The sequence below is a fragment of the Danio rerio genome, chromosome 22, assembly GCF_052040795.2.
Source record: "Danio rerio strain M-AB ecotype USA chromosome 22, GRCz13ab, whole genome shotgun sequence".
Lineage (NCBI taxonomy): Eukaryota > Metazoa > Chordata > Actinopteri > Cypriniformes > Danionidae > Danio > Danio rerio.
The window spans coordinates 31016900-31148087 of record NC_141042.1 but is presented as its reverse complement, the minus strand read 5'-3'; the positions used below and the strand labels follow the sequence as shown (position 1 = coordinate 31148087).

Below are 131188 nucleotides of genomic sequence, written 5' to 3'. Positions count from 1 at the left end.
TCAGCCGAGAGACATAGTCCCTCCAGCGTGTCCTGGATCTTCCCCAAGGTCTCCTCCTGGTGGGACATGCCTGGAACACCTCCCTAGGTAGGCATTTAGGAGGCTTCCGAAAAGTCCACTAATGTATGTGGTGAGCCACTGGCCAAACTGATAACAGCATAAAAGCTGTCCACATGGAGGTAAGAGGTCAGCTGGTAGCGCAAAAATGAACAAAAGCCGGCGGCAGCATCATACTACACCGTTTGCTTTAAAGACGAAATACATATGTAGCTCTGGCTACATAACTCGTGCTTTCCAAAAATGTATACGAAGATACATTTTCACAATGAGATTGTAATGGGGTGATAAGCAAATTGTACTAAAATTCACCGATATCTTACAAATTCCTACATATTAAAAACTAATTAAAAGGTTACGAATAGCCATGAGATTGTGTTAGGTTCTACGCTACACTGCAAAGCGTGTTAATAACCTACACTGAAAAATATATTGTTAATAAACAGGTTCCATATTTCATGATTCAGTTACGAATTGCATTACTAGACCTTGATCTGTACCCTATTGACTTTTGATGCACAACATTCTAAGTAATAATCCAAATAACAGCAGACTTTGATTTGAAATTAATAATTCAGATAATATTCATTCATTTTTCATTGGTTTAGTCCCTTATTTATCAAGGGTCACAACAATGGAATGAACTCCCAATTATTCCAGCATTTTTTACACAGTGAATTCCCTTCCAACCCTAACCCAGTACTGGGAAGCACTCATACTCTCGCATACACACAGACTTATACACTATGGTCAATTTAAAACATTCAATTCACCTGTACCACGTCTTTGGACTTTAGGGGAAACCGGAGCACCTAAAGGAAACCCATGCAAACACGGTGAGCACATGACGGGGAGAACTGCTAACACAGAAATGCCAAGTGGCATACTCAGTACTTGAACCAGCAACTTTTTTTTGCTGTAAGGCAACAGTGCTAACAACTGAGCCACCATGCCTCCATAATTCCAATAATATTCTCACCTTTTTAATATCAACTACTGAAAGTCCATACTTTCATAGGAACCCACACACACATGACATAGTCTGCTCATGGTCTCTCCTGCTACATATCAAGTTGATGAGTGTTGAAACTACAGGAAAGACATGACAGGCTCCATGCAGTGTGTATGTCATAGAAATCATGGGTTATATAACAGCTTCACCATGCCTGGCCTGCGAATCGAGCCTCTTAGAAGGGAAAATAATTCTTAGACTTACAATGCAGCCATTGTCTTTTAGCCTTGAGCGAATGGCATCAGATGGAGTGTGGTGCGGATCTATGAAATTTTTCTAAAAAGGAAACAAACATTTAAACCCTCCCCTGCTATACATACAGTCTATAACGGATTATATAAACGAGATGTTCCATGACTTAACTGTCAGGTTGAATTGCCTTCCTCACAGGTATCACTGACACAGGCTGTATTAATACCACTCAGGTTTGGGCTTGTTCAATTTCGTATTCCACATGGATGAAATGCTGAAGCTGGTTTTGCTCTGAACAGCTGAACTTGCATGGGTTATATTACTGCAAAAAAATGGCCAATGAAAATGTCACCTCAAGTTATGGCCACAATTCTGATTCTAAACTTTATTCTGACATTCAGCTTGCACACATCAAGCAGTTCCTCGGATTTCAAGGCCTGTTTGATATATATATATATATATATATATATATATATATATATATATATGCACACAGAAGCATTGTTATTCCCATCTGTGAGACATTTCATGCTAAAATTAAGCCCAGCTCAAAGCAGCTCTAAATTACTTGAGCAAATGTTCAGCAACACTCTCTGCTGACTTTCATCGAAGTCCAGCCACTTGATTTACCAGAAGATGCATTTAGCTTGAGAAAGGCGAGGTTGCAAAGAAATGGCTTTCAAAGTTTAATTATAGTCTAAAGTTACGTTTAGACAATAATTTACCGAAAACAGAAAAGCTGTCAACATTATCCCGGTTCACACAGATATCACATTTTGACTATAACAACTGTATATTCTAGAACAGTAGATGGTTATGTCACTAGTATCTTGTGCCATACAAATAGTCTTGTAGTCTGCTGTTGTTGTTTTGGTTGTTGTTGTAGTTTGAGACTATAATGGTGTTGTATTCCAAACTTTACATTTTGCATTTCAAAATGCTGTTTTCATGTAAATTAACTTAAAAGTGATAACTCCCATAGAGTTAAAAAGTTGAAATTTAAGATTTTTTAATCCATTTAGTAAATCTTTGCGTCTGGTGGGAGCACTTTCAACTTAGCTTAGCATAGATAGCCACAGCCATATCACCCTGCAGCCCAGGACCAGTTACTCACTGAAGCTAAGCAGCGCTGAGCCTAGTCAGTACCTGGATGGGTGACCACATGGGAAAACTAGGTTGATGTTGGAGGTGGTGTTAGGGAGGCCAGCAGAGGGTGCTCAACCTGCAGTCTGTGTGAGTCCTCATACCACAGTAAAGTGAGGGAGACACTATACTGTTAGTGAGTGCGGTCTTTCAGATTAATCCAATGGCACTTCTTGTAAAGATTAGGAGTGTAACCCTGGTGTCCTTTTCAAATTCCTCCCAATCCAATCATCCCAATTCACTGAATTGGCTCTATAACTATCTCTCTACTCCACCTAAAAGCTGGTGTATGGTGAGCGCTCTGATGTCTGTGTCTGCAATGGATACTGCACACTTGTGGTGTGGAGAGACCCCTCATAATTGCGAAACGCTTTGGGTGTATGGGCATACACGATCAATAGACATTACATTATATAGATCACTAAATCGGTTTGTACCATCTCGCTCAAAAATGATTCAATAATTTTCCTAATTAAAGCTTGACTTCTGTATTTACATTATGTGGTCAGAAAAAAGAACTTGAAAAGTTAACTACACAGATATAAACTATACTCTCATTCTAATGTATAATCAAGGAAATTTGCTGCAGTAGGTGCAATGTTAATACGCAGTGCCTGAAAATTGACTTCTGGCAATATAACCAATGTGACCACCTGCTAGCGTGAGCTGTTTTTCTTGTATGTTAGCTAGCTGGAGACTATTTTCTATATTTTAATCGCTGCATAACTTTTCCTTTTCCATTGATCTTATTACATGACGTAACTACAGAAGAGTCAAGCTTTAAAAGGAAAATAATCAACACCTTTTATGTGAGATTCTAATTGTCGAATCTAATTCAATGGTCTATGCTAAGCTAACCTAAGCCAAAAGTTCTCTTGCCAGACATGGAGATTGGCTCAATTCAATTCATGTTTGTTTATGTAGCGATTTTACGATGTAGATTGTGCAGCACAACATAGAAGCTCTAGTAAATTGTGTCAGTCCAATTTTTAGAGTTGAAGTTCAGTTAAGTTTAGTTCAGTGTGGTTTTAAAGTCCAAAACCAAGCAAGCCAGTGTAGACATTGGTGAACAAAACTTCATCAACTGATGAAAGTGAAATAAATTAAAAAAAACTTGAGAAAACCAAACTCAGCTGGGCACAACCATTTCTCTTCTGGCCAAACTTACTGTTCAGAGCTGCAGTCTACCCACCGGAGGCTGGAGAACACTGGACATCCATTGTGGCGGATCATTGTCTCTGCAACTGAATGGGTTCAAAAAAAGTAAAACTCAGCTTTTAAATTTTAGGGAGTTTTAAAAGTGGAGTGTTTTATTTAAGGCTTTCACGGAATCATTCAACTAAATTATTTTTAGGCATATATACAAAACCGTTTTTTTTCTGGTTTCACTTTTGATGTGAGATGGAAATTTTTACTGTATGTTAGTGCAAATGTCCAACAAGTTCAACCATTCATGTCAAAACATTTGTTTTTAAGCTCCGGGAAAGGCTCTGATGTGTGTGTTTGGCATTATAAGCATCTTTAAAACTGAAAATGCTTTGAATTTCCCTGCTTAATCACACGAACCATGATTTCTTACCCATCATCATCACCCTCCAAGGAAAAACCTCACCTTTTTTGTGACATACATTCATCATCTGTTCGTTTTTATCCTTCAGTGTCGTGTTTTCCTCAGTGACCCAGAAGCTACACACTGATCTCAGAGAACTCCAGCTTGTGCTCATGAACATTAACCTCTATTCTTAAACCATCAATCACTGTACTCTATCTGCTGGAGTAAATTGCAAGACATGTTCTCAAGCTTGTACCCCAGCTGTTACTTTAAAGATCACCCTGGGCTGTCGAGATTTTCACGAGGATTAGAAAAGAACAGTCTGTTATATTTTTTTCAGCTGGAAGTTGTTGTAAATTGTTGCATGTTAGTGGATGGTGGCCGTGACAGAGTAACGCTTTGTTTTGGTGAATGAAATGAGGGCTTGATTTTAAGAGGGACCAGCCAGTACTCAGATAGCACATGGAGTTTCCCAACCTTAAACCTAAATCAAATTTAATGAGCCTTTTCTGTGTACAGTATGTGTGAATGTGATGTAATCTGTGTGTGCTTGTTTATATGGTATTCGAGGACACAAATTTGTATAATGACATGGGGTATGATGTTAGTAGAGCGATGTTAAGGTGGTTTATGAGGACATGCCTTGTGTCCTTGTAATCGAATACTCAAAATTTGCCACAGATTTCCTGTGAGGGTTGAGTTTAGAGGTAGGGGTACAATAACCATTTCTTGTTTCCATTTCTTAACTCGTACTGAGGTCAGGGAAGAACCACCTGTACATCTGGAATCGGCCAAAAAGAAAAGTCCCAAGCTCCTTTGCGCGAACAGCATGCTGGGTATTTTCCATCACTTTATTTGCATGTCTAGGGGAAAAGAAGATTGTTGAGTGGATGTAGGTCAGAATGTCTTTTCTCTCTGCTTTTGAGGTCCAGATGAGACCCAAACCCTGTGGGTTTTAATGGCTATTAAAGCTCTGGACATCTTGTGCATAAATTTACACATTCCACATGTTGCAGGCGAAAGAGACTCCGATGCGTCACGCTTTAACTTCTCTCACTTCAGGGGCCCGATTTACACCCAGACTCTCAGCACACTTAACACTACACAGAAGTGTGCTTAGTAAAACCCACATGTGGGCAGCGGACAGCCCATTTCATGAAAGGGTGACATCTAAAAAATGTACATCTTTAAACTGTTTATTTTAATCTAACCTCACAAATCTCATGGCAAAAGGATTAATAATGAGTAGTTATAGCATATACACTTTGATTGAATGTATTTCCTCTATTTTTTTTTTTTTGAGGTACATTTTGCACATTTACGTCACTTTACATGTTTATTAACATTTATTTACTATTCTTTACATGGCTTTTTGCAAATGTAATCCGTTTGATAAGATTTCCAATTCATTATTGCTATACGACTGTAAGAATGCAATAATATTTTATTAAATGGCATATGAATGATAAAAATAAAACTGAAAGCCCACATTCAACTTCAAATGAATTAATCTTATCGAACTTTACATAACTAAAACATTTTAGGCTTCAGCTTCAATATGTGTTTAAATGGTTTTAATGCTAGAAATATTCCAATGCAAGTCAGATACATGAACTGGACTGAGCAGGTTATTTTTTATTTATTTTATTTTTTTCATTGTACAAGTAGTAATTACCTTTGTTGTCAGCTGGTACCACCATTCACTGATGTTTCACCCCTTATCCAGTATATCTCCCGGTAGGGGAGCAGTGGCCGTTGCCATTCCCTCCTCCCACAGCATCGTCAGCTCAATCACCAAAACCCTCTTAGCCGCTGATGACCAAATCACTGCATCTGGTCTTGTTGTTTGCATGATTTCAGTTTGAAATATGAGATGAGAGTCCAAGTCAATACGCCTCTCTCACCCCTTTCCAGGTAAGAGCAGGCACTTTGATCTCTCTGTACCTGTAATCTGTCCCGCTTCTCCTGGTCTGAGAAACCTGTTGATTGGCCGAGGAGATGCTGATTTGCTGTTTGCTTGTACTCTGCGTTTTTCTACTCTACCTGCTTTCTTAGCATCTGGTTGTGCCGCCATCTAAATCGGTCAGTGCAACATTGCATCCCAACAGGATATATTAGGGGCCTGCATTGGCTTGCACAGGGGGCATTTTTTCTCACTTCCGAACCATTGCCAAAGATTATGGGGGCAGGGGAGGGTATCGTCTGCTTGCGAGAAAACTCAGCTGTAACAGCTGTGAGTTTGCTAAATATCTGTCCAGGTTATGGCCCTGTTAATGATAATGCGGTCACACTTTACAATAAGGTTCATTAGTTAATATTCAGTAATGCATTTACTAACATGAACAAACATTGAACAATACATTTACTGCAGTGTATATTCATGTTAATAAACGTTAGTTAATTAAAATACAGTTGTTCATTGTTAGTTCATGTTAACTCATGGTGCATTAACTAATGTTAACAAGCATGGACTTGAATGTTAATAATGCATTAGTAAATGTTCAATTATGATTAATAAATGCTGTACAAGTGTTGTTCATGATTAGTTCATGTTAGTAAATACATTAACTAATGAACCTTATTGTAAAGTGTTACCGATAATGCTACTAATAAAAAACAGCTACCTGTTCAAAACTAGCATGCTCTTTTGAGTCCTTATTTATGGACAGTGCTAAATGTTTAAAACTTTAAAAATAGCCAAATGTTAAATATTTTAATTGAGAATTGGGTGCTTCGGATGTATTTTCACAGCAGATCACATTTAAAGTAATATGTTGACACAACCCCTATTAGATGAACAAAGTAAGTTTAGGAACAGGTGTTTTAAGGCTAACTCATGATTGTGGCATGTCAGACTGCACAAACATGACTCCCATGCCACACTGTAAGACCTCAGCTATTATAAAGTCAGACTGAACAACAATGAAGACGCGCCAAACATGAAAGAAAATGCCCCCAGAGTTTGACATCATTCATCCGTTACACTTTCACTACCCAATTCTGAAATGATTCCTCACAGCAAATGTAAACAAACTGTAGTGGCAATTTTGCAGACGGCATGCCTCAATAATAAAAACAACAAAAAAAAAAACAGTCTGAAATTTCCCTGTGGTCATTTGAATTGTCGCATGGATTGCATCATCAGATTCTGCGCTCACTGCAGGAAAGTGTCTGAAATCTTCTGACACTGCCAGACCTTCATCTAGGGGAAATTCCAATCGCAACAGGCACTAAGCAGCTGTCAGTGAACATGTCAAATCAAAGATCACAGATTTTAGCCAAGGATTTTTGGAACCTTTTAGTATTTCACTAAAATTGTCTCAGATCACAAAATTGTGGCTGGAATCTTACAGTTTGAGCAGGACTTTAATCATTTATGTAAATTTTGAGCTATAAAGTAGCTTATTTTTAATAAGAAAAAAATTGTTCTCAAGTGGACAGTTTCCACTGGCAAAATTATAGCAATCAAGCAATATGCTACATTTCAGAAGATGTTCGTTGGGTTTGCAGATTTGGGGATTTGGAAAATGCTTGCAGCTGCAACCCATATGGTCTGGTGTTGAACAATTTGGCCTAATTTGATTGTTAACTTATTTATAAGTGTTGCTTATTGACTGTTTTTGTAGGGCATTGTTGGTTGACTGTTGTGGTCAACATTGGAGCAACTGGTATCTTAATTTGCTTAAAATCACACAAAATGCTAATTAATACAATATATTCTTCTTAAATTAGTCTACATTTCTTACATTTTTCTCAGACTTTTGTTGGGTTATTTCAGTTTAAAAGCAATTAAAAAAAAAACTGAAAAATTAAGAAGCATAAAAATTTAATTACAGAACATACAGACAGGAGCCTGAGGAAAAAAAAACGCTTTTAGAAGAAATTTAAACGACACTTGGAGGTTTTTGCATCTAAACTTTAAGGATGAAATAGAAGTAGCTTCAAACAAACCATGTCATATTTGATCCAAAATCTTGACCAGACCTATTGCCATTAAACAAATATCTAGCTACAATAAATGACAATGATATCTTATGCATCACACTTTAGAATTAAACCAACTACCACTAAGCCACAACCATCCCAAGATACTTTCAAGCTATAATTGCTATTTAATTATGAGATCCTGATTTCAACCTGACCTGAAACATAAGCTTTAACAGTCCTTGAATACAAAAGCTCCGTGGAAGCACTGACACCAAATCTAGCCTCAAATATGCACTCTTCCCACATTTCCCACGTTGTGAAATTCCTTATCTATGATCTGTTGCCAAAACCTCTTCATCTTGCAGAAGCTGTGGTGGTTTCTGAGTGTAATAAATCATATTGTCTGATGATGCTCTCAACAAAGCCACTGCGGCCATTTTACGGTTTCATGGAAAGTTTCCCTCAACTCGGATTTCTACCTTTCCTTGTTAAATGTTCCAAGTCTTCATTCACGGTGACCTCAGACATCACCCATGACCATCCACAACAGCACTGCAGGCCTGAGGTTGTATTTCTGTTAGATGGACCAGAAAGCAGAAGATACAGAAATATCCCAGTACTCCAAAGATGAGACTAAGGGGCATTTTATGGAGTGTGGAGGAAAACTCTTTGTTAAAAGTGCTTTACCTATAATTTTAAACAGAAAGAGAGGTAACACTTTACTTGATGGATCATTTGTAATATTTTCAGCAGATTACCCTGTCGCAATTTTAAAAATTTAATTACACCCCCTTCTAAAGTGACTTGCGATGCGCCTTTGTCGTTTGCAATGCATTCAAACATTGTTTGTCTAAAGTGATGTATACAAACTATATCGTATACTATGACCAGGGATACAATCAGCCAGCGCAGCCGTCCCTCCAAAAACAACATTTTGTGTCTGCAGGTTTGTTTACTTGCCGGAGTTCCATTGGCATTTTCCTGCACATTAATTCTGACCAATCGAAAAGTAGTTTAGGAAATGCGTTTAATAACATCTGGCCAATGAGTGATGTGGATTTTGTCACATGACTGCATTTTGGGTTTTTTCAACTGGTTCTGTCCAAAGCAATCAGTGTGGTATAAAAAGGACCCAAAAATTGCTGAAAAAAGCTACAATATGTCATTTGTTGCCCTTGGTCCAGATCTAAAGAACCGAATCACAGATGTGAAAGCTTAGATAAACAGATGTAGCCACCATTTTAGAAGTTTTACTATGGGAAGTGGGCACTTTACCTCAACCCCACCACCAAAAGCAGTTTGTATCTGTTTAATCCAAGTTTAAGCAGTGCTCCGGTTTCCCCCACAGTCCAAAGACATGTGGTACAGGTGAATTGGGTAGGCTAAATTGTCTGTTGTGTATTAATGTATGTGTGGATGTTTCCCACAGATGGGTTGTGGCTGGAAGGGCATCCGCTGCGTAAAAAATTCCTGGATAAGTTGGTGGTTCATTCCGATGTGGTGACCCCGGATTAATAAAGGGACTAAACCGACAAGAAAATAAATAAATGAATAATCCTAGTTTACTTAACTAATTATTCATTAATTTTCCTTTGGCTTAGCCCCTGATTTATCAGACGTTGCCACAGCAAAATGAAACACCAACTATTCCAGCTTATGTTTTAAATAGCGAATGACCTTCCAGCTGCAACCCAGTACTGGGAAACACCCATACACTCTCACACTTACACACTCTCGTACAATATGACCAATTTAGTTTATCCAATTCAACCTATAACGCATGTCTTTGGACTACGGGGGAAACCAGAGCACTCGGAGGAAACCCACATGACCACGAGGAGAACATGCAAACTTCACAAGGAAAGGCCAACTGGCCCAGCCAAGGTTCGAACCAGCAAACTTGCAGTGCTAACCACTGAGCTACAATGCTACACTTAACAAATTGATAGCCTAACAACTTTGACTAACCATTGACATTTTCATAAAAATAGTTTACCTCACATGGGTAAGCATACAGTACTTAAAAAAACACTTTAAAATTTGACCTTACCTAATAGACTGTCCTTAATGAAGATATAGTAGACAACATTTAAAGTGGATCATCACCTCTCATCAAATATATCCTAAAACCTAACACTCATTCTTGCCTTAGGACAATTTTGAAACACTTTTTTTATTTACTATGAATACAGTCTAAGAAGACAAGAGACTTTGGAAAAATTTTATTTCTCAAAAGCACATTTTATGATTAAAATCCATATTAACATAAATGGTGCCACCTCTGGAGGGAGCACAAACAAAAGCCGCGGTCAAATTGAAGTTTAAGCTTGCAAAATTCTGTAGTGCTGCAAAAAGGGCAGGATTAAACATGATAATTAGATATTAAAAAAGCAAGCTATTGTTCCATATTTTAAATTTCTGTACTAAGAGGTCATGTTTTCATCTTAAATTGTCTCATGCAATCATGTGGTGTGATTTTGCAGGCCAGAGTTCACTAAGCTTTAACTTTACAAACCTTGTCACACAAGCTTGTGTTTACAGTCTGCCACATTCGTATGCATACATTATGAATGGAAATCTATGGGGTGGAAGATTTCAACCAACAAATGATTACAACCAACAAACAGCGGAAATCCATCATATACACACTACAAATCCTATATACACATCAGTACAGAGCCACAGCAGACAAGTTGTCACTTCGATACATGTAATGTTTACTAACAAGGTGACAGCTCTAATACTGGCCTCGAATAATACATCATGTTTGGCAGATGTGTAAATGTGGATCTTTTTGAAAAACCTTGTTGTGCAAAGGAAAAACCTTTTGTGTAAATACAGCCTAATAAATGAGGACATTTTAAAAAGGCAATTATTGTCTATGCTATATCAAAAAATATCTCTACTTAATAATTATTATTCTAGTTTTCACTAACAGACATAAGCACAAGACTAAAAAATATGCTCTCACTGCAACTTTATTAGGAACACCTGTTCAGTGGCTTGTTGTCATGCATAGTATGACTGCATTTGTGCATTTAGGCAAGTAGACATGGCCAAACTAAGCATCAGAATAAAGAAGAAAGAAGACTGAAATGACTTTAAACATAGCATAATTGGTGGTACCATATGTGATGGTTTGAGTATTTCAGAAACTTCCGATCAACTGGAAGCTTTAAACTCATACACAGCATTTGCAGAAAATTGTCATAAAAAAGCAATATCCAGCGAGTGGCAGTTCGAAAATGAATTGTTGATTCCAGCGGTGGCAGAGAATGAGCTGACTGTTTCAAGCTGATCGAAACAACTTATTGTTTACATCAGAACATCTGTGAATGAACGATACCATAGACCTTGAAGCAGATGAGCAACAGAAGCAGAAAAGCACACCTTGGTCAAGAAACAGATGTTACACTTTGCATGGAAACATGAGGACATGGATTCATCCTGCATTTAATCAAACGTTGATGCTCCTGATGGTGTAATAGATGAACATCCTTTAAAGGCTACAAGCTCTTTTGAAGACCATGGTGTGCACAAAGATTAAATCATCTGAAACAGGCAGTGAGTTCACTATACAGTACTTAAAACCCTCCACACATCACCAGGTCTAAAGCTCCTTTGGCATGTGCCTGAATAAAAGAGTCACACTAAAAGTTTATGGTTAAATAGACTTAGTTTTGTGGTATGATTCACTATATCATTGCCAAGTTGAATCTATCCCAGAAATGGGCAAAATGGGCTCCAACCCTTTACTAGCAATGTGTACCTAATAAAGTAGCTGTTTAGTATTTAGAAGGTTAGAAATACAGAACATTGTTTTCAAATCCAAACGTTTAAAAATATGCCCCACTAGATTGTACTAGACTCTCAGCCAAGAGTTGACAAGGTTTTCAAATCCAACTGTAATATCCACATTTTTAATGGATCTAAACATCTTTCTTAAACATATACACAAACACTGATTGCTGAAGAATTCCAGTCATGTTATTGTAATCTGGCAGCATTTTAAATATTTGTTAAACAAGTTTTTATGTTGATTCAGAACATAAAGGATACACACCTTTTAACTATATTTTGCGTTAAATTAAAATCTGTTTTCATTAACTTCCGACTGATCATTTCTGCTTTTCAGTGTTCTGTTCTGTTGAAGTTTTGTCCATGTTCCCATGTTACAATCAAGGTTCACAAAAGGATTAGGTTTCTCCTCCAAGTGTCTTGAAGTACTAAAAACACAGAAGCGTTTTGTCTGGAGCAGCTTCTAGGAATTTTTGGGGGGGTATGTCACGTTGTACTAGAGCAGAGCTCTATCAACATAAGTACATTGTCATTGAACATCAGTTTGTAGTTAAACAAAGCTGTGGTGTAGATTTTAGCATTGGTAGTAACCCAAGTATTCTCTTTGTGGAAGCTAACACTAAATGTTGTAAAGCGTAGCTATTACACTAAATTATTTTGACAATCCATAAACGAAAAATCGGCCAAGGACAGAATGCTCTCACTCACAGTTCACATTTGTACTTGTTAGTCATATTTACATTTAACAGCATAAGCATATTGGCATGAGCGGTACTGCCAGTACTGCTTGTTAAAATGATCAGTTATGATACGTGAAATGTATTAATGGCCAAAGTGAAGGTGGTGTCAATGGTCATCTTTGTAGAATTGATATGCATATAACAAAAATGTCCAACCCTAAATCAGAAAATGTTGGGACTTGGAAAACCCAAAGTAAGAAATAAGGTAGCAATTTCTAAATTTACTTTTACTTGTATTTCATGCCAGTTTAAACTGTACTGTTTCAAAAGGAAGCCCTATATTAACAGTGTCTAGAAGCGCTGTCAACTTCTCTGGGCTCAGAGGCATCTGGGCTGGACCATCACCCAGTGGTAACATGTACTTTTGTCCGATAAATCAGTATTTCAGTTATTTTTAAAAAAAGAGTACTGGATACTAAAGTTGTTACTAACCCTTTAAGGCAGGCAGGGCTTTCTTTGTGCCAGAACACACTGGTCTGATCTGGCACCTCATTTTACCAATCCCCCTCATCAACCGCCCCGTCCGCTGTTCACTTTCTTCTACGACTCCCCAACCCTCTTCACTTTTGTTTCCGATGTCCCTCCACCATACACCTCCAACACTTCCCTCTCCGCTCTACACTTTCATGCATGACACCTCTCCATCCTCAGGTAACATGCCAAATCTGTTACCCCGATTTGTTCTGAGACCTTGCAATTCACAAATACGGCACTGAAGGCAGGGGTGCACAAACTCGATTCTGAAAGGCATATTTTAATTACAAACACCAATTAAACACACCTGAGCCAGCTTATCAAGCTCTTTAGATATACTACAAACTTCCAGGCAGGTGTGCTGAAGGAAGTTGGAGCTAAGCTATGCAGGACACCGGCCTTCCAGGACAGAGTTTGGACTCCCCTGCTTTAGGGTATATGTTAAAAAATAGATTAAAAATATGTTTAGGGAATTAAGGAATTTGTGATCTAATACTGTTTCCTATTTGCAAAGCCACTTCATGTCTGTTCAAAAGAATTTGTTTAAATATAACCTTTTTATCTTTCTTAAAAGGCTAAAAGCTTAATACAGTAGGTGCATTGATTTATTGCCTTGGTATTCTATCACTTTCATTCATTCATTCATTTTCTTGTCAGCTTAGTCCCTTTATTTATCCGGGGTCGCCACAGCGGAATGAACCGCCAACTTATCCAGCAAGTTTTTACGCAGCGGATGCCCTTCCAGCCACAACCCATCCCTGAGAAACATCCACACGCACACTCATACACTACGGACAATTTAACCTACCGGAGCACCCGAAGGAAACCCACCCGAAGGCTGGGAGAACATGCAAACTCCACACAGAAACGCCCACTGAGCCGAGGTTCGAACCAGCGACCTTGTTGCTGTAAGGCAACAGCACTACCTACTGCGCCACTGCCTCGGCTCTATCACTTTCATGCTGCAAAAAATAATGTTGAAACAAGTAGCTAGCTGCATAATGTAATTTTCACAAAAATAGTTAAACAAGTGTTTTCTGGCAATTATCAATAGAGCAAGACATAAGAACAAGCTTTATTGCCAAGCAGTTTTAGCAAATCTTTCAGTATGCATCAACACGACTGTATATTAAAAAGTCAGAGTTAAAACATTATTTAAAGTTTTATACATGTTTATAACATTAACAAATAAGAGAGATGTTATGTAAAACTCACTAAAGAGTTTCACAAAGAGGGGCCATGGGAGCCATTTAACAGTTCAGGAGAAAGATGGTTGAAGGGGAAGAAGTTGTTCCTGTGCCTAGATGTTCTAGTGCCCAGTGTTCTGAGTCACACGCCAAATGGGAGCAGTTCAATTCCTTTGCAGCCAGGGTAAGTGGAGTTTGTGATGATTTTGCCTGCTTTCTTCCCCTCTCTCACAAGTCCTGATATGTGGGCAAAAAAAGAGATCAGGCTGTTCTTTAGAATTTTCTGATATCTGATTTGGTTCAGAAGTTTTCGCAGCTTCCATGTAGGTTCAATGGTATCAATCTGTAAACCTCCTATTCAGATGAGAGATGGCAGTGATCAGCAACTTGAATGACACTGCTGCCACAGTGCTGTTCATGAAGGTGTTTTCAAACCTTCTGAAGGTCACTATCTTGATTTGTTTGAGGGTATGTTCAGGCTTAGGTTTCTAGGCAGTCATCTACTCAACATACCTTGTTTTTCAACAGTGGGCAACTCTGGCGTTGAAGGGTCGCGACTCGCTATCCTTTTAGCTCCCTCCCTAATCAAACACATCTGCCTGTAATTGTCATGATATCCTGAAGACAGGTTATATATTTTCCGGTGTGTTTGATTAGAGATGGAGCTGAACTCTGCATGACAGTGGACATCCAGCACTGAAGTCATCCACCCCTGTTCTATATGCTAACTTATCACTGTACAGACTGATGACAATGAATGTGGTCATGAGCACCTTGATAAAGTGGTATTTTGTAGTGCATTCATTGGTCTAAAGCAGGGTTGCCCCTGTAGTGACAATATCCTGTGGAGGTAACTCCCACCAGATTCAAAACACATAAGACAGACTCACACTGCCTTAATATTAAAAACAGAAAAAAATCAATGTTTTTAGATTTCACAGAGGTGGTTTGAAGTTGTAGCATTGGTTGTGTGATCAAATTTAGAGATCCTATTGGTTCTTGGTTTTATTGCCATCGTACCTGAAGTCCCAAAGCACTGATTGTGAAATCTTCTGACAATTTGTCAGAATTTCATCAAAGTGAACATTTAATTGCAATGGTCATTAAGTTGTTGTTGGTGAAAATGTCAAACCAACAATCAAAGACCACTCATTTAAGCCTAGGATTATAGGTGTCTTTTAGGATTTCCTGTATTTGTCTCAGACAACCAAATCATGGCTTTATGTAGAAGTGTCTAATGAGTATGAAGTAATTTAATAGGTGCTTCAAATGTGTAACTGGTAGCAAAAACTCTGTATGAGTACATTGTCCAATGAACAGATTTGTCAACCCCTATTGCCAACACAGGCTCATTGTGAAAACTTACCCCCACATACTTTTCTGGAGTGCAATCTATGTAGCCAGAGCTATGTGTGGCTGCAATTTGTCTTTATAACGGACGCTACGGGATGGAATGATGGCGCCAATGTTACCAATTACTAGTGGGGTTTGAGTCCGGTAAAGAACGGTTCCAGAAAGCAGGTAAAAAAACAATAGGCAAAAAATAAAATAAACAAGTAAATAACAGTGAGAACATGGTGAGATCTGAAAATGTGGTAAAAATCAGGTGGCCGCTATGGTATTTCTTTTTTTGGATTGCTTTTAAAAACACTGTTGATTGGGTTTAGGGAAGACAGTTGGGGGGTCAATCTGTGGTTTTTAAAACACTATTGGTTGGGTTTAGGGAAGGGGGTGGGCGGGGGTATCATTCAGTCAGTCAACAACGGCCTCTGGTGGATTTACGCAAGAAGAGCAGGCATGAATGGCACTTGCGAGAGAAATTTCATATCTGAAAAAGCATACGCAGTGGCCTCTGGTAGATTTGCGAAAACAAAACTGTAAAAAAGTACCTCCTGGGATGTACTGTATTTTGCGCTGTTCAGAAATGTATGCAGGGTACATAACCATAATCAGCCTAAGTTTCCTATTACAGAAGAAGAGCAGTGAGAATAGTACAAATACCTGGGGGGTGCGAGTACTAATTGTGCAGGTGTTCAATGTAAATTTTTCCAGCCTCACTTAAAGCTGTCTGTCCATTACAAAGTTAAATATTCACTGATATATGGGTACTTCAGACAGGAAAATGTAAGGATTGATGGTTTTGACTGCCAAGCTGAAGTTTGGCTGATAAGGAAACCAAATCCAATCCTTGATCAGCTTCTCGAATGTAAGACTAAATCAGCAACTGAAAAATAGATGATGGCATTATCGAAGCTGTGTTTTCATGTGTGCCATTGGTTCTATGATAACAAGGATGACATGTAGACATAAAGCTCTGCTAACATTAGGCAATTTCAGGCCCAATATGGTCATCTGAGACTAGCTTAAGCAAATTAATCAACAGGTTCTTAATAGTTGTTGTAATTAAATTTTCTTTCCAACGAAGTTCTGGCAGTGACAGAAGATTTCAGATATTTTGTGTAGTGGGAGATCAGCTGGGGTGAGCATCAAACCAAAGATCAATAGGAGTACTGATTCTGGTGATGCAATCAGTGCAGCAACTTAAAACCACTGCAGGGAAACAACAAAACAGTTGTTTTCCTGGTTTATTATTATGTTCATGCTCATGTTTGGCGCATCTTAATTGTTAGTCAGTCTGATATTATGACAACTCAGAATGTACTTTGTGACGTGAAAGACATGTTTTGTGCAGTCTGACATGCTACACTCATTTAGGACTATTAAAATTGCACAGTGCGAGTTGGGCTTTAAAGAGGAAAAAGGTGGACTAAAAAATGAAATCACATAAACTTGCTGTACCACATAAGTGAGGATGAGTATAGAACTCAGTAGACACAATATGATGAGTAAATGCTACTAATATTAGCTTTCTATACTCTATGTTAATATGTTGAAACATCTTGAAACTGTTCAGGTGATTTGTATGGCATGTTGTCACACTGTAATTGTGCATTTACATTACAGGTTGTTCCTAACATCCTAGGTTAGGCCCTATTCTAAAGCAAGATCAAATTTAGTTTCTCTAAAAGAGGTTCCTATAACTAAAATAATTTCTAGTTTCTACTCTGTTGTAATGGCCTGCATACTGTGCAATATGGATAGCCCTCAAATAAACAAAGTTTGCAAAGATGATTTCCCTCAGTTATATTTTATTGTCCAGGAAATGGGTATACCGTCATTGACAAAACGAAATGGTGGCATTTTATTAACGCTACTGCAATAAATAAAAATAAAAAGAGCAACAGTGCCATAACCTCTCAAACATGCAAGGGCTTGTGTCTAATACAAACATAGCAACAACATAATCATCTCAATGGGTATAATGTCATTTCCAAAACAAAATGGTGGCATTTTATTAACATTACTGAAATACATTAAAAAATAAATAGTGCAAAAGTACAATACCCTCTCAAACATGCAAGGGATTGTGTCTAATGCAACCATAGCAACAACACAATCATCTCAATTGTCATTAAGTCTAATATTATGACAACTGAAATCATACTGTGTGACATTATTAAAGAATTAAAGAAACATGATGGAACCTTGGGTAATTAATCAATGTGAGTACTTAAAGTTCATAGATGTTCAAAATGACCCCCTCCAGACAACCCAATACTCAAACTCATTCCACACTCTGTAGCATTTTGTGTGTAACAGTTTGGATAGCAGCAGTTATTCCTTCTTTTAGTTCCTCAATTGGAAACTTCAGAGCTTTCTCAAATCGACAACAGAAACTTAGCTCTCCTTTTCTTCTTTGCAGAGTTTTCGATTTTTTAAAGTTGTGGTATTCTTTTTGAATCACCCTGTACTCTCAACTAGTTCTATAAACTATGAAAACATAGATAAAAAGTCTTAAAATGTAAACAACTTTAAAAAAAAAACATCCCATGATGTAAAAAAGTTGTCATTTAATAAGAATAAGTCAATAACTTGGGCGACACAGTGGCGCAGTAGGTAGTGCTGTTGCCTCACAGCAAGATGGTCGCTGGTTTGAGTCTTGGCTTGGTCCGTTGGCATTTCTTTTTGGAGGTTGCATGTTCTCCCTCTGTTGCGTGGGTTTCCTCCAGGTGCTCTGGTTCCCCCCACAGTCCAAAGACACGCAGTACAGGTAAATTGGGTAGGCTAAATTGTCCGTAGAGTATGACTGTGAATGAGTGTGTGTGGATGTTTCCCAGAGATGGGTTGCTGCTGGAAGGGCATCCACTGCATAAACACATGCTGGATAAGTTGGTGGTACATTCCACTGAGGCAACCCCGTATTAATAAAGAGGCTAATCCAAAAAGAAAATGAATAAATGAATGTCAATAACTAAATTTTGACAAAAATGTCAGATAGAACCTTATAATACTGAGGTGATATGTCAAATAGTAGAATATGACTTGTGCATTTCTAAGTTTTCTTATATTGTACATAAAAAGAATTTTAGTTTGGAACAAAATACAAATAAACATGAGATGGAGGAACTTTATTTCTTAGCCTGAAAAACAGAAGCAATAATTTTAATTTCTCTGCCATCAACAATACAGGCCCTATATTCAAATCTGCTTTATCGCAGAATGTTTTTGTGTTCATTGCTACAGAGTGTGTTTTTCTTATCTACAATCCTGACTAACCCCTCAGCCACTGCAGGTTGACCTGCAGATGTAGTTCAGTAGTTGGGTTCCGATTAGCTATCACAGATTTCCTTGCGGCGCATACAGAAAGTGATGCAGTTTCACGTCATTAAGTGGGCTCTGTTTGTCAGAAGCTTGTTAAACGCCTGCTGCGTTGAAGTTGAGCTTCTGTGTGCAATGCTTGTAAAAAGTGGCTATGTTTATTAGTTAGCCCACTGTACAATGATGCCCAATTAACCTAACAATCTTTTTTAAAGCTTGAAAACAGAAGCAAATTGTTGAAGGGCTTTTGAGGAAAGGTTGATTCTCCTTATCATGTGTGTTTTTCTTATCTACAGGCATGACTAACTCTTCCACAGCTGTAGATCAGGATTTGGATTACGATTAGCCATCAAAGATTTCCCTACAGCGTGTCCAGAAAGTTATGTAAGGGAACGTCAATGAGTGTGTGTGCTGTGATAAAGCCTAGTTTCTTGACAAATTTATAAGTTGACATACAGTACAGTCCAACTTTTGTTGCTATTTCTAGTGTGGATGTTTGATGTGGTTGGTGTGCATGAACAAATCCACATTTTTACTAAGACTATTGTAAATTTTAATTAAACTGTATTTAGGGTTTTAACCAGAAAATACATAAATAATCAGTTACAATAATTTGGAGTAAGTTTAAAGTATCAATTCTCTCAAAAAATTCCCTTGTCTATTTATTGTTGTGTCATTTCAATTCCAGTCTAGAACTGTTTGATTACGAAGTATTTGTACAATGGACATCCAGTGTTTTCCAGCCTCCGGCGCCTAGACTGCAGCTCCAAACAAGAAGATTGGCTAGAGGAGAATGGTCCTGCCCAACTGAGCCTGGTTTCTCTTTAGGTTTTTTTTTTTCCCTTCACTTTTGTCAATTGGTGAAGTCTGTTCCTCGCCAATGTCGCCATTGGCATGCTTGGTTTGGGACTTGTGGAGCTGCGCATCGATGGATTTGCTCTTCAGAGTTTGTACTTTAATCAATGAAATTGACACCACACTGAACTGAACGTTCGAGGTTACTAAAGTAACCCTTCGTTCCCCGAGGAGGGGAACGGAAGCACTATAAGTGGATTTGATTTGTAAAATCCACGCATTGGGAGGTTCGGTTCAGAAGCTACTCGTCTGAAAGAGTATTGAACGGGCCAATTAAGAATGAATTGGCAGCGCAAGCCTGCGCAGGTGAGCGGCATAAGCAATCAACTGAGTATATAAGCTCACCTGGCGCCAGCAGACGCTATCCTTTTTAAGCTGAAGAGACTTTCAACAGCTAAGGGACAGTCATTATGGCGACGGAGTATAGTGCTTCCGTTCCCCTCCTCGGGGAACGAAGGGTTACTTTAGTAACCTCGAACGTTCCCCTTCGGGGGGAACTTCAGCACTATAAGTGGATTTGATTTGTAAAATCCACGCATTGGGAGCCCATTGAAAGCGCCATAATGACTGCACCTTACCAACACCCCCGATGAGGAGATAGTCAAGCAAGCATGACGCACCCGCATCATGGGGGGCGCGGTCCTCCAACGTGTCCCTGGCCCTAATTTATCCTACTTCAACAGAAGTTTTACGGATTTAGATATATTTTTTGGGAAGTCGTGAGCATCTAGATAATTCTAGGAAATACGACAGTACGTTGGGAAGCGTGCAATCCCGATAGGGAGGACGCTGCGGAGGCCATCCGTTACCCGAGGGGGGATAGATGGCAGAATTTACATATGGACTAGCCCTAAAAAGGGGGAGCACGCATAGCAAAAGAGTGGTTAGCGGGGAGGGAAGACACGGGTCCGCCCAGGGGGGGGACTTAACCGTGGCGGAATAAGCATATGGGATCGCCTAGTGGGGATCACGCATAGCAGGCACCTTTACCCAAAACGCGGGCTGACCAGCGGGCAGACCTACAACGTAGTGGGCCAGCAAGTGACTCCTCCGCTGAGTCAGTGCTGGGGGCCACGGAGGAATCTGCAGGGCTCACCTGACGGGGAACTTTACTGACAGATAAAAAGGCGCACGTATCTCCGTGTTAGGGAAAATGGCGCAGCAAGCGTGTTTCAACACCCTACCGAATTGTTTCCTCAATCACCAAGGGTTACCTAATACCCTTGAGGAAACCGGCTCCACTCGCAGATTGTAAAACCTTGCAAATGTGTTGGGTGTCACCCAGCCCGCAGCTCTACAGAAGTCTGTTAGAGGGGCGCCGCGTGCGCGCGCTCGAGAGGATGCGAAACTCCGAGTGGAGTGCGCACGCGCTCTCGGGGGACGCGGCTCATCTCGGCTCTGATAGTGAAAGAAAGGCATCCACAATCTAGTGGGAACTTATTTCGGTACGGCACTTCCCTGCTGCCGACCGTTATAACAGACGAAGAGCTGCTCAGATGATCTAAACTCTGAGTGCGGTCCGGATAATACGCAAAACGCGAACTGGACAATAAAGAAGGGCTGGGTCTGCCTCCTCCGAGGGCAGCGCTTGCAGGCTCACTACCTCGTATTAAAACGGAGTGGTAGGAACCTTGGGCACATATCGCGGGCGGGGTCTCAGGACGTGAGAGAAGCCAGCCCAATTACAGGCACGAGTCACTGACCGAAAAATGCCTCCGGGTCCCCGACCCTCTAATCGATATCAACGCGACCAGCAGAGCTGTCTTCAGGGACAGAAAGATACTGAGTCGAGGATCGAAGGGATCTGACGCGGCTTGTGTAGCGAGGGCGAGATCCTAAGAGGGCATGAGAGGGGGCGGGATGGATTAATTCGCTTAGCGCCCCTGAGGAACCGGATGATGAGGTTATGCGTTCCCACGGTGCTGCCAGCCACCGCGTTATGAGAGCGGAGATGGCAGCCACGTAACCTTGAGTGTGGAGGGCGACAGCCTGCTCTCCAGCTTCTCTCGGCGTAAAGAAAGCACAACGCTGATCTGGCAAATTACGGGGGTCTTCTCAGCGAGAGACACACCATTCAGTGAATAGACTCCACGTCAGGGCATAGGCGCGCTCGGGGAGGGGGCTCTAGCCCGAGTGACGGTATTAGCCACCGCAATCGGAGGTTACCTAAGTCTTCCTCGCGTCTAAAATCTCTTCAAAGATCGGCGAGGGTGCCAGGTGGTGCCCTGTCCCTGAGAGAGTAGGTGCTCTCTCGAAGGGACTGCCAGGGGAGGGCTATCGCGAGGGAGAGCTCTGACATCCAGGTCCGGTTGAGCCAGAGGGGCGCAACCAGCAACCTGTTCCTCGTCCTCTTCCTGACCTTGCACAGTAACTGCGCGAGCAGGCTCACTGGGGGAAACGCGTATTTGCGCGTGCACCGAGGCCAGCTGTAAGCCAGTGCATCCGTGCCGAGAGCACTCGGTCAGGGAAAGAACAACTAGCAATGAGCGATCTCGGGGGAAGCAACAGATCGATCTGGGCTTCCCCGAATCGCGCCCATATCAGCTGAACAGACTCGGGGTGGAGTCTCCATTCTCCAGGACGCAAGGCTGCCGTGAGAGCGCATCGGCTGCACGGTTGAGCTTGCCTTAATATGAATGGTGTGCAGCGATTTCAGCCGCGGATGACTCCAGAGGAGCAGACGGCGGGCGAGCTGAGACATGCGGCGAGAGCGCATACCCCCTATACAGCTGATATACGCCACCGCCGCCGTACTGTCCGTCCTGACCAGCACGTGTTGCCGCTCCAGCACCGGAAAAAAACGGTGGAGAGCGAGGAACACTGCCAACAGCTCCAGGCGATATGCCAATGCAACTGGGTACCTTTCCACAGGTCCGCAGCCGCATGCCCGCAACGCACAGCCCCCCAGCCCGTGTTGGAAGTGTCTGCTGAAACGACAACAAGACTGGACGCCTGTTCTAGAGACACCCAGGTCTGTAGGAACGAGGGGTCGCTCCAAGGGCTGAGGGCGCGGCGACACAGCGCAGTAACAGAGACTCGGTGTGCGCGCGCGTGCCATGCGCGTCTGGGGACTCGATCGTGAAGCCAGTGCTGAAGTGGTCTCATATAGAATAATCCGAGCGGCATGAAGCGGCTGCGAATGCCATATGCCCCAGGAGCCTCTGAAATAGTTTCAGTGGGACCACTATTTTACTGTCGAGCTCTCTCAGACAGTACAGCATCAGCTGAGCGCGCTCTCCGGAGAGGCGCGCTGCCATGGTGACCGAGTCCAGCTCCAGCCCGAGAGAAGAGATCCTCTGCACGGGGGCGAGTTTGCTCTTTTCTCGGTTGACCTGAAACCCCCACAGGTGGAAGTGCCAGAGCACTTTGTCTCTGTGCATAATCAACTGCTCTGAGAGAGGGCAAAAATCAGCCAGTCGTAAAGAAATTGAGTATGCAGATGCCCGCGAGCCGAAGGGGCGCTGAGGCACCCTCCGCGGGCTTGGTGAGGACCCGCGGAGACAGAGAGAGCCCGAAGGGGAGGGCTTTGTATTGCCAAGCTCGACCTTCAAACGCAAACCGCAGAAACTGTCGGTGGCGAGGAAGAGTGGAGACATGGAAATACGCGTCCATCAGGTCTAATGCTGCAGACCAACCCAGAGGACGAACGCACCGGAGGATGCGCTTCTGCGTGAGCATTCTGAACGGCAGCTTGTGCAGGCAGCGGTTCAAAACGCGCAGATCTAGGATTGGCCGTGACCCACCGCTCTTTTGGGCACGATGAAGCGTGGGCTGTAAAACCCGCTCTCCATCTCGGCTGGAGGGAGCGGCTCGATTGCATCCTTCGCCAGGAGGACAGCAATCTCCTCTCGCAAGACAGGGGCGGACAGGGGGCTGACCCTGGTGAATACACACCCGTGACTTGGGGGGCCGTTTCGCGAACTGAATCGCATAGCCGAGTCTGATTGTGCGTATGAGCCACCGCGAAGAGCTGGCCCGCGCTAACCAGGCAGGCAGAGCTCTCGCTAATGGACTCATCGCTACAATCGCTGACGTACCAGCAGTGGGGCAGCGCGGAGTGGGTGTGCTGATCCGGGAAGCTCGCGGGTCCCACGGAAAAGCTGGAGGTGAGATATTTGCTCTCACTCCAAACCCGAGCTCCGGAGGGGAGGCTCGAGGGGTGGGAGAAAGGAGACCGTCCTCCCAGCGCTCGTGAGCCACTGGCGAAACGCACCGAATCTGCAAGCTAGAAAGCATAGCGTCCCAGACTGGCAGATTTCGGGCTGTCACATCTGGGGAAGTGAAAAGTGCCCTTTCATAATGTTTTCATGGCAGTAAAAAGTGCCGTTGGAAATGGGGCCCCGCCCTCCAGCGGGGAAAGAGCAAGTTCCCTCTTCTCCAGATGGCCTGTCCCAGGGGCGCTTCGCGGTCCGTTGCCGGACTTAGCGGCGTTCTGGGCAGGGGGGCTGCCTGCTTCCGAGGTGCCCGACGCGCTCGCTTCGCCTGAGGCGTGTGCGGGGGCGGAGCAGCTCTCGTAGGCGGGCGCCTTCGGCGAGGAGCAGGTATGAATGGCACGGCGGGCGGAGCGGGCTACGGACCGCCGATAAGACATCACCCACCAACTGCTCTCTCACCGCCTTGAATTCCTGGGTGAATTCACAGACAGTGTCGCCGAACCTGGCTGGGGATATGGGGAAGTCAAGAAAGCGGACTTTGTCGACTTTGCGCATATCAGCCAGGGGTGGCGCTCCTGGACCACTAATGTGGACATCGTCCTTCCCAACGCACACGCAGCGGACTCAGTAGTCCGAAGAGCTAAGTCGGCGGCGGTGCGAAGCTCGTAAGCCTGGGTTGGACCCACCCTCGTGCAGCTCGGCCAGCGCCTGCGCTTGGTAGCGCTAGTAGGTGGCTATCGCATGCAAGGCTGAAGCAGCCTGGCCCGCAGCTATGTAAGCTCTAGCTCCGAGGGAGGTAGATAACTTACAGGCTTTGGATGGGAGACGAGGCGGATCCCGCCAAGAAGAGGCGCCGCGCGGATTTACCGCCATCGCGCACTCAACCTGAGGAATCGCCACATACCCCCTGGCTGTTTCACCGTCAAGAGTGGTTAGGGTGGAGGAACACGCAGCACGAGCAGAAAAAAGTGCTTTACAAGACCGCGTGAGCCTACTGTGCACCTCCGGGAAGAAGGGAACGCCCCTCTAGTCGGTCCGGCCGCGGAGCTGGGGGATAAACCATCTCCAACCCACGGCCGAAGCAGCCCGGGAAAGCACGGCTAACATGTCCGTTTCAGGATCCGTAGTGACAGCGCTCACCAGCCCGAAGGGGGCGAGCGGGTCTGGATCATCATCGGACAATGAAAGCCCACCCTCCGATGCCGCGGTGGACATCTGGTCTCCGGTGTCATCGGGCGTAAGGGCTACCATCTGTTAGACGGATCGCTTCCCCCGCCCGAAGCTTGGATGGAGCGCTTAGAGGAGCGGGAGGTCCGCGGGCCCGTGGGCGACGGATTATCTCTCGCTGAAACCCTCAGATCTGCCCGAGTGCCCGCTGCAGAGCAGGGGACAACTGGGGTGGTTCACCCTTTTGCAAAGGCTAACCGCGATCTTGCGCAACAGTCATGGCATCGCAATGACGACATGAACTGCCCGCGAGCAGCGCATTAACATGCTGGACCCCCAGACATGTAACGCAGTGCCCGCGCCCATCATCCGAGGACAGGAAACCACCGCATCCAGAAACGCACAGTCGGAGCGCCGTCCTGATAAGGACGTGCTGCACGACTGTGTTGCTCTTTCTGTGAAGTTTGCAACTTTATACGCACCGCTCTGGAGGACCGGACCCAAAGAACGCCAGGCAAGGGAGAAACCCAGCTCGACCGTCTGCCACTGCGTGTACACACTCTGGACCGGGAGAATGCTCTTGTTCGCTCAGAATCGCTGGTCACAGCAGGAGGAACCCTCATCGACTCGATCAGAAAGTCTCTGAAGCGAAAAGGATAGCGTCTGCTGGCGCCAGGTGAGCTTATATACTCAGTTGATTGCTTATGCCGCTCACCTGCGCAGGCTTGCGCTGCCAATTCATTCTTAATTGGCCCGTTCAATACTCTTTCAGACGAGTAGCTTCTGAACCGAACCTCCCAATGCGTGGATTTTACAAATCAAATCCACTTATAGTGCTGAAGTTCCCCCCGAAGGGGAACTAAACTTCTCTAAAAAAAAAAAACTGTACTGACGTGGTTTAGATTTACTAGAACTTCTATGTTAAGCTGCTTTGACACAATCTGCATTGTAAAAGTGCTATAGAAATAAGAATAGAATCAATACCATTTTCTGAAGTTTCCAAGTTCTGGAATCAGTGGACTCAATTCCAATAATCGATTCCTCACTTTCTTTTTCAGTACTTTTTTCTTAAAAATGCCATTAGTAAATAAGCTAAAAGGAGGTTCAATCAAGCACATAACTTTTATTGCATAAAACTGCACTAAGATCCTATGAATAAAATGCGCATGCACAACTGTCAAATAGAAATGTCAAACTGTACACAAAATAACCATAGCTTTATGACACTAAAATAAGAGATCACAGTTTATCTGTCAGTCAGACAGAATTTCAGCACTTTTCAAAATTAAAAATTTAAAAAGAGAAGAAAAAAAAGCTTGATGTCATGCATAGGTTATGTTTTTATTTATTGTGAGTGTAGCTCACAACCTTCTGTAGTGGACTATAATTCAGTTTCTGTATGGTAAATCCTTTTAAGACAAAACTGAATGTGTATGAATGTATTAGGTAAAGGAATTAATATTAAAACTACTATCGATTTAAACAAATTAAACATAAGCAGGAATGTGTCAGATGAGGGACTGAGATCAGGGGTCTGTTCTTTGTACATGGATTACTCAGTTAGCTGGATTTGGTTATAGATGATGACACGATCCAGGATCGTTTTGTTCTTCAAAACTCATCCGAAAGTTGTCATAGCAACAGTTCTGGTAGCTCAAACCTGCTCTGGAACAGGTTGGGTCTTTTCAAGCAAATGTACCAAAGCTGATATTTTCATACAGTAGTAATTATATACACTTGGAAAAAGTAGTCAAAAATATATACAAGTTGAAAAAATATATAAATTAAACTTATGCAATCTATACAAACAAAAATTGGACCTACAAAGATTTTCATAGGGTGGTTCTCCCCAGGGGGTTCAAAGAGAACATTTATTAATGTGGACTTTTTATCTACAAACGTATACTATTTTAACGTACCAAATTTAGTAAAATTAGTGTATAGTAATAGACTTGCACAATATTTAACGGTAACAATTTATTTTGATGGTCCATTTAAGTATTAGTAGACTGTCTGCTTAATTTTTGTTCACATTGCTTCTAAACCGACATATAACTAATGTGGCGAGTGTTCCAATGCAGCGTCGCCACAAGTACAAACCACCAACACCTGTCACCTCATCAGCACCGATCGCCACCTGCAGCTCATTAAGACTGGAGCATATAAACAGAGAAAGAGAAGACACAGGGTGAGCTTGATCTCTCCTAGAAGACACGCTAATGCTCCTTTCTCTGTTTTCCCCAGCAGATAGCAGTGGCTAGACCGGCACCTCAGATTGTTTTCAACTATCCTAACCTTCATCAGCCCTGAGGACTTTCCACATTACCCGGCCAAAGGACTCATACTTGCACAGCTACCCTACCCTCACCTCCTTACCTTGCACTGTAAATAAATCACCCTCTGGGTCGTTACACCATATCTGTTTGAATGCTCATGTTTTATCCCTCGTCTCGCCACAACTGGTGGAGAATGCGGGCAGATTGAGTGGATAAAACCCCACATCTGGTAACATTGAATTATTTTTTTAGTTTTTTATTTTTTAGGCGAGCGGCTGCTCTCTCTCTTTAATCCCTCAAAACGGTGTGGAGGAATACACCCCTCTGTGAGACAAAATGGAGGATATCATGCGTCGCCTCTCTGAGATAACCACACGACAACAACTGTTCATCGAACAGCTCTCCGTCAGACAACAGAGAATGGAAGAGCGCCTGTTCCAGATGGCTGAACACCTCCCACTCCCAGAGGCACGCGCCTCCGCTCACCGCCATTTGACAAAGCTCGGTGACCTGGATGATATTGATGCATATCTGCATACGTTTGAGGTCATCGCAAAGAGAGAAGAGTGGCCCGAATCCGAGTGGGCTCAAATCCTGGCCCCCTTCTTAACCGGAGAGTACTTCTCGTTGGATTCCCCCCAAAATGAAGATTATACTGTACTAAAAGGAGAGATCCTGGCACGTGTGGGGTTATCGCCGGTGATAGCAGCGCAACAGTTCGCTACATGGGCGTATGAGGAGGGTGCCCCAGTACGGGCGCAGGCAGCTCAACTCAGCAAGCTTGCCCGCTTATGGCTCCTCGGGGGATCCCCAACCGCCACCCAGGTTGCCGAGAAAGTCGTCATTGAGAGGTTGCTGCGTGCTCTTCCTAGAAGACTCCGGGGGCCTGTAAGCATGAGGAACCCTGCAAGTTTGGCAGCTTTAGTGGAGGCAGTGGAGTTGGCAGAGGCCACACTGACCCGGGACATTATCGAGAGAGCAGCCGTTCCCTCCCGGAGGGTGAATTCACCATGGCGGCTGGTGGAGAGTACCTCACGGCCCGTCAGCAGACCGGCTGTCCCGAGTCCGGCGGATGAGCCCATGCCCACTGAACCAGTGAACTCCACTGCACGTGCCTGGTTGGCTGGCTGCATCGTTCACCGGACCCTACCATCAGGTGCTCCATCTCGCAGAGTGAAGCTTGAGGGGAAGACTATCACGGTTGTATTGGATACCGGGAGCTCCATGACGCTGGTACAGCCAGGTTTGATCAAGCCTCGAGTGAGATCTAAAGCCACAATCCCGATAACCTGTGTGCATGGTGACACACGCTACGTCCCCGCACAGCGGGTAACGATTGCAGCCGGCAACGGCGCATGGACCCTGGAAGTGGGCATTGTAGCTGATCTCCCCGTCCCCCTTTTGCTTGGCTGGGATTGGCCAGGGTTTGAGGAGTTATTGTCTTTGCCAGCAGCAACCCCCTCCCAGACACGTCGCCGCCCCCGGGCTCGGACTCAACGGGTCCGCCAACCAGCTCTCCTGGCCACAGAGAGCGACCGAGGGGGTGAGTGTTCGAATCAGTCTTCTAATGTCTTTATGGATTTGTTCCAACAGGTCTCTAGGGGAGGTTCCTTCGGACGAGCCGAGCGTGAAGATGACACACTTAGAAACTGCTGGTCCCAAGTTCGAGTAGTGGAGGGCCAGGAAAGGCTTCCTGCTCCTCACCCTCTCCCACACTTTATCATCCAGAATGGTCTGCTGTACTGTGTTGCTGAGCGACGGGGGGAGAGGAGGACATTACTGGTGGTACCAAAAAGCAAAATGTCCACCATCCTGGAGCTCGCCCACACTCACCCAATGGCGGGTCACTTAGGAGCAGCCAACACGATTCAGCGCATTCGGGACCGATTCCACTGGCCTGGGCTAAATGGTGAGGTCAAGAGATACTGCCAGGCATGCCCGACGTGCCAGAAAACTGCTCCCCAACGTCCTCCCCCCAGTCCCCTGATCCCGTTACCCATCATTGAGGTACCCTTCGACCGCATTGGTCTGGACCTGATAGGGCCCCTGCCAAAATCCGCCCGAGGCCACAAACACATCCTGGTCATCCTAGACTATGCCACCCGATACCCTGAGGCCATACCCCTACGCAAGGCCACCTACAACGCCATTGCCAAAGAACTCTTCCTGCTGTGTGGCCGGGTGGGCATCCCCTCAGAGATCCTGACTGACCAGGGTACTCCATTTATGTCCCGGCTGATGGCAGACCTCTGCCACCTCCTGAAGGTGAAATAGCTGCGAACATCCGTTTACCACCCTCAGACGGATGGGCTCGTTGAGCGGTTTAACCAAACCCTAAAATGGATGCTTCGCAGGGTCGTGGCAGAAGATGGTCGTGACTGGGACCTCATGATCCCATTCGTACTGTTCGGCATTCGTGAGGTGCCCCAAGCCTCTACTGGGTTCACTCCTTTTGAGCTACTGTTCGGCCGACAACCCCGCGGCCTCCTGGATGTGGCACGACAGGCCTGGGAACAGGAGCCCGCACCCCAGCGGTCTCTCATCGAACACGTACAAGACATGAGACAGCGAATTGAACGGGTAATGCCCCTGGTATGACAGCATCTCACTGAAGCCCAGCACGCCCAACAACGTCTCTATGACAGGCCTGCCCAAGCCCGAGAGTTTCAACTCGGAGACCAGGTCCTGGTGCTAGTGCCCACAGCAACTTCCAAGTTTCTGGCTTCCTGGAAAGGGCCCTATGTAGTTGTCGAGAAGGTCGGGCCAGTCAACTATCGTGTCCGTCAGCCGGGACGATGTCGAGAGGAGCAGAGTTACCATATTAACTTACTGAAACAGTGGGTTTCCCCTTCTAGCCAGCTGGTAACCTTTGCAGAAAGCCCACATCCTACGGTACACCTAGGCGAACAGCTCTCAGCCACTCAGAAGACGGAGCTTGAAACCCTGGTCAGTCAGTTTAAGGATGTGTTCAGTGAGCATCCTGGGCGCACCACTGTCATTCAGCACGAGATCAAAACAACCCCAGGAGTCATTGTGCGACAGCGGCCCTATCGGGTTCCAGAAGCTCGCCGGCTGGCAATAGAGGAAGAGGTACAGAAGATGCTGAAGTTGGGGGTCATCGAGCCATCTCGGAGCCCGTGGTCCAGCCCCATTGTCATGGTCCCAAAACCGGATGGCACCCTCCGATTTTGTAATGACTTCCGGAAGCTAAATGAAGCATCCAGCTTCGACGGGTACCCAATGCCTCGGGTGGACGAACTCCTGGACAGACTCGGTAGTGCCAGGTTCATATCCACCCTTGACTTGACCAAAGGTTACTGGCAAGTTCCGCTAGCCCCAGGGGCAAAAGAGAAAACCGCCTTCACCACTCCTAGCGGCCATTGGTATTACCGGGTCCTTCCCTTTGGGCTGCATGGGGCACCGGCAACGTTCCAACGAATGATGGACATATTGCTCCGGCCCCACCAAAATTATGCCGCGGCCTACCTTGACGACGTAGTAGTCCACTCGATGTGTTGGGAGAAACATCTTACCTGTCTGTGGAGGGTGCTCCTAGAGTTACGACGGGCTGGGCTCACAGCTAACCCCAAGAAATGTCATCTCGGGCTTGCAGAGGCAAAGTACCTGGGATATCACATTGGTCGGGGGTTGATCCAACCGCAGCAAGCCAAAGTAGAGGCTCTACAGAAGACTCCCCGGCCTACCAATAAGTCCCAGGTACGTGCCTTTTTGGGGTTAGCGGGTTATTACCGATGTTTCATTCCCAACTTCTCTTCCGTAGCCAGCCCATTGACAGACCTGACAAAGAAGGGACAGCCAGAAAGAGTCACCTGGAACCCTGTGGCCGAACATGCATTCCAGACCCTTAAGAAGGCCCTGGCCTCCTCACCCATTCTTCATGCCCCTGACTTCAACTGCCCCTTCATCCTGCAGACCGATGCTTCCGACTCTGGACTGGGTGCGGTGTTGTCACAACTACACGAGGGAGAGGAGCACCCAGTCGTCTACGTGAGTCGGAAGCTCACCACAGCGGAATCCAAGTACGCAGCCATTGAGAAAGAGGCCCTGGCAATAAAGTGGGCAGTCCTGGAGCTGAAATACTACCTCCTGGGAAGGTCCTTCACCCTGGTGACTGACCATAAGCCCCTTCAATGGATGGCCTCGGCAAAGAATACCAATGCCCATGTCACCAGGTGGTTCCTAGCGCTCCAGGACTTCCACTTTAAAGTCCAACATCGAGCCGGGGCCGCCCATGGGAATGCAGACGGCCTCTCAAGGATGTGGTCTGGATGGACAGGTCTGGCAAAACATTCTCCCTCCCACACACCCCTAACTGCTCCCTTCTTTCACAACAGGATGACAACTCAGACCAGGAAGATGCAAGGGGGGGGGGGGGGGGATGTGGCGAGTGTTCCAATGCAGCGTCGCCACAAGTACAAACCACCAACACCTGTCACCTCATCAGTACCGATCGCCACCTGCAGCTCATTAAGACTGGAGCATATAAACAGAGAAAGAGAAGACACAGGATGAGCTTGATCCCACCTAGAGAACACGCTAATGCTCCTTTCTCTGTTTTCCCCAGCAGATAGCAGTGGCTAGACCGGCACCTCAGATTGTTTTCAACTATCCTAACCTTCATCAGCCCTGAGGACTTTCCACATTACCCGGCCAAAGGACTCATACTTGCACAGCTACCCTACCCTCACCTCCTTACCATGCACTGTAAATAAATCACCCTCTGGGTCGTTACACCATATCTGTTTGAATGCTCATGTTTTATCCCTTGTCTCGCCACACTAACTATTAGAAAATTTACTATATATCAACTTGCACTAACCCAAACCTAACGGTCTGCTAATAATCTAATGAGAATTAGTTGGCATGTTGATGCAATATAACTTCAATTTAACAAACTGATTATCAGAATAAAGTGTGACCTATTCAACTATTTTTTTTTTTTTTAGGAAACAATCATCTGTGCAGTCATTGTTTTGGCAGCTAATATGATGGTGATTTGTTGCTCTGCTGAAGTTGCAGACACCATTACAAATATAAAAATCTTTTCTAATGCAAAATTAAGTTAATACACTGATCAAAGAAACTTGAATAGGCCTATAATAAAGAAAACCTGCTCTAAAGTAAAACGAATTAAATTGCTAAATACTCTTGACTCATAAAAGAGTAAATCCTGTAGCCCACGTTATCGCGTATCATATTTAACAAACCGTTTACTACTAATTTCATGTATTTTTTTCACATTGATAATTGAATATTAATCAGACGATGCCATTACACAGCTGTGCTTTCAGTGCAAGCAATCGTTGCATTGCTGATCAAGATTTTGAGGAACTTGTTTGAAGAACAAAATTAGCCAGAGATCAGTCAAGATTAAAAGATCCAGGATCTGTAAAATTATCTCAGATCATTTAAGTAAGGTTTGAAGAACAGACCCTGGAGCTATTAGTATGTAAATAGTAGAGACAGAAATATGGCAAACAGGTTAAGTCTTTCCCTTGCATTGATGAGCAGTGGATCAGATGACGGATATAAACACGAGGGACATCGTGAAACACACAACCAGGAGGAAATCACACCAGAAAGGAGAAGAGACGCAGACAAAAAAAAGTAAACTGGAACAGACAGGTAAGAAGAATTTACTCATACTCATATAGGTTTTCACTTACAGTGAAAGATTGACTTCTAGATGCAACAAGGCCAAACACTGAATGAAACTGAACTGGAGTGCATGGTTTTATGGGGCTGGAGTAATGATTGGGGATAACATGCAGGTGCGTGAGTGATTAGTATGCAGATAAAAGGGATCAAGATGATTGTGGTGGCTATAAGCGGGGTGCTTTGGGTGAATGAAAAGAACCTGGCCTGTGACAGAATGCATGTTTATGTAGTGTATTATTTGGATATTTCAACATGATATACAATAATAAGCTGTTTAAATCAAAGGATGGTAAGTCAACCTTATATACTGTTATTTGAACCAACAAATTGAAGCAAACCATCTGAATCTGTTTGCAGGAATATATCTAATCATTATTAGCAAGTGACGTCTGATCAATACTATCAAAATAAAGTCAAATTATGAACGCTTATTTAAAATGAAAATCCCCACTTATGGTCCCCCAATTCAAAACATTGGAATCAATGCTCAGTTCTCAAAGCCTTGGAATTGAGGAATTGATTTTGGAATAAACTCTCAGTTGTACGTATTTCTGATATATCATGAAATAATTGTAATTAAATCTGAGAGTTTCTGTCCCTCAATTGAAAATCTATTCACACATAATTCAAAAGATTTGGATTAAACTGCTTTATTCATTTGGACTTACATTTTAGTTTGTCAGTATTGGGTGTATGCAATGGGGGTACAAAAATCTCCAGTTGTTCAGATGGATGTGATCATGACATGATGACATAATTTTTTGTTAAATTGGGGTGAACTACAACTTATATTCAACTATGTTCTCCAAGGTTTGAGTAATTCCAAGGTTCCAATTCACATCAGCAAAAGGATACCCTGCACAGATGGTGCTAATAAGTTGTCCAGCATATTCCTGTTGTCTCATAGAGGCACCGATGGTTATGTAACAGTGTTTTCCAATGAAAGAGTACAAGAACCTGGTAGGGAAAACCTTCCTAGTGATTGAATTTCAATAGGAGAGATGATTCAATTATGGCACCAAGTGACGACACAGTTGAAGCTCGCTGACAGGGTTTTGACTCGTATACAGTTTTTTTCTTTTATGATAACCAGGGTGAGGGTGTAGAGGGACACTTGTTTTCTCTACTTCCATTTTTGCTTCTCCAAACAAAATATCCTGCCATTCAAAATAGTTTCCAATCTCTGTAAGATTCAAATGCAACACCTGCTCCAACCATTGGATTGTGTCTTTTTACTTAAACAAATTCATAATCTTGTTTCAACAGTAGCCACTCAGTGTCTGATAGATGGATGTGGCTGGTTGGCGAGGCCTCATGAAAGGTGTTCATCTCATATGTGATCTTTGGAAACGGTTCAAAAATTTTCCCCAATCGTAGCACTGTGCAAGATAAATGAAGTGCGTCTGGAAACCATATGGTTGCAGTGATCTCAGACACGAAACCTGCCAAATGGAAAACAATCAATACAAGACTTATCACACTTTACAGGTACCAGACTTTTGGATGTGGATGTATTCATTGGACATAAAAAAGCCATGGCTGAAATGAGGGTTTGCAGGCAGCTCTTTCTGCAGGTAAACAGAGATAAACAGTCTTTATATATAACTGGATATGTACTGTCTTAAAAATAAAGGAAAGTTTAGTGAATTGGAAACCACCAGGATGTATTGTTCTGTAAATGTCAAGGAGGAATGTTTGCTTTTAAGATCTCAAATTGAACCATTTGTAAAGCTGTTAACCAAGCCACAGTAGTATTTCATACATGTCATCAAGCAACATGCAACAGAACACCAGAACAGCAATTACCTTCCTTTTTGTTTCAGCTTGAGGGTTTTTCAACAGATGAAAGGATTGTTCATCCACTTAACTGGTTAGTTGTTAATTTACTCTCCCTCAGGCCAATAGTGATTTAGGTGACATTTTTAGTTTTCTTCAGCAGAACATCAAAGAACATTTTTAGCTGAAAACGTTGATCTTACAGTTCTACAATCACTTTGACAGACACAGGAAACATATACAGGCAAAACAAAAGTTAACACCTGTCACTTATGATGATACCTTAAGGTCGTATAAATCAAAATTATTGATTTGTGCCTCCTACATCCATCTGCCTATTAATTCAGAACAATAGTAAATAATTTTAAACTAGTCTTAGAGGTCTTATGGAAATCCCAGGTCCAAACTGAGACCGAAGTAGGGTCGGGTCCAAAGCTTCAACGTTTTGTGTTAGTTGTCTTGGGTCTTGGGTAACTTAAAAAAAAATAGCTTTTTCTTAGTGGACTCGTCAGCGACAATGACTTTTGAATCTAGTCAGATTCAAAAATAAATGTAAATTGGTCTGGTCAGACTTAGAACTAAGTGAAGTTTATTTATGAACTAATTTCAAGAAATTACTTGCTTATGATTGTCCAAGGCTGGTCCAGCATTAGCTAACGCATGATTCACCAATCAGACGATTCCTAACTCACTATTAATAACCAGTTTCTCAAATTAGTATCTTCGAAGAATACTTTCCACCCCTACTACGCCCTCCTTTTCCTAGATTGGGTGACTAGCACTGTGATTAGCACTGTTGCCTCACAGCAAGAATGTCATTGGTTAAAAGTCCTTACTGGACCAGTCAAGATTTTTGTGCAGTTTGCATGTTTTCCCCATGCTCGGGAGGGTTTCCTCCAGGTTTCCTCCTACAGTTCAAAAACATGCAATATAAGTAATTTGACTACACGAAATTGGCACTATAGACGAGCTCTTAGTAAGCAGTACAGCTATCCCTACAATCTGTCATTAGCCATTGTTGTAAATGAGGGCGATGCCAACCCTCTTGTGCACCACCAGAGGGAACCATCGCCAGAATTCTGATTCGACTCACGGACTCAAAATCCCATAAGCCCTGCTACCTGGCACTGATTACGGTCCAGGTGCAACTCATCAGCTCTCGTGTATATATACCACACTCACGCTCCGGTTCGTTGCGAAGTCTTGATTTGCCTGGCTGTCATTTCTGAGCGTTCCATACTCTCTGCTTCGGCCTGATCTGTGTTTCTGACCCTGTGCTTGTTCTACGATTACGAAAGACATCTGCCTGCCCCTGATCTCCAGCCTGTTATTCTGACCAGTAAGATATCTGCCTGCCTTTGAACTTTTGCCTGTCCCACGTTCTGTCTCCTGGATTGCCCCTTTGTGTTTGTTTGTATGTGTGCTCTTAATAAAGCTTGCAAATGGATTCAATGCCTTCTGACTCATCACAACAGCCATTAACAAGATTGGGAAGTTCATCAAGATCTACCTGAGCTCAAACTCCCCTCTCGCCCAACAGAAACAACTCAATTATTATTATTTATTTTATTTTTTGGACAACTTCAACTATTTCTTCTCAATCAACTTAAATTTGTAAAAATGACTATGTTAGCCTAATCGATATGTGTTGGAACAACATAAAGGAATTGTGTGGACGCCAGTATTTTTTAAAGTGTGTCTCGGTCAGGGTTTTCCTTTAAAACATTTGGATTTGGTATATGAAGTGTTTTGTATAACCAAGATAACCTGGTTTTTCTGTTGTTTCTTTTTAAGTGTATAATGCTTTGAGAATTAAGTTTAAAGGTGCAATTTAAATATAAATGTAATATTATTATTTTTTATTAATGTAAGGTAACATTATATATCAAATGTTAAGATTACTGTTATTTTTGTGTCACATTAAAAGAGACCCTGTACATGTATTGCAAAGTAATCTTACAAAACCATACATCCTTATATGACAATATGGGTAACCGCAAAATATAATGTTACATATAGCAAACGCCAAGGACCTGAGGAAAAAAATGGTGGTCTCCAAAATAACATTTCCTTTAGAGCCAAGTTTCAGTAATGCCTTCATTCCACAGAGATGTCCTGTATGTATTTACACAGCTGATGTTTTCTCAGCTCATGTGATTTTAATTTTCCTGCCGCTGCTGCGCAATAGGGTTTTCATTGCTATTGCCAGGTTTCTTTCTAAAGATAGTCAGACTAGTTTGAAAAATTGTGTTTCGCAGGATGAGGTACTTGTTATACTTAATCAAAGTTAATCAAGGACAGCCATTAGCCTTGGGGAAGCTAATTTGATATGTAGCTTGCCAAGCTGCTTATAATTTATTGCTTTTCAAAAAAAAAAAAATAGTTGTAAGCAGCAACGCGAGGCCTGAGCTGAACTGAAATAAGCAGGAAATTAAATGCACAGATGTAGACCTTAGATTAAACATCAATTTTAAAGCCAAGAGATTGGAAAAAACCATTAAACACGCTCTCCTAAACTGTCCTCCTTCTAGTGTCTAGTGTTGGAAAGTCTTCTTGAGCTCAAAAGTGGCCACTATGAACCATGGCAATGATATTGCTCCATGTTTTAGTTATGTATTTTATCATGGTTTTTGGAATCTATAATTAGTTTACCTAGAAAAGATATCATTGCATAAATCATCATATCAATTGTAACTAATAGTGTTAAGAAACATGTATTTACAGTGCCCTACAAAAAAAATTACAAAATCTTTAAATATTAAACATGGCTGCCCTGATTTAAATTGTTAATTACAATTGTTATCTATTTTTCTATAGGCCAATGGTGTCCAAACTCCTGGAGGAAAAACTCCTCCTGGTGTCCTGGAGGGGTGGTGTCCTGCAAAGTTTAGCTTCAACACACTTGCCAGGGACCTTCAAGTATATTTAATACTAGCTTGAATAGCTTGTTCAGGTGTATTTGGGTTGGAGCTAAACTCTCCAGGACATCGGCATTCCAAGTTTGGACACCCCTGCTATAGCTCACTCCCGTTCATGGAGATATACCTGCAGAATTCAGTGCAACCTTGATCAAACACACATCTTTAATTAGCAAGTGCACCTTCAGATTCTACTTATGACATGGTCACACTAATGTTAGAGCATGTAAAATTCTGTTCTATGGCGCTGTGAAAAATGTCTAATCATATGATTATACATTTAAAAAAGCAAATGATTGGTCCATATTTCTGTAAACTGAGGTCATGGTTTGATCTTTGATTGCTCTCATGCAAGTCATGTGATGCAATTTCACAGGTCAGCGTTCACCAAGCTTAAACTTTGCAACACAGCGAATTGCAAAACTTGTAGCACAAGCTTGCATTTCTGCTCTGTCTCATTCGCTTGCGAATGTCTATGGGGCAAAAAGTGAAGTGTGACCACAGCTTTAAGTTGTGTTTGATGAGGGTTGGAGCTAAACTCTGCAGGAAGAGTCTCCAGACTATATAGACCAGGGTTCACCAATCTTGTTCCTGAAAGTCCGGTGCCCTGCAGGGTTCAACTCCAACTTGCACACCTGCCTAGGTGTTTCAAGTATATCTAGTAAAGCTGCGGTCACACTGGGCTTTTCCTCCCATGGACATCCATGCATACGTACGCGAATGTGTCAGACCGGAAAAGTGAGGGTCATGCGTCAAGTTTCGCAGGTTGCTGCGGTGCAAAGTTCAAGCTTGGTGAAGACTGACCTGCAAAATCGCATCACTTGACTGCGTGATACCAATCGAGGATCAAAACATGACCTCTCTGGACAGAAATTAAAAACATGGAGGAATTGTCTTTAAAAGCAATGTCTAATAAACTTGTTTAATCCCTTCCCTTTTGGCAGCGCCACACGACAGAATAATCACATGCTCAAACTCTAATGTGACCACAGCTTTCACACTAGAGTTTGTGTGTGCGAAATTCTGTCGAACGGCGCTGCGCAAAGGGGCAGGATTAAACAAGATGATAAGACATTTGAAAAGGGAGCGATTGCTCCATGTTTGAGAGCAGCAAGGAGGGAGCACACACGCACATTTTCATTAAAGAATTCTAGCAACTACGCCACCTCATCTTATTGGGGAATAAGTCCAAACAAGGATACCAGTTCATTCCCTTTTAAATAAGTGCAGGCAGAAACGTGGGAGACAGTTAAGAAAAATACTAAATTTATTACAATACTTAAAACATTAAACTAATATCACAACTGAGAAAAATCAAAAACACAATTAAACAATACAACCAAGATGAAATACTAAAATAATAAGTGTGATGTTGCTAAAACTTACAGCAGTTACACTAGCAACCCCACCAAATCAACATCCAAAACACATAAATAAAAGCTCAAATTACACACAAAACAGAAGTGAAAGAGAAAACTTTAATCAAACCCAAACATAACTCAACCTAACCAAACTGAACCCCCCCTCTACTAGAGGCGATAACTGTCCATTTGTTTGCTGTAATGGCAGAGCTCCTGACCGTCGCTGGATTGGAGTGGATACTACTTCAGATGACCATTGCAGGACGCAACAATATAACTTGACAGAAAGTCAATAACGTAGCGTTATTCAAAATGGAGGAGGATTTGCATGAAACAAACAGCGTTAGTCATAATCGTCAGAAAGTGCTTAAAAAGGACATGACTTAGACAAAAACACTCACCACAGGTATAACAGACAGAAGCCTCTCAGTCAACACAAGACCATTACAACACGGGGCAGAAAACAATAGAGTGACAGAGAACTACTTATTACAGAGAATCACCCAGTCAGCATCTCCCTAGTCCACTCAAGCCACTGCATGTAATGTAAACGTACCTGTGCACAGCTCACAGCACACATCTCGTACAGCCTCACTCATGCAGTCTATATACATAGCCTTAGATTTAACACAACCATTAGTATTACACTAAAACTCAGGTTAACAGCAGTCAAAAGCTAACGCAATTGCCTCCAAACACTGCCAACCAAAGACCAAAACAAGGAATTGACGCACAAGACCTGAAGTCAGACGTGACGTGCCAAAAGGGTGAACTTCCCAGTTTATATAACAGGGTGCCACCTGCTGATAGGTGGGTAAAACTGTCAGTCACCACACCCATCCTATCACAAAAGCAAGAGAGTGTCCGTGAAGCTGCAGTCACACTGGGCTTTTCCTCCCAAAGACTTCCATTTATACGCACGCGAATGCATCAGACCAGAAACGCAGTATCATGTGTTAAGTTTCGCAGGTTGCTGCGGTGCAAAGTTCAAGCTTGGTGAACTCTGACCTGCGAAATCGCATCATTGGACTGCGTGAGACCAATAGAGGATCAAAACATGACCTCTCTGGACAGAAATTACAACATTGAGCAATCGCTCGCTTTTTTAATGTCTAATCATCTTGTTGAATCCCGTCTCTTTTCGCAGCTCCGCACAACAGATTTTCGCAAACTATAGTGTGACCGTAGCTTAAGGTTTAACAAACACAACAATCTGCCAATGAGTAACAAGACAGGGCACATATAAGTAGAGAGGTAATTTACATCAACTGGCAACAGGTTAATAATGCATGGCACCAGCGCCTAATTGTAAGGAAAAACAGCTGAATCATACAACAGAGAGGTCCTAATCAAACCTGACCCATGACAATAAGGTTATTGAACACTGAATCATAAATTTTTGTCCATCATTGCTGCACGTCAAAAAATAAAGCCTGTGGTCACACTGGGCTTTTCCTCCCATAGACTTCCATTCATACGCAAACGAATGCTTCAGACCGGAAACGTGGAGGTAATGCGTCAAGTTTCGCAGGTTGCTGCGGTGCAAAGTTCAAGCTTGGTAAACTCTGACCTGTGAAACCGCATTACTTGACTGCGTGAGACCAACCGAGGATCAAAACATGACCTCTCTGGACAGAAATTTAAAGCATAGAGCAATCGCTCATTTTTTAATGCCTAATAATCTCAATAGTATCTGGATGCAGCCTTTATGATGCAAGCTGAGACTGCATGACTCAATGATAAAAATGTCAGACACAATGCACTCAATGGAGTGAGTGATGATCACAGTGATGGGTAGGGTTAAGGGTGGGGTTATGTGAGCGCATTAAAAAGCATTGGATGCAGCTCAGATTGCACTGCACCATGTCTGCATCCAGACCCCTCTCAATAATCATGTTTATTCCCCCCCTTTTTAGACCTCATGTTGTGTCAGTCACATTGACTGCCTCTGAAACTTTTGTCTATCATAAAAAAACGAACCAGATTTTTTTTTTACTTTTTACATCCAAAAATGAGATTTGAGCGATGTTTTGACTGTTCAGAGTGACCGTGCAAGCGAAAGGCAAAAAACAAAATACCATCACTTGGGCCACAGATAACATTATGACAAACACAGTGCATAAAATAAAGACACAGTGTGACGGACAGTCACTATTGAGAACTCCAATATGCTGGATTCAGTGACTGGTGCGTGTGTCCATACATTTAATTTCTTTTCATTTCAGAATCAAAAAAAAAATGCAACCAGTTCTGTGAATATTACATGATAAACATGTTTTATCATATTTGCTTGCAATTATTTACACTAAATCCAAACCAAGACAATAAAGAGAATTGATAAGTATCACTGCTTGAACTGACTGTTATTTTCAAATTAATTAATACACATCAGACTCAGCGTGCAGTGTTTGTATATGTGACAAAATTTTCGAATATTAATACGAAAAAAAAATGCATATGACCTATACTTGACACTCCCAGGTATCTGTGTTGATGCAATTTGGAGCTAAACTCCGCAGGGACACCGGCCCTCCAGGACAGAGACAGGTGACCCCTGATATTTACAATCATATGCAAAAAGCTTTTTGTCTTCTACAGAGGTTTAGAATAACACAATGGTTAGTAAATCATGCCAGAATGTTCTTATTTGGATGAACTGCTTCCTTAAGGTTGCGATTTGTGTAGGACAATCTGGCATATCAATGCCAAGCTGAAACGCCTCTCCAGGGATGAGTTCACACTTGATTTATAGGGATATTGTGTGTGTAACGCAAGCATACACTTAGTTTTGAAGTAAGACCCTGTATGGCTTAGTACTTGTGCATAGTTTGATTTTTGGCTAATATCTTGAGCTAAAAAAATGAAATCAGTTGAAACTCTTTGTAACTTTTCACATCTATCTATACCTTACCGTCATTTCCATCTCTCTTTCCTCATCATTTATGCTTTTCTGACAGGCCAATGTGCTGCCAGCTCGGTGGGTTTTACGGTCAGCTAGAGCTCCAGAAGTTTGACGCTCCTCGGCTAGCAGTTTATAGCGGTGTCTGCAGGAGCCATTATGGCCGCCCCGGACTGGATCGATCCCAATAGCAAGGCACAGCGGATCAAAGCCTGTTACGCAATCATGTGTTTAAGTTCCTTCAAAATATTTAGCTTTAATTACAACTTACCGTGGTGTTTTGTCTTTTTGGAGCTGTGTGTATGAAATGGTATCTTGCATCTGGAATCTAGTTGTGTGGACTGATTTGGTCAGTTGTATGCCACATCGTTTCAAAGATGTACCAATAACAACTTGTGAATTGTATGGAGTGAGATCATAGCCAAAACATGCTGAGATACCACAAATATCAGTCACAGAGGGAGAGGTAACGAACAACAGCAATCGCTGAATGAAAACTGGCCCGTTCTTTATTCCCCAGCATGAGGTTTACATTGAGTCTCGGTGTAATCCGACATTACATAAGAGCTGATCTCCTGGAGCGACTGATAAAAACACCTCTATGAATAAAAGCCTGTTGTTTCAAAAGCCAAAAAGTGATAAGACTTAACTTAAGAACATTTTGTTATGTCAGTGTGTTTACACTTTTTCTTTTAATTTCAGAATCAATTTAAAAAAAACAAATACATAAAAAATGCAACCAATTCTGTGAATATTACATGATAAACATGTTTTATCATAATTGCTTGCGGTTATTTAAACTAAATCCAAACCAAGACAATAAAGAGATTTGATTTGATGTTCCAATGAAGAAAAGTTTTATGTCCGATTGTAAAATAGCCAAAAATGTCATAATTTTATGAGTCAGTGATCAATTAGATTCACTCAAAAATGACTTTTGCTGCTATTTCAAACTACTAGTTTAAAATAAATTGGAAAAACACAATTCTTAAGTTTTTTGGGGGGGAAAGTTTTTTTTTTATTGCTTTATGTTCAATGTACCTACATTTGTAAAAATAAAATAATAATAAAAATCATAATAATGATTAAGTCAACTCAATCGATTTGTGTGGATCACAGCATTATTTGCGGTGTATAAAAATCCTAAAGTACTAATGTCCCAGTTAAAGTGAAGGGGACACTACACTGTCAGTGGGCGCCGTCTTTCGGATGAGACGTTAAACCGAGGTCCTGACTCTCTGTGGTCATTAAAAATCCCAAGGCACTTTTCGTGAAAGAGCAGGGGTCTCAGGGGCTCTTGCAGGGCTTCATAGGATAGTGTAGCATGCATTGAATGCTCACTTCAGAATTTCGCCAGGTCAGCCAGGTACTTCTCACATATTGTTATTCGAATTCAATGAATTTGGCAATAGTATCTGGATGCAGCCTTTATGATGCAAGCTGAGAATGCATCACTCAGCGATGCAATGTCAGACACAATGCACTCAAAAGGAGCTAGTGACATCACTGTGACGGGTAGGGATAGGGGTGGTGTTAGATGACCCCATTAAAAAGCATTGGATGCAGCCCAGATTGCACTGCACCAGGTCTGCAGCCAGACCCTCTCAAATTTGGACATACTACTCGACTCGCATATTGTTTTCAGCATACTATATAGTATGAAAGTATTTTGGATGCAGCCACAGTCACCAAAATCACCCTAATCACAGTCACCTGAATTCTAATTAGCCCAGCACCTGCACATCGTCACTTCAGCCCCATAAAAACCAGAAACAGCACTCGCCACTCAGTGTTTGGCCTAGTTGCTACATGAAGGACTGCACGCTCCTCTCCAAGTTTATTTGCCTCTCTTGTCTGCTATGATATCCAATGTCTTTGCCTTTCCTTCCTAGTGTAGTTTCTCCTGTTCCCTCCTCTGGTTGTTGCTGATTTTCCCTGAGTTCATCTGTCTGTGTGCCTGGCTTTCATATATCCACAGGTTCATCCAATTCATGTGGTACTCCAACCTGCAATATCTCACCTTTGAGTTTTGTTTACATTTCTGCTATCCTTTACAATAAGCTGGGCAAGGCAAGTTTATTTGTATAGAACATTATATACACAATGGTTATTTAAAGCAGTGTTTCTCAACTGGTGGGTCGTGACCCAAAGGTGTGTCAGGACAGCAACATTTTCAGTGGGTCGCGGAGTGTGTGGTCAAAAAAAAACAACAAAAGTAAATTTTTTTACTTATTTTTCTTATACCGGACTTTTATTTTGAAATTTGTGCGTGACAACCCTTACAATTGACATGTGAAATTTCATTTAATTATAGCCACAAATATGTCGAAGCGCAAGTACGACAAAAAAGACTTAAAGCCTCAGTATGTCATATGTAGTGAGGTGCTCTCATAAGAGAGCATGAATCCTTCTAAATTAAAACGACATTTAGAAACCAGATGACATGTTTTATCAACAGTTCAGTTTAGTTCATGGTAACTGAACATTTCCTTACCTTAACCACTGTTAACAGTATTTGTCGTTTTTACTTTGTAATATTTCTATAATTTGATCCATTATTTTAAATGACAGCAATAAAATATTGTTTATTTGTAAGTCTCTGAATGTCTTTTGATGTATCTGTCAATACTTGTGTATGTTAACAAATAAATACAAATTAATTATAATTCCTAAAATTGTATTTAGTTCCTAAAAATTTGGGTCGCGGCTTGATGACCATGTAAAAATGTGGGTCCCATGGCCAAACCAGTTGAGAACGTTCGAGGTTACAGAAATAACCCAGTGCTATAAGTGGATTTGATCTTTGTGAAAATCTACGTATGGGAGGTTTTGGATCAGAAGCCGCTTGTCTGAAGAGTATTGAACGGGCCAATGAATAAAATGAATTGGCAGCGTAAGCTTGCGCAGGTGTGCTGCATTGCCAATTATCCCAGCATAAGCTAAAATTGTCCGTAGTGTATGTGTGTGAATGAGTGTGTATGAATGTTTTCCAGTGATGGGTTGCAGCTGGGTGGCAACACAGTGGCACAGTAGGTAGTGCTGTTTCCTCACATCAAGAAGGTTGCTGGTTCCAGCCTCGTCAGGGTCAGTTGGCGTTTCTGCATGGAGTTCTCCCTGCGTTCGTGTGGGTTTCCTCCGGGTGCTCCGGTTTCCCTCAAAGTCCAAAGACATGCGGTACAGGTGAATTGGGAAGACTAAATTGTCTGTAGTGTATGCGTGTGAATGGGTGTGTATAGATGTTTCCCAGAGATGGGTTGCAGCTGGATGGGCATCCACTGCGTAAAACATATGCTGGATAAGTTGGTGGTTCATTCCACTGCGGCAACCCCAGATTAACAAAAGGACAAAGCCGAAGAGAAAATGAATGAGTATATATATAGGCAATGATAGACGAGACAATGTTTGATTAAGATGAAGTGTTTTAAAATGCTTATTTATTAAAATAAAGGTTACAAAGTAAAGAAGAAATATATTGTGTGTTTGCATATTTATTTTACTGCCTTCAAGATTTTACATTGTAAACTAAAGGGAACAAGGGGGGAACAAATGTTGTATTTACCCAATAACTACAGATAACAAGGGAGGTACAATGCTTCACTTTAATTTACAACCCTCAAATGTGGTATTTACCCTGTAAGTACAGGGAACAAGGGGGTAAGAAGAGAGGAATAATGCTTTACTTTAATTTACAACCCTCAAATGTGGTATTTACCCTGTAAGTACAGGGAACAAGTTGGTAACAAGAGAGGAACAATGCTTCACTTTAATTTACAACCCTCAAATGTGGTATTTACCCTGTAAGTACAGGGAACAAGGAGGTACAATGCTTCACTTTAATTTACAACCCTCAAATGTGGTATTTACCCTGTAAGTACAGGGAACAAGGGGGTAACAAAGGAGGAACAATGCTTCACTTTAATTTACAACCCTCAAATGTGGTATTTACCCTGTAAGTACAGGGAACAAGGGGGTAACAAAGGAGGAACAATGCTTCACTTTAATTTATAACCCTCAAATGTGGTATTTACCCTGTAAGTACAGGGAACAAGGGGGTAACAAAGGAGGAACAATGCTTCACTTTAATTTACAACCCTCAAATGTGGAATTTACCCTGTAAGTACAGGGAACAACGGGGTAACAAAGGAGGAACATTGCTTCACTTTAATTTACAACCCTCAAATGTGGTATTTACCCTGTAAGTACAGGGAACAAGGAGGGAACAAATACTGTATTTACCCTTTAACTACAGGGAACAAAGAGGGAAGAAGCTGAACTTTAACACACTAGTGTATACTTGAACACTAATAACAGAGTAAACTACAGCAGCAGTTTTTATTGATTGAGGACCAAATTACTACATTTTTCTATAACAGTTAGCCCCCCTGTGCAAACAGCAGTAAAGATGCAAGCCTGTTTTAATCTGCATTGAACCCTGACGGTAGGCCTATATCATGCAAAGTTATTTGTTGATAGTGAGTTATGGAGACATTGATGGCTTTTGTGAGATCGACGAGTAAACATAAGGTAAGTAGTGTATGGAAATATATTTTATATTGAATTACAGATTTAAAATACATACAGTATACAATAAGGGTTCATAATTTCACAGGTTGTAAACCTTTTATTCATTAAACACCCCATATAAAACCCAAGCACTGAATAAGAGTACTAATGTACTCACGCAGGTGCATGTACAGTACATTTGCAGATAGCAATAGGTTGTCACCATCCTTGCATATTGAAGAAAAGTACATCGTAAACGTAATATACTTACGCGGTTCTTTGCGTGAAGAATATCTTATTGTTACTCCCCTATTACGCAAACATTATGGTTTGTTCTTTTGCAATTTAAAGAAAAGTACACCGTTATTTCACTGTACTTACGCGGTACTTTTCATGCTGAAAATCTGGTTGTTACCCCCTTATTACCCCAGCATTACAGTTTGTTCCCTTATACCTACGTAAATGTTATTTATACTTACACTATACGTACAGAAAAGTACACGGTTATTTCACTGTACTTACGCAGTAATTTTCGTGATGAACATCTGGTTGTTACCCCCTTTTTACCCAAGCATTACAGTTTGTTCCCTTTTACCTACACATACGTTCATTATACTTACACAGTACATAGAGAAAAGTACACTGTAATTTCACTGTACTTACGCGGTACTTTGCGGGTTGTAAAAGAAAGCTTTACCGGAAAACGTCAAAATGACTCTTTCGCCAAGCTGAAACTAGCAAATAACAATTGTGTCGTGCCTTGTGCCACATTGGGCTCGGTGTATGATAGGGCCCAAAAACTCCAACTGACCCAGCCGAGACCCGAAACAGCAACTTTCTTGCTGTAAGGCATATGTGCTTCCCACTGCACCACCGTGCTGCCCCTTAGTTAAATTAATACATAAAATGAATATAATACAATTATTACAATACAATGTTTGTCCGCCAAAACAAAGTCATGTGATGCAACAGACCAAAACTGTTACTGTATATTTAATAAATAATTAATAGACATTTGCTGATGTTCAAACTAAATCTATAAAATGGGCTGAAACAACAGCTGATTTTTTGGACAACTTAACTGTTTTATGTTCAATCTACCTAAATTTTTTATAAAAACACATAAGTTAACTTAATTCTTTCATGTTGTCCAGACAAAAATCAATTGTGTGGATTTTTTACAGTGAGGACAACTTTACTCTTGTTAAGGATTAAGGTGTGTAGACATGTTCTGGGTGTAAGGTAAATGTTTTATTACAGCACATTTTACTTAGTTACACCACATGACAATAACTGAAAACTTTAATAAAAAAAAATGTATGGTAAATATAACAATATAAACAAATATGTATTTCTAAGAAGACAGCATATGTGCTTTTTATGTACAATTACTCCTTTTTTTTTATCACTGACACTCATATTTCTCATTAACCCTGATACTGTCATCTTATGTAATGCTAAAACCATGACCTCATAATGGCAACACATTACATAATTTAACAAAACACTGAGTATATGTCTGCTTAACAGCTGTCATTTACATTATCGTCATCTCGTTTCCTCTGGACGGAGCTGTTATTTCAGTTAGGCCGTTTACAGCAGAGTGTCTTCGCACATATGCGGTAGATGCAGATAAATAGCATTCATAAAGCTGCCAGCAAGATGGCATGCCTTAGATCTTCTTAAAATGTTTGGACGGATGCTGGACTTTTTCGGCTGCCCTCCAAATCGGGATGCTGGAAGCCAAGGAACAGCATGTAGAGCGAACATTGCTTTTGCAGGCCCCCATTTTGCCACGCCACGCGGTCTTTTCCGCGGGCTCCCGTCCAGTGGAAATGTTATCTGCGCAAAGTCACATCAGTCACCAAAGTCTCACAAGGAATTTTCCTCAAATATGAAGCATTGAAAAGTAGTTTGAGTAACACTTTTGATTTTAGCTCACAATTTACCTCTTAAAACTGGATTTAAGGCATGCTTTTTTGTAACGATGATAATAATAATAATAATAATAATATCTGGTAATTAACAATTTCCATACTGTGTTTTTCATTTATTTACGCATGTGAATTGCATTATGGGATGCTGATGTCTGCTCTGTCGACTTGATCACTCTACAGTTTAATAAAGTGACTTTGACTGACACTTAAGTAGTTTGAAATGATATGATGTAGAAGAAATAATATTTAGAGAAATCAATCTAAAAATAACAGAAAATATACTGGCAGTTTTTGTAGCATAATACAGTATACAACAGCAACCCACAGAATTTATCACTTCAAACTAGATGGCTGATATATTGGCGGCCATATAAATATTGGCCGATAAATGTTGTTTTTAATGTTATCATTATTAGTCCAATATCAAAATTAGGCCAATATCTTTAAACTGATATATTATGTACAGTAATTGTACAGAACTACCTGCCTCGTGCATGCGTGGGTTAAACTTGTTCAGTGTGGTATTGCTAATATATCGGTTATCTGCCTTCAAATCTTAAACGTTATCGGTTACTGATATTGGCAAAAAAATCCATATCGGTGCATCCCAACCTTAAGCTATTAAATATGTTAATAAAAGTCACTTTTTCCAACTTTGAAGGAAGAAAGAAAGAAGAAGAAAGATCAAGATCTCATAATATGATTCAAAAGCATAAAAAATAATATGAATCATAAAATGCAGGGAAAAAAATTAAGTGGGACAAACGCTAAAATATTGAAATGAGATTATACTAAATATTTAGTTTGGCTTGCATGTACCAAGCTACTAATCAATGCTTATATACAATGTCCCAACTTTTCTCATTAAAAAACAAGCCTTTTAACTATCCATCACTAACTGTCAACAGCACCTAACATTAAGCAGAAATCAAGATGTTTTTATTAGATATTGTTCATAAGACAATTACCTCCTGGCTGCGTATGAATTAAACCCTTCTCACACTGTGTGATTTCAGCCACGGTTTTGTCATCTGAGACAAATTTGGGAAATCCTAAAAGATTCCTAAAATCCTTATTTTGAAATAAATTAAATTTTGCCCATTCAGCTACACAAATTTTGCTTCAGATTTAAATCATAGGTGCATATATTTTAAAAATATCTGTAAATTTTCCGTATTGTGATGCATGTTTTATTTTTCCTTGATCTTCTTTCAAACAATATTTCATCTTGAAAAGGTCAAAACACAACCCTAAAGGGGGAAAACATAACTTAAAAGACAAACTGGACTGGGCTGGGCTGGCAAGACTGGAACGGTACAGGAAAAGGGGATAAACGACAACGGCACAGGACAGCAAACATAAGGAGACTATAAAGTAGAAATAATTATAAACAAACAGGTGAACCTAAAAAACTAATAATGGATTAACAAAAGAGGGTGGGACTACACAATAGACAGGAGAGCACAAGACACAAAGAAACAACAAAAGCCATGTGCTCATGTAAAACGGGACTAGAACACATAGCCAATCAGAGAACTCATCCCAAGTACGCTTCGACACTGCGCGTCCGAATCAAGTGGGAGCACGCATGGCCTGAACGTGGCCAAAAGACAAAGACAGTCAAGAACAGGATAAGAGTTAACCTTACAAGACAGGAAAGGATTAGTGCTGGATTCTGCCACCAAAACAACAATTGATAAGAACGAAGTAACAAAACCCTGACAGTTACGAATAAACTAAGTAATAAACTAGTACATTTTGTTATTTTATAGATTTATTTATATGTATAGTATTTCTTATACATTATATTACATTTCAAACTAAAAAAATTCAATAAAAGTCACTTTGTTAAATTGTAGAGTTGAATTTTTAACATCAAAAGTTGACAGAGCAGACATCAAGGTCCCATTACACAATTCACAACCATGAATAAACAGAAAACACTTTATCACAAAATATGGAAAATGTTAACAGATATTTTTTACAGTGTAATGTTTTGTCACCCTTAATTAATCTCACATTTTACCCACTCTTTTCACCACTGAAAATGTGCAAGCTGTAATCTATTGGTTTCAATTCTGTGCAGTTTAATGTATATCTGATCTCTGGATTCAAGAGACCTTGAATGTCCAAAAGTTGATTGAGTGCGTTCTTCTTCCTATTACTTTGGTCTCATTGTACGCCTTTGCTTTTCCAACAGAGCCGTCCTTCAAGAAAACGGGTGTCACAACAGTTCGTAAACAGTCTCCTCACGTGGACAGAAGGTGGGATCTTTCGTGAAGTCAAGGGTAGGAAAACGAGAGTTTGAGTGAAGGGGGGAAAAAGACCTCTCAAGAGCTTCTTTCCACAGGAAGTAGAGTTCATTTAGGTGTGGCCCACGTGTGTCCTTCAAAGGGGGAAAAAAATCTAAATAGGATGTTTTGGATGTTGCAATGGAGAACAAACTGAGCCAAAGTCTGTCACAGGCCAAACAGAGAAGCGGTGGAGTGGAAAGACAGAAGGAAACACATCCAAACAAGCTGTGGAGTAGTTTTATATGATAAAAGTGGCAGTGATGCATTCTGCTAATTCATTGTTGCTTATAAAGGAAGTAAAGGTTGGGGATTATGTGTAGTTTTGATTTTGATTTATTTTTTCCATTTCTAGTTCTTTAGTATTTTAGAAAAAACAGCACATGCGAGGCAGTGGCGCAGTAGGTAGTGCTGTCGCCTCACAGCAAGAAGGTCACTGGGTCGAACCTCGGCTCAGTTGACGTTTCTGTGTGGAGTTTGCATGTTCTCCCTGCCTTCGCGTGGGTTTCCTCCGGGTGCTCCGGTTTCCCCCACAGTCCAAAGACATGCGGTACAGGTGAATTGGGTAGACTAAATTGAGTGTGTGTGTGAATGTAAGTGTGGATGTTTCCCAGAGATGTGTTGCCGCTGGAAGGGCATCCGCTACGTAAAAACTTGCTGGATAAGTTGGCGGTTTATTCCGCTGTGGCGACCCCAGATTAATAAAGGGACTAAGCCGACAAGAAAATGAATGTATGTGTGGATGTTCCCAGAGATGGGTTGCCGCTGGAAGGGCATCCACTGCGTAAAAACTTGCTGGATAAGTTGGCGGTCCATTCCGCTGTGGCGATCCCGGATTAATAAAAGGACTAAGCCGACAAGAAAATGAATGAATGAAAAAAACCCACACCATTTGACAACTGGTCTTCACTAATATTCTATAAGAATAAAAAAAATATTTTGACTTTTGAAAAAAACATAAAATAAAACCACCCATGCATAAAATTATTGTCATGTTACTAGAAACCAAAAGTCAACAAATTGATTTTTACCAAATAAAAAACTGTAACACCTGAAAGGATAACTGATTTTTTTTAATTAATGAATTTTATGAATTTGTTATTTTTGTAGTCGTTTTTTTACATTGCAGTTTTTACACATATCAGTTTTATTTAAAAGAAAAAAAAAATAGGATCAATATTATTAGCTCACTTAAGATTTTTTTCTGTTGTCCAATAATTTACTTATACAGTATACAGTACCATAATTTGCCTGGTTAATATAAATAACCTAGTAAAGCCTTTAAATGGCATTTTAAGTTAAGTTTATTTATAAACTAATTTCGAGAGGCATTAGCTAATCGTGATCTCCCAATCATATAAATACTAAGTTACTATAAATTACCGAAATCTTCATTCAACATTTATCTTCGTCTGGAAGCAACCCTTCCACCATTCCCATTTTTTTCCTCATAGATTGGGTGGCATGGCGGCCCAGTGGTTAGCACTGTTACACCAACAGCATAAACACTGTTGGGCCTGGGCCTCACACCCGGAGTTTTTATGTTCTCCCCATGTCCGCGTGGGTTTTCTCCGGGTTCTCTAGTTTCCTCCCACCATCCAAAGATTTGCATAATACATAACAGACAAAGCAAAACAGGCACTTTGTCATGCTCCCTTCCTTCCCAAAGTAGTTTATCTTCAGCCAGGGAGTTTTTGAGATCTACCTGAGCTCAAGCTTCCCTCTCTCTTGGAGAACGGGAGGGAGCCCTGGGCTAGAGGATACCTTTTTGGAGAAATTACCTTAGTCTCATAAAAAAAAAAAAAAAAAAAACAAGCACACATTCAGTATTCAGTATTTACGAATGGTATTTTTCCAATGACAATACTGGCCAATAAACATTTCAATGTTTTCTTATAGCAATTCATAACTTTTTGATTTAGTAGCTAATTCGTATGAACTTGTACAATCTTATCAGTATGATTTAGTACAATTTACTTATCCCCAATAATGGATGGGTTTCCGAGAGGGGTTGGGTGCCACGCCTCCTTTAAAAAAAAAGTACATTTTCGTACGACAGAACTCCTACAATTTTGTACAAATTAGTCGCTAGACTAAAAAAAAAAAAAAAAAAACATAAAATATTTACATTTCCTCATTTGATCAGGATCAATAGGTATATTGTTACCACTAAAAAAAAAAGTAAAATGCACTTTAACTGAATACTAGATTCTTGTAAAGTTACTTGAAAAATATGTACTGTCATCATAATGAAAAACAGAACAAACTATTTTTGAAAATTTTAAAGCAAATATCACCCAAAATATGATCTGAATACTAAAAGTTGTTAGAGTATATTTTATAATGATAAGTGGATGTGATTGAACTGGCCAATAAGTGATTTTTAGGAAATTACCTTAGTAATATATGGAGTGTGTACCATTACTAATATCTCCAATAACAATACTGGCTAATAAACCTAATAAAGTCCATTGTTATCACGTTTCAACACTAGAAACAAAAGTATAAAAAAACATGGCTTCTTTAGCATACCGTGGTATGTTCTTGCTAAAGTGTTGTCAATAGTTTTGTTTATACATATAGGAAAATAGGGCGAAGCAGTGGCGCAGTAGGTAGTGCTGTCGCCTCACAGCAAATATATATACACACACACACACACATATATATATATATATATATATATATACACACACACACACACACACACACACACACACATATATATATACACATACATACATATATACACACACATTTATATGTATATATATATATATATATATATATATATATATATATATATATATATATATATATATATATAACACATACACACACACAAAATATGAGAACATACAATTTCAATAGAAAAAAATCTAAACAAATTAGTAGAAACAAGACAAAACACACACACACACACACACACACACACACACACACACACACACACACCACTAGGCAAAATTACCCATGCATGACTACAGATAAAAAAAAAGAAAAACCAAATGACAGCATTCAAAATCAGCAGTCAACCGCAGCCTTCAAATATACTTTGTCATAGCAGTATTCACTAGTACTAAAAAAAGTACTCCTAAAGCATTATTCAAAAATACTATAATAGCAGTGAAGCAGCCCCCTAAAGCAGCAGCGTCGTTAGAAACCTCCCACATAGCTACAGGTTGTCAAATGGCACCCAGCAATTACTTTCAGTCTATTAAATGTTAAAGGAGTTTAACCGTTAGATCGATTGGACGAGCAAGCTAGTTAAAGGATTTTAAAATAATTTACCGCAAAGTACAGACACTCAATTTCACCTACTCAATAGAGCAACAGGAACACCAACACACAAAGGGAAACAGGCTCGCTCAATCATTAATAAACTGTAGACAAATTTGTTGGGTTAAATGAGATTTCGTAATGCACAGTGAAATTGCTTACAAACTGCTGGCTGCAAGGGGGAGGAAACAAATAACGGGATCACCACTTTACTTGTCACTTTTCAATCAAACAGCAACGAGTCAGTTACCTGCAGAAGGGCAGCCATAAATGCAAACCACACCGGGAAGCCTATAAGACGTAACTCTAAACAAACATACTAACATGAGCTTTCCCAAAGAAGCAAACTGTAAACAAACTAGCTGCCATTCACATACCTGCCGGCGAGTTACTGACATAGCGGGAAGTGACCAGTCAGAACGGGTGGGACTCGTGACACATATTATCCTTGTTGTCATTTTATATGCCACACTGATTACTAATAGGGTAGAGGGTATGCCACCAGCCAACACAACAAAGGGGCGGAGCTCGTCTGGCCACACCTACATGACTTCTTTGTAATCAACTGCATGGATTTGCATGTCTAGCATCCGCTAGATGTATGTTTATTGTTTTGTACAAACAAATAGTATTTTCTTAAATTGTATTTTCTTAAAGATTTATTGGAATAATAGATTAGACACATCAGTAGTTTAGAATACAGTGCAGGAAATATGGTCAAGACTACTTTTATTTCAATTTTGAGCACATCTGCAGAACTAGAGACAGAACTAAATGTCATGAATATGATTTGTTTCCAGTGTTAAAAAAAGTAAATGGAATCATTTCTGAATAAAGATTGTTCTCAATTTCCAACCCTAGCGTTCACCTTGAAACTAAGCCCATGCTTTAAAGTGTAGGACAAACTTAGCACTGACATCACTGGAAATGAAGAAGAGTTTCAGTGCTCTTTCCAAACAGCCCTCTTGCCACCATTAGCAAATTAAACTCTGTCATAGTGTTGTTAAAGAACCAGTGAATGTTTAGAAATACTTAAAGCGCCAATACTCTCTGACTAATAATATACGGCGATGAGTAAGAGCTAATTGCCAAACAGGGAAGTCAGAGTAAAAGACTTTATGTCAAGACCGAATGAAAAAATTGAGAACAATCAGTGCTGTCTTGAGATCCATCGAAACAAAACTGTGAACAAATAAATAACAATTCTAGATTAATCCAGAATCAATCAGGAAATCATGCTGGAAACCTGAAATTGTGACTCCACTCTTGCTTTGACTGACGGGATCAGGTTTTTCACACATTTGATACATCCCAGCTGAGGGTTGGTTTAATATGTTGAAACAAACTTTCCATCTGTGTATGGAAATGTAATCACTATGGAAATAAACATTTGTTCAGGGAGGCAGTTTTAGAGGCTGTTCTGTTACCTTATCTGGGTAGACGGGGTCGCAGTACAAATGCGACTCTGCCAGCTTCCCCAAACTCTTCTGGTTTTTAAGCCGCTGTCCCTTATAGTAATCTCCCTGCTTCAATGTGCTTTCTATTAGTTGTCCTCTTATCGGGATATTGCAGAGCTCAGGCTGATGGTGTGCTTTGAACTGTGGTTCTGGAGGGCAGTGGGGCCCAGAAAGTTGACTGAAATGTGAAACTGAGACACACAAAGACTTGTGTGCTGCAGGCGAAACCTCACACTGAGACAAAACAGCACAGCTTTAGAAAAAAAAGATAATCAAAGTGCCTGCAGTAAAAAACATGTTAGGGAAAAACGTGAGAGAAGTGACACTTCAGTACACTTCTTTCTTAGGCTCTGACGTTTTATGATTTATTACGTTGTTGGAGTGTGCAGGTCTTGCACGTCACTAAAATCTTTGACACCTTTTTAATTTTCTTTCTTGAAAATTGTACAAAAAAGACCTTTTTGGGATTATAAAACTTATCTAATCTAATTATCTACTAAAAATAGAAAAGTTTGTTATATATGACAAAATTATCATGGTGCGTTCACACCAAAAGCATCAAGCAAGAGTCATTTAAATGTAGTCAATGCAAAGACTCAAATAGATATAATAATATTTACACTGTTTTTCAGTCTTTCTAAATCACATGAAGCACAACTAATCTCTCGATAAAAACCATGTTAGCCAGTTAGCAACAAAACTAGAGTCACTGAGCAGACAGAGGCCTTGCCTCCAGTGAATTTGATGCTCAATTTAAGCAAGTATACTAAAAATGTTCATGCATTATGCACAAATAGCGCAATTGTATTTGCACATGCCGCGTCGGGTTTACACACTGCATAAAAGTGAGCCTCATTCGCATTAAAAATGCTTTATTATGCATCCCAGGCCAGTAGATGGCGATGTGACTAAAGAAACACTATGAGCCCTTATACAATCGCCACAATGTGGCACCAGATGCGAAGCACAGGTTTTTTTTTTTTTTTTTTTAGCTATGGCACATGTATCTTTTTCATGTCCTGTGCTCACATTGTTTGAACAGCAAAGTAATGTTTGTATGTGATCTGATAATAAGGGTGCATTGTTAGCTGTTTGCTATTTTGGGGCAAATGAAACAGATGGCACCATTGCCCATCTAAAAGCTGATCTTAAATGAATTGTACAGTTTTTTTTTTTTTTCAACTGTCTATTTAGTTCCTTATTTAAATGTTCGTATCACACAAAATCTGCAGAAACTCACGTCTGGTCCGAGACCCTCCTCCAGAGATTGTCATTCTATAGCAATCGCTGATTGGCTCCTGTACTAGAAGGCGGGGCTTTAATCATCATATTGACAGTTACACTTTTACCCATTCAAAAGTATACGAGTGGCATGTCTTGTGTATTCTATGGTCTTTGGTAATAGGCTTATTACACACACAGGGATCCACAGCAACACAAATGTTTTTATAATATGAAAAATTATCCCTCGTTTGGCCTATAAACCTAGAACTTCACAACTTTTCATTTTCCATCAGTCTTCACAGCTTTAAAATAAACTCTTTCCAAGAGCACCTGAAGCCAGATGAATAAAACCAAAACCCCTCTTCTTTTCCTCACCTTGTTGTGGAAAGTTGCGCTGGATCTCGTCAAACATCTTCTAAGTTTCAAAAAAGAGGCTGAGGTCTTCGAAGTTGTCAAGTTGAAGCAGTTTATTGTTACAGCAGAGTTGGTCGATCGATCTCTCTCCTACCAATGTTCCAAAACCCACAGTTTATATACAGGTTTTTCCTATAGTCATCATGAAACAGTGGTGTAGCATGAGCATCACGTTATTTCCAGGCTCCAATAGGATTCTAGCCTTTATATTGATGGCTGTATGTTTTTCTGTTTTTGCACATCTTAAAGGTCATATTTCAACACTTTTTAAATGATTCTCCCTATGCATGCTTTTGCCATGCAGGTTGAGCAAAGTTGTTTTTAAGTTGTTTTTGTCATGGTCAATACATCAATACATGTTGCATATGCTGTCTGAATGGTCTTACTTCACAGCTGTTTACTTCTGTGTGTTTTGCTCTGCATCACTTGAATGTATTTCTATATGTTTTAACAGTGTATTTTAATAGTGGCAGATTATACAGTGATTATATAGTGATTACATAATAAAAGTTCCTCTATAATTCTCCTAAATAAATCCCCCCTTAAGGACTTAATCAAAAAAGTCCTTTTCCTAAATCCCTCGCTGAAGTGCAACTTAAGAATCCAACACTTGCAAAGTCTTAACATACTTGTGCAACCAAAAAGTTGCCCATCTACATCCTTATCAATTGTCAGCATCCTTCCGCCGCACTTCAGAGGAGAAACAGAACCAAACATCTCCCTCTACTTTTGACTTTAAAGGGAGTAAAAGATCCCGCTCTCCCTAACTGAATACTTTTTTTGGGGAGTTCAACACACAATAATCATTAGACAGGTTAAAATCATATGCTTGTCAGCCTTGCTCACAGTTGTGGGTATACATCATATATACTTGATTGATCATCGTTTAATAGAAATCATATAGTTGTAGAATATTCTCTGCGCCTGTAAAAGAGCCATTTCTGATGTTTTATCCCACGTCGCCAGAGGTACTTCTGAGTACTGTCTGGTGTTGGAGCAGACAGTGGGTTTTTAAACCGCCAGTAGAGTCTGCTCTTCTGCATCTCCTGCCATTGTATACCAAGGTGTCCCTTAACCGTAATCATCTTCCCTCTTTCCCCGTGTACATCTGATATGAGCTCCGGCAGCTTCGATGAACTCCTAAATACATACAGAAATGTATACTAGTAAATAGGGCTTAAATAATCACACAATTTTTCAGTTTAGTCCATTCTATTAGCTTTTTCCTGTATTATGGATGATGCCTTGCTTAAAACTCTCATCATCTTTTAAAAGTTAGTAAAAAGTTATAAATTCAAAGAAATTAAAGACAAAAAGAAATTTAAAGTAGTAATTGTTTTTTTTTTAAACTCATCCAACTGGTCCAAATCTGGCCCAAAGACTTCATAGACATGGTCTCTGCAGTCATGCACAATTCTATTCACTTGCTCATTTGCCATCTGCTTGACAGCAGCTTTAACCAGCATCAATCTAAGAAAAGGCACAACACAACAAAAGAGAAGGACAAAAACAAGTAGAGCAATTGCTCATATTTCAATCTTGAGCAATTATTGTCTCCATGATCCAAATACAGAAGCAAACCAGTCACTAAAGTTCTTATCCGCTCCAGCATTTTCTTTTACTTTTCTCAGGTTTTCCAATTTCCGCATAGCTTCCATGAAAGATCCACCTGGGGCAGTATTATTTGGGATATACAGGGTGCAGCAAATGGTGCACTGTTTTGACAAGCAATTTTACTTGTCAGAGCCAATTGTTCTCCTAATGCTGTTAGGGGCATCATTTGTGTAATTTATAAATCTTTGTTGGTTGTAATAAATGTAGTTAGCCCATACTTAAATTTTTCATTGCAATTATACACACTACTATAACCTCGAGTCCTGCTTTTACTATATCTCTAACTTTAAACGTATCTGGTATTCCACTAGGTTGGCCAATTGTATCTATGTGAACTTCTGAGTCAGGTGTATATTGTCTCTTAACTTTATGCTTATAATTCTGCTGCTTTCAATTCTTTGGTCTTTCTAGGTCATTTTCCTCTTTAACCCAATCATTTTATCACTTTCTGTATTAGTTTAACTCTAGTACAAATCCCTTTTCAATTCAATGGAATATTGACGCATAATACTCCTGATCCACAGATCCAGTAATAGTGTACTATTTGTATATATTCTTGTATTAGGGGAAATTATCTTGCGAATTGTACATTGTCCAGTACAAATACCAAGTGTGCGGTTAACTGCCTTATCACTTTTTTTCATAATTGCAGCTTCAGAAACTGGCAACATTATACTGTTTATTTTAGCTGTAGCCATTTGGAAGGTTTGCATATAAGCATTTTCTTTTTTCCTACATTTCGTCATTCAAATGCCAAATTATTGCACAATTTCCTTTAAATTTTTCCACATTTTCTTATCCTCTCGTTTGATTATAACATTCATATTCTAATTTCTTATTTATCACATATTTTATTGGGATCTCTCTTACTGCTGGTTGAACTCTGATGTTCATTTCTTTACAGTCTTTTTTCAACCTATCATTGTTCTCTAATGTAAATTTGAAGTTTCCTATAGTATCAAGACATCAAACCTGGCAAAACAGTGAGTCACTGTTTGGTATATTGCAGTTATTTTTCTGTATTTTGCACAATGTCTATAATCATAAAGATTTATAACCACTATAAGCTTTATAGAGGCTATTAGAAAACATATTGGGCAATTGGATATTTGTAATTTTCCAACTGTGTATTTGTCCAACGATACCAATGACTGTTATTAGTTTCTTCTAAGAGTTCATAATCTGAGATTTGGTCAGTCAATTTCTTCATAAATCGCATATGTATCAGTTTGATTAATGCATATCCTCTGGGTCGACATTTTTCTTTAGATGATTGTTCTTTACATTCATTTTGTTGTGGGATATTTGCCTCTTTCCAAAAAATTAAAAAGACAATTGTTTGATACTCTTGTCCAACTCTGTCAGATTGAGATAATCCTTTACCTTTGGAGAAGTTACCTCTAGGCTTTCACTCATCTTTATTTGCATCATCAGCAGCAGCAACAGCAGGAACATCTTCCAAGACAGCTTCCTTCTGTCGTTCCCTGTTCTGTTCCTGTAAATAAATAACTTCATACATGGCAGTTAGTTTTTCTTATACGACAAAAATACTTATGTGCAATTAGCGTTCCATGCAGTGTTAAGTTCCTGTTTCTGTTAGTTTACATAAAAACTCCTTAAAGCATCAGTTTACACATCAGTCCAGTTTACCAATCCAAACTCAATCAGGTTTACCATTTTTTATGCTATTTAAAAAAGTTATGGCCTTAATAAATCTTCTTGGTGCCTTTGACCAGTTGTTGTGATTGTTCTTGATAAACTTCACTCTGGCCTTTGATTCATTCTTAATTAACAGTACTTCTTTAACTGTTTTATTTATTTATTTGAATATTTATTTAATCACTTATTTACTTATTTAGCTATTTTTAATTTACTTTAATTACTCTAAATTTATTAATGCACAATCATTATTTGAAATTATTTCTGATGATAGTCCAAATCTAAGAATGGATGTTTTATTCATTAGAAATATAGTTAATCATCACAACCAGATTTTAATCCCAACCTGTTAAGTAGTACAAACATGTATTTCTTGCCTTGTACTCGTTTTAATATAACCTCAAACCCTCATTACTAAATGCTTAAAAGTCACTTCAGGTACTGCTCGCTGTTCCTTCCCTTACATTATATTTAGCATAGATGTCACATGGACAAAACTCACTAAGCACTGCATTCGAATAAGGATACCAATCTCCTTGCTGTGTAAGTTTTCCTAATACTTCACCCTTGATCAAATTCATGTGCATCGGCAATAAGTATACTTGGAGATGCTGTTGGCACAACAATTAGTCTTTTATGTATATAGGCTATTTCCCCCCTTTCATGCTAGATTGTTCACAGAGACTTTTTTGTTGTTTAATTTTTACAATGTTCTTCAATTGAGACTGTAGCTCTATAAGCACTATAGATGACTTGCTACCTCATATTCTATCACTTGTTTAACTTTCAAATCTGTATTGTTTCCTTTAATGATAAACTAATTTTTCTTTCATCATCTCAAATGCTTTTATTGAATCTGTGTTTCCTGTTAATTTAGGGCCTTATGTTTGCAGTCTTTCCTGTTTCATAAATTTTCTTTAGTGCAGTTTGTTGTAAAATTCTCTGTTCCATCAATGCTAAATTTCAGTCATCCCTAAAAGTCATCATGGGTTTTCTGTCTTTTAATTGAGCTAGAGCTATATGGAGCTGCTGATCTTTAAATCAACTATATAGTGTAACTATAGTGTAATAGTGTAAATATAGTGTAACACACTACTGTTCATCATAAGATCTTCAGACTTTGTGTATGTATAATTTTCAGCAGCAAATGAAATACTAATAGGTACCTATCCTCTTTTGCTAATTACCTAAACTTGACTGAAAAGAAACTAATTATCAACAATATTTGACATCAGGAGGAACATTTGTTCATAAAATGTAGGAACTTCAGTTGACAAATTTTCTCTCATTTATTTTTCTTATATCTTCAGCTTTTTACCTGCTTTGATGCAGCATAATTAAAGTATTTATTCAATTTAAATTCAAATCTTAATAATTACATACACTGTCATACCTGATTTGAAATATAATCTAAATAGAAATATCCAATGACCTATGTATTGCATATTATAATCACTAGGTGTTAATACTCCCACTCTTAATAAAACTTCAATTTTGTTTTTTATACCTATTTCAGCTTTTTTCTTCTTTTCTCTGCAGATCTGCATCTAGTTTAATTTTAAACCTCACTGTACTGGTTAATTTTCTCTTTCTAAATCCAAGTCCTGCAATGATAATAATTTTAACTGTACTTCTTTTAATCATTTTGAACTATTTGTTCATTTGAATGTTGCATTTATTTATTTTTTTCTCTAAACTTCTCTCTATTAATATTTACTTTCGAAGGCAACCCATCTACTTGATTGTATACACATCTTTCATGTAATTTTAGCTATCTGAAAAATCATTTAATCTTTTTGTTCTGTTTTGCTTTACTCTTTAGTCCTCAAATTTAGTTTCCTTTTTTTTTTACTTGTATGGATATATGAAACAAAATCTATAACATTAAACCCTTTTTTCCCCAAATCATCTTTTACTACACTTAGAGCTTTTCACTGTTGACCTTTTTTCTTGCGCTGTTCTTTTTCCATTCAATTTCTTCCTGATAATAATTTTCTAAGGCTAAATCTCTTTTAAAATTATAAATTTGCATAGACAAATTCTTCTTTTTACTAGCCCTGCTTCAGAAATGTTTTAACTCAATCTATTTTCCCATTATCAATTGTCTTAATTACATCTTCTATCTGTTTTCATTAATAGATATATTATCTTTTTATTTCATAATCCTTATTTAATTCAAATTTCCTTTACTAAATGTAAAGTCCTATTTTATAAAATAACTTTCTAACTAATCAATTGACAGGAGTCTGATTTGATACAAGAAAGGCTACACTTTTGTTTTAATTTGCAACATACTTGATTTGGATCATATGTCTACTGGGCTTTTGAGATTGAGTTTGCTAGGCCATAGCCAATCTCTCTCCCTCAAACCCCAAGGCAACTGTTCCATAGATGGTGCAGTCTTTGCATTGTTATATTCAGGAATCCCCACACTTCCTGCTTATTTAAGGAGTTAAAGTGTTGAGCATTTCTCCTCCCTCTTGGTGCTGGCTTCACTTTCACCCAGCTGATGTTGCTGGAAAGTTTAGCTTTTTGATCAGTTCATCAGTCTCTTGTTTCTCCTTCTTTAAGTGTCTCTTGAACATATGTCGATGGGTCAAAGTCTCTGTAGCTTTCTGTATGCAGTGCCTGGCTCACTGCTTTAGTTCATGTGATAAGAGTCCACAGTCAACAAGTTGCTCCTTGTGTTTCTCAAAACACCTTAATCTATTTCCCAATGCCTTCAGGGATGTCAGGCAGGCGAAAAGGCTCGGACCCTTCAAAGTCCATCTCCTTGCCCCTTAATTTAATATAACAATTTGCTTAGTTAATAATCTAAGCATTTTTCCACTTTCCCATTTTTCCTTCATCAAATAAAGACTCCTCTCATCTATGTTCTTCTATTTGCTGTCCAATAGTTAATTCTTCTTAATATTTATTACTAAGTCTACTGTATCGTTTTTAATTTTCTGTTTCTTTAATTTTCTTCTAATTCCTTTCTTTAGCTTCAGCTTGTGTTTTTTCCTCCTAATCTATTCTAGTGTTTTCCCACTAGTTGGCCTTTCTTTACATTGTTTGAATTTTTCTAACATTTTAAAAATCTGTTTCAATTCTATAGTAAATTTTTTCACTCTTTTTTACACACTCATCTCTTTAGTTTTAACCTTTCCCTACTTGCTTTTCATCCATTTTAGGTTATTTTGCTACTTCCATAATTTCCCTCTGTATTGGTCATTGACCCATTGTCCTCTCTCTCTCTCTCTCTCTCTCTCTCTCTCTCACACACTGCTTACATCAAATGTTCCTTCCTTTTGCCATTATTTTCTGTTCTGTTCTCTCTTAGATGAGTATCTTATATATATTTATATATATATATTATATATATATTTTTTTTAAAATCCTAATTCTAATATTTTCTATGATGTGTTATTCCCCTCTGTTCCTAAATGTTTACTTTTTAATTATTACTTTATTATTTTATATAACACATATTTTTCTTCCAAATTGTATTTACTTTATCCTATTTATCTTATACTATTTTGCAATATACACTTTTACAACTCACTAATATTAAATCAGATGCTATTATTCCCTAAATTAAATTATATTCTAAGAACTTAAATTATGATCTCTTTGTATGCACATGTCAACTTATGTTATATACTTCTCCTTAATTTAATATTTATCTTTATATCTTTCTATTTGAACTAAATTTATTTATTTCCTAAATATTATAATCTCTTCCTTAAACTGTATCAGTCTCTTCTATATTTTCCAGTATATATCATATACCTCTTCTATATATATATACCTCTTCTATATCACACAATATCTGCAGTCCATCTTTATATTATATATATAATATTATAATATTATAATCTACAATAATGATTATTTTATTTCACTATTTATCACAATTAAACTACTAAACACAAACACTTAAACACACTCTCACATTCTAGTCCTTCACATTTAGAGGACTCATTCACTCAACATTTGTCCCTTTACATCTACATTCAGTCATTCATTCCTCTCAGTGTAACACAGAGAGCGTCCATCTCTGCCATGCTCTATTTAAGGGATGGTGCAGGAGAGCGGCTCTGCTTGTCCACTAATATGGAATTTTACACAACCATTCACACAAACACAGACACACACAATACTAAAGCAATAACCACACAAATTTCCTTGTGCACATCTCTATAATCCAATCTGCTTTTAATCTCTTAACTGTCACCACACATTCAGAATTCACTCTTGAAATCTAAATCTGTTCTATGTATGTCATCATTAAATAACTTCCCAAATCTGAGTAACAGTTACTAGTTAACGTCTGTCGCTATCAAGGCCTCTTAACAAACAGACACAGATCATTTGCATGCAAACTATTCTTTTTTAATCTGGAATCTAAGCCTTCCTTTATATTACTTTTATTTATTTTAATTTGGGGGAACGGTTGAAGTGTCTTTATCATCACAAGCAGGTCCTGGGAGACAAACCAAACTTTTTTTTACATGCAAAACTGCTTTTCTTAATTGTTGTGGCCACTTTGTTTGCTTTGTCCCTCCAGCACAGCATGTGCAATTTTTATTAATTCTCTAATCAATTCATATTTTTATCTATATATTTTATTCTCTTAATTATAATACTTACTTTTTTTCTCACACTACACCTCAGAAATTTCTCTCTAACACTCAACATCCTTAAGCACACACCCTACTCATGCTTTAAATTCAATTCTCTCATCACATGCATCCTCATTCACAGATTTCGCATTATATGCTTTCTTATTCAATCCTCTTTTCTAGGAATTGTAAGAAAAAATTTCCCCATTCACTTTGGTCCAGACCACCACATAAAAACACAACATATAGACTAACAAGACTTACACAGGCCAGTTCACTGAGATCCAGCCCTCCCTATAGGTGCTTTTGGAATCAGATTAAAGGCCTCCTCCCAATTTCCCTGCCCCTATCGGGAGAGTCTTACTCAATCCACAGGCGGGTACAGAGACGCGGAGCGCTCCTTTTCTCCGATTACATCTATAAAGAGCGAACTCTAGCGCTGCCTCCGCGCGTTCTGCTCACGCCTCTCGCGTAGCAATTCATGCATGTACCTCTCTTTCATACGCATATAATTTACAGCCCTTTGTTAGTATATAATACAAAGCCATTAGTAAGTGCATAATTTACAGCCATTTGTTAGTACAATCACATACCTTGACAACCTGGAAGACCTCTTTTTCTTATAAATAGTTCACTTCACTATACTTTTATTACTTTATCATTTACTTTATCATTCTTTTTAATAAATGTAGCCAATTCAAAGGTTCTTTTTAATGGTGAGGTATTTTTTTAAAGTCAAGTTCAGGCGTCTGGTCCACCTCACAGTACACTCATCAGAGAACCAAAATAAAGCAAAAATTTGCTCACCTTTTTTAATCTGCGCGCTTTTTGGTCTCTGCGTGAGTGTCTGCCAAGGATCGGCCCACTGACACCTTCTTTCGACCACCCTCAATCCAGCCCCACGTTGGGCGCCAAATTATGTTGTGGAAAGTTGCGCTGGATCTCGTCAAACATCTTCTAAGTTTCAAAAAAGAGGCTGAGGTCTTCGAAGTTGTCAAGTTGAAGCAGTTTATTGTTACAGCAGAGTTGGTCGATCGATCTCTCTCCTACCAATGTTCCAAAACCCACAGTTTATATACAGGTTTTTCCTATAGTCATCATGAAACAGTGGTGTAGCATGAGCATCACGTTATTTCCAGGCTCCAATAGGATTCTAGCCTTTATATTGATGGCTGTATGTTTTTCTGTTTTTGCACATCTTAAAGGTCATATTTCAACACTTTTTAAATGATTCTCCCTATGCATGCTTTTGCCATGCAGGTTGAGCAAAGTTGTTTTTAAGTTGTTTTTGTCATGGTCAATACATCAATACATGTTGCATATGCTGTCTGAATGGTCTTACTTCACAGCTGTTTACTTCTGTGTGTTTTGCTCTGCATCACTTGAATGTATTTCTATATGTTTTAACAGTGTATTTTAATAGTGGCAGATTATACAGTGATTATATAGTGATTACATAATAAAAGTTCCTCTATAATTCTCCTAAAACCTCATCAAACACCACCCCATAATACTATAAATTTACCAGCATGGACCTTAAATACGTTTTTTTTAGGGAGTAGGTGATTGGTTAGGCAGACAAAGTGAGATGTGGTACCACTGTCAAACCTTTGTTAACTAGTTAACTCCATATACATTTTCAGTGTTCCTCAAGCAGGGGAGTGGGCTGAATAAACCTCCTGTAGAAAACACACTCCTAAATCTCTTAACACAATAGCTAACACTAACAATGCATTTATAAAGTGTAATTCACACAGGTGAGTAGGCTTGACAAAACACCTGTAGAAACACTTTTCTTACTCACTTCATTTCTCCCTCTCTCTCTCTCTCAAAAAAAAAAAAAACTCTAGTACTCTTATTCTAGCGCTAAATATTCTGACCACAAACAAGTTACTTTGCTTAACTAGCACTTCTTGTATGTATTGCTTCTTTTTGTTGAATCACTGAATGCCTCCTCAATTGTGAGTCACTTTGGACAAAAGAATCTGGGAGACACAGAGGAAAGTCTATTTTAGCTATTTATACCATATTTCAAAGGAAGTATAAATAGAAAATAAACACATATGTTGGGCATGATCCTTATATAATGAAGAGGGCTGAGTTTTTTACTTTGTTTTTACATGTTTTTATCGATGTGGTAGATATGTTATTACGTTACATGAAAAAAATCCTATAGTAAACACTATAGTGTTTATTAGAATAGTTAATTACTTGAATTAAACTGTTGTGGTAATAAAATTGTTGCCGTGGTACGACAAACTGTAGTAATAAACAAATTATTCAATTGGCTTCACTTTTCTATGCTATAATTATACACCATCGCAACACCAGTTTCCTCTAGCGTTACAGTATTTAAAGTTTATCAGTTTGTTATGCTACAGTTTTCAGTTTCATTTATTAACAAATAGTTATAGACACTTTGTATGTTATTCAAAAATATGTTTATTATAAATTACTGTAGTTTTTTCCCCATGCAGATATCTTTTAGACATCACAAAATATAATCTTTTTAGTGCTGTCCAACGAATTATTGCGTTCCAAAAGGTTGTACACGGATGTATTGAATGAATGTTTATGCCGCCTTTTTTTCTCTTCATTTTTTGAAAGCATAAAAGCATACATAACGCATAATTACATTATTTATTTATTTTTTTTATTTTTTTATTTACTTTTGTAAGGGGGAAAAGTGCTCCACAATAATAACCATCTAATTTTGTCACAAAGGTTGCATTTCTTTTTTCTGTCGGTGAACTTACCATCAACAAACATTTACTGCTACTGCACATCTCAATGTTCATGTTACGGTTATTTATTCTGCCGAAACACAAGTAAAGACATAAATTATTGCAAAGCAAGACAGATATTTAATTGCAGTGATTACATGGCAGGGTACGTTATTTCTACTCTCCTGGATTTTGAATAGGTGTGGTGGTGTTTGAATATGATTTTTAGATAATACATTAGCATGTTTATACACATAGCTAGGGCTGTATGTAATCTTTTTAGTGCTGTCAAACGAATTACTGCGTTCCAAAAGGTTGTACACGGATGTATTGAATGAATGTTTATGCCGCCTTTTCTTTTTTTTTTCTCTTCATTTTTTTCAGCCAGTTACTTAAACTTTCTCCCCTTTATGAGCTAAAACTTTTTAAAGTCTATAAAAGCTATCCTGCATTTCTTATTTTGGTCGATTTAAACAATTATAGATCTATGTAAAAGAACCACTTCCTGCCCTCCATCTGAATTTCGCATGTCATCAATGATGTCATGAGAAAATAACCTACTAAATGTCTAAATACATTTTAGTACGATTTACTCTACTCTGTATGAGTATGATTTACTAGTACTCCATACTAGAGATGGGGTTTTGAGGCACAAAAATCATACATTTTCATTTGAATAAAATGTATGAATTTACATGAATTAGACACTTTTTTTGATAATATGTAAAATAGGTATGTTTCCTTGTGAGATCGGGCTGAAGGATTCTTTTGTTTTGATATAAAAAATCTGTAACACTGGATGACATTTTTTTTTGGGTGTCACCTAAAAATCATTGTGAAATTGTATGATTATGTTTTGCATTAGTCATCTTCCCATCTGTCTCAAATCTGTGTCAAAGCAATGTCACCATCACAATTACTGTAAATGTGTTGCGATTTCAAAAATTTAAAGCCACAGAATGAATCAGTTTCCCTTTGTCTCAGCGTTTCTCTTGTTTTTACCCTGTGTTGTTTTGGTCAATCCACTTACTTGCTTTCCCATCCCGTAATTTCCTCCTGCCCCCACTGATGGGAAACTCTAGCATTCACGTCTAATTGGTCTCAAACACATTCACCTGCTTTGGCAGAATGATCACCACATTCAGTCCAGGGGTGTGTGTGAACGGGTTTGTTTTCTCAAGCAAAGCTCTTATATACTTGCAAGCTGAGGGTTGCAATTGGAGCCGTTTGGCGGTGTCATTATGTGAGCGAGTTTGGCAGTTTAACACTTTGATTTCTGTCCCTCTGAGGCAGAAGCTTTATTGCAAAATATTTCTTGCAGTCAGAAAAGAGACCACGACAAATGAAATGAGATCAGTTTCAGCCATTTTAAAGTTGGACATCCTGGCATTTAGATTCTTCAAGCTTCCAGAAAGATATCTGGAGTAACAATTACTGGTAATGGAGTTTTACTAATAAATAAAAAAATACTCATTTGCAATTGTTTATGCTTGAAGTTTGAGGGTTTAAACAGGAGACCTTAAGAATCACAATTTAACTCGTAAGTCATCCCTCACGTGGTTACAGATGTGATTTATGCCAAGTTTTCTTTTTTTTTGAGTGAAGTGCTTTGAATTGTGCATTTTTTATTCATCCTTTCACATAATCATAACTTTAAAAGGAAGACAGGCCTGAATAGAGTAGCTCCTCCCCATTTTCCAAAAAGAGCCAATAGCGGTTTATTTATGTCACAACTCTGTCAGTCAGTGCATCAGACTCAAGACTGCAACAGTCTATAATAGAAATACTAGGTCTTACTCTGCCATATTTCCACTTTAAAAGACAGCTTTATGCGTAATTCAAATGAGTCCAGAATATTTTGTTGTCAATGCCTACTCATACATATGATGCACTCGACAAAGACCATTCCTGCATTTTCTCCTCTGGGTATTTCTAAATGGCTATAAGGAGTTCAGGGGCCGTATGTATAAAGTGGCTCAGTGTAGAATTTTACTCTTGTGTCTGTCAAATTTTTAAGAATGACTTCATTTTATTTTTTTTTTCTAGACTTAAAGTGTGATTTGGCATGTATCTTAACCTAGTTAGAAATACGAGACCACACATCTTTCAAGAACAAGAAAATGTGTTGCAATTATATGATGACAGTGAGTTGCTAAAACATTTGATCATGAAGGTATTCTTTTTGTAACTAATCTAGTCAGAAATCCAATAACTTCTCACACTCCACGAAACATGCAGAAATGAAGGTAATAATGACTCTGTGTTTTTTGGTGACTGGAAAGATGCAGCAGTGCACCAGCGATGACTTGGAGCGTATTCACACTATGTACAGTTGCCTTGAACCGAGCCGAAACATGCTTGTCCCCCCTTCCGTCTTCCCTGACAGCCCGTACTCACATTGCATTCATGCCTGAGCACACTTTAGTCATCGATGATGCACTGTTCAGTAAGAAGCGCTCTCGCTCAGCACATAGGAGATTTTTTTAGCTATATCATTTTAGTCATTTGACATGCAGTGATACACAGTCAAACATTTAGCCGAACAGATCAATCACTGATCTCAATCACAGACGCTGATAAATAATCATAAAGTCCTCATGCTGCAGGAATTAGGAGGTTTGGTGAAGGTGCAGCTGTCGTGCAGTGAGGGGTTTGGGTCTTTGATAATCTACGACAGTTTGCGTTCAATGAACAGTAAGAATAATTAATTAATCCATATGAAACAGTCCCTTTAAAGTCACGTCTCATTTTCAGTTTCGAGCTCTTCAGTCTTGGGCTGAGCCCAAGTAAACCACATTCTGGCACACCTCTTCCTACCGGGCCAGGGCCGGCCAACTGAACCGTGCCTGAGCCCGATTCAGAGCACTCGCACTTCTCAAACAATCCAGGAAACGGGCCACGACACGGTTCGGATAACATACTGTGGGTTTGCCCTTAGGACTATCACAATCCACATCAGCAAAGTCATAAACAGCATTATAGCAGCACTAACACCATCAAACATAATAAAGCAGTTCAATGACTACAAAAAGTGACCTCCAAACTGTACAGCAGAACCAAGAGACTTTTATAAGGATTGCGGGCTTCCCTGGAGTTGTTGGAGCCATTGATGGCACTTATGTTCGCATCATTGCTCCGACTGTAAATAAGGAGGTATATGTCAATAGAAAAGGAATTCACAGGATCAATGTTTAAGTTGTGTTTGATGCCAATTACAAGATCCTGGATCTTGTCGAATAATGGCCAGGCAATAAGCTCGTAACTGTACTGTGCATTTACAAAGTGGCCATATTCATCTATGTAAACACAAGTAAACAACTTTAACATTATAACAGACACCATAAAAAGCTCATTCCCAGACACTAGACTATGGGCTATATGCACACATTACTTCCGCGTTTTGTCTAAGGCCGTGGTCCAGCTTCCGGTCCGGGTGATTTTAAGCGAAGGTAAACAGTATTATGGCAGAGTCGTCAATATTAACTCGCTCTTTGCGAGTTAATTATGGTCAACGATGTGCAAATGATTGTCCGGATATGCACTACAACACCGCAGAGCAAACTTGAGAAAGGTTTCAAGTTTTATGCATCTTCCTACCTGTGCAATTATGAAGGTAAGTTCTGCTAGCCTGTAGGCTAACGTTAATACTATTCTTACGATCTGTCTATCTGCAACTTTACCAAGTTAGTAAAAATGATCATATGTGTACTTAATTCTGTCTCAAAGTGTCAGGTAAAAACAGGGCAGGAATAAGATCTCAGTGAGAGCTCATTACTACCGATCGATCTATGAAGAAATCAGAATCTCCTCACCAGCTGAGAGTAGGACAGCATACATGTGAAGTTCTGTCCCATTCATATTTTTACAGTTCTAAAGTGACCACCGATGTTCAGTTCGGATAATTACAGAAACACAGATGCTGTCTAAGCTTGTAAGCATGATAATTGAGCAAGATATATTAGGAATAAAATAATACAATGCTGTTCCATCCACAACAGACAAATAGCACTGTGTCATTGCTGAGATTTATTGCTGAAACAGTGATGACAGATGCAGTGTAACAGTGTAGATGACATGTTTTCTATTTAGTCTATAACATTGTAATTAAATGGGAGGGTGACCCAAAACAATAAGGTGTCATTAGTTAATTTCACATCAACAATTTGTCTATTGCAATATTTATTAGTTTTTTACATTAATGAACAAATGCTTATTCGTTGTGCTTGTTAACTCACAATGTAATAGCTAATGTTAAGAAGCATGACTTTGGATTTTTATTCATTAGTAAATTAGTTTAACAGTGGTAACTATTAAATATTAAATAGTTCTTTTAATAGTGAGCCAATACATTAACTAATGAAACCTTATTTTAAAGTGTGACTAAAGGGAGATACTTTTAAATGATTTAAAATAATGATTAACAGTGTAGTTTAATCTGATGATATTGCTGCAGATGCCTTTCAAAAGAAGATATTTTGAAGAAAGCTGAAAACCTGTAACCATTGACTTCCATAGTAGGAAAAAGAACTACTTTGAATATCAGTGGTAGCAAGTTTCTAGCTTTCTTCAAAGTATTTTTGTTTGTGTTAAACATCAGAAACAAACTCAAACAGGTTTGGAACAAGTAAAGGATGAGGAAATAGAATTTTCAGTTTTGAGTGAACTGCCTTTAATGACTCTCTTTAAAAACCTATTAATATTCTTGTTTCTGTTTTCTAGGTAACATTAGGAGATTCAGAGCTAGAAAATTTTGTGTGTTACTTCTCCATCCTGGAGCGGACATCTGTCAGAAAATCCATGCCATCGTCTGCTGGTTAATACTGTAGCTCCTGCTCTTGTGTGGCTGAGAGTGGGATATGCAAACATTTGGTTGCTTTGCTTTTCCAGACAGCCCATTACTCTGAAATGTGTAATGTGTGTTGTCACATGAACAATTGTTTGGAATGGACCAATTATGTGTTAAGTTCCATGAAACAGATGGGTGATTTATTTATTTATTTAATACGTATCAGCCCAAATACCTCTCTATGCACAAGTTACAGAAGAAGCACCTGATTCAAGAAAACAACTGATTCAATGTTATTGTTTCTGTTCATCTGAATAAAATATTTTTTCAAAACGTTACTTTTTTTGACAATTTTTATTTCAAATTATATACAGTGAATTATATTTTATATGTACAGTGAATAAAATAAAGGTCTTTATTCTGAATTTAAAAATTGCATTTAGAAAGTAGCTTAAGAAATGTTTATGTATATTAATGTTCAGTTTTTTTTACTTCAAAGTCAATGAAAACAAACTATTATTTGCCATAAAAGCTCCTTTCTTTAAATGTCTGCATCCGGTTGGCACTCGAGCCTCGATCAGTTTGCTAGACTGAAAATGTCAGCTACACTCTTATCTTTTTCTGTTTCTGTAAAATTCTCAAGTTTAATATCAACAACCCACCTCTTCTGCACAACTTTGTCGTTTGGAAACGTGTGGAAACTAAGGTAAGAGTTCAATTTCTGACGCTTTGCGTTGCTGAACACAGCAGTGGTAGCTATAAGTACTGTTCTCACGTCTTTGAAATGACACTTTTAATCGTTAAGATGTCATATTTATGTAGCTGACATAAACATATATAAGTGGGCTATAATGGCATAAAACATTAAGACAACTGTCCAAAACAATACTTGTTTTTATCAGTAGCACTCCTGTTGTAGCACTGTACTGTACAATTGGCGGAAGTTGGCTCGGGGTCTCAAATTTGACCGGAAATGCATCACGCGCCGCCGTGCATAGAGCCCATTGTCATCAAGTGTCAGACTGTTGTGGTACTGCTGTACAGGAATATTTTATTTTATTATTATTATTATATTTATTTATTTTTTGCTGTAAAACACGAACATGGTAATGAATGTATTAAAACATGTGCTTGTTTGTTGTAAAATAAAATCGTAATAATGACAAAAAATAAAATTATTCTGACTTATGTGTGCAGCCATGCTGCCGTTGTTGATGGTGTATTTTGGGAAATTTTCTTAACTCTTGATTTTGAGTGTGGGCCTGAAAAATCTCTGTTTCGAGGCCTTCCCCTTAGCCCTGTCCCTTCAAGCTAAAGAGAGTTGGGACACCCCTACCCCTTCACGTGAACAAGCAAGATAAGGGGAAGGGGCTAAGGGATAGAATTGGAATCGGGTCAATTTTAGTCCCAAAAATGGCACTGTCATGTTAATGAACAGGCAGAAAACATTTTTTAAAAGTTTCCCGTTTTGGCAAAAATTCCCAAATGCCAAATCTCAGTTTCACATACGTTCCTTGGAAGTAATGTAATGTTATGTGTATTTATCTAGCGCGTTTATCGTGTATGGTCATATACCCAAAGTACTTCACAATCATGGGGGGGGGGTCTCTCCACACCACCACCAGTGTGCAGCCAACAGCGCCAGTGCACTCACCACACACCAGCTATAGGGGAGTGGATAGGCAGTGATAGAGCCAATTTAGTTTATAGAGATGATTGGCAAGCCATGATAGATAATGGCCGATGAAGGACATTTGGCCAGGAAACCGGGTTACACCCCTACTCTTTATGAGGAGTGCCATGGAATTTTTAATGACCATAGAAAGTCAGGTCCTTAGTTTAATGTGTCATCCGAAAGACAGCGCTCACTGACAGTATAGTGTCCCCTAAACTATACTGGGGCATTAGGGCTCACAGATTTCAGGTTAAGCGTCCACTGCTGGCCTCACTAACACCACTTCCAACAGCAACCTGGTTTTCCCATCCAGGTACTTACCAGGCTCAAGCCCTGCTTAGCTTCAGTGAGTAACCGGTCTTGGGTTGCAGAGATATGGCTATGTAATACGGCTGATGTGGCTTTTCATTTTTCCAGCCACCAAGGGTCTCAACTAGGTACTAAAAAGTAGCCAGTTAGAGCATTCCACATTTAATAAAACAAGAACATTCATTTAGAAATGTAAAAATCACTCATCTTAAAAGAGCATTCAAGTCATTGCTAAGTCATTGCCCCACTGTACTTTATTTTAGGCTTTTTAACAGTTGCACATTTAGCAACCATGTGTACATCTGTCAGTGAGTTCCTTCTAAACTTAACACTAATCGTTCTGGCTATCTAATGAGTACCAGCATGGATAAAAGTGTTCCCGCTTGGCTCCCAGCCTCCACCGTTACCGCAGACTGATCGCTGGTGTGACTTTGTGCGATTTGTCCGTTAAAAAACTTCAAGGCCGCTCAGCCGATCTGCTCTAGCTTACTGTAGCTGCGCGCACATTATTTTCCCATTAGCTTGGGCTCTGCTGTATTTATATCAACATTCTACTGTGACTAAGCCTATTTTCCGACAATAAAAAAATGGGTAAATCTCTGTCACTTATCTTCATTCAACAACGTTACAATTATACAGTCATTTGACCCTGATGTGTTGTTTTTTAAAACTTCTCCGAGGAGGTTCTGCAGACCCTTCGGAAACAATCGACACTGACAGGAAACGTCCTGACGGGTCTTCAAAACATCCTTCTTTTTGAGCGATGCGTTCATACTCTTTTTCTCTGCTCAACCCCTGGTTGTGTATTGTGTGGCGGCAACACAAGAAAACCCAATGGGTGTTTTTCGGCTCAGCGATTGTGTAAGTTTTTCCTTGTTGACGAATGTATTCCATCATTTGCTTTCTACTTGGTAAATTGGTAGTGATGTGGTGTTGGTCAGAAGGAGACGGGAAAGATATTGGCATCAAAACAGCATCTTTCAGCAGGTTTGAGATGTTCTTTTATCAACACTTCATCAATCAAATCTCTCCACTGTTACTTGACAGATGAAGCGCAACATGTCAACAGCAGGTTCGCACGCTCACACAACAATCCCAACATATTCACATTGGCCGTGTCCACACATGTGCATATATTTGCATGAATGATGAAAACAGACACATTGTTGTTCAGTCACAGTCCAAATCAAAGACTTTTGTATCTCGCACACACAACACTTGAGCCAGTCCAAGGCTTTGAGGAGGGAAGTCTGTATATCATTTGCTTGCTGGATCCGTTCGGCCAATAATCTGGCTCATAGCATCAATTCTTCACGGGCACGTGAGAGGGGAAGGAGAGAAATAGTCCAGCCACGTGCTGCTGTCTGGCTCTGTGTCTCACTCTCTGCTTCGACACTGTAATTCTGCTTAATATCACACACCGAAAATACGTACATTCTTTCATGCGTTTCCGTCTTTTTCTTCCTTTTTTGGCTAGACATTTTTCTGGACTTCCCTGCATATGGTCATTCTTCCATCTGTCTGTTCTCCTGTCCAAACACCATATGGGTAGTGGATAAAAAGGCAATATACTTGTTTCATAAACTGCCATTTTTGAAGAAGTCTGATGTTGAAGGGGTCACTCATTTTAAAAATATTTTCATATACTTTTAAAAAATATATATTGAGCTGTACCTTAAATGTGTCGCATGGTGTGACATAAAAAAACAGCTTTTAATAGTATGCAAATATTGTGAGACTAATTTGTCTTCATTGTTGGACACTTACTGTATCTTTTTTAGGTATGTTTATTTTAAATGAAACTTTCAATGACTTGTCAGACAAAAAAAGTGGTTTCGAAAAAGTTAAATATGTGTAAAATTCTAAGACAAAAACTACAGTGAGCTTCACAGGGGGCTTCAGTCACATGGTGTTGAATAGGGTTGGTCAACTAATTAAAGTTTTCCATTGCATTGGCCAACCTAAATGAGCATATACACTAACCGGAAATTTATTAGGTACACCGGTTCAACTGCTAGTTAATGCAAAATTTTAATCAGTCAATCGCAGCAACTCGATGCATTTAGGCATGTAGACATGAGTCTCCATTTTAGCTGCGACTTTTGGATGGTAGGGTCAGAATTTGGCATCAACAACATGAAATAATGGATCCATCCTGCTTTATAGCAACGGTTCATGGTGTTGGTGTAATGGTCTGCGGGATAATTTCTTGGCACACTTTGGGCTCATTAGTACCAGTTGAGCAATATGTCAACAACACAGCCTACCAAAGTATTGTTGCTGACCAAGTCCATCCCTTTATTACCACAGTGTACCCATCTTGTATATCAAGCTCAACCTTGTTCCTAGAGATCTACCTTCCTGCAAAGCTCACCTGCAACCTTGTTCAAACACACCTAACTTTATTTAGCAAGTGCTCCTTCAGTTGGTTTAGTTACGTTTGATCAGGGTTGGAGCTAAACTCTACAGGAAGGTAGATCTCCAGGAACAGGGTTGAGCACGCCTGTTGGAAAGGCTACTTCCACCAGGATAACGCAACATGTCAAAAAGCGTGAATCATCTCAGACCGGCTTCTTGAACATGACATGAGTTCACTGTACTTGAATGACAGTCACCAGACCCCAATCTAGTAGAGCACCTTTGGGATGTGGTGGAATGGGAGATTCGCATCATGGAAGTGCAGCTGACAAATCTGCAGCAACTGTGTGATCCTATCATGTTGATATAGACCAAAATCTCTGAGAAATATTTCCAGTATTTTCTTAAATCTATGCCACGAAGAACTAGGACTGTTCTGAAGGCAATAGGTGGTCCAACTCGCTACTAGTAAGGTTTACCTAATAAAGTGGCCAGTGAGTGTAGCGTCATAATATGCAGTAGGATATGGTAAGCATTAAAGTTACATGGACGAAAGTTAATGTAAATCATGTTTAGTTTTTTGCACAGAATATTAACTTTTAAATCTATCTATATATCTGTCTATCTGTCTATCTGTCTATCTGTCCATCTATCTATCTATCTATCTATCTATCTATCTATCTATCTATCTATCTATCTATCTATCTATCTATCTATCTATCTATCTATCTATCTATCTACATCTCTGTTTCTTGCATGCCAAGTACTAGGCAACTGTGCTTGGAAGTAATTGCTTCCATACAATGAAAACACCTGGATGAAAGCATCTGCTTCCCAAAACAGTCTGAGTGGAGAAACTGCTCTTAAACACAGACAAACAAACAATCAAGCACCCAGCTATCATCTTATGGGCAAATGTTGACAGAGGTTTCAGTGGTTTGGTTCGCGTTTAAGTGTGCCGAGTGCCCAGCATGTGAAAATTGGTGCAACTGATTATTCTGTCTGGCTGTGAGAGCCTTAAATGTTACTCACAAGCTAAATGTGTAAATGCAGAGCCCCCAAGTGGCAGGAATGGTTTAATGCATATTGCAAATTATTCATTCATTCATTTTCTTTTCGGCTTAGTCCCTTTATTAGGGGTCACCACATCGGAATGAACAGCTAACTTATCCAGCACGTTTTACGCAGCGCATTTCCTTCCAGCTGCAACCCATCTCTGGGAAACATCCATACACACTCATACACTACCAACGATTTTAGCGTACCCAATTCCCCTGTACTGCATGACTTTGGGCTGTGGGGGAAACTGAGTACCCAAAGAAAACCCACATGAACATGGGGAGTATTGCAAATTAATCTAATGCAAATTCAGTTAAATTTTAGTTGATGAATTTAAAAATATACATCACATTCATAATTGGTGATAAGTTAACATCCTTTTGTTTTTGTTCATCCCTACTTCTATGTGGTTCCTGAGATGCAAATAAATGGCTATGAGCACTTTCAAGAGTCAAAAAAGCTAACAGGGAAAAAGAAAATAAAATGCTTGGCTTTTAATGATAAATTGAGGCCTTATGAAGCGTCTGCAAGAAACGGAGCATTATTTACAACATTATTACCTTACAGTATCTGGAAACAGTCCTGGCAACATTAGCTACGTTTCCATATAAAAGTGCTAATTAGATTTTAACATAAATCTGGAATACTGAAAAAAAAATCAATTTAAGAATAAATGACCATTTCAATTTAATGAGGCAAAGAGAACAAAATCTTTGCTTGAGAACAAAATGATCCCTTCCTGATAACCTGACGCCAAATATCAAAAAGAAAAATGGAGTTTTCTGCTGCAGAAGCCACTGTGGGCATTCTTTCTTATATGATAAATTACTTGCTTCGATGTTTCCAAATGTGCTTAACAATAGGTTAGTGGAAACAAACTGTATCTATAGCTCAAGCTCAAGCATCCTGTCAAATACACACATGCAACAGAACCAACTCTTATGAGCATGATATGTTGTTCTTCAAAGAGATACATTATTTTATCTGTAGATTCTAACTTTAAACTTTTGCATCAGTGTGCAACAGAATGCTTGTGCTTCAGACTGTTGTGAAAACGCTCAGTGCCATTTGGGAAAGTTGTGGGTTAAGTTTGTATTGAGCTGAGAAACAAAAAAAAAACTAAAACAGCAAACTTTGTTTTGGGTGAAATATACTTTGTATGCCCAGTGAGCACCTTGATGCGGTGGCCAAGAAAGCTTAATGGCTGCAATTTGAGAAAAAATATGCAATTACAAAAAACACGAACAAATTGAGAAAAGATCTTCATCCATCTGACAGCTTACAGGGTGCAAATCCTCACAACACAAACACATTTTTAAAAACGTACTGCATTTTCTCAAGGTGAAGTTTATTTATAAACTAATTTTGAGAGGATCACGTGCTTATTATTGCTTGTGGCTGGTCTCACATTATCCACTTTATGATTCACCAATCAGACGATTCCTAAACCACTAAAATACCCCAAGTTCCACCTAACAGTCATATATTCCATATAATATCTTAGATTTGAAGAATCCCCCCTTCCACCCCTCCTTTCCTAGATAGGTGGCACGGTGGCCTAGTGGTTAGCCATGTTGCCTTACATTAAGAACGTCACTGGTTCTAGTCCTTACGAAGCCAGTCGACATTTCTCTGTGGAGTTTACATGTTCTTACCGCACTCATGTGGGTTTACCCCAGGTTCCCAGGTTTCCTCCCACCGTCTAAAATCATGCAACGTAAGGTAATTGACTAATCCAAATCGCACCATAGACATGCTCCTAGTAAGTAGTTATCTCTTAAGGGCTATCGCTATCTGTTCATTAGCTACTACAGCAGGGGAGTTCTGGAGTTCTACCTGAGCTCAATTTCCCCTCTCACCCTGCAAATAGGAGGGAGCCCTGGCTCGAGGTTCTTATAAGTGTGAACTCTTGAAAAACAAACAAATTTAGAAAACGTTCTGCCATTTCTCACAATGCAACAGTTTACAAAAATGTGCTGCATTTTGTCACAACACTTTTAAATAGCATGGAACACATCAAAAATGTTTCAAATCACACTAAAACATGACAGTCCCAGCTATTTAAGTTATGGTTATTTAGGCAATTAAGTTGCAAAAACCAAGAGAATCAGCAAGTTAAAATAAACAAACAAAAAACCCACCTTTCAAATATCACCTACAACATTTCCGCTGTGTTCTGTTCATTATGCAAGTGTAGTGAGAAAATGCAGTGCATTTTTTCTGTAAGAAAATGCAGTGCGTTTTCATGAATTATTTGCGTTGTGAGAAAATGCAGTGCATTTTTATAAATTAGTGCTGTGAGAAAATGCAGAGCGTTTTCGGAAATTGTTTGTGCGGTGAAAAAATGCAGTGCATTTTCATAAATTGTTTGCACTGTAAGAAAATGCTGTGCATTTTTGTAAATTGTTTGCACTGTGAGAAAATGCTGTGCGTTTTCGTAAATTGTTTGTGCTGTGAGAAAATGCAGTGCGCTTTCGTAAATTGTTTGCGCTGTAAGAAAATGTAGTGCGTTTTCGTAAATTGTTAATTTGCTGGTGTTTTTTTGGAATTGCATGTGTTTTCTTAAATTTTAGCAAGGTAATCTCTCTCGGCCACCATACCTTGATGTAAAAATTACATAAAAAAACACAAATGTAAATTGATTTGATGCCAGTTGAAAAAAAAACACATAAAAATGTAGTGACTATAATCAATTTTTGATGTCAATCTTAGATGTCAAGTCAATGTCATTTTGACGTAAATTATATTGACGTCATTTACTTTACGTGCATTGTAGGGATATAAATTCTAGTGTAAATTTGTCAGTTGTAATTGAAGCTTTAAGATAAATTAACTTTTTTTAGAATTTATTTTGCATTGTTATTTTGGTGGTCAAAAGGCCATCAATTTGTGCACATCAAATAGACATCAAGTTGATTTGCATTTTTGCCTTTTTTTTAACATCATACTTGATGTCAATTTGATTCCATTTGACATCAAGATGCCCGCTGGGTGTGCCAGCGATATGAAACACTTTTTCCAATCACAATTTCAGTAAAAACATCTTTGCACAAATCCACCTTCAAAACATTGCTCCAAAAAATCTCTCCGCCCCATATGAATTGCAATGATGGCTTAAACAGCTTAACAGATGGGTTGTAGTCTCACCAGTGCATGGGAGCAGAGGAAAGCAGAATGGAGAAGATGCTAGAAAGATACATCATTCACCTGTACATTAAAAATCATCTTTCACTGCTTTATGCTGTCACCAATCCGAGCAGGGTTTCCCGAATTTTCCAGAGACTCCCACCAAGCTTCATCCATCACACATCCATCTCCACATGCATGAGGAATGCTAAAGCACGTCTGTCGGGGCTAATCAACGCACAGGATGCGCACTGCAAACACATCTGTCCACACATGTGCAAAGTGACTACGGATCAATCACAAATGCAGCCAGGTTTTGATTGCTGGCCCCAAAAAGCAACTCTTGCCTCAAGGATTTCTTTGTATCCTCAGCTGTGCAAACTCAGCATTCCCAACCTTAACTTCTGCGAGATTCAGACATGTGCACAATGCACATCAATCTGCAAACGAGAAGCCAAAACATCTCCAATTTTACAAATAAACAGCTGAGGGAATGTGGTCGCTAATCCTAGCTCTAAAAGTGTGATGAGTCAGCTTCGCCTTACACCTCATGACATTTACACGCTACAAAAATGACTGATTCACCCATCCAGTCGGTGCAGTGAACATCCCTCTTTCTCACACACCGACTTGATGTCACTATCCACTTTTAGAGGTGCATTGCTTGAAACGCCGCCACTTCTCAGCCACTCCCGGCTTGTGTTGTGTATGCGTTTCCATGGCTCTGCTGTAATGGTTCACAGGGGGAGTCGGTTCTTGGATGGGGGCTGACTGTAAACGTGTTGTGGTTTTGGAGGTCCAGGCAACATTTTTTACATTTCATTCGCTGGAGGCAACTGTCGACTGAGTGAGGGCTCAGATTAGCGACATGAGGCCTGCCATTTTTCCAGAATCACGCAACAGCTGAGTTACTTAAGGTTTTCATGACGGATGAGGGAAGAGAGTTGGCTCAATAGATATCCCAAGGAAGCTGCCTCACCATTTCCACATCACAGTGGCTCTCCTCTCAAGAAGTGGGAGATTCCCTCTTTCTCTTTGTCTGTTGGAATTGAGCATCACAGGCATTATGAATCCAAAGGTTAAGTCACTTGTTCCATGGCAGAGTTACCTTACACACCCTGGACTGGTACAAGAAGCTTTGTTGATGCTACTTGCCGAGTGTCTTCTGGACCAAAGTCAGCAAAAAGAGGGAAGAAGAAAAGGTTAGACACCATAAGAAAACAGAAAATCAAGAAGAGATCAAGAGATGCCTGGGGAAATCTTGCCCACTCTTTGACCTTGACTTTCCAGTCCATCTTAGGATCAGGAACAGTAATAATGGGAGTTTCCAAGGGAAATTCAGAAATCACTTTACTTTTTCCACAGTCACTGTCAAACCAGAATTGCATAACCTTGGCTTGGAGAGACGGCACTCCAAACCAGGTTGTCTTTAGCATGCATCATCATTTCAGGCAAGATACTATTTGTTTTTGCACGATACAACTACAACATCTATACTTTCTGGAGGAAACTGAGGAAACTTGATGTACTATACTTTTCCCTCTCCTCTGTACCCTTTAACAAGGACCTACTGTATGTTTCTCAAGCTCCTGCAATGAATGCAGTCCAGTGGTTTCCAATCCAATTAACGCTTCAAATTACATAATAAATACATTAGAGAACCTCAGGTTTGACACCTCTGCTCAAGACAAAAGCTAAGTAGACTATTTACTTTTTACAGTATCACTCTGCAGGAGGGTTAATAAACTACACAATGTACCCAAGTAAAGAACCAAAATGTCTGGTCTACTTAGCAAATTATGACCAAAAGCTGCACGTCGATTTTTCTTGCTACTAAGGGCCTCAAACAAACAAACAAACAAACAAACTAATTCATACACTGTAAGTTTATGGTTTATTTCCAGCAGCTTGGGTGCCGGAAAAAAAAAGTGTAAAATAACAGTCATTAAATAACAGAAATTTACTGTAAAATAAAGAACAATAACTTACAGAAATGTCCTTAAATTTAAATTTCTGGTAAATTTCTGTAATTCAACCTCTGTTATTTTACAGTAAATTTCTGTAATTTAGTGGTCATTATTTTAGGGGTTTATAAATGAACCATAAAATTACGGATTTATTTTACAGTATAGTATGTATTTATTTAAGCAACATGAAAATTGTCTAACAGGAAAAAAAAAAGAAAGAGTACACAGACCTAGAGACTTTCTAGAGAATTTCAGCCATTGAGTCACACCCGTTGGTGACCGTCTTAGGCAAGGCAAGGCAAGGCAAGTTTATTTATATAGCACATTTCATACACAGTGGCAATTCAAAGTGCTTTACATAAACAGGAATAAAAAAGACAAGTTTAGGAAAATAAAATGCAGACAATAAAAATTATTAAAAACAGATAAAAACAAATTAAAATGAGATAAAATAGGTTATAAAAGAATGAAAAAGAAAACGAAAAACATAACACCTGCAATTAATTAGTCTTACACCTGCAATTTCTCCGCGATGGACGTCCAGTGTTCTCCAGCCTCCTGTGCCTAGACTGCAGCTCTGCAGAGGATGTTTGACCAGTGGAGAAATGGTCATTCCCAACTGAGCCTAGTTTCTCTCAAGTATTTTTTAAAATTATTATTATTTTTTTTATCTATGGTGTGTAGGCTATATTTTAAATTCTGTTGATTGCTAATTATAAATAAAAAGCCTTTTTTAAAAATGTATGTGTTGTTTGTATGTTATTGTTTACATTTTACAAGTGTTATTTTTACCCCTATGAAGATTACAAATACCAACAATCCTGTTATAAGAGAATATATTATTTGTGCTCATATTAGTTTAACTCAGTCTAGAGTGTATAAAAGATTGTTTATTTCTGCAGTCCAACATGTGCTTTTATTAAAGTGTAACAGCTTACATCACACCGTTTTTAAACCATATATTATTGTGTGTTTTTAAATGTTAGTGCTTATATTTAGATCAGCGAGCCGCTGTTATAGTGCAGATACCGGCGGTCAAGTAAGAAGTTCGGGGGGCGTGGTTGATTTTACATCAAGCGTTTGGTTGGAAGCTCGATTCCGCGGCTCCTCCTCTGGTTCCATCAGAAAGTCCTTCTGCGCATGCCCAGGCTCCAATTTCAGCTGTCTTTTGCGACAGTTTGTGCGTGTCAAGCAGGCGTTTTACCCTCAAGGCACTCAATGGGAAAGGGGCTGTCGCGTCATCTATGTTTTTTACAGTCATTGGACAGACTCAAACAAAATGGAGATGTGGGAGATGTGAAAAAGGGAGATGTGGCTATGTATAATCTCTCTCTGATTGGTTTTCTAGACTACTACATGTCATTTCCTGATTCAGCCCCTTTTATATTACACACTCAATTGGTAGACTGTTAATACATATGCTGGAAAAATATGCACATGACTATTGAGCATGAATGGTCTCGCGTCATGAATTTTAGGCTATGTAATGGCTCATTTCCACTGAGTGGTACGGTACGGTTCGGTTTGGTACACTTTTATGGCCGTTTCCACTGTCAAAAGGTTCCTAAGAGCATGCCTAAAGGGTGCCATAAGGCAGAGATGGGCACCTGAACACTAATGGTTTACAGTGCAGTGAAATGTCACTCGTAGAAGCAGGAGAATAAAAAAAAAAACAACCGTCATGTTTTAAATACACAGCAGAGACATTACATCGTAATACTATATGCATATAATAACGAGCCATGGATGACCCGAGCTCAAACAAACCTTGTTGTTGTCTTGATGTACAGCCACAAAGCCAAGAAGAGCAAAATCTGCTGCATCCTGTTTTTGTTTTACAAGGCTTTCTAAAAGCGCAAGCAGTTTTGTTATCTCCAGGGAGCTCGCGATCGTGTCTATATATGAAATGAGGAACATTTTCAGCTGATGATAATAACGTGCGTGTGATTAATAAAGTGCTTCTGGCATCCAAGCCTATCTAAAAAGAAAAGGACAAACGCGAAAGTGAAGCGCGGAAAAACAAAGGTGAAGTTTAACAAAACACAGGAGCAAATTGTTTCAGCAACCTGAATTATGAACAAACTGCCATGTTTATCACCACCTTTTGAACTATTATGAACTCAGAATGACATAATTACACTCTTACAGAGGTTGCATGTGCTGGTGAAGATTACACATGTGAGAGGTTTGCACTGACTGTGGGCCGAATTCTGTGTTGTTTTTGAAGCCAAATAAGGACTATATGTATGTTGTGTGTAGTTTTTATGTAACATATCAGAGACTGTAAGGGGCTGTATGTGCTCATATATGTTGCATTTATTTATTTATTTAATATAATTGCAGTCGTTACAGTACGCTATTTTGCATCATTGATCTGCAGTTATAATCAAATCATGTTCATAGAAAGGTTAGTAATGAACATTTATACACAAGTATTTATATGTGAAAAGCATTTGTTTTGTGTGAAGTGTTTCTCGTATGACATGTGAACGACCTGTACAGTTTTACTTTGAAATTTCCTCAAGACAGAATGACTTCAACTAAAACTTTGTCATACACAGTGCCCACCAAAAGGGTACCCTTTGTACCTTTTAGGCAGTGTAAACGCAAGCCTTATAAAGATGTCCCGTACTGACCCGTAACGTACCGTACTGTACCAGTCAGTGGAAACGGGCCATAATGTGCATGTGGTTCGTTTGTCTGAAATATCTGCATGAGGAGCATTTTTATACTAAAACGCCAATATAAAACAAAAACACTAATGTAAACAGCACCTTAGTCCTCAGTAAATAGATTATGATCAGTTTGCAGACAAAAGATTTTTGAGTTGGCTAATATTATTAACCAGTCTGTGTTTATTCCGCCCACGGTAAAGACTGCTTCACAAGAGGATTTGGAAGTTATCGCACTGGATAAAAGCATCAGTTAAATAACTTTGGTAAATAGCCACACTATTCAGTGCAAGCCAGTGTATATAAGGCAACTTGTCATTGAGTAAGCCTTTGGCAGACACCTAGCAGCAGTTAAGCGTCTGGCCAGAGACGCAAATATCATCTTAAGTACCTGAACATAGTGCAGGGGTTAATCAGACAGAAAATCTAAATAGGCTTTTCAAAGAAAATGAAAAGAAGCGTTTAAACAAACTGCTTAATGAAAGCTCATTAAACCCTAGAATCTTCACTGCTAACGACGAGTTCTAATCCATGTATTCTGTACACAGTTGCACCTTAATTGCACAAAAGTTACTCATTTACAACAAAAAAAAAGCTTTAAAGGCAGAAAACTGTGGACTATTCTTTATTCGAAAAATAGAAGTGCTGTGACCACCATTGTGGAAAGTAATAATATTAAAAATATACAGAAATCTGTCGTGATAATGGATGCTCACATTTAGTTTAAACACATTTAATACACTTGTGTGTGTGGCAAGTGTTTTACAAAAGTAGAAAAAATTAACTACTGAAGAGTCACTAAACACAAAACACAGTCCTAAAAGAAACATTGAAAATCAATTTAGCATCTTTAGTCAAAAAAGCACAAAAATAGAACAAAATAAACGCACAATTTCCAGATGCAAACATAATTATGTAACTACTCTTCTTTGTGTTCATTAAAATACTAGAGCTATTGCGAAATGTTCTCTCTTCAGTCAGTCCGTGTTTCGGGACACAATAAAATATGTCCCACATTGCAAATAAAATTGAAGAGTAACACTTAAAGTGAAGGCACTGACAAATGAAAAACCACAAGAAAGAAATACAGGCTTTCCATTAAAAAAAGAGAGAGGAACCAACATGATGCCCAGACATATGCTTGTGTGATCTGCTGTGGTCAGATGATATGAATGTGTGTCACTAACATATGTTTATGAATATGGCCTTGACAACGCAGTAGTAAAACATCACATTGGTAAAAACAGTAAACAAAATTACAGATACATTGTTTTTCTAAATTAGATCAAAGTCTGACGATCCATCATTGTGATGGTTGTGTACATATTCATAAGTGAAAAGATTCTTAGTTCCTTTTCATTGCTCAAAAACTATACTCTGCAAAGTCCAACATGGCAGAAGATCGCTTCTTTCATTTAAGAAAAAAAGGCAAGTGTCTGCGGGGAGAGAAAAAAATAAAATTACTGGCGCAATGAATATTATTATAATGTCAAAGTTGCAAAATAGAACAATTTCAAATACCTTGGGTTTGCAACCTTGTTTAATTGGAAGAGCTCTCTCGTCTAGCGTCAAGCGCCCTAAAAACGAACACAAAGTAATAAAATGTATTTGTTACACAGAAAGTTTTTCTAGCTTGAGGTAAAAGAGTTTGTTTAATGTGACACTGAATCAATCAGGACGTCAAATATTATTGTCTTGAATGATGACTTCAAGCTCCAAACTGCAGATTTTCTGCCAAGTTTGCATCTAAGAACCAAAGAATTTTCTTGGTTTGTTTTTAGACGTGTATTATATGATCTGTTTTACATGTATATACGTACACTTGCATTTCATCTCGATTATCGAGCTCTATTCCAAACTAAAGTCTTGCTGTCTAATGCCTAAATGGGCATCATACCTACATGAAAAAGTAAGTAAATGCTATAGTGTTTTTGAACCATACTATAGAAAAGTATGAGGTAATTCTATAGTTGCTGTGGTAATACTACAAGTATAATAATATAAACAAGTTACACAATACTGTACTAAATTCTTTACAATTACATATAAACTATATTACAATACACTACAGTTTACTTAAGTAAAAATCAAAGCATACTTCAGTATTTTTCATAGTATATTGGTTCACTACAGGTATTGTTGTAAGAGTTGCAAATACTGTAATATATTCTGTATACACTTTGCTGTAGTATGGATCTAAAACACTACAGTATATACTATAAATTACTATAGTATTTTTTTATGTGAGTATTAAGTAAATGAATTAAATTTTCAGACAAATTCAATAGAAATTTTGATGGAGACATTAATAACATGTTCCTAAGCTAACAGCCTGTAACTAACTAATGAAGTATGTATATATGTATGTATGTATATACCCAGCAGGCACACAACGTCATAAGACATTAATATTAGGTTAGATTTAGATCGTGACGTCAAGTGACCAAAATTAAATGTCTAGCCAGCTTCTAAGGATGTTATATTAATGTCCATTAACGACGTGAAATGACATTGATATTTGGTTGATTTTAGGTTGTTTTGGAAAGTGACCAAATCCAACGTTAAGCTAACATCTTAAACCAACATTACAAACCAACATTAAATTCAATTACTGACATTTATTCGTGAGGTAAGGCAACCAAAATCCAACATCTGATAAACGTCATAGTGTTAACATCCACACAAAGTCAAGCTGTAACATCATTAGATGTTGATATTTGGTTGATTTTAGGTTGTGTAGGAAAATAACCAAAATCCAACGTTGAACCAATATCTTAAACCAACGGCATATTGATATCAAATACTGACATTTATTCGTCAGATATGGCAACCAAAATCCAACATCTTATAAACGTCATAGTGGTAATGTCTAGATAGATAGATAGATAGATAGATAGATAGATAGATAGATAGATAGATAGATAGATAGATAGATAGATAGATAGATAGATAGATAGATAGATAGATAGATAGATAGATAGATAGATAGATAGATAGATAGATAGATAGATAGATAGATAGATAGATAGATATTTTGAAAAAGGTTAGTACAATACATGCTAATAGGGTATGTTGCTAAGCAAAGAACATGCCAACATAACAACATGTGTGAAACAGCACTGTTTATGTAATTTAACCACTTTCAATGTTTTTTGGACACTACAGTAAATAAAGTTTATTGCTTGAATTGGGCCTCGCATTGGGAGGTTTTCCATAATGCCTCCTATATCGTCTACTCACTAGATTTTGGCCTGAGTGTGTGTGTGTGGCCTTTCTCCAAACTACAGTGAGCGATCTGCCCTGTGCCTGCAGCTGGTATGACAGTTAACCAGCGTTAATTTTTCAGTCTGGTACTCTCCACCTGTCTGGAACTCTATACGGCACCTGGCACAGGTAGAACACCCACGAGCCGGCCTGCTGTCTGGATTTGTCTTGCCATGGCATTGTAGCTCAGAACATTGAGCCCTTTTAAAGATGTATTAACTAACATTGCACAGAGTTCAATTCATGTCCAGAAATGGACTGTCTCGAAAAGACATATTTCAAATGCAAAAGAAATAATTCTCTGCTATTTACATTTACATTCTTCAAAGGCTTTTTTCAATTTGGTGTAAAATGATGTCTTTGGATGAGAGCATTTGCACTAGTTTGAGTCCTTAAACTGCCTTCATAAATTTTGACATATTTGAATATTTTAAAATATAACTTTTGTCATTTTTTTCTGTGATGTGACACAAATGAGTATTAAAAAGCAAAATGGAATACGGTGAGTGTTGGCAATCTTTTAGACATAAATATAGGACAAACAAGACACCAAAATACATGCTTACAATTGAAAAAAAATCTTAATCTGCTGTTTCAGGTGTTTTTGTAGGAGGTGGAACACAGATAAATGAATATTTTCTATTACTTTAAATACACAGAAAGATATAACGATTGGTAGATGAATAGACAGACAAACACTGGAAAGATAGATAGATAGATAGATAGATAGATAGATAGATAGATAGATAGATAGATAGATAGATAGATAGATAGATAGATAGATAGATAGATAGATAGATAGATAGATAGATAGATAGATAGATAAAACAAAGAAAACTATTCTATTATCAAGTCGCATGAAGAAAGAGAGAGCAGCAGTCCTTCATTCCATCACACTTGTGTTTGGCTTCACATCAAGCTCTTAATGAATAAAGCAGGCTGAACTAGTACTGCAGGAGCTTGTTTGGCATCTAGAAGCGAATTACCCATTTCTAAAATAAACAACTAAATAAAATAAGTGCACATAACATGAATCTCTCTTGTTGTTTTTGCTTGCGTGCCAATGGTTACCCCTCCAGCACTGGCACGTGTGTGTAAGGTTGGCGACCCCCGTTCTATAGATTTTATTGATTTACTTTTATGTGCTGCTGAGGTCATGCTTTACTGACGGACAAGGGAAGTTCGCTTTCCAGTAAGTGATGCATTTGGTGGTTTTGCAGTCTGTTATTTGGCTCGGGCCTCTTACTGGCTGCCACAGCGCATGTTAAAGAAATATTCGAGGTTCAAAATGAGTTAAGCTCTGTCCGCAGCATCTGTGATATGCAGTCGTTTTTTGAAGTAAAACAAACAGAATGGTGTTTACAGTAATGACTTACAATGGCAGTCTATAAAGAAAGACATTCTGAAAGAATTTTTGTCTGTTATTCAAAGTGTAAATTGTTTATCCTCGCATGAATGTATTTCACTATAGAATTCACAGAGAGCTATGAAAGCATGTTTTGATTATTTTTACAGACTGAAGAACAAGTCAAAATAGTTTTCTGTGAGACAATCAGAAGTATGTCAACAAATACTGTCCAAATTATTTATGTGGGAAGTTATATGGAAACCAGAACATTCTAATGTTGTGCGTTGGGTCTGTTATCATGCATTTACATAGATAGGCAGACGGACGGACAGACAGACAGACAGGCAGGCAGGCAGGCAGGCAGGCAGGCAGGCAGGCAGGCAGGCAGGCAGGCAGACAGACAGACAGACAGACAGACAGACAGACAGACAGACAGACAGACAGACAGACAGACAGACAGACAGACAGACAGACAGACAGATAGATAGATAGATAGATAGATAGATAGATAGATAGATAGATAGATAGATAGATAGATAGATAGATAGATAGGATGGATAAATTAATGAATGGATGGATGGATGGAAGAAAGGATGGATGGATAGATGGATAAATGGACGGAAAGTCAGACATATAGATAGATAGATTTGTTTTTTGGTGGTTTAAACACTTACACTTGGTGCTGTCGGACAAAATCTGCAAACTGGCGGTCCTTGGCGTAAAGCTCTATAATACGAATACGGTCCTGGATTTCCTGTTGTGAAAGCAGGAAGGTGAAAGGGAAGGAGAGGAAGAAGATAGACAGTTACATAACAAAGAGCCAACCTCTTCACCCCGACCCTTCTTTTACCTCTAGACGTCTAGACCAACTCTAAATCCAGAGCAAAGGTGAGCTTCAATTACAGACACCTTTTTTTGATGCAGCAATTGGTTTTCATTCACACCAAAAAGTTTAAGCTTCTGCTGTTGCTTCCGTCACATCAAAACTCCAGAGGTTTCATGCTTAGAAAGTAAACTGCTTAGCGCATTTGGTTCTGAACGTTGCATAAGAATTATGATTTATCTACCTATCAAGTATTGTTTTCCAAAAAGGACATGCTTGACAAATATCCATTGTTCAGTGCTGCCAGAATATTCTCCATTGTGAATGTATATCAGTCACGCACGCTGTGACAGTTTCATTGCTGCAGGGAACGGTGCTTCAGTTGAAGGACATGGAGTGTTTTTAGGAATGTTTTTGAGGAATATATGTAAACATGTGGTGAGAGCGCTATTAAAACATTAAGTAATGTAGCAGACCACTCTCATAAACACACAGATGTACTGCTGTACGCACACTGTGTACCATAGCACCTGCTTATTTTCTTAAAAATTCAACATTAGTTAAATTTAATTGCATGTGATTTGTGTTTATTTGGCAAATTGGGGACTTGCTTGTATTAGTATAAAAACTAAGTTTAGACAAGAACCTTTGTAATTTTTCATTTTTATTCCACAAAAATTTTAATTGTGTACAACTTGAGTTGTATGAATTCATATGAAATGCTATCGAAACGCTTGTGAAGTCAACCCAGCCTCATTCTGAAAATGAACCGCGATATACATTTCTGGAGAGCACCAAATACATCCCAGGATGTAAATGTTTTGCTGTTTTTGTTTTCGTGAATCCACCAGAGGCCGCTGTATATGCTTTTTGAAATCTTAAATATCTCCCGCGAGTGCAATTCAGGCCTGCTGTTCTCGCATAACTTTACCAGAGGCCGCAGTAAACTGACTGACTGACTGACTTATGGACTGACCCACCCTCCTCCTACTCTAAACCCAATCAATAGTGTTTTAAAAAGCACCAATTGACCTGGGGCCTCATGTACAAAGACTTCCGTTGAAATTCATACTAAAACATTGCGTACGCACAAAGCTGTAAATGTGCGTACGCAGTAAAAAAATTCAGATGTATGAAACACTACGCATAATCCCACGCATATTCTCTTTGTACATCCGAAATGAACGTGAAACTGAGCGCACATGCACGAGCTCAAAACCCCTCCCTGCGTCCTCCCCCATATGAAAATGCTAATGACTCTACTTGGGCAAAACCCAACAAAAAAGCGATGGCAAAAGCAAGAAAATATAGAAACTTTGAACAGAATGTGAATTGGAGGTGCTCCTATCGGAGGTAGACTGGAGAAAAACTGTGTTATTTGCAAGTTTGTCGTTGAAATGAGGTAGTTGAGTGATTTCCGCCCGTTTGATAGGCAGAGACAACAAAGCTAAAGAGGGAGGACAGCAGCAGTGTGAGTGGCGTAGCTCGTAACACACATGGCAACATGTTCTGACACTGTCATTCAAGAACGCGGTTTGAATCCAGCGTCTGATGAACTCATTCTTCTTTTTCCACCACTACATATCAGATTTTGTCTACTCTTCCATCACGAGGAACGCAAGTAGGAATCATTAATAAGTGTGTGTATTATGTTAAGCGCATTTGAGCATCACATATTATATGCATATTTATTGAATGGAAATGTTTCTGATTCACATACGCAAATTCATCTTCAAATGGCGCCTTCATAGCAATGTGCGTACAGTTGATAGCTCCGATTACATTGGGAAAACCGACAATTGCTGCAAGTTGCGCTTTAATGTTTGGCTGGTCAACTGTATGGTATGGAAACCTTATATACCTGCTAGACATGCGGATGATCTCGTCCCATACAGCTGTCAGCTGCCATTGCACGGCTCAAAAATACTTTGTAGTGTGCAATTAACACAATTGCTTCTAGGAGTCGCCAATGGAAATAAAACAAACACACATAAGAAATGCACCTACGCCAGGCATGAAGTTGGCGTGGAACAACGCACATTCTCACATTCATTTCATCAGTAGTAAATCCAAACATGAGCGATTCTGAGTGTAAAACCTGCCGTCAAAAGTTTTTGTGCGTACGCAGCGTTGATACATAAGGCCCCTGGACTCAAACCCTGTCGTCGTGGTCAACTTTGCCAACGTAGATGGCGGGCTACTGGTCAAACTGGTAACAGCAGGAGAGCTGTCCATGAGGAGGTAAGCGGTCAGCTGGTAAACGCAAAAAAGAAACAGCGTCCCCGTAGCATTTGTTTTAAAGACGAAAATCCAGCATACGTACTTCTAGCTACATAATTCACAATCTCCAGAAATGTACAGTATATAGGGCTACATTTCCAGAATGAACCTGTGTTGTGTGAAGTAGTTACATTTCTGGAAAAAATATTAACTGTTAAAAAAATTCCAACATATTTTTTTCTACTAATCTCATTTTACAAATTCATATTAAATAACTATTGTGTGAAATATAGACAACATTTGAAGTGGGTCAAAACTTTTCATAAAAGTTTATTTTTATATTATTTTATAACATTATAATAGAACACATAGCATGCCATTTCTGTGTGGAGTTTGCATGTTCTCCCTGCATTCACGTGTGTTTCCTCCGGGTGCTCCGGTTTCCCCACAGTCCAAAAGACATGGGGAACAGATGAATTGGGTAGGCCAAATTGTTATGAGTGTGAATGAGTGTGTATGGATATTTCCCAGAGAAGGGTTGCGGCTGGAAGGGTATCCGCTGTGTAAAAACGTGCTGGATAAGTTGGCGGTTCGTTCGCTGTGGCAACCCCAGAATAATAAAGGCACTAAGCCAAACAGAAAATGAATGAATGAATGAATTCATTTTTATTGGTGTTTATGATGTTAGAAATGTCATAATAAATATTTTGATCCACTGCCAATTTTGACTATTGTAGTAACAATTAATAAAAGCTTAGTGCTTTTATTGGCTTTGTTGGCTGTATTACTGCAATTTTGAAAGATTATTTAAGCTGAAAAGTTGTCGGCAATTGTATCTATTTTTACTCTAACATTCATTTGTGGTCTAATTAATAGGTATTTGGAGGTAGCTGATTGCACCTTTCATAGATTTACAGTAGCTGTGAAACCTCACGCTTAGCCTTGTTTTTATTCTTTTTTTATTGTACAAATTCATATGAAAATAGACATAGAATAGTTACATTAATTATGAAATAGTAATTATAATAAAAATTATTTTTTGAGTAAAAATTCTATTTCACAAAACATTCAATGCAACTTTCAAAAGCTGTGCTATTAACATGCGAGAGATAATTTGACAACTAAACAATAAGAACAAATGTGTCCTCACCTCTTTAGTAAGTTCACTGTTCTGATAGATGTGACGAATCTCTTCGCTGCTGAAGTCAGTGGAGATCTCGGTGCTGCCCGTGCTGAATGCCGGAGCTTCTGGGTAACGCCGATAATACTGATTATGGCCTGCAGTCACTTCACTTTCAAACATCGGGTTGTACTTGGTGGCTCTTTCTAGAGATGGCAAGTTCTCTGCATATCTGTATAAAAAAATATACAAGTCAGATTAGACACCAGCTTCAAGAACTTATTGTAATTGATTTTTCTTGCTGAAAGGAAGAAAAGGCACACAGCCTAGTCTCATTGGAAATACGTGTCTGTTGCAAATGTCTTAGATGACAAATCCACTAGAGGGTGCTGTTTACATTTTTGCGAATCTGAAATGAGTTACTTAGGGCAGTGGTCCTCAACAACTTTTACCGAGCTGCACAAGAAATCATTAATTATTTCCGTTTTATTCATTATCTGAGTCTGAACGGTCTTTTATTTTGAAAATTCATTTATTCTGAAAAATGACTATTCTCACTCTTACATCTAGGTCACTTGAGCACCCAATTTTAACCGACAAGCTGCAAAACGAGTGAGAAACAGATGTCTTTGGAAAGTATCTTTGCTAATGGGGAAAGGCCCAGTGAAGGACTACAAACTGCCAAAGAATAGATTTGTCTATAAATTAGGAGGCTCCACTAAGTTTGTCCAAGAAGATCAACTGCCGGAGATCCTTTAGGGGCTGTTTGCATATTGCATCTTTTTAAACTTGAGTTTGCGCAGGTTTATTATTTCCGATTGAGGTGCGCAGATTTTTGCAGTTAAATGATTGCCGCGAACGCACCTCAAATTATGTGACAAGAACTGATCAATCAGCTTCAGCTTGTATGGAACATATTTCGGTCGACTAACTATCTCAGACAAACATAGAAAACTCAAAAACTGCAGTGCTTTGTAATTTTGTACAAAACTTGTATCAGAGCTGCAGCAATGTTTTGTCAACTTGTCATTCTTTGAGAAAATGATTGATGGTTGAACAACGCCCCACCAGTCTGCAGTAAAATTGTCAACCGTTGACCAGTCCACAGTTGTAAAAAGGTTGGGGACCACTGACTTAGGGTCTGCTTTGTTGTTTCAGATACAAGTTCTTTTAATTCAGGTCCATGAGAGGGCCAAGTTTTTCAGTACCTAGCGAACCAATGAAAAAAAACCTTACCTAAACCCAACCATTAGTGTTTTTAAAAGCCAGTGTAAGAGAAAAATGCACTGTAATCACATTTACCTTGATTTTACACAGTTTTCTTCTTTTTTGTAGAACTGTACTTAACCAGATTCAAACACAAGCAAGGTTTTAATCGACAAGAACATATTATTGATGAATAAAATATTATTTTTGTGCAGTTCTTTGCACAACACTAAATAAATACATAAAACCAGCTTTAAGGTATCTATGGTTAGTTTATTAACTAAATACCTATGGATATATACAAATAGGCAGGTGTGGTAAATAAATTCAGTTTGTATATCATAGACATTTTTAAGTTGTTTTCTAGTATTTATTTAGTCTTGGGCAAATAACTTCGCAAAAATAATCCTTTATTCATCGCTAATTTTCTTTTAAATTTTTTTTTTTTTTTATTAAATCTCATTAGTGTGAAAAGGAACTCAAAGAGGTTTATAACAACTAAGAGTAAATATGACAAAATTTAAATGTTATCCCTTTAAACCTGCAGTTAAGTAAGCAAATCTCCAGGTGTATAAGAAAATAAGTGAATGCTGGTAAAGGAGATGCTTTCTATTTATATCTGTCAGGGTTAGATTGTGAAGCTGTGGAAAAAGTGAGTGGATTATCTGAAGCGAGTGAGAGCGGCTCAGTGCTCTTCTGTCCCAGTGTTCTGTTGATCAGGATCACTCATTGATCCTCTGCAGAGACGTTACGTCAAGCCTCACGCCTGACAGCATCTCCCTGTGCGCCCCCGCGAATCTGTGTGTGTGTGTTTACAGGTGAATAGATATAGAGATATAACATAAAGTAATAATATATATAATAATATAAAGATAGTTTAATTACTTTAAATAAGCAAATAAACAAAGCAAAGTATTATTGTTTTTATTGCTATCATTTTGAATTATGATGATGATCAATCAAATAATCAGTAATAAATAATATTGACATTATTATTATTATTATTTTATTATTATTATTATTATTGATTATTGATTATTATACAATAAAGAATATAAATTAAATTAATAAACGAAGGAACGAATGAACAAATCTGCTAAAAAAATAATTATTTCGGGTTATAAACTATAAATAATCATAATAATAATAATTATTATTATTATTATTATTATTATTATTATTATTATTATTATTATTAAGTCATTTTCAAATATGATGAGCCAGTAAACAATCAAGAAATTAAATTTGAAATTAAATTTTATATTATTTTAGAATGTGCGAATCAATAAAACACTATCAATCATTTTGGGTTATGAATAATAAATTATTGTTGATATTGATTTGTTGTTTTTAAATTAATTAATTAAAATAAATAAAAGGTGATAATAGTTCTAATAACAATAAAATAATAAAAAGAAGAAATAATAACTCTTTAGGTTAATTTTTTAGCTCTCATTGTGTTCGAAATCTAAATGGTAGAAGCAAAAGATACTTCAATTGGTCTAAATAAGTAAATAAACAAAGTATTATTCTTATTATTGCTATCATGTTGAGTTATGATGAACTAACTGATCAACCATCACTCAAATAATTATTAATCAATAATAACATTATTATTATTATTATTATTATTATTATTATTATTATTATTATACTAGAGTCAAGAATATTAATTAGATTACAAAATTAAAGAATAAATAAATTAACAAACCAGGTAACAAATAAATGATTTTGGGTACAATTAATTATTCATTATTATTATTATTATTATTATTATTATTATTATTATTGTTGTTGTTGTTGTTGTTGTTGTTGTTGTTGTTGTTGTTTCAATTATGATAATCCAGTAAATAGTCAAGTAAATATTTTTTAATTTTATTTTACAGAATGTGCGAATTAATAAAACTATCAATTTAACTATTATTTTGGGCTATGAACAATAAATTATTGTTCAAAATAAATTAAATTAATAAAATAAGGTATGAGCAAATGAATAAATCAGCTAACAAAACATGGTTTTGGGTTATAAACAATAAATAATATTAATTCATTTTAAAAAGTTATTTTCAGTTATGATGACCCAGTAAACAACCAGACAGTTTATTTTATTTTATTTCAGAATGAATACTCAATAAATGAAAAATAATTTTCATTGTAATTTTGGGTTATGAACAATAAATTATTGTTGATGTTGTTTTTAAATTATTTAAAAAACATACATGGTGAGAATAATAATAATATCAATAATAATAATAATAATTTGTTCTTTTTCCTTTCGGATTTGTCCCTTTATTAATCTGGGGTCGCCACAGCAGAATGAACCGCCAACTTATCCAGTATATGTTTTACGCAGTTGATGTCCTTCCACCTGCAACTCATCTCTGGGAAACATTCATAAACACTCATTCACACTCATACACTATACGGACAATTTAGCTTACCCAATTCACCTGTACCGCATGTCTTTGTGGGAGAAACCGGAAGACCCAGAAGAAACCCTCGCAAATGCAGGGAGAACAGGCAAACTCCACACAAAAATGCGAAATGACCCAGTTGAGGCTTGAACCAGTTACCATCTTACTGTGAGGCAACAGCACTACCTTCTGCGCCACCACGTCACCGGGTTATAAACAATAAATCATTATTGTTATTATTATTCATTAATTCATTAATTCATTTTCTTTTCGGCTTAGTCCCTTTATTAATCCGCGGTCGTCACAGCGGAATGAACCGCCAACTTATCTAGCATGTTTTTTTGCAGCGTATGCCCTTCCAGCAGCAATTATTATTATTATTATTATTATTATTATTATTATTATTATTATTATTATTATTATTACTACGTTATTTTCAATTATGATGAACCAGTAAACAATTCACAATGTGTGAATCAATAAAACACTCATTTTGACTTTCATTTTGTTATGAACAATAAACTATTGTTGACATTGTTTTGTTGATTTTAAATAAATTTAAATATATAAATGGTCATAATAACAATTATAATAACAATAAAAATAATAATAAATAATAATAATAACTCTTTAGGTTATATTTTAGCTCTCCTTATGACCCAAATCAACTGGTCTAAAAGTAGTTTTTGGCTTGAGTAAAATGTACAAAAAATTGACAAACACAAAATTGTCCATAGAATAAATAATAATTTATTTGATATTGTATCTAATCTAGGCATGCTTAGCTGTTATCCAGAGTGGAATAAGTGTCCAGATCTTTCTCTGGGAAACTAATATTTTCTAGAGCCAACGGATATAAAAAGCTGATATCACTGTATTGATGCACAGATGCACAATGGGTGTTCAGGACGAAACGAACAACTTGTTCGCTAAAAGATAATTGATCCAACCTGCACATGACTTGCCTGAGAGCGTTTGTTTCATAACGACCAGCGAGAACAGATTGTGTGTTCTGGCTCGCTTGTACAACAAAGCCATAAAAACAAACACACACGTGTGTGCCATAAAATATAGCATATGTATTCTCCAAGGCTCTGTGTTGGGGTCAGTCACACTTCATTTGATGGTTTCTCACAGCAGGTCTGGTGACTGTAAGAAACTGGGCAACAACCTGTCAACAAGTGTTCATTAGATTATATTCATGGTCAAGAAAAAATTTGCTGATTATGAGTGTTTTTGGTGGTAGATGTCAATTAATATTATCAATTGACTATGGATACAATTTGTGTTGAGAAAACATAAAAGAATTTACTTATTTACTAATTTAAGTGGATTAAACATAAAACAATTAAGTTGTCCAATAAAAAACAACAATTATGTTTCACCTAAATTTACTGTAAATAAGTAGTTTGAACAAACAACAAATGTCATTTTTAGTGTAGTTGGCATGTAGTTGCAGTTATTTATAGCCATTGATTTTACCTGATATTAACATGCATTCAAATTAGTGATTCGGTGCTCTGATTATTTTTCAGTGATATGATTTTTTTTATAATGATTAAAATTATTAGATGATTACTTAATATTATTATTTAAGCATTATTTCAAACCAGACAAACAAACAAACAATAAATAAATATGAATTTGAGTTTACTTAATAATTTTGTGTTTAAATATATTTGTAACTCTTACATCTCATTTTCTGTTCTACACTACCTGACAAAAGTAATAACTTGAAAAATAATAACTTCACTTCTAGTTGACCATTTGGAAAGGTGGCAGACAGACGATTTTTCCTATAAATCATCTGTTGAATTGCATCCCAATCATCACAAATACTGCAGACGACCTATTGGAACCCGCATGGTCCCAAGATTCTCACAGAAATCAGTGAAGTTTGGTGAAGGAAAAATCATGGTTTGTGGTTACATTCAGTATGGGGGTGTGCGAGAGATCTGAAGAGGGGATGGCAACATGAACAACTCGGGGAATCAAGACACCTATACCCCGTATGGGGGTGTGCAAGAGATCTGAAGAGTGGATGGCAACATCAACAACTTGGGGTATCAAGACATTTGTGCTGCCCGTTAAATTACAAAGCACAGGAGAGGGCAATTTCTTAGGCAGTATAGCGCTCCTCATACTTAAACCTTCACATCAAAGTTTCTGAAAGCAAAGAAGGTCAAGGTGCTCCAGGATTAGCCAGCCCAGTCACCAGACATGAACATTATTGAGCATGAACATTATTGAACTTTTGTCTAAGCAAAGTCAGACCTACTGTCCCAATTAAATAATTAAAAGTCAAGACATGATCAGATTTTATTTTGGCAAAATAAGTGTAATCTAGAGGCCTTTGCCTTTCATTTAAGCCACTTAATACCAAATGATCACCTAAAAATTATTATTTGTTGATTCTAAAACTTTGTTAGGCGACAAGACCTATGTCATGTAGTGTTAGCGCTGTTGTTATAAACAATTAATAAATTAATAATTGTTCATTGACTTTTAAATAATTATTAGTGTAGTTTTTTTTTTTTTTTTTGCTCAGGGTATGTAAATCTAATGCACATTTTAATCTTTATAACAAAAAAATAAAAAATAGAGCAAAATAGATACTGTATGTGACGCCCTTTTGCTTCTTTTCAAGAAAACCTTGTTTTGTTACAAGCAGTTCACACATTGACAATAAAAAGTGATTAATGCTTGAAAATACGAACAATCAGTCCTTTTAATACAAGGTGTAAATGGAGACATCAAAATAAAGTGCTCTGAAACACAGTCATAAGATTATATAGTTACTTTTCAACAGGTGAGGAAAGCAATTGTCATCTTTTGACAGCTATTAAACATGTCGAGACCTGCAACACTTTCTTCTTCTTTTTTTTAATTTAAAGCCTCAGTACAAACTCACATGGCGTAATTTTATAGCACTTATTCACAACACTGACAGAACGATTGAAATTTATGCTCCTAAAAAGTGAATTAAAGCATTTGCACTAATCTGCCAGGAAGCTCTGCTTGTTCCTCCAGAACATACGACGTTAAGATTTATTTGAATGTGTGTTTGTTGTAAGCACAGTTTGTACCGTAAAGGGTCTTCTGAATCATCTGTGTCATACTGGTCTCTCAGAGTTCGGGCCAGGAAAAAGATGACACCCGACGCCACCAGGAGAAATCCAGCAACGGACGCAATGGCAATGCCGACCACCAGCGGCTCTGACACATATTCCTCACAGTGTTCTCCTCGATACCACCAGTTTTCACCAACGCGACACCTGGAATCACAGTGGAGTGAGTGAAGTCTGGCTTTCTGGCCCTACTGTAGCTTTAAAGTGTCACAAAACCCATTTTTAACTGTTTTTCACACATTGATTTTAAAAATAGACTTGTTTTTAGCTGTGAAAAAGTTGGAAGCAGTCATGTTACACTCTGTGCTAAGGCTTTAGAGCATGTGTCGAGAAATTCAAGGAGGAAACTCGCTAACTATGTTTCCATTCAAAGATGCTAAATAAACTTGTGCCCAAAACTGGATTCAAAAGAGTCAAAGAAAACAAAATAATCGTCACTTCCACAGAATTTACTGTGGTAGAAGAGGCCACTGTGGGCTTTTCTCCTTATTTAATACATTACTTGCACCTCAGATGAATTGAGACCTAACACAATGAACTCCCATTCAAAATAGTTCTGAAGGTAATATTACTGAACCACTTTGATGACAGACTTTGGCTGAGGGATTTTAGCATGACCAAAGTTTAGTTATTTTACAATGTTGTTGGTCCATTGGTTTTTACAATAACGTCAAAAAATTTTCATGCACATTTTCATAATTTCTGCGCATCTTGTTTTTACATTAAGCACTTTTTTATGCGGTATTCCAAAATAAAAAACATATGCGCATGACTGAGTAGAATAAACTTTTTTCCAATAAGAAAATGTGCAAAAACTGCAATGGAAACACTTTTACCAAACAAAATCCAGTATGCGCATTAAAAAAAGGTTATGTGATTTTGTTTTGAGAGATCATGTGATAATAAAAATGTATGTGAATGGACAAACCAGCAGGCTGAGCACGTTGTACAACATTTAAAAAGTTGTTTTGGTCTCTCTAACACATTATAACCATTTCAGTATTAGTGTTATTAATGACCTCCAAAATCAATGTCTGTGTTCCACGTCTCATGCCTTCAAACTCCACCGCATGTTCACTGCGTGTCAGGATTGCCTTCTGAGGCACAAGTCATTTATTAAATGAAGAAAAGATTCACGCAGCTTCTCTTATCGCAGCAAATTCCTTCTTTACGGATGATATTAGGCACCAGATAATCAGGAAGTGACGATTTTGTTCACTTTGATTCGTTGGATGGAAACGCTGCTTTATTTGCACATCTTTTATGCAATAATCTAGTTTTGCGCATAAAGTTAATTCTCATTTTTGGATGAAAGCATAGCTATTTATGATTTCTGAAGCCTCATTTTTCCATATAATTTGCTGAAATTGGCTGTTCGAATCACAATTAAAAACCAGCTACTTTTTATTTTTAGAAAAGAATATTTATAGTGTATGGTATTAAATGGAATTTATAGTTTATATTGTACAATAATAAAGCTCATTTGCATTTAAAGCGACAGGTCCAAAAGCATGTTTTGCTTACTCCCAATTACGGGCAAATTTGACAACCTGTAATACATTATGAGGTATTTTGAGCAGAAACTTCAGACACATTCTGGGGACATAAAATGTATATTATCTTTTGAAAAGCACCACAATCTTCTTTAAACAATCCAAATATGATGATATTTCGTGACATAGTTTAAACTTAGCTTTTTCAAACAAGAAAAATGTATTAGCTCATAAAAATGCCAACAACAAAAAAAAAAATCTAAAGTAACTTAAGTCGTTTTCAGCAATGTGTCACCCATATTGTATACACTCTTTGGTCACTTTATTAGGTACACCTGTCTAACAAAAGTTTCTAATTAGCCAATCTCATGGCAGCAACTCAATGCACTTAGGCATGTAAATTTGGTCAAGACGATCTGCTGCAGTTCAACCTGAGCATCAGAATGGGGAAGAAAGGTGATTTAAGGGACTTTGAATGTAGCATGGTTGTTGGTGCCAGACAGGCTGGTCGGAGTATTTCAGAAACTGCTGATCTAGTGGGATTTAAACACACACAACCATCTCCAAGGTTTACAGAGAATTGTCAGAAAAAGAGAAAATATCCAGTGAGCTGCAGTTCTGTTGGCACAAATGCCTTGTTGTTGATGCCAGAGGTCAGAGGAGAATGGCCAGACTGGTTCGAGCTGATAGAAACGCGACAGTAACTCAAATAACCACTCGTTACAACCGAGGTATGCAGAAGAGCATCTCTGAACACACAACAAAAATCTTTTAAGGCAGATGGGCTACAGTAGCAGACAAATCTACAGCAACTGCGTGATGCAACTCATGCTGATTCGTGATGCATCAGCAACTGCGTGATGTCCATGTCAATATGGACAAAAGTCTACAAGGAATATTTTCAGTACCTTGTTCAATCTATGCCATGAAGGATTAAGGCAGTTCTGAAGGCAAAAGAGTGTCCAACCCTTTACTAGTAAGGTGTGCCCAATAAAGTGGCCAGTGAATGTTTGTCAACAGTTGTTTTTAAAGCACTCACCTGCAGATGGCGCCCTTGCCAGGTATTATGTCACATTTCCCGTCATTTAGGCAGAAGTCTTCTTGGATGTCGCAGATGCTCTGGCATGGCAGTCCGTCAACGCTGAAATAACCAGCGTTACAAACACACTCGGCCTCACCTGACCAGCGGTTCACCAAACACTTGGAGAACTCGTTACATGCCTGAAACTTACAAGGATCTGCCTGGTCACCTAATGGTAAAAAGAAAGACGAGTGTATTATGGATTTATCATCGTAAAATTGGTATGTCAGCAGGATTAGCAAAGATGAAATGAGATGAGACGTTTAAATTTGGCAAAAGTTATAATTGTTAACCAAAATTAAAACTGAAACTAAAACGGAAAATAAATAATGTTTTTTTAAGAAAATAAAAAAAAATACAAAAATACAAATTTCTTGTAAATAAATAAAGTTAATGTAAAGAAAATTAATATAAATAAAATGACAACGCAAAATTAGAAAATAAAATTACTAACCTAAATTACAAAACGTAGAAATTAAAATTAAAAAATGCAATAAAACCCAAAATATTAAAAATTACTATACAACAAATAAAATGAAAAACTCAAATTAAATGTAAAACAAATACTCATTAAAAGTATCAAAGTATATGAATAAAAAATGCAAAAAAAATTATGGAAAATAATTCTAATTATTTTTTTCTTTATTGTATTTTAAATCAAGTAAATTTTTTTCTTATAAACTTAAATCAGTAAATCATGAATTAGAAGGAAAAATACAGAGCTATTTATATTGTTTTTGTTAGCGTTCTCATTATTATTCTTCCGTTTAATCCACCGGATTTTTTTATGGCAGCCCATATAACTGTATGTGGGAAAGTTGTAGAATTTGGCACAATGATAGAGGACGGTCTCTACATTAACCAGAGCATAAGATTCCTTTCAGTCCGATTCAAAGGCACTTTATGATGTCATTTTCTGTCATGAAAATGTTTTCGATATTTTGACCATTTCGCAAAACCTATTTGAATGATCTTGTCCTAGGCTGTTTGTCTGATTTTCATCAAAATTGAATTACGTGATCTTCAGTAACGATTATGCTGACCAAAAGTGTTTTCAAATTATTAATTTATATAAAATATAATATAATTTAATATAATATATATAGTTTAGTATATTTTAATATAGTCACACCACATGATATTTTATATATAAATATTAATTTAATAATAATAATTAACAATTATTTATTTTAAAATTATGGTCATAGCAGAAGAGGTGTACTGAAGTCATTTATATATATATATATATATATATATATATATATATATATATATATATATATATATATATATATATATATATATATATATATATATATATATGTATACACATTTATTTATCAGATCCAGATATATGATCCAGGATTATGAAATGCAATGACACTAAAACTACAATGTCATTTAAGAAGCGTAACCATTTCCGCATTAGATCTGTTAAAGCATTTCAAAATATGCATTCAAAACAAAGGAATCTTTCTGATTCAACAGCAACAGAATTTGGTCATTAGAGATGTCGTGTAGACAAAGGAGCTCAGACAGAATTTACATGCGTGCACACAGGGACACAAACAAACATGAGTCACTGGTCTGATGCGTTGAGCGCTGCACGTCTCACTAGAATAAATCACCTCTAATCTGTCTGCAGTACAGAATCAATCGCCTATCACTCATCCTAACTGGGCCTAAGGTTTTCCTAAGCCAAACTGGAAAGCTCTAACCCTGTGTCCTCTAGCGAAGAAAAAAAAACCTTAATATCACTCAGAAATGCTGGAAATCTACCATTTGGATATCCAGTGTGAGTTACTTTGTAAAGATCATAGGGTCAATTTGTGTTTTGGTTGTCAAGTACTCATGTCTGCCTATAAACAAACTAAAACAAAAATTGTTTGTAGATTATAAAGCCACCAAAACACTGTTGTGTGGACAGAATTTAATCCCATATATAGGTCATTGTTTTGCAAATCGGGCCAATCAGTAGAACTCTGAGGCAGGGCAAGAGATATGAGCTTCCCTGAGCTAATAGGATCCTCGAGGCCGGGGCTCACTCCCATTTGCCGGGCAAGAGGGGATTTTTGAGCTCAGGTAGGTTCGAGAACTCCCCTGCTTATTTATGGCTAATGACATATTGGGTATTGCTACAGAGGGATATACTGCTGATCGAGGGGCCGATCACACCAAACTTTATGCGATGAGGGGTGCCTTTTTTGAATGGTTGACTAACAGCCGCTAGTGTTTTGTGCACTGCTTATGTGCCCTGTGCACCTCGCGTTTATCGCCTGCTGAGCCTCGTGTTTTTGCCCTTGCGTGCCGTGTGCTCGTAGTTGAAAAATGTCAAATCTGTGCAGAACACTCTTTATTCTCTAATTAAATGAAAGCAGAGGCATGGTTCCTTTGAGGCGCCTGCAATGTTTTTATTATCAAGATGGCTACAAAGACTTTTGAAGATGGAGACTTGTGGTTTTGAGTTATCTGGAGCTGTATGACTTCAACATTGTAATCCTAGTGATCCTCTCAAAATTAGTTTATAAATAAACTTCACTAAACGTTCATAAACTTTGCGTCTCAAAGACTGAACATAGGATAAATGCAAAAAAAACAATTTTTGTGTGATTATCTTTAACCTGGTATACATTTTTGGATGAATAAATGACTTTAAATCAGCATAAAACATTTTCAAATATTTTTAGCCATAAGTAATAACAAAAATTACCTGATTCGACATCCAATGAATACTTGTCTATTGCAAGATTCATAGTTTGGTAGGCAGTGTTGCAGAAGTCCTCCAAGATTAGGTACACTGCTGTTGTCACACCATGGGGAACTGGCTTGGCAAACTTCATCCTGCTGTTCACCACAATGCTACCATTCCTGAAGTTCAAAATCTCTAAATTCTGGAAATTGCTGAGGTTGGACTGTAGATACGGTACGAGCTACAAAAGTCAAACATTGAGAAGAATAACTACAAAGTGAAAATACAAAGCAGGATCACACATACCTAGTTACGGTAATAGATGTCAAGAAGGTCCTAATTGCATCAATTATCTCATTAGTTACTGTTCATAAAGACAGCTATGCTAATTAAGTTAACGGATAGTATGCCTAGTAAAGCCCCTAACAAACCCTCTTAATGTTCAACAACAAACATCAACAAATCTAAACTGCTGTACTGCTTTGTGTATGTTTAGAATGTGGATTATGAAAACTTAAACCCAATAGACTATTTCACAAAGCGTCAAATTTGTTATCGTTGATGATTTCCTTGAAAAAGAAAAAAAAAAACCCAGAATGGTTACAAAGGCGATCAGTTCCAAACATTCAATAACATGCCTTTGGGCTCTATAAGGTCTTTACCACCTAAAAACATGTTTAAAACAGTTGTCATTAATGACTCAAGGCTTTCTTACTGACACGTTGCTTTGCATAAATTAGAGCAAGGTAATTAACTAATAACTTTTAATCCCTAGTTAATTGGCTATGTCCATGTCTAAATGCCAAAGAGCGGATCACCAATTGAGCCTGACAAATATATCTTACCAGTTCCAGAAATCGCTGCTCAAGTGCCTTGTATTCAGTAGAGCTCTTGTTGAAGAGATCTTCGGAAAACTTCATGTTGGTGACCCTAAGGCTAAAAAACACTATTAATGCCCTTCCAGGACTGGCAGGCAAGGCTAAACTTGCTAAGTCAGTTCCATGAGCAAACCCACTGCCATTATCTTCATCATCAGTTGGGTCGTCGAAAGGGAAGATGTCAAATGAAACCTTAAATTCTGTTATGCTGGGGTTAACTGGAGCAGGAACTTTCATAGTGGCACTTTCATAGTTCACTGTCTCTGTTGGTAGAATAAGCCCTTTGATGTCAGGTCTTGGCTTTACAGTGCTTTCCTTTATAAAGTTGTCTGCCATTTCTTCAGGTTCAACTATTCCTTGTGCAGAGTCATCTAAAGTGTCTCCAAGCTCAATTACATCTTGTACTGAATCAACAGAAACTTCTCCAGTCTCAACTACATCTTGTACAGAGTCATCTACGTTTTTTTCAGGCTCAAATAAATTGTGTACTGAGTCAATGGAAATTTCTCCAGTTTTAACAAAATCTTGAACAGAGTCATCTAAAGTTTCTCCAGACTCAGCTACATCTTGTACTGAGCTATCTGAAACTTCTCCTGTCTCGACTACATCTTGTATTGAGTCATCTGAAGTATCTTCATGCTTGACTACATTTAGTACTGAGTCATCTGAATTTTCTCTAAACTCAACCTCATCTTGTACTATGTCGACTGAAGTGCCTTCATGCTCAAGTAAACCTTGAATAGAGTCATCTGAAGTCTCTCCAGATACAACTACATCTTGTACTGAGTCAACTGAAATGTCTTTATTCTCAAATATATCTTGTACTAAGTCATCTGATTCTTTTCCAGTCTCAGCTACATCTTGTACAGAGTCATCTGAAGTTTCTGCAGACTCAAATATATCTTGTACAGAGTCATCTGAAGTGTCTCCAGACTCGACTACATCTTGAACTGCGTCATCTGAAGAGTCTTCATGCTCAACTACATTTTGTACTGAGTCATCTGAAGTTTCTCTAGACTCAACCTCATCTTGTACTGTGTCGAACGAAGTGCCTTCATGCTTAAATAAATCTTGAATAGAGTCATCTGCAGTTTCTCCAGACACAACTACATCTTGTACAGAGTCAACTGAAATGTCTTTATGCTCAAATACATCTTGTATTGGGGCATCTGAATCTTTTGCACTCTCAACTACATCTTGTACTGAGTCATTTGAAGTTTTTCCAGATACAACTACATCTTGTACTGGGCCAAATGAAATTACTTCATGCTCAAGTACATCTTGTACGGAATCATCTAAAACTTCTCCAGTCTCAACTAAATCTTGTACTGAGTCATCTGCAGTTTCTCCAGACACAACTACATCTTGAACTGGGCCAGATAAAATGTCCTCATGCTCAAGTACATCTTGTACAGAATCATCTAAAACTTCTCTAGTCTCAACTAAATCTTGTACTGAGTCTTCTGCAGTTTCTCCAGACACAACTACATCTTGAACTGGGCCAGATAAAATGTCCTCATGCTCAAGTACATCTTGTACAGAATCATCTAAAACTTCTCCAGTCTCAACTACATCTTGTACTGAGTCATTTGAAGTTTCTCCAGATACAACTACATCTTGTACAGAGCCATATGAAATGTCTTCATGCTCAAGTACATCTTGTACAGAGTCATCTAAAACTTCTCCAGTCTCAACTACATCTTGTACTGAGTCATCTGAAGTTTCTCCATGCTTAATTATGTGGACAGTAGGTGTAAATGTTGGTTCTGAAAATGATTGTACAGAGGTGGAACTAAGGGTCTTTAAATGTTTTGAAACATCTAAAAGGGTGGACATTGTGGTTGAGTCCTTATTATCCATGTTATCTGATAAAACAGGCTCCCCTGCAACAGCTGCTATGTATGTGTGCATCAATGTCTGTGTAGTTGTCTTTGGAAGAACAGAAGCAGTGGGTGATTGGGTGGGTAGAGGTTCTGTGGTTGACTCTTGCACAGGTTCATCCTCATCTATTGATGAATGTGATATCCAAGTGAAAGGTGAGTCCTTTTCAGGAGTCAGGGAGGCTGAATGACCTAAACTTGTTACCACAGTCGCTACTGTTGTTGAGGATAGAGTTGTTGTTGTTGTTGTTGTTGCAACCAATATTTCATCACCAACTAAATCTTCTTCTAAGAGTTCAGTCACTGGGCTTTTTGTAGGCACAAACTTGACGAGTTCCATGTCCTCATCTAAAACTTTGAATTCTTCATCTGATCCTTCAATATCTGGCCAGACCAAAGCAGGTAACTCTGTGATTCCTTCATTTACAGAATGCTGAACAGCTTCTGAAGAATTGGCAGGACCTTCCACTGAAACTGTATTATTGTTGATGATCACAGGTAATTGGGTAGTTGAAGAGATTTCAGTGGACTTCATTGTGGAGCCCAGTGTTGCAGATAATGTACCCATAGTTTCCAGATTCTGTTTGTTGTCTGTTGTAGTATGCTTATCCACAGCTACTGTTTCACTTGGTTGGATCACAGTGGGTGTAACAAGTCGTTCTGTATAGTCCTTATCAGCAGTTGAACTTATTGTTCCTGGACTTTGTGATGCATCCAGATCTTTTGTTTCTAATGGATTGTGAACATGTAACAATGGTTGATTGGTTACAAGTGTAGCCATAGTGATTGATGCATCTGGAAAATAGTCATCATAATGTTCAGGGGCTACTTGAGTCTGCATTGAAAGCTCAACAGTCAAAGTCTCCATTGTCCAAAATACAGGGGCCTGGTCAGTTGTTGTGTAATGAGGATTGGTACGAATGTCTTGGGTCACAAGAACCCTATCCAAGAATGGCTCCTCAGGAGTCACATCTTGATGTAAAGGCTCAAGCTGTTTTATTATAGATTCCTGATTTTCCTGAAGTTGGTGTATCTCATCATTGGTATCTTCCTTCAAGACTTCTTGTGATGTTTCTGATGACCATGGCCAGATGTCAGGGCCTATGTGATCTCCAGAGAATCCTGAGCCTGAGCCAAGGTCTGTTAAATCACCCAGGGTAGTTTCCTCAACCTCAGGAGGTTCTACAGGAGAAACTGGTGTCTCTTCTACCTTGTGAGGTGATTCTGTAGGTAAAGTAAATTCAGTTATTGTGTCTATAATAGGACTGACTGTAGTTGCAGTCTGTAAAAATCCCTCCTCTTCAATAACAGCTTCATCTGAAAAAAGAACACAATACTTTAAAAACATATTACTAGTTTACAGTGGAATAATTTACAGCACAATAATCATTGCATGTACCAGGAACAGGGGCACTGCTTGAAGTTTCAGATTTTGAAGTAACTTCAATGTCCAAGTTCTTCAAAGACACTTCAACAGGAGACTGAGTGGGACTTTCCTCAAAGATGATTACATCATTTGCATTTCTGTCTTCACTTTGTCCACCTGTCCATGGATCAGGATCAAAGATGTCATAATTTGTAATGAAGATGTCATTGTTGGATAATTCTTGCCCAGGAACATCTGGTGGTTTCTCGGAAGCAAGAACGTTGTCCTAGGATTTAATGTTTGAATGGTTATGATTAGTACCACTGAAGTGAAAAACAGTAAGGTAGATCTACATAAATGTTACTAACAAAAGCCTTGGGCCAAATCTTTCCTTATTAAGGCCAATGTCCACTGAATGTATGTAGACAACTAAAATTATGTTTCCCACCATCTGACCATTAAAAAAAGTGGGAAGATTGAAAAAGTGCACTTGGAAGTGTAACAAATTTTCCTTAAATTTCTCACTAAAGTACACTGGAAACATATTTTTTCCAAAGAAAATGTCAATAGGGAAAAAGCACACATGCACATGATCTTGACATAGTACTGAGAATCTGTTCCAAGATTGGTCGATGGATAATGATGATATTTGACCAGTTTTTAAGTTTTCCATACACCATAAATTAACATTTAACTTTAAAGCAGATTTGGAATATGTCATGTTGTATATTTAACAACTGGTTTACACCCATGAGTTATTCACACCATTTTATTTTCATGCAAGTAATGAGTGAGGTGCTACTGAAAGTAGATCACTGTCAGTTGTGCACATTGAGCTCATTTATGAAACATGAGCACGACTAAATTTTGTGTAAATCATTTGTAAAACCATTCTTACATAAACTGCCACATTCAATTCACTCCAATAATTTACATACCCAGGAATTAGTTCTGCTCATATTTCTTGAATTAGGTCCATTTAGTAAAGGACAAATGGCTTGACTGTCTGTAAAATAACCGAAATAACTAGTTTTGCACACCCCACTAGTTAAAACTTGGTGTATATGTGTAGATACATGTACATTTGATTACAACTATATTTCAAATCAACTGTGAGTGACTAACGTGTGTCATTAGAGGCATGCATTCATTTATCAAAGAGAGACAGAACACATGTTGCCAGATCCAGACATGAACACAGCACACCAGCCAAAACAAGACAGTAAATCTACTTAATAAGGGTATTGAAAAAAGTGCCCTTTGTCAAATATAAGAGAAAAACTAAAAGTAAATTCTGAGATTATTGCCATATTTGGGATCCAATGTGTCTTTCTAATTAAACTACAGACTGTGAGGAAAGCTGCTCAGCCTCTGCAATAAAATCTATGTCACACTGAGATTAAAAACAGATTCTTTTCAATATTTCATAGTGCCTGAGCTAAACAAGTTTCATAAAATAGCAAGCTTACTTGTGTCTAGAGAACACTTGAGCTGGAAAATTGACTTGAATAGTTTTACAGACCTGCTGTATTATCCCATAGCTGGGCTGTAATCTGTTTTAATGACATGCCATGAAAACCCATTTTATGTGCAAGGTAATCTTTCTTATCATGTAATAACAAAAACCTACATGTGATTGCAATTAGAGTGACTCATTTATCATTTAACAGCTTTGGAAGGATTTACATTCACATTCAAAGCAGTTTCACTGCACTGAAGTGAAAAAAAAAACAATAATAAGCCTAACATGCAGCTTTGGAAAGGGAACCTGGACTGGACAGTCATAGTTACCCACTTACTGGGTGGTCCTGCCAATGACCATTGACTCACCATCATGTCACTGGAGTCAAACGGTCTGCTGGTTGGTTTGGAAGGCAGCAATGTCTCCACTGTGAAGCCAAAACAGAACAAGATCATATCAAATTATACCAAAAACTTCTCATGCATAGTTCATATCCATACTCTCATCTCTTCAATGAAGACTACAAGATCAGTTTGCCAAAACCAGAGATAAGGAAAATAGAGGCTCTTTGCTTTGTTAAAACCACATACAGCCAAGCAATGTAAAAGTATATCCTACTATTGACAACAGGCAACAGGCATTTTGGGTTTATTCAGCTACAGTTTGAAATTGACCACTGTGACAGGACAAAAATTAAAACCTGACTGTGTATAAAGAAATCAGCACTCAAACTTGTATGTTTCTATAATAAACCTTTAAAAAAAGAAAAAAAAATTGTTTTGAGAATAGGGTCATTTTACAACTCCCTTGTGGAGATAAATTTGAGTTTTACCATTTTTATATACATTCAGAAAATCTCCAGGTTCAGCGGGAGCATTTTTTTTTCATTCATTCATTCATTCATTCATTCATTCATTCATTCATTCATTCATTTATTCATTCATTTTCTTTTCGGCTTAGTCCATTTATTAATCTTGAGTCACCACAGTGGAATGAACTGCCAACTTATCCAGCACATTTTTACACAGCAGATGCCTTTCCAGCCGCAACCCATCCCTGGGAAACGTCCATACACGCTCATACACTACAGGCAATTTAGCCTACCCAATTCACCTGTACCGCATGTCTTTGGACTGTGGGGGAAACCGGAACACCCAGAGGAAACCCACGCGAATGCAAAGAGCACATGCAAACTCCACACAGAAATGCCAACTGACCCAGCTGAGGCTCGAACCAGTGACCTTCTTGCTGTGAGATGACTGCACTACCTACTGCACCACTGTATTGCAGCCTTTTTTCATAGTTTAGCATAAATATTTGAATCAGACTAAACCACTAGCATGTCTCTCAAAAATGACTAAAGAGTTTTGATAAATTTGCTCTCCATTGCTTTAATCTTCTGTGGTTACATCATGTATAAGATTACGCAAATTGAAAAGTTTCTAGGCCAGTATGGCTAGTAACTTTAGTTTTATTCTGATGTACCATGGCTGCAGTAGGTGCAATTTTTTTGGTTGGTACAGTGTTAGTGTACAGTGTAACTACAGAAGACTCAAGCTTTGAATAGGAAAAATATTGAAACCAGCACCTTTAATGTATCGGTACCGGTATCAACGTTTTTTGAACAATAACCAGCTCTACCCACCTTAAATTAGGCTGAATTAATAAAAAAAATGGTCATTGTTTAACTCCAGGGGAGTTGAAAATTAGGTTATTTTTTTTAGCAACAGTGCTAACCTCTGGGATGTCGTGCTGCCCTATAAAGGTTCTTCAAATTCTTCAAAGCGAAGATAACTGAAGTAAGAAACTCTGGTTATTAATAGTGATTTAGGAATCATCTGATTGGTGAATCGTGTGGGGGGACAAACCATTATAAATCATAAGCACATGGTCCTCTTGAAATTAGTTTATAAATAAACTTCACTTAATACTGCTTTTCAGCCAGTTTCTCAGCCACCAGTTTCTGGTGCCAAATCTGGAGCACTGAGCTGGTTCAATTTGGTTCCAATCTCTTTTAGTGGAAATATGGGTCAATTCTTGTGCAACCATCCAGCCAAGCACTGGCTCCAGCTTCAGAACCAGATCTGGTTAAAAAAAGCATTAAATGTGCCTCTGTTTCTTAGAAAATGTCTTACCATTTTCAAGTTGCAAAGAATCAATGTCCACATTCAGAGTAGCGTTTCTGATAAAGTTATCCTTGTGAAGGGCTTCGGAGATGTAGTTTCGGAAGTCAGTGATGGTGTAGACCACAGTGGGCAGCTCCTCAGGATCTGTGAAGGAGTTCTCAACCATGTTGGAATGCAGGTTTATGTAATCCATGGTCTCATTACTTACTCCTGACCCATCACCCTCAAGAACAACAGCATAGTGCACCACCACTGCCAGACCTCTGAGGAATAAAAAGAAAACACCTGTGGTCAAAAAAACAACATAGTGTACAGGCAGTCATGGCCTAATAGTTAGAGAGTTGAACTTGTGATACAAAGGTAGCATGTCCTGGCACAGGCAGGGATTGTAGGTGGGATGAGTGAATAACCAGCACTCTCTTCCACCCTCAATGGTGGCTGAGGTGGGTCCCATGAGCAAGGCACAGAATCCCCAACTGCTCCCCAGGCAGCTCACTGCTATGGGTAATGTCATGGGTGTTCATGGGTAATGTCATGTAAGTTGCAATGAATAAAAGTGTCTGCTAAATTTTTAGCTGTAAATTTAAATGTAAATATGCATTATCAAACTGGCCATAAACTTGCCTCTAGACTTATTATTCATTAAATGTATAGTAGAGCTTTATAGTTGTTCAATTACGTTTGTTAAATTTAAATCAGTTGTACAATGTCCAATTGCAAATATTAAAACTGGTGGAGCTCATCAGATAGCTGGTTTAACTAGCTTAAAAATCTCTCTTCAACCATTAAATAGAACATCCTAGCCAACACAAAACTTTATCCAGGTTTATAGAAGGTTAAGCTATTGCTTTGTCATAGCATGATGGCTAAAATAAAATTCCAGGCTATTATCAAGTCAGCAGCCAAACGTGCCACAGAATAGTCAGCAGCCAGCTGCAGGTTACTGGGGGAAATAAAAAAGAACTGGGAGTGAGAACTGACCTAGATTTTTTTCGCTACATATTTTCTTTTCCTACGAGGGTCAGAAAACCTGGTGACTTTATGACCAGATCCATTTTCTCCTTATGAAAGTTAAAATCTCCACCAGGATTCAATTTCTTGAAACTCTAGAAATGCTAATTGGCTTTATATGGCTTTAGGTGACAACCTCTCTATTCTCATATGCTTCAACAAGCCTCTTTGATTTAAACAAGGCCTTGTTGATAAACCTAAAAGAGTCCTTGCACTGATGACACTTGAGATCAGAATATTTAGCATTAATCCCATCATGCTTGGCATGCATTTAGCACAGCAGCTAATCCCACTTACTGTAAGGTGGTGACTAGCCAAGCAAAATAGCCAACTGACACACACACATTTGATGTTACACCTGAATGAGTATGACTATCTATTCAGTCGATTGATTTTGCAAAGCTAACGAGGCTGCATGCACATGACCCTACCAAGACAACAGTGTGAAATTGATTTTAGAGCAACGCTCTATAAAACACTACATATGGTGGGTGGAAAATTCAGACAGACGAATTTCTCATTAGATGTTTTGGAGGAGACATGGATCACGCAGCTGTGTGATATGGCAGGGTGAAGAAATGGATGTATCAGGTCTGGGTGAAACATTGCAAAGATATTAGTAGTGATAGCCCAAATTACATTTATATCTGTTTTTATCATCTGGAGATGTGATTAATTGTGATTTAATGTTGATTTAAATGAAATGTAGAATGCTTACCCTTCAATGTCCTTCTGTGGCCTGGAATATATTAAGAAAAAAGACAGATGTAAGGAAATAAATGTATATTGTTTGCTTTATTTATAACCAGAATGTGTTATTTAAAGTTTTGTTTTATCATACCTGAATTCAAGAACATATATTTTCTTGAAACCTGGAAGCCTTTCGAAAACTTCTTCAATCTACAACAAAATAAAAAAATATGATATAAAAGTACAATACAGAATACAATATATACCCTGATGGCCATGATATTATAGATTCCAGGCATTAATTCATTCATTCATTTTCTTTTTGCCTTTATTAATCTGGGGTCGCCACAGCGGAATAAACCACCAGCATATGTTTTACGCAGTGGATGCCCTTCCAGCTGCAATCCGCCACTGGGAAACACCCATACACACTCATTCACACACATACACTATGGTCAATTTTAGCTTACCCAATTCACCTACACTGCATGTGTTTGAACTTGTGGGGGAAACTGGAGCACCCGGAAAAAACCCACGCGAACACAGAGAGAACATGCTAACTCCACACAGACTCAAACGCCAACAGACCTTGCCAAGGCTCAAACAAGCAACCTTTTTGCTGTGAGGTGATTGTGCTACCCAATGCGCCATGACCCCCAGATTCCAATCATTAAAATAGCTTAATGCGTAGATGCAACTCACCTTTTCAACAAAAAGTGTAGACAGATGTTGATAGTAGTTACTTGATGGATCCCTCAGAGCATCGTCATAGCTTTCCCCTCTTAGCTTAATACTTAGCTCCAAAATATGATCGCCGACAGGGCGTACTGGTCGAACCACAATATCATCAATTTCATTTCCCATCTACAGTATATACAGGAAAAAAAATAGAAAATGTTTTAGAAGAAATCATAATAAATAATTTTTATAATTAATTTATAACTAGAAACGGAATGTGCTCACCACATTGTTTTCTTCTAAAATATCATTAGAAATGTCTTGTTGTAATGTGGTTGAAGAAGTCTTTTGAATAGGAGTTGTCAAGTCATTCAGCGCAACTGTGAAATCCTCCACTTTCAAGACAGGAGTTGGGATATCATTTTCTGAGTGTTCTGTTTGAACCACTTGTATGTCAGGAGTTTCAGGTACTATTTCAACCCTCTCTGTATCTTCAAGCTTTAACAAAGGTGTCTGAGTTGTGACATCAGGTGTATCTGACTTGGTTACAGTTGTCTTCAGTATAACTTCAGGTGCTTTAGATATAACATTTGTTGTTGTTTTGACATCAGCTTCTGTTGCAACCTTAGGTGTCTCTGTTGTGACTTCTGGTGTCTCGGGTAAGGAATCTCCTCTGGTCTCACGTACATCATCTGTGATCTCTATCACAACCTTATGTGTGACCTCTGGAATATTTAATGGTTCTGTAACTTCATGCATGTCTTTATGTATGGTAGTTGTCAGTATGTCTTTTTCAGAATTAGTAACACTAAGATCTGGTGTTGTGTCTTCAAAAATGTTTGTTTCCTTAGCATCATCATTTTTAGGTGATACATTTACATTATCTTCTATGCGATCGGTTACAGGCACTACAATGTCAGTTTCAGAAGTACCAATGTCATCAGTTGTGGCTTCACCTGTGATCTTAATAGTTTCAGTGGACTTCTCTTTACCTGAAATACTTTCAGTACTTTCCACATATGATTCCTCTAAAATAGTGGCTTCAGTTACACCCCATGATACAGCAAAAGGTTCATTTGTTAGTCCTACAGAATCTTCAAGTGTGTTTTCAAGAATTGTTACTTTGTCTGTGCCTAAATCTTCGAATCCAACCTCAGTAAGTTCAGCTGCCTCTGTCGTAGTCACGACAGGTTTCACAATGCCAGTTTTGTCTACAATTATAGATGTGTCTTTCACAGTAAACACAGATTCAGTGGCTGTTGTAGTTTCCACAATCATTTTGGGTGTCACTCCAGCTGGTACTTCAGCAACTTCTGGGATCTCTGTTATTATGTACCCTTCTTTGCCCAAATGATTGTCTTCAGCATCAGGTGTGACATTTATTGGCTCTTGGGTTTCCCTCCACATTCCATGAGTACTCTCTGTTATGGTACCTGGTAATTCTGCTCCTGTTGTCACCTGTGTAATTTTGCTCTCTTTTGTGTGGGGTGTATGTTCTTCCTCATCTTTATCAAGTGATGTAACAACTGCCCCCCCTGTTAACACATGTAGGTTTTCCTTAGTAGTGTCAGTTGACGTATATGCGGGAATAGTTGGTGACACCAGTTCTGGCACAGTAGACACATATACAATTTTAGCAACATCCTTGTCTGTCTGATCCTTTGGCAACTCTTCTGTGGCAGACAAAACTTCTGCTAGTTTTGTAGGAGTTGGCAGCTTTGATTCCTCTGGTAAGAGATTCTGATCGGGGGATATTTCTGTAGGTGAGACTTTGGGAGGTTTATGAGTGGACATCACTGTAGCTGCTAAAACATCATCAACATCCACATGCTGAATGGTAATAGGTGCAGATTTAACAGGATTTTTAGTAATGCCCTCGGTTTCTGGGATAAGTATTGTAATGGAATCTCTAGTGACTATTTCAGGAGTGTTGGTACTTACTCCTGTCAGGTCCTCAGGAGTTGTGGAAAGATCGGCCTCAATTTTTGTAGAGTTTGAGCTAACTGCAGTTCTGCCAGTGGATTTCAACGTTTCCTCTGACACAATGTCAGATTCTACATACTGAACTGCATCAGTTGTTTGGGGACCTTCAGTAGTAGTCTGACCAATATTCAATTTAGATACTGAATTATGTTCTTTTGTAGAAGATTCATTAATTACTCCCGAAGAAGTATCAATTCCTTGAGGAATCCCATAATCATATTTTGCTAAAGAAGAATCTTCAAGATTTCTGTTAGTGGTTGTTATTGTCGACTCTGTGACAATTTCAGACTCTCCATGTGAAATTGTGGCATATGCCGTCTTAATAGGAACATTGGTCATATCCTGTTCAGTAGATGAACTTGTGACTAGTGAGTCCTCAAAGGATGTTGGTATAACACGTTCATATTTTGCTGAAGTAGAATATGGAGTTCTGTCAGTTGTCATTAATGTAGTATTTGTGTCCAACACTTCATGCTTAATTGTAACATGTGTTGTTTTAACAGGACTGTGAATAACATCCTGCCCAGCCACCTGTTCTAATTCTGAATGAAGATCTTCTTTGAGTTCACTTGTGGTCACTCTAGGAGTATTGGTGCTTATTCCCAATGAATCTACAAAGTTAGTGGGATTATCATGCTCAGATTTTTTTGAAGTAGAAACTTCTGGAGTTTTGTCAGTGGTTAATAATGTAGATTTTGAGACAATGTCAAGTTCCTTTTGAATAGTAACAGCTACTGTTTTAACTGTACCATCAGAAAAACCTTGTCCTATTTCTGAATACATTTGTTCAGAAAATTCAGTTGTTAGTACTATAGGAGTGTTTATTACTAACGAGTCCTTAAAGGTCGTGGGAAACTCATAATCATATTTCCTTGAAGTAGAGTCCTCCGAAGTCCTCTCAGTAATCAATAATTTAGATTCTGAGACTACAACAACCTCTTCATGTTTAATGGTAATGGTATCCAATGCTTTAACAGGACTCTCAGAAGTAGTACCCAATATGACCTCAGGTTCAGTTTCAGAAATAGGTTTTACTGTGTCCTTAAAGGCTGTGACAAGATCAGGCTTTGGGGTAATTCCAGGTGTCACTTGAAGCCTTGTAGGCAAAGTTGTGATTACGATATCATCTGCAAAGGTCTGCGGTGTGACAACTTGTGAACCTGGCACTGCCTCAGGAATCAAAATACCAACTAGATGAAAGCAAAAAAAAGAAAAAAGTGTACTTCATTATCATTATTTTTTAATGTAAATTGCATCATTTAATTGGGTTTCCTTAATTATTCTCGTGATGTAAGGGCCAAACTCTGTATAATCTACTGTTGTGACTAAGACCATGCACAAATAATTAATTACACTTGATTAAATGATGTAACTTTGTCTGAGGATCTTGACACCTCTACTTTATTACAAGCCACAGAGTACCTAACAAGGATTAAAGTCTATTCTGAGAGCAGTGTATATCTTGAGCCAGAAAGCACTAGATCTGTGTTGATATGACTGCACCAATAAATATTGAATCAGAGCATAACTTAAATCAAAAGACCGCAAAATCAAGTCAACATAAAATTTCCTGGACATTAGCTAAAAATGTATAAACACAGGGAATGTGAACTCAGATCCACTGTTTAAGAAGTATATTGTTTCAAACAATGTAGTAAACTACACTGACCTTGTTCAGCTTTTGCTAGTGTTGGCGAAGTAGTCGTCGTCTGATGCCTGTGAAGGAAAAGATAATTATAAATGCGTTTGAAGCACAAGAACATACCCTAAACCAACAAAATATAAATTTGCTCTTCAGGAAAAAAATAGAAACATAAAGCGTGCTAAGTATTTAAAACTGTAGAAAAAGGACTAGCTCTAAGAGGGACTAAAAGTATTATTAAAATCTGTATCCAGTTTTTACTATTAATGGGTGGTTTGTCTACAAAGTACTAGTGTGAGCTAAGAGTTAGCCATTGGGCTCAAGAAAGAATTGATGTTTTAGATAATTTATAAAGTGTTAGCATTAGCTCCACACCAGTGATTTGCAGATTAATTTACATATAGGCTGCAAAGCAGTACTACTTTATTTAGCCCATAATCCCTACCTGCATTCAGGTTGCCATGGGCTGGTGGGCGCACTACCATAAGACAAATATAGGAATTATGTGGTTACACATTTACTTTATAAACAGTGGAATGTGATGCAGGTTCTTATTTGTTGTGGGTGCTTTGTGTGAGAAATTGAACTCGTGAACATGAACTTGTGTGTGAAGAAATTCAAATCAGTTTAAAGCTTGCCCTACCCCATACCTGCCAACACTCCTGTTTTTCCTGGGAGTCTCCCGTATTTTACACCCATCTCCCGCCACCATCCTGTTTTGTTAATTATTCTGGAAAACTCCCACAATTCCATCCAATTCACCCAACCCCCCACCAATCTCTTTTGGAACTTTATTACTCGGATAACCCCCCATCCCCCAACAGTTTATCAGCATTGTGCAAAATTCTTACCTTGTTGATGTTATTGTGGATGATGCTACCCTCTGCAAAATACAATAAGAGTAAGTTTGTTTCTTTTTTTAGGTGAATATAACAATTTTAGTAATCTTTGAAGTAGTAAGAATACTTACACTTGAAATCAAAGCAAGGTGCTCAGCTGACTGACTAAAGCTTCGGCCGATGTCAAACACGCTAATGCTACCATTTTGACATTTTTTCATCCAGATCTGGTACTCTTCTTTCTCAGGTAAGCGATCCCAGAAGATTTTATAAGCCTCCCAAATTGTCTCCTGGCACACTGAGGTACACAAATGCATAAATATCTACTTATAGGCCTACTCATGCAATGTAAACTTACACACATACTGTAGGTACACATAGGTAAAAACAGAAACAGATTGCATACAATACGTTGATGAAGTTCATGTCATTTGTATTAGTGAATCACCAATTACCTTTAGCAACATGCTGACTGGACTAACTGGACATGCCCAGGCTCATTATGAAAATGTACTGCTAAATATATTTCTGGAGAGCGCAAATACATCCCAGCAGGTGTTTTTTTGCAGCTTTTGTTTTTGCGAATCCACCAGAGGCTGCTGTGTATGCTTTTTGAGATGTCAAATTTCTCTCTCGAGTGCCATTTGCGCCAACTGTTCATGCATTAATCCACCAGAGGCCACTGTCGACTGACTGACCATTTGACTAACCCACCCCTCTCCTTCCTATACCTAACCGATAGTGTTTTCAAAAGCACAGATTGACGCGCCCACCCACTTCCCTAAATCCAACCAACAGTTTAACAAAGCAATCCAAAAAAAGAAAAGCCCTCGCCTGAGTTTTACCACATTTTCAGATTTTACCACATTCTCACCCTCTTGTTTACGTGTTTATAAATTTTTGGCTTCTGATTTCGTCTTACCCGCTTTCTAGAATGGTTCTTTGCCGGACTTGAACTATGTCATTGTATTCATCTCTTCTCTGCGTCTTAAGTTCACCGACAAACATGGCGAGCTACTAGACAAACTGGTAACAGTAGAAAATCCGTCTATATGGAGGTAAGCATTTAGCTGGTAAGCATGAAAAGGAACAGCGTTATACCGTCCCATAGTATTCATTTTAAAGATGAAATGCAGCCATACGTATGTCTGGCTACATAATTCATGATCTCCAGAAATGTATATAGGGCTACGTTTTCAGAATGAGCCTATATGTTGCAACTGTGAATTGTATCTTAGGAACACTAGTAAACACTAGTATAGTTTTAATTTTATTTATATTACTGCAGCCAGTTTAGACAGCAACTATTCAAGCAGTTTGCTAGGTTTTGGAAAAGATCTTGTGAGAGAAACTATAAACAATAGAGAAGCAAAAATCTGCCAAAACACCAGCTATGAACTCTGTTGTAGTGGAAACTGAAATTGCTCCTTAAAGGAAACTCCTTTAATTTAAAAGACATAAATTATTTATTTTTTTATTTTTAAATTAAGTAAAGAAACAGCAATACCTAGCATAATGGAAACATCCCTCTTATCCTTTAGCCACACATGTCAGTTGTTCCAGACAAACGTAATTTTTTTATTTCTCAGATTGTGAACCAAAATTGCTATTTTGGTATCTGCGTATTTTCTTAATGTACCCTGCAAGTGGAAAATTAAATGCACAGATGGGGGACGTTAACCCTGGCTAAACATTTTGATATGTTCCACCTACATCTGCCCGCCATGCTGACTCTGTATGACAAATACCAGAACTCAAGTGCGAATGAGGGCAGAGGTCACCAGTTTTCCTGGCAGAGCCAAGGATCTGATCACTGTCTGCTGTGATTTAGTAGCAATGGGTTCTTCAGGAGAGCAAGAACAAGAAATGGGGAATTCTAGCCTTTTCCTACTGGAATGATACATGAAAGTACTGACAGCCAAATGATCATTATCAGCATCAAAGAAAATTGGTTCACCCAAAAATCTAAATTGTGCCATTATTTACTCAACTTATTTGACTTCGGCTTTTCCATGAAACTCTAAAGATGTTATTGAACTCAATATCTTGCTGTACAGTAGTTCTTCATGCAATCAAAGGGAAAACTTTAAAATTTGTCCTTGTATTTGTCACCTTTGAACTATAAGGTTCTATCTGACATTTTTGTCAAAATTGAGTTATTGACATATTCTTATTAAATGACAACATATTTACATTATGGGGTGTTTTTTATAAGTTGTTTACATTTTAGGACTTTTTATTAAAAAAAATGTTACACACATACTGTTTGCTATGGAATGCAAAAACTTTGAAGCTTAATATCTCAAAATAATTCCAAGGTGACAAATTGTTACGCAATGGAGACACCAAATTTTTTAAATCCTTAATAAACATTCACAGGTTGTCTTAGACTTTTGGACCCCCGCAGTACATGCAGTTAAGCATCAGACCACCAACTAATAATGTGCGTGGCTAAATGTAATCAACTTTTCTTTGACACACTGCAAGAATAACCTTTACATAAAATGGCAACACTTGGTTTTCGTGTTGTCGTAATTAGATTCACTAGGGTCATCTGGGTCTTATTACCTCAAACAGCGAGAGACATTATTCTCAGCGGTGGTCTCCAGTAGGGCTTAATACTTTGATTGCATCTAACTTCACAGGCTAATATGTGATCTTTAGAAAGAGCATGATGTGGAAAAGTGTCTCTGAATATTTTTGTACGATTATATGCAAGACCGAGACAAAGAGACAGTGTGTTTCTGACGTTTTGAATCCAGTGCGGTTACTTGGACATTAATGGAATCGGTCAAGTTGGCTTAGTTTATTATTATTGATGAAAAGTGGAGCTGCATGAGCTCATTTTTCATGCATAATGATCTCAAAGAGCATTTGTTTACACTATGGAAGTCATCTCCAACGTACTGTACGATTCTTGGCAACTATCCCAGAATCTCTCAAAATTTGAGTAAAAAGAAATGTCTGGATCTTACCTCGCAGGTGAAAGTAGTTGAGATGATTCTGCACTGCCTGTTGCACCGTCTCATGTGAGCACAGTTTAACTCCATTGGGGAACAGGAGGTCCCTTTTATGTCTAGATAGAGCTGTTTTCCCTTCAGCAGACATGTAATTCAAAGTTTTACCTTTGTCCAACAACAATAAGTGATTCAAAACTTCATTAGTGTCCAAAAGCATTGTATTTCCATTTGCCAAGTAATCCTCATGAGTTCCAGTATCTGATAAAGAAGAAAGACCACATGCTCACAAATTTGCAGGGTTAAAAAAATCTATGAATAAAGTCCTAGAGTAGAGTAGATACGTACCTGCATCTATAGAAAAGTATCCAGTCAACAACAATAGTGTCAAACCCCACCAAATGCATTTAAAAGGTAAATCAGGCATATTGATTCCTTGTCCCGTGGCAAACTTCAGAGAAAATTAAAAGTCAATTTTTGGTTACCCACAATTGTAATTCAGGCATCCCTCCCTGCAGCCCCCCAAAAAGTTGCATATAGTTGAATTAATTGGTTTGCATTGTCAGTTCATCCTTTCCTTGTCACAGAGGGTTGCAATCACGTAGCTTTGAGCTGACGTCTCCCCATGCGGCTTAGCAGATGGCTCTTTGGAAGATTTTTCTTGCCCACTAATCCTATTTGTTAATTCTTCTGAGGAAGCTTGTCGAGAAGTCAGTGATACTCCACCATTGCCCACCTGTAAGATCCGCCTGGATTTTGAGATGTTCAAATTCCAGGATAGCTTGAATCCCGTAATTTGCAGTCTGATCCGTTGATGAGTTCAATTATGAGAGGAGCTCCACTGTGTGTAATGGGATTTCAATCCAGGGAGGTTTCCAATGATACCATTGTTCATGGTTGTGCTCAATCTAATGTGAAACTGCAATAAACGATTTGGTTGTGTTTGACTACAAGTGACATTTTCCTTTGGGTCATTTAGGTCATTCCTTTGTCTACATGTGCTGTGATCATACAGATGACAGTTACTTCCTCGTTATTGGGTTTTGAACGTATTGCATCATGGCAGGGATAGTATGAACAGATGGCTCTGGCATGGCAAACCAATATTAGGTTTCCTAAGGTATCAATGGTTCAACCTATATTGGAGAAACTCTAATGGCTGTAATGCAGTTGGAATACTAGGTCTGTTTAAAGTAAGTTTTAAAGTAAACAGAGATACTTACTTACTCCCAGGGCCATTTATATCGAAGTTGATATTTAGCCACACCATATATTGGTGTTTTGTAACATCTAGTTTTTATGAGGTGGGTTGTTAGCCCAGCGCTCAACCCCCAACCTGGAGGACCAGAACATACACAGACAATTTAGCTTACCCAACTCACCTACATGTCTTTGAACTGTGGGGGAAACGGGAGCACCCAAAAGGAAACCAAAATGGGCTATATTGATACCTTAAAGAGATTTATAACACGGCTCTCTGGAATACGTGATTCTGATAGGTAAATCACAACATTTCAAGGTATGTTATTCTCAAATAACAACTGGTAATAGTGATAACAGGCTCATCTGGGTATTTTTGATTATCTTATTTATCTGAACATATTCAAATATATTTACCTGCCAGTCTGCAGTTCCTTGTGACAGAATAACACAAGTAGGTTAGTGTAGACTGCATCTAGGCATTTTTCTTTCTACAAGCTTTACATTTAATTAAAAAGTTAGTTAAGTATTACAGCTCAGATCAATGTTTTGTGCCTGATTATTTACTTATGTGGCAAGTAACTATGCAATAAACTAGATAAGTTAAATGTAGTCAGTTATTATTATAAGTAAGCACAATGCTTAGCTTCACATTGGCCTGCTGACAAACCTCCCATGCTATATTTTGTGAGAACAACTTCCGCATTGAACATTATCCCTTACATCAGGGGTGTCCAAACCCAGTCATTTAGAGCCAGTGTCCTTAAGAGTATAGCTCCAATTTGCTTCAACACACCTGCCAGGAAGTTTCTAGTATGTCAAGTAAGAGCCTGATTAGCTGGTTCAGCACACTGGCTATCCAGGACCGAGTTTGGACACCCCTGCTTTACATATTAGATACTTAAAAGTGTAGTAGTGACAGTTTGCATACGTTTATTTCTGAGAGTAAAGGTACTTTATTAGGTACACCATGCGAGAACCAGGTTGGACCTGGTTTGCCTTCAGAACTGCCTTAATTATTTGTAGCAGAAATTCATTAAGCTGTTGGAATCATTCCTCAAAGACCTTGGTGCATATTAACATGATTTGTTGCAAATAAATAGTAGGTCTCATGTTACAGCAAATCCCAAAGGTGCTTTAGTGATTTGAGATCTCATGTCTATTTAACATATTTGAGTTTGGTGAACTCACTGTCATATTCAAGAAATCAGTTTGTGATGATGTGACATGGTGTCCTATAATTCCGTAAGTTGCTGTCACAAGATTGGTAAACTGTGGTCATGAATGGATGTACATGGTGTACAATGCTTAGGTGCTGTAGGTTTTGGCATATAACTGCTGAAGTTTGTTAAGATAATACTATTACATCATCATCTGGCTGAACCACTAGCACAAGGCGAAGCCATGATTTCTTGTTTACACCAATCTTGACCCTTCCATCTAAATGGCGCAGCAGAAATTGAGAATCAATAAAGCAGGCAACCTTTATCCAGTCTTCTATTGTCCAATTTTGTTGGGTTTTTGTAAATTATAGGTCTATAAAATTAAAATTTTAGATGTATTGTGTGTTCAGAAACGCTGTTCTATATATTTTGGTTGTATTGAGTGTTTAGTTGAGTAACTAAAAAAGACTAATTTTACAGCTTCCCTGAGAGTTAAACAATTGAGTTTTACTATTTGTTTTAATCCATTTAGCGACTCTCCCAGTCTGGTAGAACAAGAGTCAAGTTTTAAATACTCTTTAAAAACTCTTTGGTCATTTTTTAACTTGACATAGATCATTGATCTAATTCAATGATCTATGCCAAGCTAAGCTATAAGTGCTCCAGCCAGACCCGGAGATTGGCTAAATGGAGCTAAAAGTTGGTAAAAGCTCAACTGTTCAACTCTAGAGGGAGTTGTAAAATGAGTTCCTACGGGAGAATGGCTTTATTTTTAACCTTTTGTACCTATATAGATGGCTGTGCAAAAAAATGCTAGTAGATCCAAAAGCAGCCTAATCTGAAACCAGCAACCATACCACATTCAAAGTTACTTAAATCACTTTCTTTTTCATTCTGCTTGATTTAAACAACAACAGATCTCCTTTACCACTTTTAGACGTCTAAACACAGAGTGTCTGCCAGGTGATTGGCTGATTAGATATTTACGCTAATGGCCAGTTGAACAGATAGATAGATTTCTCTCCAGCACGGAGAACGTGTTGACTGACAGATGGTCCCATCACTGACCTGACAGACTCAGGCTTAAATCCGCAGTGTTTGATGGTAAAGGGTGTTTGACGGACAGCGGGCGGTCAGTGTGACAGACCAAATCCTGCTTGACATCTGTCATTTCTGTAGTGTTGCCTCTCTCTTTTACTACCTCTGCTATAAATGCTTTCACTGCATTTCATTATTTGATTGAACTCAGTTATCCTGACCAGCAGAGGAGTAATTCCTGGAACAGACCTGTTCACCAGTCGCAGGTCTCCTTCTCACAACAGGAAGTTGTGTAAGCGTTTAGGTAACATTTGGCTTGACGTGTGCTTGGTTGGCACCGTGAACTGAGAAAGAATATAAAGAGAAGGAAAGGCAAGAGCGGGCTAGTATAGTTTAGTATTTTAATATTAGTTTTTGTTTCAATATTATCATAAAATTTACTGTTCATTTCAGTTTAATTTTAATTCGTTTCAGTAATGTTTTACTTTAGTTTTAACTTTGTAAACACATTTCTGTTTAATTTTATTATTTAAGTTTTAGTAAATCTAGTTTTGCAGATTTCAGGTTAGGAAAACGTCCAGTGAAAACTAGTATTTGCTACCCAGGCTCATTCTGATTACATACACCTATGTACAATTCTGGAGAAAGAAAAATACATCTAAGGAGCTAAGTTTTTTTTTCTTTACAGTTTCTTTTCAGTTTCCACCAGAGGTCGCTGTAAAGGCTTTCTCAGATCTCAAATTTTGTTCTCAAGTGTCATTCCCGCCTACTGTTCCCAAGTAATCCCACCAAAGGCCACTGTTGACTGACTGACTGACTAACCGTCCGATCTTCGTTGTCGCGGTGAACTTTGATCTGCATCTCAAGTCCACCAATGTACATGTCGAACTACCAGACAAACTGGTAACAGCAGAAAAACTGTTTATACAGAAGTAAGCAGTCAGCTGGTAAATGTGAAAAGAAACAGCCTCATAGCGCCCTCTATCGTTCGTTTTAAAGATGAAATGCAGCCATACGTTGCTCTGGCTATGTAATTCACAATCTCCAGAAATGTATATACACTGGGGCTACATTTTCAGAATGAGCTTATGTTGAGTGTTTGTCTGTAAAAGCGCCATGTACAGGTAATTCTCTAAACAGCCACTCGTCAGATTATCATAAATTCTGAAAACCATAATTATTATTTCATTTCAGTTAATTTTTTCAATGACTGTTAGTTTTATCTAGTTTTAGTTTCTAATTTATTGCGAATTTGAATTTCATTTTAGTTAACGAAAGTAATGTTTGACCAATATTTTTTGTTTTAGTGTTCGTTTACTCAAATAACCTTGGCTCCGACACTTTGACCCATTGAATTCGGAATCTATTAATAAAACCTTGTTTTTGACTCTGTCTGCCTTCCAAGTGCAAGGGACAAAGTTAGCGGCAGACGGTGACGGTGACATTTCGAAAAGGTTTAATCGTTAGACGTTAGTTATTGGATGAAATGGTAAGTAGCTGGATGTTCGCCCGGCTGCAATCTGGGCGGCTGTCCAGAGAGTCAGATAAGACTTTAATCTTCACAGTCACTTCCATTCACATTTACTGTGCCGACTTGATATGATTTAGAAGAAAGCCACTTACAGTTCATATGCAGTGACTATGACACATGCATAAAATGTAATACAATAAAGTTTATTAAACAAATTCACTTATTTTTATTATGTTTGTACTACTGAAGAATATTTAGATGGACTTTAATAAATGTGTAGTTGTAATATCATTAATAATAAATATAATAATAATAATAACAACAATAATAAAAATAATAATTATAAAAATTAATAATAATAATAATATTTATTATTATTATTATTATTATTATTATTATTATCCCAGGTTATTATTTCCCAGTAATGGGTTGCAGCGTGAAGGAATATAAAGGAATAAATGAATGAATGACTTATTATTATCAGCAGCATCATTTCATCATCATTATCGCACATGAATTAATAACTTTATTATTAACTTAATTACTAATTCTGAACCATGTGAATATTTTTAATAACTGCAATAGTAGCACAAATATTTATATTAAACAAAATTTTTTATTGTTGCTTTTGTTACTTTTATTACTACATAATGAATGAATAGTGTATTTATTATCAATGTTATTATTATTATTATTATTAGAATGACTATTTTTAAATAACTTCAATTGTCTGGTAGTTTGCTCATTGTCTGCTCAAATAATTATAATAACTAAATTATTACTAATTCTTATTATTACTGTTATTACAAAGGAATGTGAAAATAACAATAACAGTGATATATATATAATAGTAGTAATAGCGGCACAAATAATAATGATAACTGACTGGTTTTTAATAATTTTGAAGGTATTGCATCACAAATATTAATGTTAGTAATTAGATTATTATTAAATGTGGTTACATGAATGTAAATGAATACTGATTTTTTTCTAAATCAATTTTTATTCAATCAATTCATTTTATCTAATTGATATTTATAAAATTATTACTAAAAAAATTATTGTAAAAACTTTGAACATCTTTGATATAATAAGCATCATCGTCATACTTTAATGAATAGCATGTTTATTATCATTATTACTAAGCAGTGTGACTAGTTTTATTATATTAGTATTATAATTGTGTTTTAAATGTATGGTAGTAGTAACACAAATATATTCATAACTAATTTATTATTGTTTTGTTTCTATTTTTGTTGTTATTGTTACTTCTACTAATATTACTAAGGAATATGAGCGATTTTAATAATTTCAATGATTTAGTAGTAGTTACACAAAAATTTGTTTTAAATATAGGAATTATTCAATTAGTAATATGATTGTAACTTAAAAATGTTATTATATACATAAATACTATTATAATATCAATAATATTATAATATATTATATTTAAAATAAATATATATTCATTCATTCATTTTCTTTTCAACTTAGTCCCCCCATTAATCTGGGGTCGCCACAGCGGAATGAACTGCCAGCTTATCCAGCACGTTTTTACGCATCGGATGCCCTTCCAACCGCAACCTATCTCTGGGAAACATCCACACACACTCATTCACACATGTGAGGCAACAGCACTACATACTGCACCACTTCATGGCTATATACTGTATATATATATATAGTGTGTGTGTGTGTGTGTGTGTGTGTATATATATATACTTTAAGAAATGTAGGGTTCCACACAATTCGTTTATGTTGTCCCAACACAAATTAAGTTTATTTAACACTTTTAACAAATTTATGTGGATTGAACATAAAAAATTCAGTTGTCCCAATGAAATCTCAAGAATTGTGTTGATTCAGCTTATATTAAATAAGCAGTTTGAACAAGCAAAAATAAATAAATAAATAACTTTTTTGAGTGTATATACATACTGTATATTTACACTTTTGATGAAAATGACATAAACAAACACACAAATGCATACATTTTAAAGTAGTTTGGCTATTAGATCCTTGTTTTTCAGTTCAAGGACTGAACCTGGAAGCAACATCCTACTTATCAGAGCTGATTATTGGGAAGGAAACAGTGTTTAAGGGGGGTTTGGACCATCCTGTCTTTACAGAGGCTTTAATTGGGCAGTAATCTCAAGAGTTTAGACCAGATTAACTAATCTAGAGCCATATAGTGTAAAGTTGGAGCAGCGGGGTCTGACATTGGCTCAGTCAGGCTATTTTTACCATCAGTCCTGATTAAAGGACAACATTTATCCTAAAATCCCACAATAATAGTTTAAAGCCACACACACACCATTGTTTAAAAAATACTAAAAAATAAAAGTAAAGTTGAGGAAAAAAGTTCTAATATCAAACCCTTGATAGAGTGTGGTCAAAAAGCTATCTATTTAGCATACATTTTATTAATACTATTAATATTATTATTATTACTATTAACAAAATGTTAAGAAGAACCTTGTGCCATTTTTCTTTTACAAGAGCACAAAAGAAAATGTCGAGGCCTATTCCAGGTAGAGC

General features: G+C 38.2%; 1 protein-coding gene across 4 annotated transcripts; it reads right to left on the bottom strand.

Annotated features, from left to right (window-relative positions):
• Positions 1-86089: 86089 nt before the first annotated feature.
• impg2b (interphotoreceptor matrix proteoglycan 2b) lies at positions 86090-124693 on the bottom strand. Of its 4 annotated transcripts, XR_015522219.1 has the most exons (22): positions 124127-124693; positions 123797-124039; positions 120953-121119; positions 120834-120865; positions 120428-120460; positions 120010-120056; positions 116643-119530; positions 116382-116543; positions 115831-115889; positions 115708-115728; positions 113988-114241; positions 112221-112279; positions 110424-110676; positions 108852-110341; positions 107112-108724; positions 106288-106507; positions 103536-103746; positions 100962-101150; positions 94286-94487; positions 90767-90846; positions 87002-87057; positions 86090-86916 (listed from the first exon to the last, which is right to left on the bottom strand). XR_015522219.1 is itself a non-coding variant. In XM_087304500.1 (21 exons), exons 1-20 carry the CDS (start codon positions 124203-124205, stop codon positions 87021-87023), a joined length of 8466 nt encoding a protein of 2821 aa, XP_087160626.1. In that variant the 5' UTR covers positions 124206-124693; the 3' UTR covers positions 86090-86916; positions 87002-87020. The 4 variants fall into 4 exon arrangements, 2 of the variants coding, with proteins under 2 accessions (XP_087160626.1, XP_087160627.1); XR_015522220.1 differs by lacking the exon at positions 120428-120460; XM_087304500.1 differs by having other exon boundaries at positions 107112-110341.
• Between the last annotated feature and the right edge of the window lie 6495 nt (positions 124694-131188).

Excerpts from the sequence above, each read along its gene's own strand:
- impg2b (XM_087304500.1), bottom strand. The coding sequence starts at position 124,205 with ATGCCTGATTTACCTTTTAAATGCATTTGGTGGGGTTTGACACTATTG. Across the intron at positions 110,342-110,423 it reads AAGCAGTGCCCCTGTTCCTG|ATGAAGCTGTTATTGAAGAG; the intron begins GTACATGCAATG and ends TTCTTTTTTCAG. Across the intron at positions 106,508-107,111 it reads AGCAGCGATTTCTGGAACTG|CTCGTACCGTATCTACAGTC; the intron begins GTAAGATATATT and ends TGACTTTTGTAG.